This window comes from Armigeres subalbatus, chromosome 2, assembly GCF_024139115.2.
Source record: "Armigeres subalbatus isolate Guangzhou_Male chromosome 2, GZ_Asu_2, whole genome shotgun sequence".
NCBI classification, from domain to species: Eukaryota; Metazoa; Arthropoda; class Insecta; order Diptera; family Culicidae; genus Armigeres; species Armigeres subalbatus.
The window spans coordinates 396124516-396250711 of record NC_085140.1 but is presented as its reverse complement, the minus strand read 5'-3'; the positions used below and the strand labels follow the sequence as shown (position 1 = coordinate 396250711).

At 39.0% G+C, this 126196-nt stretch overlaps 4 protein-coding genes and 1 long non-coding RNA gene across 6 annotated transcripts; 1 reads left to right on the top strand and 4 right to left on the bottom strand.

Annotated features, from left to right (window-relative positions):
• Nucleotides 1–27226: 27226 nt before the first annotated feature.
• On the bottom strand, nucleotides 27227–59710 carry LOC134217484 (uncharacterized). 2 transcript variants are annotated; one of them, XM_062696251.1, is made up of 2 exons: nucleotides 59588–59710; nucleotides 27227–28963 (listed from the first exon to the last, which is right to left on the bottom strand). In XM_062696251.1, exon 2 carries the CDS (start codon nucleotides 28955–28957, stop codon nucleotides 27305–27307), a length of 1653 nt encoding a protein of 550 aa, XP_062552235.1. In that variant the 5' UTR covers nucleotides 28958–28963; nucleotides 59588–59710; the 3' UTR covers nucleotides 27227–27304. The 2 variants fall into 2 exon arrangements, with proteins under 2 accessions (XP_062552235.1, XP_062552234.1); XM_062696250.1 differs by lacking the exon at nucleotides 59588–59710 and adding an exon at nucleotides 54489–54672.
• Nucleotides 59711–60915: 1205 nt separating this feature from the next.
• LOC134217483 (uncharacterized) lies at nucleotides 60916–66170 on the bottom strand. Its single transcript, XM_062696248.1, has 2 exons — nucleotides 65168–66170; nucleotides 60916–61312 (listed from the first exon to the last, which is right to left on the bottom strand). The coding sequence occupies exons 1-2, from the start codon at nucleotides 66001–66003 to the stop codon at nucleotides 60928–60930; spliced, it is 1221 nt and encodes a 406-aa protein (XP_062552232.1). The 5' UTR covers nucleotides 66004–66170; the 3' UTR covers nucleotides 60916–60927.
• A 1506-nt stretch (nucleotides 66171–67676) lies between these two features.
• LOC134210225 (uncharacterized) lies at nucleotides 67677–68402 on the bottom strand. The gene has a single exon (XM_062686269.1). It carries the CDS (start codon nucleotides 68400–68402, stop codon nucleotides 67677–67679), a length of 726 nt encoding a protein of 241 aa, XP_062542253.1.
• Nucleotides 68403–74259: 5857 nt separating this feature from the next.
• On the bottom strand, nucleotides 74260–96592 carry LOC134217482 (uncharacterized). The gene is made up of 7 exons (XM_062696247.1): nucleotides 96150–96592; nucleotides 91916–92115; nucleotides 91666–91858; nucleotides 91337–91605; nucleotides 89438–91020; nucleotides 74769–75687; nucleotides 74260–74709 (listed from the first exon to the last, which is right to left on the bottom strand). Exons 1-7 carry the CDS (start codon nucleotides 96330–96332, stop codon nucleotides 74511–74513), a joined length of 3546 nt encoding a protein of 1181 aa, XP_062552231.1. The 5' UTR covers nucleotides 96333–96592; the 3' UTR covers nucleotides 74260–74510.
• Nucleotides 96593–109421: 12829 nt separating this feature from the next.
• LOC134217481 (uncharacterized) lies at nucleotides 109422–110189 on the top strand. The gene is made up of 3 exons (XR_009981057.1): nucleotides 109422–109790; nucleotides 109859–109896; nucleotides 109958–110189. It is a non-coding gene; the product is annotated as an uncharacterized LOC134217481 (long non-coding RNA).
• Nucleotides 110190–126196: the final 16007 nt, after the last annotated feature.

Genomic DNA, 126196 nt, shown 5'->3' with positions numbered 1-126196 from the left:
GAGTGCCTGTTGTATCAAGCAGTATACAATGTTTAGGCATCAACTGAGTAAATAAAGTGAACCCAACTCTAATATCTTGACAAGATTCTTCAAATATCATGTAAGCTTCCTTCAAAGACATCATTAAAAGACGTTTTTGAACATGTTCCTTATGGCCTTTTCGCAGCTCTGAAACAAAATCAATGGTGCCTGACATAGCTGAACCCAATTGTTTTTAAGTTACCTCGATACAAAAAGTCAAAGAAAATATAAACCCTTTTCAAATGTTGGTCCACATTAATGTTAGATTATGATAAATTGCTTCCTGAACAAATTTGTACATGTCCAATATGTGTCGTTGGTTGCTGATAGGCTGCTGAACCTATATTTGGCGCTGTAGGCATAAAACACGCTGATAAATTTTCACTCCATATAAACATGAAAAAAGTTTTTATTGGAAAAACTTTTTTTCCTTAAATATGTCACAGGAAGATTATTCCCAGAAAAGTTAGATAATGGAAATATTTATCTGCAGAAAAAATTTCATCGATTTCTGAGATGAGGATTTTTGTAGTATCGATTTTAATTTTTAAAATTATTTTTTTAGTGTAGAAATCGGTTTTTTATTTTTTGGATATTTTTCCAATTAACTTCACGGAATTTCACGACAGTCTGTTATACAACACTTTTTTGTAGGTCTTGACATTTGAAAAAATTAGACCATCATTTTATGCCGAGGTTTCTAAACCAGGTTACCATTTTTGCATTCGTATATCATGAGGCTAACACGATGATACTTTTATGCCCAGGGAAGTCGAGACAATTTCCAATCCGAAAATTGCCTAGACCGGCACGGGGAATCGAACCCAGCCATCCTCAGCATGGTGTTGCTTTGTAGCCGCGCGTCTTATCGCACGGTTAATGAGGGCCCATTAAGACGGCTTTACTGTATTAAAATAACTCACACATAAACAACTTTATAACATGATGATTCGAATTCGATAAAAAAAATATAGTGTCGCCTGAATAATAGATACTAATAAATATTAGGGGGAGAACCCCCAGTGTCGGACACATAAGCCATTTAACGAAAAACTCTCTAATTATCCGGATTATGTTTACTTGTACACCCTATACACAAAATATGATTATAAAAGATTCATACAAACTATATTTGATCATTTGAACTCGTTTTAGGACGATGTTTTTTGATGATGAATTTTGGTGAAAATTTTCACGGTTCAGAAAAGTCTCGCCGAGTTCCGGACACTATTGCATCATTTTCAAATATGACCAAGTTCCTATAACATGAGGAAAGACATCATGTTAGTTGAGCTTATTTGGCTCTCGAGCTAAATTTCTTATATTCTACTAAAAATTCCCTCCATATTCAATGACATCTTCAATTTTTGTTTCTGCTTATTTCTTTGGCTTTCTGATACCTCAGCAAGAAAAAACAATTGAATTGAAGTATGTTTAGCAAAACAGGTGCAAAGAATGGCTATTTGATCACATGAAAAAACTCACTGTCTGAACCGGGGGGACAGCTACTGGATACAGAAATTGATTTTGCATCATAGATACATTATATATCTAACAAATCATGATCACTATTTGAAATATGACTATTATTGATCAACTCGACATAATCAGAATGCATTCGATTGATTTTAATATCGTTGATTCAAACCTTCTAAAATAAGGCGAAACATGAAAATTTTTGTCATATTTGTTCAATTTAAAATTTTGTACAAAGTTTACAACATGAGGATCTGATATTCCATGCAGGTGAAAGACCTTTCAATAGCTGTGTGTGTTACAAAAGATGATGGAAGGATCTCTGCAAGTGCTGTTTTTAGAAGTGTCCGGTATTGGGAGGTGTCCGGCGCTGGGGAATCTCCCCATACTTGTTTTAAATTAATTCGATAAAAACATTTCTTTTAGCCTTTATCGAGGGGAAAGTTCAGGAAATAGTACTCTTCCAAAATGAACATTTGATAGTTGTGTTTACCAATCAACTGAGTGATATTTTTCATCTGCTGCAGTAGTGCTGGTCTAGGCAATTTTCGGTTTGGAAATTGTATCGACTACCCTGGACATAACAGTATAATCGTGTTAGCCTCATGATATACATATACGAATGCAAAAATGGTAATTGGCTTAGAATCCTCGCAGTTATTAACTATGGAAGTGCTTAGAGAACACTAAGCTGCGAGGCGGCAATGTCCCAGTGGGGGATGTAATGCCAACAAGAAGAAGAGAAATTTACATACTTAGGCAAACACTTACAATTGTCATATTTTATTATTATAACAACAATGTGTAACGAAAACAAAGTGAAATTTTGGACACTGGTAAAGAAAAGGTAAAAATGGAGATCATAAATGTTTTCGAAAAATAAAATAGGTCCCGAAACTTTTAGTTCTCTGAAGCAAGACCATGGTGAAGGAGGCTGGGTTCAATGCTTAGTCCGGTCTAGATTTTTTTTCGATTTAACTGGTCATAAAAGTTACATCGTGCTTGCAATGCAAAAATAACAATTTGGCTTTGAAACATCGCTATTAATAATGTAATGCCAACGAAGAAGAAAAATGAGCTCTTAAAATTCTAAAGGGGATATTGAAATGATGAACTCTTTATTAGTTCAATAAAATATCAAAATTCCAGGAATAAAAAGATATTACTGGGTGCCAGTTTTCTAGAAATTTAGTCTTTTGTTCTCAGAAATATGATAGAAGTTTTTGATAGACCTTTTAAGAATCGGCAATCTTGGATTTTAAATTTAAACAGACATTATAATGCTGCGATCTGTATTCAGGTCTTTCATAGTTCAGTAAAATTATTCATTGCTTCAAATCAGATCATGCTGATGGGTTCAAATCGAGTAATTTGTTAGAGAAGTCGCGTATGTACACTGTAGGTACATGGGTTAGACAAGAAGGTTAAGATAGGCAAAAATTTGACGAGATTCAATCTATCCTTACTAAAATATTCAATAACCAATTCAATAAAAAATTCTTCTAGATTTCTGTTCTCTACCTAAATCACAGATCGGTTCACGGAAACTAGAAATGATTACGTCAATTTTCATCGAGATGTGTGATTCCCCCAGAAACTTGAACTTATTTTCCAACAAATGCTGGTTACAGGTCGTAAATCCTTTTTGGAAAGTATTTCTTTACTCACCCTTTAGCAAAGACACGAAGTTTGATACCCGTATTCGGATCAGAAGAATTTTTGTGTCTGAATATTTCGATTTTATCAAAATCGGTTTATCAACCTTTTTGTCTAATTCCTGTATATTGATTGCTTTTCATTTTTCATTCATAAACCGATGTGGCTAGAAAGTTCTGACAGTTGAGCAATAAAACAATGATTCCGAATGGTTTAAAAATGGCGGCGCTATTGAATGAGTGATATAAGCATACATGCTTATAATTCCAGTTTGCACAGTCAATCTCAGTCGGTGCCGTTAGTACTTTTTAAGTCGAAAAATGTTAGATCAAGACTATCTTCAGAACAACAGGAACAACAATGGATCACAATCATATAACGCAGAATGTGGTTTCTTATACACCGGGGCTAAATTCTGATTGAGTAAGGGGTTTTTCAAATATTTCAACCTCATATCCCCTTGTTTTGTATAAAGCGTGAGACAAGGATAGACCTCCTCCCCTAAACCCTTACGCAATTAGCATGCATGGTGCATGTTATAGAATTTGTCCCAAACTTCACTGAGCAAAACTACTATTGACAGTTACAAAGTAGAAATTATGATTTTGTCAGCATGCTTTTATTTGGTTTGAAAATGAATTGTCAAGATATCATTTGGTGGACCTTTTTCTGATGAGCGTAATAAATTTTTATCTTAGGCTTTTGAACAGCGTAAATCTCACCGAAATCTAAACCCCAGGTTTGTGCTCTTTATTCAGGAAAACAACTGTCCTAAAAAACAGATTCCGTTCTGCATTTTTACGAACTAGACTGAAAAAAAGAGTACAGATATTAGATAAGTTGTTTCAAATTTCAAGGTCAATCAAAAAGTTATTTTTTTTGCAATTATTACAACATCCACCATTACGCATTTTTGTCTCAGATGCCCCCAGCAAAGGTATCTTCAGAGGTGTACGTGTATCTCAGGTAGAGAACCGCTTGACAATAAGCCTTCTTCGATGGTTTCAAAGCCATTGAATATTTGCTTAAGTAAACGGCAAGTGCTATTTCAATGCCACACAATATTGTGTCTTGCAACAAAATGATAACTTTCGTTTTCTATTTTTTTAGGCGACTATCTGGCGCTTATTTTCCGTTGCGACTAAAAATAAGCGGAGAAGTAGATATTCTTATGAGCGGTACAATATTTACCGAGCATGATGATTAAGAACAGAATAAGATTTTCTCAATGCATTCTCAACATATTTGGTGGAATATAGTAACTAACAAAATTACCGAACTGTATAAAACCGATCACTAAAGTATCAAGAACAGTGAATCTACCCCCCTAGCTACCCTAATATTTAATACAGTAATAACGGAAATGAATTCGTTCGCAATCAATTAAATTCCGAAACAAATCAACTGTTTACTCGTCGAAAGGTTTCTGAATGACTGAAAGGGGGGCAATAAATCTGTTCGATTCCGGCATTATTCGTTGTTTACACGCATTCAGCAGCACACTATAAAAATTGAAAAAGTGTAAACAATTACGAATGCGCGTAAATATCGCTCGCATGAGAATCCATACTGAGGGAAAAGCGTACTGCCTACGCCTATCTGGCAGGTGGAGCCATCTAGCCAACTCAACAGTGAATGATTTTCTCCCTGAAGCTTTCGATGAAAGTTTAGAAACTTGAACATGTAATCTTTGATCAAATGGAGACGCACTATACCTACTGACCTGTGGTGATAAATGCTTATAGAATGTATTCGTTTTTGTGTGATTTTTGTCTGCAATGACCACGCATGCTAGTAGGACGAACCACCAAAATTATTATTATTATTTATTCAGACTAAGGCCGAAGTGGCCTGTGCGGTATATAAGAGTCTTCAAAATTAATACTCCATAATTTCCCTTCGGAATAAGATAAGCTTGTGACAGTGAGATAGAAAATGGAACAGATCCTCTATATGTGTTTAGGAAAATGTTGTTAATAGTCAGATGGTATCATTTTTGTAAATTTACTCATTTTTCTGCCTATTTTGCACCTTATGAGAGTGTGAGAATATTTAAGAGAGACAAAATATGCTCTCAATCGAATAGTTTTAAATCGAGATTTGTTACTCAAAAATATCACCATTTTGTATGAAAAAATCAGCGTTGGAGTTATAATTATTTCCGGGAGTATAGAAGAGCTAGGTCCCCATGTTCAGCAAAATTGTACATCAGGATCTCGGCATCACAGGAAAAATACCGGAGTTCATGTTCGACTACACCCTGAAGAACTAGATATCCAAAACCTTGGGAAGATTTCGCTTCTGAGAGCATACAAATAAATCTGAAATGTTTGAATCATATACCACATTGATTGAAAGTTGTTAACACTCAATTAAGCTTAGTCATCCTGAATAAAACTGCCGCTAAGCGCAAGTCGAGCACATCTGTAAATGAATGCCATATACAAATGGGCTCAACTTGCGGTTAGCGGCAGTTTAGGCAGTGATCAATTTTCAGGAATACGAGATGCTCTAGGTTCCCCAAAAAGTTGTCGAGTTCAACCTACGGTATCTACCAGAACAAGCAAGGCTTATCCAATGTCATTATCATCGGCATATCTTATTCTTCTTCAATCGCTCTACATTCCCATTGGAACTTGGCCTGCTTTTCAACTTAGTATTATATCAGCATTTCCTCAGTTATTAATTGAAAAACTTTTCTTTGCCCGCCATTGCATGAGTATGTATCTTGTGAGGCAAGTACAATGGATACACTATGCTCAGGGAGTCGAGAAAGTTTCCATCCTAGAAAACATCCTAGACCGGACAGAGAGTCGTACTCGCCATCACCGAATTGGCAATCCTACGCCTTTGCTCGCAATGCTAGCTGGAGACCCCTATCATCGAGATATAAACTCAATTTTCTTAAATACGAGATAATCAAGGTACTCCAAACAATTCTCGAATTTAGCTCAAGGTATCTACATGATCACGGATTTCCGGATAAACTGATACGGTTGATCAAGGCGACGATGGATCGTGTGATGTGCGTAGTTCGAGTTTCAGGGGCATTCTCGAGTCCCTTCGAAACGCGTAGAGGGTTACGGCAAGGTGATGGTCTTTCGTATCTGCTATTCAACATCGCTTTGGAGGGAGTAATACGAAGGGCAGGGATTAACACGAGTTGTACGATTTTCACGAAGTCCGTCCAGTTATTTGGTGCGACATTGATATCATGGCACGTAACTTTGAGAGGATGGAGGAAGCCTACATCAGACTGAAAAGCGAAGCTAAACGGATTGGACTAGTCATCAACACGTCGAAGACAAAGTACATGATAGGAAGAAGCTCAAGAAAGGTCAATGTAAGCCACCCACCACGAGTTTCTATCGGTGGTGGGCTCACTGGTGACCGCCGATAACGATACCAGCAGAGAAATTCGGAGGCACATACTGGCTGGAAATCGTACGTACTTTGGACTCCGCAAGACGCTCCAAAGAAAATTTTCCTAAAATTAATGGTCCCCTTAAAATACCAATTGTTGAAATTAAAGGTATAAATCATATTCCCCCAATCGAATAGAGTTCGCCGCCGTACCAAACTGACTATCTACAAAACGCTTATAATATTTTGTATTTCAATATTGCTGGGTTATCCACAAACTACGTTGCTTTACGTAAAATTGTGGAAGATACACGTCCGTTTTTAGTCTTTCTATCTGAAACACATATTATCGACATTGATGCTTTTGATCAATATAGTATTCCGGGTTACAGTGTGGCTGCTTGTTTATCACATTCGAGACACACTGGCGGTGTTGCTATTTATGTCAAAGAATCGGTTCAGTTCAAGCTTCAATTAAACGAAGTTTGTGATGGAAACTGGTTCTTAGGCATTACAGTTGTACGTGGCATGAAGATGGGTAACTATGGTGTTTTGTATCACTCTCCCAGTTCTAATGACCAGCGATTTGTTGAAATTTTTGAAAACTGGTTGGAGAGGTTTCTAGATCATAGCAAATTAAATGTACTCGCTGGCGATTTCAATATAAATTGGTGTGACGTTCATAATTCGAAGCATTTGAAACATTTGGCAGATTTTTTCAACTTAAAACAGAAAGTTTTTGATTATACGCGTATTTCCCGGCACAGTAGAACTTTAATTGATCATGTTTATTCTAATTTTGATTCAGTTAATACTGTTATTAATTGCGATTTAAAAATAACCGATCATGAAACAATAGTAATCAATGTTGATGATAATAAAGGTAATAATAGTAATGTAAATAAATTGAAGTGTTGGAGGAAATATTCGAAACAAGCAGTTTCGAATCTTGTCGAAAGAAACGTGGATTTTCAAACAAATGGCGGATCTTTGGATCACAAATCAGCTGTTCTCACGAATGTCATCAAAAAACCTGTACCAATCAATTAGTTGAACAAAAGTTTGTATCTCAAAATAATTCGAACAGCTGGTACAATTTAGACCTCTTGCGCCTTAAACGTAAAAGGGATAAGTTGTACAGAAAATTTTGTAGACATAATAGTGATTATCGTTGGAATAGGTACCAGGTTGCGCGTAATAAATATTCGCAACGTTTGAAACGTACGCGATGCGAATATATTCAGAGGAAAATTGATCAACATCAAAACAACAGCAAAGAGTTATGGAAAATATTGAAATCACTTTTGAAACCTAGTACTAGTAAACCGTGGTCCATAACTTTTGATGGCACACTAGAACTATCAGAACAATTAATTGCAGATAAGTTTAACGAATATTTTGTCAGCAGTGTTTCATCGATTAATGCATCTATTGAATTAGTTGATGAACCCGACGAAATCCGACAGCCGATCAATGTTAACTGTAGATTTGAAGGCTTTCACCCAATAACATTGGAAGAATTAAGGAATATTTGCTTCTCGATGGGAAAAACGGCTGGTGTAGATAACGTAAATGCAAAAGTGATACAAGACTGCTTTGATGTCATCGGAGACAGTTTGCTGGACCTAATTAATGAATCTATACAAACTGGGCACGTGCCACTAGTTTGGAAGGAATCCCTTGTGATTCCCATACAAAAAGTTGCTGGAACGATTAAATCCGAAGAGTTTCGTCCCATCAACATGTTGCACACATTAGAGAAAATTTTAGAACTTGTTATTAAAGGCCAGCTGCTAGAGTATTTAAATAATAATAACTTGCTCATACCGGAACAATCGGGATATCGAGAAGGTCATTCTTGTGAAACCGCATTGAACTTGGTATTGGCTAAATGGAAAGAAAAAGTAGAGCAAAAAGATACGATTGTTGCTGTGTTTTTGGATCTAAAACGCGCTTTTGAAACAATTTCTCGGCCCTTATTGTTAAAAACAATTCAGCGCTTTGGAATTTCGGGTTCTGCTTACAAATGGTTTGAAAGCTATTTGAGAGACAGAACTCAACGGACTGCTTTTAACGATTGTGTATCAAGTCCCGTGGAGAACACGCTCGGCGTGCCACAGGGAAGTGTATTAGGGCCTATTTTATTCATTATGTACATAAATGACATGCGACGAGTCTTACGATTTTGTGATATAAATCTTTTTGTTGATGACACCGTGCTGTTCATTGCAGCTAACAACCAAGAAGAGACCGTTTCACACTCGAACGAAGATTTGCATTCTCTAAGTAGATGGTTGAAATATAAACAGTTAAAATTGAACATAAGTAAAACTAAGTTCATGATAATTTCGCGGAACCGAATAAGTGAAAATGTCTCTGTTATGATGGATGATGAGGTAATTGATCGCGTACGGGAGATTAAATATCTTGGCGTGATTATTGATGACAAGCTAATATTTGACAAACATATTGACAATGTTATCAAGAAAATTGCCAGGAAGTTTGGAATTCTTTGCCGATTAAAAAACGATTTGACCATTGCTAGTAAAATATTGTTGTATAAATCAATCATCTCTCCTCATCTGGATTTCTGCCCGTCCATCCTATTCTTGGCTAACGGTACACAAATATCGAGATTACAGCGTTTGCAAAATAAAATAATGCGCTTGATTTTGAGATGCAATAGGTTCACTTCCTCAACTTTTTTGTTAGACGCCTTGCAGTGGCTGTCAGTGAAGCAACGCATTGTTTATTTGACTATGGTGTTCATTTTTAAAATAATTAATGGTTTGCTGCCTCGATATTTGTGTGATCGAATTGAAAGAGGAAGTGACATTCATAGATATAATACGAGAAACGCGGTTGATGTAAGAACACCTTTCTTTTTGCATGGTGCTTCACAAAATTCATTGTTCTGCAGCGACACTAGCACAGTTCAAGAGACAATGTATTTCACACGTCAAAGCTGGATTTTAGTCTGCTACTCGGGAATTTTTTTGCATTATCTGTTTTAAGTTTTGAGGGTGTTTTACTCACCGGATACTTGTGTGTGTTTTATTTTAATTTTATTTATTGTTTTTGGGGCATTAGCGACTACAACGATCGCCTCGATGATGATGATGGATTTTTTACTTTATTGACGTAATTATTAATTTAACTTTTCTTTGTGTAGTCTACAAGAGTTTGAGCCTCGCGCGCGAAATACAGGTATAAATTATTTCAGATTTGATTTTCGTGTGCCACATTTTGATCTGTTTGAATGATTAGGAGTGAATGACTTTTGTATGGTTACTGCTGAAAGAGTTTTGAATGTTCGATATAGCTATCCAGTAGATTGTTTCATGGTTAAACTGAAACTTTTGATATCGACGGAGCGGTATCACAAGTGTTGGTGCCTGTATTGTCGAGAATCATGAATACTATAGATACATATAAGTTGTTGAACGAAAATTGACTTGATACGCGATTCCTGGTGAAACTTTTGAAATCTGTGCGAGATATCAGAAGTTTTGCATTTTCATAGAGCTGTATGTATCACTACTGATGTTTTAGCAAGATTGCGGTTTTGGAAAGATCAGTTTTTTAATTTATTTTTTTGCTGTATAGTGATGTAAAATATTCAAATTTATATCTGTCATAAGAAATCGGATCGTTTTTCTTTTGGAAATCCGATTAAATGCATATCAATTAATTATCTTAAAGATAACTCGTCTAGCTCAAACCCTTGTAGGGGTATGTGGCGGGACCATCATCATCATCATCATCATCATATAAAACCGGTAGTTCTTTACGGACACGTGACCTGGACGATGCTCGTGGAGGACCAACGCGCACTGGGAGTTTTTGAAAGGAAAGTGTTGCGTACCATCTATGGTGGGGTGCAGATGACGGACGGAACGTGGAGGAGGCAGATGAACCACGAGTTGCATCAGTTGTTGGGCGAGTCATCCATCGTTCACACCGCGAAAACCGGAAAATTGCGGTGGGCCGGTAGCCAGAATGTCGGACAGTAATGCAGTGAAAATTGTTCTCTACAACGATCCGACAGGAACAAGAAGGAGAGGTGCATAGCGGGCAAGGTGGATCGATCAGGTGGAGGACGATTTGCGGACCCTCCGCAGACTGCGTGGTTGGCGAAGTGCAGCCATGGACCGAGCTGAATGGAGAAGTCTTTTACGTGCAGCACAGGCCACTCCGGCCTTAGTCTGATAATAATAATAATAATAATAATAATAATCTACATGATCAACCAAGCCTTTTGCAATGCCCTCAACATCGAACGATTTTCTCACGCCGCCACCGCCATCGAAAATGAGTCGGCTCGCCGCCGTATGAAAATTGATCACACCGCCGAATATTTTTTACCACGCCGATGGCATTTTTACTGTTAAGTCTAGATTTATCTTGCTCCTGTCGGAAATACACATTTTCAGCCAAGTTCATATGACAATCATCTTTTTTACAATTATACAGCATTTATTCTCATATCCAATAAAGTGTAGACCCAACAAAATTGAAAGCTGATGAAAGGCTTATTTAATTAAAAATAGGCTTATCAGCTAAAAAAGTAGCATATTGAGCCTGAATTGGGGAACCATTAGAACCCTTGTGGTGGAACGAATGCTCGGTCGAAAAAAAAAACAATATTTGTTACTCCTGACATTGATTTATTTAAAAAAAAAATGAGGGAATTGTACCTTTGGAATTTAAGGAATTCATTCAAGAATTTATGTAAACATTTCTTCTGAGTTTCGAACCAGGAGTCCCTTTTTCGAATTTCTTTAAGAAATACTTTATGCATTGATCATCAAAATCTTTTGTGAACTCCTTTGAATATTCCCACAAAAATTCCGTCGTAAATTCTTCATGAAAAAGGTATTTCCCGGAGCAGCTCATTGTGGAACTTTAAAGAGAAATTTCCAGGAGAACATATAGAGATATTTGTGGAAGAGTTCCTGAAGAAATTTCCGCGGTTATTCTTGTAGGTATTTGTAGGTAATTTATAGAGAAGTCTCTGAAGAATAGCCGGGAGAATTTTCGGAGTATTTTCTTTATGATATTTCGGAGGAGTTTTCAAGGGAATTTCCTGGAAAAACCCTTTAATGTTTTCTGGGCGATTTCTTGGAGAAATTCTAAAGAAGTTTCGTTGGTACTGCCGGGGAGATTCTTGGAGGAATTTATGAAGGAATTCTTGAAAAAAACATTTCGGGAGGATTTTAAAACAAATCTCCGGAAAATTAATTTCCAGAATAATTTATTTCCGGGAAAATCCTTGAAGGAATTTTGGGAAAGGAATTTCCGGAAGAATTCCCTAAGGAATGCGCGTAAGATTTTCTAGACCTAGATTTCGCAATTCAATTTCCATAAAAAGTTCTGAACAATTTTTCGGAAGTATTTCCGGAAGGTGGGTTTAGTGGAATTCCATGTGAATTTCAGAAGGAATTCAGAAGGAAGTCAGAAAAAATATCTGAAGGGTCCCCTCGTGGTAATTTTTGTAGAGTTTGCAAAGTAATTTATGAAGTGTTCTTGGAGGAGTTTTTGGAGGAACTCCATATGTAAAACGCTATGACTAATTATTTAAGAAATTACAGGCCTTTTCGGGGATTTCCTGAGCAAACATCCTGAAGCATTTATATAGAAACATCCGAAGGAGCTGCTGAAGAATTTTTTAAGGAGCTTCCAAAGGAATTCCTGGAGGATCTTCCAGAAGAATTCCTGAAGGTACTTACGGAGGAATTCTTGGAGCAACTTCTGGAAGAATTCCTGGAGGAACTTCCGGAAGGAACTTCTGGAGGAACTTCCGAAGGAATTCTAGGAGGAACTTCCGGAGGAATCCCTGAAGGAACTTTCGGAGCAATTCCTGGAGGAATTTCGGGAGGAGTTCCTGGAGAAACTTGCGGAGGAATTCCTAGAAGAACTTCCGGATGAATTCCTGGAGGAACTACTGGAGGAATTCCTGGAAAAATTTCCGGAGGAATTCCTGGAGGAACTATCGGAGGAATGCCTGGAGGAACTTCCGGAGGAATTCTTGGAGAAACTTCCGGCAGAATTCTTGGAAGAATTCCTGGAAGAATTCTTGTAGGAACTCCTGGAACTCCTTAATTTCCAGAATAATTTATTTCCGGGAAAATCCTTGAAGGAATTTTGGGAAAGGAATTTCCGGAAGAATTCCCAAAGGGATGCGCGTAAGATTTTCTAGATCTAGATTTCGTAATTCAATTTCCATAAAAGGTTCTGAACAATTTTTCGGAAGAATTTCCGGGAGGTGGGTTTAGTGAAATTCCATATGAATTTCAGAAGGAATTCAGAAGGAAGTCAGAAAAAATATCTGAAGGGTCCTCGTGGTAATTTCTGTAGAGTTTGCGAAGTAATTTATGAAGTGTTCTTGGAGGAGTTTTTGGAGGAACTCCAGATGTAAAACGCTATGACTCATTATTTAAGAAGTTACAGGCCTTTTTGGGGATTTCCTGAGCAAACAACCTGAAGCCTTAATATAGAAACATCCGAAGGAACCCCTGAAGAATTGTTTAAGCACTTTCCGGAGGAATTGCTGGAGGATCTTCCAGAAGAATTCCTGGAGGTACTTCCGGAGGAATCCCTGGAGCAACTTCCGGAGGAATTCCTGGAGGAGCTTCCGGAAGAATTCCTGGAAGAACTTCTGGAGGAACTTCCGAAGGAATTCTAGGAAGAACTTCCGAAGGAATCCCTGAAGGAACTTTCGGAGCAATTCCTGGAGGAATTTCGGGAGGAGTGCCTGGAGAAACTTGCGGAGGAATTCCTAGAGGAACTTCCGGAGGAATTCCTGGAGGAACTACTGGAGGAATTTCTGGAAAAACTTCCAGAGGAATTCCTGGACAAACTACCGGAGGAATTCCTGGAGGAACTTCCGGAGAAATTATTGGAGAAACTTCCGGAGGAATTCTTGGAAGAATTCCTGGAGGAATTCTTGTAGGAACTCCTGGAACTCCTTAATTTCCAGAATAATTTATTTCCGGGAAAATCCTTGAAGGAATTTTGGGAAAGGAATTTCCGGAAGAATTCCCTAAGGAATGTGCGTAAGATTTTCTAGACCTAGATTTCGCAATTCAATTTCCATAAAAAGTTCTGAACAATTTTTCGGAAGAATTTCCGGGAGGTGGGTTTAGTGGAATTCCATGTGAATTTCAGAAGGAATTCAGAAAAAAATATCTGAAGCGTCCTCGTGGTAATTTCTGTAGAGTTTGCAAAGTAATTTATGACGTGTTCTTGGAGAAGCTTTTGGAGGAACTCCAGATGTAAAACGCTATGACTAATTATTTAAGAAGTTACAGGCCTTTTCGGGGATTTCCTGAGCAAACATCCTGAAGCATTTATATAGAAACATCCGAAGGAACTCCTGAAGAATTTTTTATGGAGCTTCCGGAGGAATTTCTGGAGGATCTTCCAGAAGAATTCCTGGAGGTACTTACGAAGGAATTCCAGGAGCAACTTCCGGAGGAATTCCTGGAGCAACTTCTGGAAGAATTCCTGGAGGAACTTCCGGAAGGAACTTCTGGAGGAACTTCCGAAGGAATTCCTGGAGGAACTTCCGGAAGATGCGCTGAAGGAACTTTCGGAGCAATTCCTGGAGGAATTTCGGGAGGAGTGCCTGGAGAAACTTGCGGAGGAATTCCTAGAAGAACTTCCGGATGAATTCCTGGAGGAACTACTGGAGGAATTCCTGGAAAAATTTCCGGAGGAATTCCTGGAGGAACTATCGGAGGAATGCCTGGAGGAACTTCCGGAGGAATTCTTGGAGAAACTTCCGGCAGAATTCTTGGCAGAATTCCTGGAGAAATTCTTGTAGGAACTCCTGGAGGAACTTCCGGAGGAACTTCTATACCAAGTCCTGGAGGAACTACCGGAGGAATTCCTGGAGGGACTTCCGCAGGAACTCCTGGAGGAACTTTCGGAGCAATAACTGGAGCAGTTTTCAATGCACTTCCTGTTGGAATTTACGGAGGAATTTATGGATAAATTTTCAATCGGCACACAGGTTCGGTTCCGATCCGGTTCAACAAGAATATGCACGTCATGCAAACCCAATTTTCTCAAAGACGAGATGTTCAAGTTATTCCAAAACGTTCTTGAGTTCAATTCAAAGTATCTATCAGATTAATCAAGACTTTTGCAATGTATGCACCAATCCAGTTTAAAAAAAAAAACATATGATCCTATGATTCTTTATTTGCGTCTTAGGTGAAATGTTACACGATTAAACGACTATTTTCTTCCTTTTACTTCCACTAATTAATTAGTGGAAGTTAAAGGAAGAAAATATGATCCTAATTTCCATAAACATGAGATATCTAAGGTTCTCCATAGATATCTTTCAGATGCTCAGCTTAGGACATTTAGTTTGGACGGCCTAGGACACCCAAAAAAATGTCAACACCTTTTCAGTTCTTTTTGTACTAGTTTTGGCAGGATCCAGTGAAAAAAAACAAATTTGTACGTTAAATCTACATGAAATAAGTCATCCTGAAAGGGTTAAGTTACAATTTGATAACCTAGGGGTGGGGAACCAGATCCCGGACGATGTGGTGGTCAGACTTTTTTTGGTACAGATAACGCTGAGAGAAGGCTGAGGGGTTGATAGCTGTTGCAGGAGGTTACAGGCCTGATAGCGGGTCACTTTTTAGTGACTTGATCACTTTTTTCGGGTAGGTCACTAAAAAGTCTCTTTTTTCGAGCTCAAGTCACTAAAGTCACTTTTTATCGTAAAAAGTCACTATTTCAACTATTTTGATCAAAATTAAAAGTTGGGGTTCTAAATCCAAGTTTTGTGAGGTACTCCAACTAGCATGGAAAAGAAATTTCAAATATTGTACCGCTTTGTGTACTTATTGATAAACTTGCTTTACAATAAACTGATGGATGTATGAAAAAATAACTCCTACAGCTTGTTAGCCCGAAAGTCGCTCTTAACTTCTTCGTGCCTTCAAATTCCCACGGCGGTTAGCGACGCCAATTGTCTAGACGCATGGGCTATAGAGTGTGGGTTCGATTCCCACCCCGAAAGGAGGAAACTTTTCGTGATCACCACCGGTCCACTGGGTGTTATGTGTCCTGTCCGTTGTATATGTGTTCAGTATGTAAGACCACTGTTTGAAGACGGTGCTCCAGTCTTTAAAAAACAAAAAAATGGCCAGCCTTTTAACACGGTTATATCAATAATAATTTAATGGACGGATTCTATGTCACTATTTATGAATGTTTATACTGTGGGGTAAGCAGAATGCGATCGAGAATCCAAACATATTCGAGAGCCTAACTGCAGACTTTCTGATTTTCTAACATATGTGAAAAATGTTTTTCCAATCAATAATCTCCATAATCCATTAAACTATTCAGATAGAATCTTCTTGAACTTCCTGGTGTTTCAAATAAAACAAATGGTGAGCGAGGAACTGCTGAAATGATCAAACTATCAGTACTTGAGGATTTCGCAAAATATATTCTGATGATTACATTTAAAATTGCCTAAACTTTGAAATTTTCAATGAAATAACTGTGAAATTTTGAATATTTTTTAATTTTAAATTTAAAATATCGTTCGATATTCCTAAAAAACTTATGTTTAAAGAATTGTGGAAGCCTGAACAAATTATTTAGGTTTAAAAATGATTCTTTGGCCTCCGGTACGAATTTGTGCTATGGTTAATTGTGAATTAATGCAATCCCGATGCAAAATTGACCGTGTTTAAGTCTCTCATTTAGAAATTATTGTTTACTAAAATTCTTAGATAAAGTATAAGAAACCCCTTATTTATTTTAGAGAAGCTTCAAAAGATTATCTCTGTATCTGACATCAAGCCTTTAAACTCAAAACAAAAATTGAATTTTTTTACTATACACCAAACCGGTGATTGTTAGATTTTTTTTAACAATTCTGTATTAAAACCTACCAAAATCTGTATAACAGCTAGTATATGCGAAAATGCTAGATTCTTATACAAATATTGTATCATGCAAAATTGCTTCATTTCACTAATTTATCGAAATATCAATCAAGGCGAAAATACAAAAAATCCTAAGGTGAATCATTTGGATAATTCGAATCATGCAAGATATTGCCTTGATTTAAATCGTACATTGCGACCTTAAGTTTCTCTTGTCACGAACTGAAAGTCACTATTTGGTCCCTTTTTCTGCGAATTAAGGTCACTATTTGGTCTCTTTTATCGTCAACGTTGGTAACTAAAGTCACTATTTTGAGCAGCATTGATCGCTGCCAGCCCTGGAGGTTGTGTCATCGTCTAATTGATTTTTGAATTTGTTAATCGTTACGTTTTCTGTAGCAATCTTAGCTTTTTAGCACTTAGGCACTAATTTCACTAGTTTTATGATTAACTACTTGAGTATCTAGTTTGTTTTGGTTAGCTATCTAGCAACAACGGCGGTGTTGATCGCTCAAAAACATCCACTGGTCCAGACGAAGCAAGCCAAGGCTCTACGATTTAATCCGGTTTTCTTTTGCACTCGTTCATACTGCGATAGCAATCACGTCACCTTAGAACTGTCATTTTCTTTATGATCCTACTTAGATAGGCCGGCGATTCGTTAGCTCACGCAGTTTTGACATAGTCTTGACCAAAACATTATCAGTCCGCATGAAGCTGCTGTCAGCCAATGTTCACATAATCTTCACCAACATTCCAACTACTTTTCTGAGAAGTTGGTGATAACCTCAAAAAAATAAGAATGCCTCGAGTGTCATCAATATCTTCAACTAGGGACTCCAGCACATTAGTGAAAACTGGACACTTCTTTGGCCATCTTGCCAAAAACGTTTGCGCTTCTGCACCACTTCATGTGAAAAGATCGAGGAGACGCATGGTATATTGTAGGTTAGTGTCTCGACTTCGAGTCGAGACAAATTGCACCACAAAAGCTGTAGATTTGTTCAACCTATTTGAACATTCGTGGAACCTTCTAGTCTACTATTTGAATATTTATTTCACTTTATTATAATTTGTCTTCGTTTCACATTGAAACCAACTCTAACATTAGTGGACCTCTTACCCAATTTCGTGAAAATAGTTTAATGCGTGAAGATATTACGGAGAAAAAGAAAAATTTGGATAGCTTCGCGGAAATAACGCGCAGAGGGAAATCCCCGCATAGAACAAATCTAACATAGTGTGCGTTGGAGTTAAAACATCAAAACAAATCAGTTGTCATGAAGTCCAATGATTTAAACGGCATGTACCTACACACGCATCAAGAGATTATCAGTTCCAGGCTGAGGTGACGATTAACCCGAACTACATGAGATTTCACATTTCATTCTCATTAGTATTTAACTGCATAAAAATTTAATCTCAACTCTTATTATGTTCCTCTCGCCGGGTGGCCATCGAGTCAGGTCTGTTGTGTCAGGTCCCACCCATCACCATGACTTGGGCTAGAGTGTTTCAAGCAGCACTAGGTAGCTTTGGTAGTGTCTACTTACGGATACATGTAGATTTTTAAGAAGTTGAACAGAGCTGTTTTTCAAACCCAACCTTATCCTAAACAATCTCCTCAACTTGCAGTGACCAGATGATGATTAGTTAAGCCCTTGGTCATAGTCCCTGCTGCCCATAAAACTTGCAAACTTCAAATATAACTGAGCTTGTCTTTTCTATTCGGAAATTCATCTTTTCTGCGCTGTAAACATTCTCATTTTGGAATTGTTCATTCCCCGCTGAATGATTTAGGACGATTTAAATATAGAAATGTCATAAATATAAATATAAACAAAGCAAAATTCGCAAAAGCTGCCTTTGATCATTTGCCAGGAAAATATTCATTGGAGGCGCTTTGAATTATCCTGGATTCCAAATTTTTCTTGCAATGCGTAATATTTGCGGTTCAATGAATCAATTTTTTCATGGATTTTCTACGGCACCCAGCTACAAGTACCCTGAGCCAAAGGAAAAGTATTCAACCCATTATTGCAACAAGAGGATGGAGCGTGGGGTTTTAAAATAAAATTGATCAAACGGATGTATTTTGTTTTTGTTGTTTCCATCCGTTCTGGTCCACACTATACGAACATTCACGGCCTGCACATTTTAATGGACTAAATTATCGGCTATTATTGTTACAGGACGGGTGAAACATAGAGCAGGAGTTCAATGCCAGATGGATGCGCTGCAAATCTCCGGCAGGAGCCATGTGTGCTCGGCGAATGAATAATACGCATAGTTTGTTATTGTGATCGGTACGGAAACTTTATTATTGTGGGATCAAGCACGTGATTGATGATGTACTATTATTACTTTGTTTGGAGTTCAGATGATACAAAATTCACTTATACCGTGAATTGTATCTGGGCAGGCAATTCATTACAAACGCCTGAGTCATTGATGCATACAGAAAGGATCAGATATATATGAATTTCATAAATTATAATAATACTTTTTATGTATGCAAAATGTTCATCGTAAATCTCAGGCGAGCCTGTTTGCAAAAGAACCATTTCCGATACACTGCTATTTTTGCACGCTGATTTTTTTACGTTTGCATAATATCAACTAGTATGAAAGTTATGAGCCAAACTCAAAAGGGTGCTCACGATCGAGCCATACCTGTACTATTTCCAGTAAATATGATGTATGAAATTCGAATTGCCTTTTGGAGTATCGTACACAAGTATCCTATTTATCTGATCCACATTCTACTGTGCGTATCCACCACGTCATCATCTAGAGTTAAAGAGATACAAAAACATTTTCCCGTTTGTTCAATTCTACACGTAGTCGCGCTCGCTTCCGTCATAAATTTAAAATAAGACATGCACCGGCATTTGGCAGACAAACATGTCTTCCGATTATTTACCATTAAAGCCACACATCTTAACCAAAAGTTTGTTTACCGCTCCACATCAAACACCCCACAAAAATATTGTTTGCATCGGTTTCATGACGCCACAATACAAAAAATATAGTGAATCACGCATCCACGCCTTAGGTTCGATGCCCACGTTGCGTATTTTCGACGCAGCGTTCATGCAGTCCCCACACGTGTTCATGGACTCTCATTTTTCAAATTATTGCTCACGTAATCTCTGACCATAGTCGTTGAATGGATTCGTCATCTTTGTTTACGCAATTTTTGTGTTGTTTATGTTAACCTGATCAAACAAGTGTCCGGTAAACGCTCTTGGTTATCTCAAACCTACGCATGATTGATATGTTTAAAATCAGCTTGCCGGATAATCTATTGTTGAGGCAGTGCCGTCATATACGTCTTATACCTAAGTCTGCAGCAGCTGTGATGCACTGCTGAACTATATTTCGTTTCCGCTTGTAATGCAGAATGTGAGTAAAGTTACTAAACGGTGTTCAAGTGAGTTTTTGGTCACGAAATCATCAAGCGCGTATGCCGAGGTTATGAGACGGGGAGTTACACATGCCGCTTAACCTTTAAACTAAAGGAGAATCAGTTTTTAACCAATGGTTAGTAAAATCTTTAAACGCATCATCCTGATGCGCATCGAAAAGTTTGGTTTCCACAAAGGCCATTCTACAAGATTTTTTTCAGGATTAGTCTTACTAGACGTCGAGTACGATTATGAGAATATAAATTCTTAGACTAAGGCCGGATTGGCCTGTGCAGCCTTTTCCATTCAGCTCGGCCATGGCTGCACGTCGCCAACCACGCAGTCTGCGGAGGGTCTGCAAATCGTTCTCCTCCTGATCGATCCAACTTGCTCGCTGCGCACCTCGTCTGTTTATGTCCATCCGATCGTTACCGAGAACCATTTTCACCATTTTAATGCCCGACTTCCAACAGCTGATGTAACTCGTGGTTCATTCGCCTCCTCCACGTACCGTATGCCATCTACACCCCGCCATAGAAGGTACGCAGTACTTTTCTTTCGAAAACTCCAAGTGCGCTTAAGTCCTCCACCAGCATCGTCCAGGTCTTGTTTTTGTAAAGAAGTACCGGTCTAATGAACGTTTTGTAGATAGTCGGTACGGTAGATGGTACGGCGGAGTTCAAAGTACGTACGATTTCCTGCCACGATGCGTCTCCGAATTTATCTGCTGGTATCGTTATCGGAACTCCCCCAAGTACACGAATTTTTCAACCACATCGATTTCGTCACCGCCGATACAAACTCGTGGTGGATGGCTAACATTTTCCTCTCTTGAGCCTCTTCCTACCATACACTTCGTCTTCGGCGTGTTGATGACTAACTAGTCCTATCTATTTAGCCTACCTTTTCAGTCTGATGTAGGATTTTTCAGTCTTCTCAAAGTTACGTGTCGTAATATTAATTTCATCGGCGAAACCAAATAACTGAACGTACTTCGTGAAAATCGTACCACTTATGTTAATCCCTGTATTACTCTCTCCAAAGTGATATTGAATAGCAGACACGAAAGACCATCACCTTGCCCTCTGCGCGTTTCGAAGGGACTCGAGAATGCCCCTGAAACACGCCTTGATCAACCGTATCAGTTTATCCGTAAATCCATGTTCGTGCACTAGCTGCCATAGCTTGCCCCGATCGATTGTATCATATGCAGCTTTGAAGTCGATGAATAGATGATATCTGGGCACGTTGTATTCGCAGCATTTCTGCAATTCTTGACGTAGGCGAATATCTAGTCCATGGTATTTAGAGCAATCGCCCAAAAACCCCACCTACCCCACGAAATCTCTTGCAATTGGTGTTAGTCGGCGGCATGAAATTTGGGAGAGTACCTTGTTAGCAACGGCCAGCAATGTGATAGCGCGGTAGTTACTACAATCCCACTTATCGCCCTTTTTGTAGATGAAACACACGACACCTCTGTGTTGAACTTAATGTAACATTAAATAAACACAATAATAATGCTAAAAAACCCAGATTAATCCACCTAGCGGTGATGGTGCCTTTCTCGTTCGTTCAAAAGGTTTGGAAAAATCTCAAATAACACCAATATGTGGATTGGTCTTATTTTTCATATTTGTTTATATGCATAAAAAAAATTCTCGCCAAACGCAATTTGTTGCAAACAAATCGGATGACCATAAGAGCAAAAAATGGCATTTTAGTTTGTAGTTCTAAAATAAGAATTTTCGCCATAACTTTTGACCCAATTGTACGATCCAGCCAAGTTTCTATATGAAACAATGGGACAAGATTCTGCGTCGAATGCAATCTGTTGAGAGCGACCTGAGAAGCACACATATTACACATCAATCACAGTAACTTATATATGACCGGATTCAGTCACAATATGGTTACTGCAACCAGATTTGTTGAACTTGTGTTGCTTGGGGAATAGATGAAGTCTCGCTTAGCTTTTCAAAAGGTCCTAAGTAACATTTTATTCATGATTTAATCTGAGTACTGCAATCAAAAGATTTCATATTGATCTGTTGATTGCACTATTCAAATTAATTCATGAAAAAAATGTTACTTAGGTCCTTTTGAAAAGTTAAGCGAGAAGTCTAAGTGCTTAAAAAGTGAGCTAGACTTTTTTGAACTCTTTTTCACAATAAATAGTAATTTGACCATAACATCTAAGCCCATAGTCCGATCTGGCCAATTTTCAATAAGAAAATATGAGACATTCTGCGTCGAATGCAATTTAATGCGAGCAAATCGGTTGAGGAAAAGTGCCTGAAAAATGAGTGAGATTTTTTTGCGATTTTTCCATAAAAAAATGGTATAATTTTGGATCCCATAGTCCGATATGGCCAATTTTCAATAGGAAACAACGGGACAGGATTCTACGTCGAATGCAACTTGTTGTGAGCAAATCGGTTAAGGATAAAGGGTGTACGGAATCAAATTGCATCACTTTCAAAAATCGATAACAGTTCGCCTTCTGGGCTGATTTTAATGAAATTTTGTGGAAGTCGGCTTCAGCATGTGTTATTCACATTGCGTGAGTTTCAATACGAAATTTTCAATAGTTTATAAAATACAGCCAAAGGAACAGGGCGTGTGCTAATAAATCTTGCGCATTCACCTCCATATCAAACATCTTATAAAAAGATATTAGTAATCCAATTTTGTGCCTATGATCCCAAAATCACCAGAATTGCGGCCGATCGAAAGATACTGATCGAGAATGAAAACACGAGCTTCGGTAGCCTCCAAAATTGATCATTACGGAACATAAAATGTTGATTTGGCCTTTAACATCAACATTTCGTATTGGTTTATAACTCCAACGTCAACATTTTCGATTATCCGACTAATACAGGTAAACTTTCCAACAAACTTTCTGTTTAGTCGCTTCTATAGTAAAAAACCAAAATCAGAAAAAAATAGAAAAGCGCTGAAATCCAATTCTGGGCTGATATTTGTCAGATTTTGGGAGAGCATCAATCTTATTATTCAGGCCGGTTCACACTGCAGCACTTTTTTTGATTTTTTGTTTTCGATTTTTATAATAGTTAGAGCCGTCAAAAAATATGGTTTCTTTGGAAAAGTTGACTTTAATTAAGTTAAATAATCGACTGAAAGAATAAAATTAGTTAATTTTTTTGTTGGGATAGATTGCAGGATGAAAAATGTTAGTTAAAGACATGTACAAAATCTTATGAGTTCATTTAAGAAAAAAGATTCAGCATTTGGATGTATTTGAGAATTACAGTGAAACAGTTATACGTAGTCAAAGCTTACATATTGTATTTCAGTCCCTGAAAATTTCATGACAATCGGTTGATAGACTAATTTTTGGCGAGTAGTTCAAAGTGATGCAATTTGATTCCGTACACCCTTTATGTGTCCGAAAAATGAGTGACATTTTTTACGCGATTTTTTCATATGAATTTGTATTTTGGCCATAACTTTCGATCCCATAGTTCGATCTGGCCAATTTCAAATAGGAAACAATGGGACAGGATTCTGCGTCGAATGCAACTTGTTGCGAGCAAATCGGTTGAGGATAAGTGCCCGAAAAATGAGTGACATTTTTTACGCGATTTTTTCATATGAATTTGTATTTTGGCCATAACTTTTGATCCCATAGTTCGATATGACCAATTTCAAATAGGAAACAATGGGACAGGATTCTGCGTCGAATGCAACTTGTTGCGAGTAAATCGATTGAGGATAAGTGCCCGAAAATGAGTGACATTTTTTAGTCGTTTTGCGCACACACACACACACACACATACACACACACAGACATCACCTCAATTCGTCGAACTGAGTCGATTGGTATATAACACTATGGGTCTCTGGGCCTTCTATAAAAAGTTTGTTTTTGGAGCGATCATATAGCCTTTACCGTATACTTAGTATACGAGAAAGGCAAAAACACACGGCACCTTCCACCCACTCCTGCGGCAAAACCTCATCCTTCCAAACCTTGGTAATTACCCAGTGCAGCGCGGTATACCCCGTTAGTCATAAGTACGTCAGGCATAACGGACGTTAGGCATAACGGACGTTAGGCATAACGAACGATAGGCATAATGTACGTTAGGCATAATGGCTATTAGGCATAAAATGACCCAAAGAACAGCCTATGGCATAAAGAAGGCAGGATTATGCCAAACGTCCATTATGTCTATCGTACATTATGCCTATCGTCCGTTATACGTAACGTCCATTATGCCTAACGTTCTTATGCTTAACGTCGCGGACCCGTGCAGCGCTGTAGCCAGCCATCATTGTCTGCTACATCGCCAGTCAGGTGCTTTTCGTAGTGTTGTCGCCACCTTTGGATCACCTCACGCTCGTTCGTAAGAAGGTTCCTGTTTATGTCCTTACACATATCGGGCTGTGACACGTGAACATTTCAACTTGTAATCAATTTGTAATTTTATTCATTCAGTTTTACGTGATCCTGTAGGTACGGACCTTATTTTCAGGGCAAAGAAATTTTAGCATTAGCATTGAGCAATTCGCACAAATCGTAGGTGGTACAAGCCAAGACTATTGTAGAGAGTAGCATTACTTTCATCCGTTACCCAGATATTGATTTGGGACTAATCACTATCTCTTAGATGGAAGCATTGCACTTTCCAATAGTCAAGATCTGTCCTAGCCAGGTCCTTGCGAATGCTGAGAAAGGGGAAGGATGGTTAGTTGGACACCTACTTAAGAAAGATGCAGAGAACTCTACGACCTCTCATAGGTGCCACGGGAGGTTTTGGGATTGTGTGGAAGGTTACAACAGTAGGAATCGTTTTGGTAGAGCGTGAAACACAGAAAGAACTAAGATAGAAATACAAAGTAGGCAAGGGACGAGCCTGGAATTGAACCCACGACCTCCTGCTTATAAGGCAGAAGCGGTAGCCACTAGACCACCGAGCTCGTCTTATTATTTTCAGGGCAAAGAAATTTGCATAAAAATTTTATACAAAAAGCTTTCATAAAACTTTCGTGTGCTATTGGCGCGGTTACTCCATCTCCTCATGCTCTCGATCTTTCTGCTGACGCTTTTTCCTCCGGAAAATCGACTCTTGTCTGTCCGCGCCCTTTTGTATAGTGCCTCATTCGTCCTCGTGCGGTGTTGCAGCAATCTCGCCCATGTTGCATTCTTTTCCTCCACTAACTGCTCACTTTCGCAGTCATACCAGTCGTTTCTCTGATCTGGGGGCACCTTCCCTAATGCAGCGGTTGCAGTGAAGCTGCGCCTAGCTGCTATTCTGTTGGCAGTGCGCCTTCCAGCTGCTGCGCATAGTCTTGGGCTAGTCTACCGTCTAATAACCGTCCAATGTCTAATAACCGTCCAATGAACGACTTCGACGCATGTTGTACACCGTCGAGAGTTTTGAGCGCAGGCATACTGCAACGAGGTAGTGGTCGGATTCAAAATTCGCACTGCGGTAAGTGCGGACGTTCGTGATGTCGGAGAAGAATATAACGTCGATTAGAACGTGGTCGATTTGGTTTTCTGTTTCTTGGATTTCCATGTGGCCTTGTGGATATTCTTTCGGGGGAAGAAAGAGCTTCGCACTACCATTCCGCGGGAGGCTGCAAAGTTTATGCATCGATGGCCGTTGTCGTTCGATACAGTATGCAGACTATCCGATCCGATTTCAACTAAATTTCGAACACACATTCTTCATCTTAAGGAGACGACGGGGGTTTAGGGATGCCCTACGTTAAAGGGGGAAGATGTGGGGGGAGGATTTATCGATCAACTCAGTGTTACTTCTGAATTTCTTGGCCGATTTCAACCAAACTTGAAACACTCACATTTACCTTAAGGAGACGACGATAGGGAGGTTAGGAATGCTCTTTAGAAAAGAGCGAGGGTGTGGAGTAGACTGGCCCAGGATACAAAAAGTCGTCCGATTCTACGGGGCACCCCCCAGGATTTTGCCTTTGGGTAAGAGAATCATTCTCTGAAAATTTCAGCCTGATCGGTTATTGCATAAGCTGGCGCAATTGATTTGAAGTTAATATGGGGGTTTCAGCCGAAATATATGGGAAAATACACCTCCGTTACTATTTCGTACAGGAAATTGGATGGAAAAGCCCGATTAAGCCCAGATTTGCAGGAAATGAAGTTAACATGCCAATGAACAATTCCACATAAAATTCTACTATGATTAAATAAACTTTAAATTAGTTTTCAGCTAATTTATTTGGAGTTCGGTTGAGCACTTTGAAATTCATTAATTGCCTTGAAAACAAGCGCATGTAATCAAAGGTAGCTGCGATATGTGTTGTGGCGCGCGTGCAGTTACTTATGTTTCAGTGCGCGCGAATTCACGTATCGCAGGCACCTTTGATTGCATACGTATGTTTTCATGGCAATTAATGAATTTTAAAGTGCTCAAACCAAATCCAAATAAATTAGCCAAAAACTGATTTAAAGTTTATTTAATCATAGTAGAATCTTATGTCGAATTGTTCATTGGCATGTTAACTTCATTTCCTGAAAATCTGGGCTTAGTCGGGCTTTTCCATCCAATTTCCTGTACGAAATAGTAACGGAGGTGTATTTTCCCATATATTTCGGCTGAAACCCCCATATTAACTTCAAATCAATTGCGCCAGCTTATGCAATAACCGATCAGGCTGAAATTTTCAGAGAATGATTTTCGTACCTAAAGGCAAAATTCTGGAGGGTGCCCCGTAGAATCTGACGACTTTTTTTCTCTCCATACTAGGCTGGGCCACTCTAGTGTGGAGTCAAGATCTGTCCTAGTATTGGTTAGCTAGCGATCAACTCAGTTTAACTTCTGAACCCCTTGGCCGATTTCAACCAAATTTGGAACACACATTCTTTTTCATAAAAAGACGACGATAGGGGGTTAGGGATGATATTCGGAAAACGGTGAAGGTTGTGGAGGGACCTCAGTGTAACTTCTGATTTCCCTTTAGCCGAGGGGAGAGGTATTGTGTAGTCATCGATCAACTCAACCCTTCATCGAAATCATGGTTTGCCCAGTGAAAAGCAATGAATAATGTGTTTCCTTCTGGATGGTGAATGTGATTCCTTCTTTAAAAATAGACGATTGCCCGGAATAAGGCATCGGTGGATGTTTTTCCTTCTTTAGGAATAGACGATTGCCCGGAATAAGGCGATTATAGGTTTGATCCCTTCTTCAAAATCAGTCAATGTTTTCATATGATTTTTTTTAAGAAAACACAATTAATCTGTTGACCAATTCGTTTATTCATTTTCCGATTGTGAAAAAACTGCGAATCGAAGTGGCTATTCCGAGCAAGACCGGGTACATACAGCTAGTAGACTATAAAGTTCGCGTTTGTCGCAAAGTCGTTAAATGAAGGTCATCCAGAAACACAATGATAATTTCATTCATGGAGTAGTTTATTTATATATCACATTTCTGTACTTAATGCATAACATTACTAAAGAATCACGCAATCTGTATCACCTTTGCTTCCACGGATAAATTCTTCCACTTTCCAAAATGAGTTGCTCTCATTCAATTCCGACTCATCATCAGACAATCTCAATATTTCGGGAGAATTGTAAAAATCATATTCAACACTCTCAGAAAACTTGGAATACAAAAATCTCCCACTCGCAACGTTCTCTATTCGGAAATAATTGCAATCATCATGAGGAATCAGCCTCCAATGGCACGAAGTGCTAGCAGGATCATACTTCGTCGACACAACCACTGGCCGACCATTATGCTCAATTAAATAGCCATGGACTGCAATGGCACGAATACGAAAAGCTTCTCCATTATCCACTGGTTCACATTCGAAGCGGTTCTTATCGGCTGTATATCGCGAAAACCCAAGCTCCTTTCCCACTGCTCCGCATTTCATCAGAATGCGCGACTCGTAACGGGAAATGCTGACATGTTTCCAAACGATGCTGGTAATATTTGGGGGTAGAATAGCTTTGAGATCTTCCAATTCAGACGATCTGGTGGCTTGAAGAAACTTTGGATTTTGCATGGTTCGTTTGATGTAATGCGCGAGAACGAAAATACTGGATGATTTTGATCGCCCTAATCGACGCATTTCGTTGTGCACTTCCTGGTAACTTATGATTTGTTGGTTTATGCAGGGCAGATTGGAAATGAACTTTAATGTGTCACTCATACTCTTACTGGATCTTCGGTATGCCTCGCGAACTAATTCCATCAGAAGTTCATCTGACATGTGGTTGAACAACTTAGCGAAATCCACTGCTTCATTGGGGTCGTTGTGTATCATTTGTACCGCCAGTTCTTTGTTTCCAGATAAGTCTACCAATAGTAGATCTAATCGATCTTGGAAGAACTCATCTAAATGATTTGAAACATCGGTGATGGCACTGTAGATCATCAAAGTTTCCACCCGGCAAAACATAACCGAACACTTCAGATATTGAACGATATGTTCGCATCCAGCAACAAACGTTTCTTGTGAATTTGGTTTGTGTAGCCAGAAGTATCCTTTTAAGAACAGCAGCAATTTTATAAGGTTTGTGAAAGATCCCTCAAACACCTCTTCGACTATCTGTGGCAACTCTTCAATGTTATCCTCAAATGAGAAGAACTCATCAAAAGCCTTATCATAGTTCTCGTTTCGAATATGGCTGACGCACAGTTCCAGCTTGTGTTTGTTCCTTTGCTTTCTGAATATCCGTATTTCTCGCATGGTTCTGTCTAATACACGCTGCATTGCCAGCAGCGCTGGCTCATACTTGATCACGTCAGCCATATAATACAAACATTTACTACCATCCTCTTGTTCGCGAAACTGTTTTTCCAGCTCAAACACCCTCCCACCCCGCTTGTTCAGCTGTACATACAAATCCTTGTTCACCAAGTAGATCTTTCGAAACTGGCCAAACAGATAAACCACGGCTTCCTGCAGTTCCTGTAGCTGATATCCCCGGTCATCAATGGCATTTAGCAACTGCAGTTCCATTGACATCGAACGCCCGCTTTCGCCCAACCGACTGACACCGGACAGCTGCCGAATCAGAACCAACATCCGCTCGATCGTTAAATTGATCCGATCCAGATCGTAAAATGTGTCGCCACGCTGCTCTTGGATCATTTTCGGCTGTTGGGAAGAGATAAACATAAGAGAAAAAAAATCTTTTAGAACGAGATAGAATAACTACATATTCTGATATAGGTAGGTATGCATACACATTCCATAAATATAAACGTCTGAGATTTTTCAAGCTCGCGATAACTCACTCATCAATCACTTTCCCCCATTAGCGCATAAAGTTGGTGCGTGCTTCTATTCGGATAGCAATTTGGGAAAAAACGAAAATACACCACTTGATTTTCCAAAAGTGAGGGAGCACTTGAGCGCCGACAGAGAAACGGTTAAAAGACATTAACACATCGTTTCGTCTTGGTTCTTTACTTCATTGGGTTGATAAAGATGGAGAAGTAAACTTTTTCATACCTTACAGCCGTGAGCATATCCGTTTGTGTAAACGACCGTGCGTCTCCTTCGCATATCTCTTCACGTATATTTTTGAAGGTGGATCGTTGAGTCATACTGATTCAAGACTTTGTTATTCAAAATCGTATGCACAGCTTAGGGGAAGGAGGGGCAATATGCCCTAGCTAAGCAAATACTGCTTTAATTTCTTTGCAGTAACGATTTTCATGGGTATTTTTACCTCATGCAACAGTGTAACAATATAGCTAGCTGATGCCATTTAAAAGCTATTGATAATATTTACATTTTAAAAAAGTGGTGATATTTCGTTGCCGGAAAAGTCATGAGACAAAACGCCTTCTAGCTGGCAGCGCTTTGGGCACAACGCACCACGCGTCGGCGAATCAGCATTCTGGTATGGACAGGTTAGTCTCCCACGGATATAAATTTCATCCATTTGCTTCTAAAATGGTAATATGTTTAAATAAAACATATTTATTTTTAAAACAAAATTAAAAGCCTGTTTGTTTTATGCATGCACTAGTGGGTAGCTCGCTCGCTTTTGTAAAGGTAAATAAAAACTTAAGTTCGAATCGGATCCGATCGGAACTCAGCAGATGAGCAGGAGCAAGAGTGGGATCATATGTTTTCCTGCTTCCAAATTGATGATAAGCATGTTCTTCAGGTACAGAAAGGTAAGTAAATGAAATATGAACGTTCAGAATTGTGAAATCTGGTAGTAAAATGCTACCAGAATATGAAAATTGGTAGAATTGATACGAAAATATTATGAGTGGTCGAACCAAAACAATAATATCCATGTTTGCTTCAAACATTTAGCTGGTTGAAACAAATTGAAACGCACATTTGATTCAATAAAAAGTTTTCGTTCGCTTCAAATGCAACAATATGTTTGATCCAAACATATTTATTTTTGATGCCAGAACAAACTGAATTTGTGTTTGGATTTAACTAGAATATGTTTATTCTAACCGTAGTTTTTTCTGCGTGCCCTATGGCGTTTTGTCTCGCTAACAATGTTTCATCAAAATGTGGAAAATTCCGGTTTTTCCAACTTTACTTTCTTTTATTTTGACACTTTTTTGCCTAACCTACATCATTTTTGGTCTAGTTTTATAACGGGCATGCAAAATACGGTAAATATGAGAGAATACCCAAACGATGTTTTGCGTTGGCGTTTTGGGGCCTCTGTCAATTGTGTCAATTGTGATAGGTATGAACCTATGAAACTGCGCATTCAACTGTTTCTTGCACATTGATTGAGTAAGTTAATGATTCCATATGGTGAATTCATCATTCAACATTCACGTTCAGATTTAGTGTATTTTTTTAATAATTCCAAACAATAAACTGTTTATATTTACATAATGATTGCGCAAAAATGCTTTGAGGAAAGAACTGTATAAACAAACAACGTAAATGTTGCTCCAGGCACCCTTGTATAAAATTAAACCGATTATGCATGAATGAATTTAAATATAATACTAGGACGTAAACTTAGTCATCAGCAGCGAATGGACTTCACCTAATTACGCGATTTAATGAATCGGGCATACCAAACTCAACCAACCTCTCTAGACCAACCGGGAGAAGTGTAGTGTAGAAACCTGGCCCTGCTCCAATCATCCAACACTCGGTGGCGCGGCGCAGTATCCGCCTCGTCAAAAAAGATTGGCGGAGATTGCCAATTGCCACGAATGTGTTTTCCAGACGCGCGTGGTAAATTGCTTGTTTACTCTCAATCAGCATTTTTCCGCTTTCCTCTATTAGGGCCAAAGCCAAACTTAGCCAGCAGCTGCATCAGAGTGTGATGTGAGCAGAAGAGCATCAGGTTTGCGTGCTCCACTCGTTCTCGAAAAATTTTCTTATTTGAGGCGACGACTGAAGGCCGCGGAATTCCGTGGGCAGGTTCCTTCTTTCCTGTCTTCAGTCGATCTATCGGCGCGAAGATTGCTCTTTTCTCTCCACTTCTCATCACCTGATTCTTAGCATTTCACACAATTTCATGCTATTTAATGGTTTCGATTAAACATTTTTGAAAGAAAACAAAGAATCTTTCCTTGTCATAAGACGAGTTTATACCATCCATTGAATTCCACCACTTAATTGTATCTAGACAGATACGTATTTCGACCTCAACAGTAAGGCCGTCTTCAGTGTCTCGTACTTGACTCGACTTCAAGTACGAGACACAGTCGAGTCAAGTACGAGACACTGAAGACGGCCTTACTGTTGAGGTCGAAATACGTATCTGTCAAGATACAATTAAGTGGTGGAATCAATGGATGGTATAAACTCGTCTTATGACAAGTGAAGACATTCCACTAAAAGCTCAAAATAATTTTCTTATCAAAGAATCTTTGTTTCATGTCTTTATTATAGAGACTTGCAGCCCTAGGCTGACTTAGCTCTTCCCAAAGAATCTTTTTCTTGTAATGAAATCACTACTTGTCTAAAAGATAAGTTTTTCATTAATTACTAACACAGTTATTATGGAAGGTTTCTATACCAAGCACTATTTATGTATTTGTACTAGTATATCGTGTGGCTAGTACAAGTATCTCTAACCTAGAAGCTTACCCATGTTACCGTTAGGTTACGGAAACCCCATTACAAGAAATGGTGTCACTTACTTCCGACCTTCTTTTTTAACGGCCATTAAGCAATGAGAAAAACACAAATGTCATGAATCCTCTTCGACGTTTCTAATTATTCTGTTAAAAATAAGCAATATGTATCATTTTACGACCGTGCTTGTTAAGTGCTTTTCATTTGCTTCGAACAGCGATAATACATTAGTATTGTTTCTGGTAGGGGAATTAGCTTAATAAACGTCCTTAATTTAAGTACGCTAATTAGGCTTTATGCGAGCGTGAACGTAAACGCACATTTTACTCACACTTTTACTCTGGTTGTTTACAACCGCGAGCAGCTGTCACGGCAAAATCAAATGGAATTGTTTGCAACCACGAATCGTACGTTCATGTTGGTGAGGAATGTTGGCGAGATCCTAAAGCTTTATTTCACTTTAGCGTTCAGTTTTACTAATTATCTAAGGCCAAAGTAATCCGCCATTTATTTTTGTTAGCTTAAACCCTGGGACTCAGCTTAAATCTATAGGCATAACAATAAATTCTCAATTTGACACCACTATACATTACATCCCTCCATCGTATTGTAGATCTCCTTAATAGTTGGTCTTGGGCGATGTAACGCCAGTTTCTCCAAACGCCCACGAACAACCATGCGTCTCCATGAACGAAAATCTCTGCAGTATGTATGTAGTTCTGGTTATCAACTTTCGTCTTACTTCTTACTATGTGTAAAACGATACTAACGCGCAGAAAAATATAGCTTAATAGAAATTAAAATTACAATGAGTAGAATCAACAAACTGTTTGTGCATAAAACTAATAAAGATATTTCTTTACATTTATTTATTAAATTTGTTGAATCTTCAAAATTTGAAATCAAAAACAAAGTTTGCTTATATTTGTTATTTCTGTTTCCAACTGAGGTTGACTCAAATAATGAATTTTGTTGAAACGATAATTTGCATTGTAAACTCAAGGATATTTTCCTTTTGAATCTGCCTGTTTATTCTCAATGATCGAACAAAGGAATCAGATGTATGAAACAATTAGACAAATATTCTTTTACTAAGTACATCTTATTTATAATAAATATCAACAAGAAAAAATAGTAGTGAAACATAGGTGTGTAAGTTTTTAAGTTAAGTTGATATTTCTTTTTACTTTCAACTTTCTACTGTTTCATATTTCCTAATTTTATTCTAATATTTTTATCAGATTTGTGCGCAAAAAAATCGTCGAAAGGATGAAGATAAAGAAGGTATTTTTTTTAGCTCAATAGCCAATTCGTGTGACAAAATGTTGCTCTCTTTTTCTGGAACCAGATTGTCTGAGAATGAAGGATGAAGGCAAAAATACTTTCATAGAAGTATGACATGAAGATCATATCTTTGATTCAGGATAAAATAAAAAATATACTAGAACAATTCATGTTTTAATAACAAAACAATGACAACTGAATTGTACAAAAAAATTCAAGGTAGGGGAAAGACGGCTTTGGAAAGGTTTTGTTCTATTATTGGCAGGGGGGTTTTTGTCGACCAAATTTTATGAAATTTGGCCACAATATTCTTTGATATGCAAAGAATGTTTAGGCCAAATTTGAGCCTAGTCAGTCATAAAAAACCCCGCTGCCAATAATAGAACAAAACCTGCCAAAGCCGTCATTCCCCCTATTAAATTAAAAATACATTATTTTTTAAACAACAATTGGAATTTTTGTGCCGACAAAAAAAAAATTTGTTTCTACAAAATATAATTTTTGTTTCTGGCGTATAGCTGAGATAAATCATTTTTAGAAACAACAAAATTTATTGTCAAAGTAATTGATTAATTTTTTTCAAATCAATAAAATTTACTGGTAAGCCGTGAGTCAACAATAAAATTTGTTGAATCGATTCGAAATCCTTTTCAGTTTACAATATATTTTTCTGCGTGAAGGACCTAAAACATGTGTTTTGAGGAGGAGAATATGGCATGTGCAGTACATAAAAGTATTTTCCATTCAGATCGGTTCATGGCAGAACGTCGCCAACCACGCAGTCTACGGAGAGTCCGCAAATCGTCCCTCACCTGATCGATCCTTCTTGCTCGCTGCGCACCTCGCCTTCTTGTGCCCGTCGGATCGTTGTCGAGAACCATTTTCACCGGATTACTATCCGACATTTTGGCTACGTGCCCGGCCCGCCGCAGTCCTCCGATTTTCGCGGTGTGAACGATTTAGAGGTGTGCAGCACCGCGCCATGTTTGGCAGAATGCGCCATTCGACCGAAACGGACATTCGGCCGATATTGGCTGAATTTGTCATTTTGGATACTTTCAAGACCTTAACGAAAGAATCTATTGAATTTCGCTGGTAAAATCTGATCAACATCCTCAGAAAACACTTTTAAGTCTTATAATTCGTTTAGCCAAATAGGTCATTCGGCTGAAAATGCCGTTTGGTCGAAATGGTTGTTTTGCAGAAAGGACTGAACACTAAGCTGCGAGGCGGCTCTGTCCCAGTGTGGGGATGTAATGCCAATAAGAAGAAGAAGAAGAAACTATATTTACAGACAAATCGTTTTTGACATGAAAACAGCTTCGGATATACAGATATGTTCCGATTTTGTCACGCTCCGATTTTATCACGCTCCGATTTCGTCAACAAAATTATTCCGTTTTTATCAACAAGAAAATTCAATCAGTTTTTTAGAGATTTAGCTTTTAAAATTAAATAACTTGTGTTAGTGTCTGGCCAAATGTTGTATTTATAGTATTTCAAGCACTAGCGGTAAAAAGCCGTAACTAACAAGACAAGGTTTCTCTTTACCGACTTCTCCCCATCGAAATAAAAGAGACAATATGCGGGTTTGTTTGCCACGCTATGTTTAAAGGCAACTATTATGCAAAGTGAATGCACCTCGGATGTTAAGTCGTTAGATCATAGTTTTTGACCTCTAGTTTAAGGATCAGCATCGATTAAAATATTTCATCGGTGAAATTTTGACTTTTTACTATTTAAGGTAATATTTTTAACCTAAAAAACTTTACCGATTTTTTAAATTTTTTTGCAACAAGTTATATAAAATCCAACCACTACCTTTTTTTCTTGATGCTTAAAGCAACATTTTCATATGATGAAAATAGTAGAAGTTGTATCAAAATTACTGCAAGTCTTAAATGTTCTTACGGTATATTATGAATAGATCTGTAGCCTTCCTTAGCCCTGCGGTGAGATGCACTGCTACACTGCAAGACCATGCTAAAAGTGGCTGGGTTCGATTGTCTAGGAAATATTCTCACCTTCCCTGGGTATAAAGTGTCATCGTAGCCTCATGATATACGAATGCGAAAATGGTAGCTTGGACTAGAAATTTCGCAGTCAATAACTATGGAAGAGCTCCGAGGCGGCATATGTCAGAGTGGTTGATGTAATGCCAATAAGAAGAAGTATTATTAAATTTAAGAACATAATATCACTCTTTAACATTTATAATCAACAAAAAATTAAAACTACGAACTAGTTCAAAGTAGTATTTATGTTTGTCCTGTATTTCAAACTTGATTGAACCTCAATGGACGCCTGCATTATGTGACCACTGTTATATGCTCCCACCATGGATAACAGTTTACTTGCATACTGTTCGTGGTTATCTGGCATTTTGTAGTTTTGGTAGATAGTATAAAAATTTCTGTGGATGGCTTCCGTTGTTTGCTCCGTATACTTTGTAAGGCCTCTCTGTGATGCGCTCTATTCAAGGTCGGCTATTCAAGGTTAAAAATAAGAAATTTTTCGGTGATTGGTAGCCCGGCTGCTATCCAACTGTAACAAAAAGCTCGAACGCCGTCTGAATAGAAGTCCAACAATGTTATACTAAGGGTCTGTCTCATTTGGAGAATTAAACTTAAAAGTGACAGTTCGAAAATTAAAAAATCACCCCGTTATAAGAATGGCTGGTGCTACCCAGCAATTCCAATAGGACATCGATGGAAAATGATTCGATATCTGTCAAAAGTAATCTTGCTCTGCTAGCAGGGTTATTTGGTAATTATTGAAATGTCACTTTTAAGTTTAATTTCAGTTTAATTATCCAATTGAGACAGACCCTAAAACAGCAATCAACTACCTGTGGTAGACTCTCCAATACATTGTAATAACCTTTGCATTATTTTCCTTTCAAAACACCCCGTTTAACTAAAAGACTTCGACAACGGCAGTAATGCCCAGTGAAACCAAGTTGAGCGTGATGAGCTGCGTTGACCTCTGATGTCCAGACTTCAGATTTGTCTGGATGGTTTTTTTTGCTACAGGGCCGAAGATTTGGTAGACCAATCCCACCAGCTAATGTAGCGCTGAAGGAGGGTTTTTGTCTAAATTGTGTCATAGTCTCCTCCTTCCAGAAAATGATTATGAACACAATTGAAATATAATTCCTTGACCTGTCCAGCGTTAAATTCTGTTTCTATGGTAACAAGTGGTGCAGGGTTGCTGTTTTTTTTAATAAACACGTATGAGATATGCAGTTACACAAGAATTCGCTATCAAACAATGAAAAAAAAATGTTCGGTGTCAACAGTATTTTTAGTATAACTTCTGCTACTTTCATCATATGAAAATTGTTTTTATATGAAAATTTTCCTTGAAATGTCAGGAAAAAAATGTGGTACCTGTATTTTATGTAACTTGCTTCAAAAAAATTTAAAAAATCAGAATAGATTTTTAGGTTAAAAATATCCCCTTAAATGGTAAAAAAAGTCAAATTTTCACCGATGAAATATTTCAATCGACACGGATCCTTAAACTAGAGGTCAAAAACTATGACCTAACGACTTAACATCCGAGGTGCATTCACTTTGCGGGTTACTGATCCCTACATTGCATCATCTTTCGCTTGAGATGCCGCTCAGTAATGAATGCCATAGCTTTCGTTCGTATGTCTACGTCACACGTGTGAGCACGATACTCGATGAACCAATCCATAAATTTTGAGTTTCCCTTTTCATCCGTGCTTCTGTCAATCTCTAAGTTACCAGTTTCTGCTATTTGAAACAAATGGCACTCACCAGTTATTCGCATCGGCACGGATTCATGTTTTGCGTATAAAGTGTTCATCGTATTCCTTGTTGATTGCATCACGAGTGATGCATCGACAAAACGAATCGCGAGTGATGATGATAGGCCGATAGGGTATGATTGGAAGTATTTGGGATTCTCTTTATGGATATTAACCTAGAGGCACTGCGTTATCCTTTCAGATCTTTTGAAGCGCGAGCACGTGCGCCTATATTTTGTACTTGACAGCGCTGGCGTATGTGCGACGACTTAATGGGATTGATATCTCTAGACTTATACGATTTAGAAATTTGGTGTGATCAAAACCGTGAATACGTGATGGAAGCTAGGTTAGTCTTGAATTCAATCACTGGGCGGCACTATGATACACCTGTGTTCAGAATAATAGCAGCGGAGGCCGTTTTGCATACACATTGCCCTACTTTGACAAGCTGCAACTTTGTTCCCCAACGATCAATTTTGCATAAATTTTGATAGTGAACTACAAATATGTTGCAGTTTACATATATGTTTAGTGTCAAATTTTGCTAACCACTCGTTAAAAAAATACACACTAGGTCAAATTGTTCAAAATAATAGCAGTTTTTGTTTTGGAAACATCTGAAAAAAAAAATGGGCTAAACCTGAGCATATGCGAAATTGTAAGATTCTTGTATAAAAATGTAAGCTTACAAATAAATATTGTAAGAAAAGTTTGCAAATTGTAAGGTCTCATACAATATTTTATAACAATTTCGCATATGCCCACTTCTTATATAGGTTTTGGAAGGTTTATATACGGAACTGTTAGAAAAGCTAACAATCACCGCTTGGGTGTAATGATAAACTGATTTGATGTAATTTTCAACCATAGCTTGCATTTTAATTCAAATTTGTTTTAATTTTAATTTCAAATAGATTTTAAATTATTGCACGTTCGTTTCTACTTGCGTCGTCGTACACTTATTACGTAAGCAATTTTTCTGGGTTTTTCGACCCCCTCCCCCCATGTAAGATTTTTTTCATACAAATGAATTTTTATTTATATGGAGCGTAAGATATTGACCGACCCTTCCTCCCCCCATAAGTGCTTACGTAATATGTGTACGGCCCCTATGAGCAACAAAATAAACGTAAAATTAAATTGCATTTCTGGCTGTGTATTACTGATAAGCGTTTGGGCTTTAAACTGAACTTCCATCTCAATTTTGATCTCACGAACAACTTTAGTAGAAGACGGACACTTACTGAATCTTAAATGAACGTAGGCTACGCTTCTCCAGACTATGAAACGAATTACTACTTATTTTGACGGCTTTCAGTCTCCATTATCATCAAACGACTACTTCATTTTTTCAGTGGGATAAATTGACGGGAGCTTGGTTTTTTTTCTTTAAAGGTGACATGAGACAATTTGGCGTAGAAGGGCAGTTTAGGCGTATATATTAAAATATAAAATAAACATTCAATTTGATAGGTCACGTGCACGCGCTTAGCTTCACCAGTGTTTCAATAGGGTCACCAAATTATTGAATTTCAGACTACACTTACTTTCATTATAATGGTTCTTACCCGAATAACTTTTTCACAGATTGCAAGATAAGAGGTCTACGGGTGATGGTCATGATCATTGTCATTGAGAAGACTATCAGTATTGACTGAAGACATGGGTAACACCAGTATACATATCTGGAAAAATAGCAAAACTCCAGGAAAAACTTTAAGTTTTGGCCTCATCCAGAGGATTTCCGATGACCGCTCCGTAGATGTAATTGCTAAAAAATGATTGTGTGTATCATGATTGGAATCACCAGAACACATATCGTGAAATGTTGTATGTTTCATATCCTACAAACCAACTAACTGCATACTGCCCCCTTTTTGGGTTTAGGACAAAAGAGTAGCCTTCAAATAAATCACTCCGGGCCCTATTTTAAAAACTTAAACGCTTCCGTTTGGAGCCAACATATCGAAAATCGACTGGAATCGTATTGAAATATTGAGTATTTTTTCCCAATTCACAATGTGTAACTATTTCTTCATGCAAAACCAATATTAAAAAAGACAGGAACACCGTTTTCGACCAGAGGTCGTACAGACTGAACATTTAACACCTAGCATGAGAGACAACGGACAAGACACATAACACCCCGTGGAGCAGTGGAGAATTTTTCGATCATGAAAAGCTTCCACCTTACAGGGGTGGGAATTCGAACCCACACTCCATAGCACATGCATGTAGACGATTGACGTCGCTAACCGCACGACCATGAAGTCATGTGGTATGCTGATGGACACTATGTTCTTCAGAAAAATATATAAAGCTCTTTTAGTGGAATGTATTCAACCGTCTAAGACGAATTAAGTACTCTCCATTTAATTCCACCAATTAACCAATTAATTAAATTGGTGGAATTAAATGGAGAGTACTTAATTCGTCTTAGACGGAACTATGTTCTCGTTCGTAATAAGAAATGCGTAAAATGCCAAGCCATGCTTGTCGGTATTTAATATATCCGCAAAACAAACTCATTCTAAAATTTCATAAAAACGTACTGCCCATGAGCGCATATTTGTAACATTTGCATTTTGATTGATTTTGTAAATCGTTTGTCAATCCTCCCCACAAACTCAATCATTTCCAACTTACCACAGATAAGCAACATAGTAAAGCTTATTTTACTGCTGTGGGATAAAATGCAGTAAATTAAGCGTTCTGAATGATTCGCAGGCTTTTCCCGAAGTGAACAAAAATGCCTGTGTTACAAATATGCGATCATGGGCAGCGTAGGCCAATAGAATTTTTGGTCTTTCTGAATGGTTTCTTATTTTAGTATGCATATTGTTGATTGATTTTTATTGGCTTTTCGGTGAAAATCAGCGATGAAAGCCAATGAAAATCAATCTATACCTTTCTCGCGGTGCGTTGATGCAACCACATAAACAGCAGCATTGTCGAACCCATTGAACCTCACTTCATGCCTAGGTTATATCTCGGTCGGCATAGCTCGCTGTCCGTTTGCCGGCCCATCGTGATGATTCAATTTTTCTATCACCACTCATCGCCAATCGTCATCGCATCTGATCGCAAATCTCCAAATTCTGATGGAGATGAATCGAGGCCGATGCAAAAACAGTACGAAGAGTACGAAACATATTCACACACCGGAGTCACTCACCACATTGCGATGAATCGGAACCGAAGCTAAAGCAGTACGAATAAAACAAAACATTTTCATATAGGAGTAACTCGGCCGCTTTGGGAAGATAGATATTGTTCGGTTTATTCGGGATGCATCGTTTATCGTTCTGCTTCGATTTCTTTCGCCAAATATGAGAGATTGCGAGTTTCTTGATGCGATTTCCAGTAACCCTGCTTTGCATAATAGTTGCCTTTAAACATAGCGTGTGCCATTTATCACTTCAGGACGAAGGATTACATTGTTATCTGGCGTTATGATATAACCGAAAAATCGTTGAGAAACTTTTTCGGATGTTCTAGGCCGCCCAAACTGTTCTGGAGTACATATCCTCGAATGCATTAGGAAATATATCTACAAACAAAATCTCCTAAGCTGGGATTTATGTCCAAAAATATATATGTGATCATCAGACATAAATTGATCGAGTTTTGAATAAACGTAAACTATTTCAGGGTCTCCAAAACGTCCTGGAGTTCAGAACATGTGATATAACCGATCAACCAAGCCTTGAACGACGTATCCGTGCATCGTTGAACATCTTAGCAGGTACATTGAGCCGATAAGATTTCACTCATTACTTTTACACGCAGCTATAGGGCTTTAAATTTCTCCAAAACATCCTTGAGTTCAAATCAGTTCAGAACATGTGATCTACCCGATCAACCAAGCCCTGGACTATGTATCCATGCATCGTTGAACATCCCAGCAGATCAATTTAGCCGATAGTATTTCACTCATAATTTTTACAAGCTACTACAGGCCATTTCGGTTGTTCAAAACGTCCTTGAGTTCAGAACATCAGTTCAGTTGCTCAACCAAGTCCTGAAATATGTACCTGAGTATCGCTAAACATCCTAGCAGGTCCGTCGAGCCGATAGAATGGTACTTATTACTTTTACAAGCTACTACAGGTCTTTCTGTTCTCTAAAATGTCCTGGAGTTCCGAACATGTGATCTACCCGTTCAACCAAGTTCTAAATGATTTATCCGTGCATAACATCACAAACATTCCAGCAGTTCCATCGAGCTGGTATGATATCACTTAAATACAAATCATTAAAATTTAATGATTTAATCAATAAACGCAAAGCGCATCTTAGGGCCGATGCCACGTAGCACCTTTTCAACTCAGCGTTAAAGGACGTAGGTGTGCATCGAAAAAAAACCAGTAGCGCAGCGTCGGTCGCAACGCCGATGCATATCTGCGTTATTTGACCATCTTAGCCGTAGATCCTATTTCCATGAAAAATAAACGAAAAAATAGGTTGCAATTCAGTCTCAATTCCCACAAAAAAAATCGCCGCAGATGGTTTTGGCATCACGCCGCCGACACTTTTGCATCAGCGGACTGCAGCTACAATTTTGAAAAATGTTCTTGTTTTTACAATAATCCAAGAAAAAAATTAAAAAAAAAAACTTCAAAAGAATTTCTGGTGGATATTCAGGAAAAATCCAGTAAAGAAATTTCCTGTAAAAACTTTGACATTACTTCATACAATCCTGATAAAGTTCTGGCATTCAGAATGAACAATTTTGCTACAAATTGTTAATAAAAAAAAACAAAACATCTTCCAAAAATTTTCATTAAAACTCCGATAAAAATTCCATGTGAATTCTGTCTGGCATATTAAAGCATTCAATTTATAACTGAGGAAATGCTAATAGAATATACTAAGTTATAAAGTAGACCAACTTCCAATTGGAATGTGGAGCCATAGAAGAAGAAGAAGAAGAAGAAGACTTCCACATTTTCAAGAAAATTTTCTGAATTTCAAGGGATATTAAACAGCCAATGCCACATGAAACACTTTGATATTTCTGTTGATTTTAGTTCTTGGATATTTTTTTCAAATTTCCATATTTTTAAAAACATTTCCATATTTTTAAAAATTTCCAGTATAGTTTTTAATGCTCTTTGTGAATTCTGCCACATTTTTTTTTTTAATTTTCCAAGTATTTTTTTTTCGAGGCATTATTTGAAATTTCCACAGAAGAGTCTATGGATTATCTCCAAAAGAATCTTTGGGTTTTCAAAAAATAAATCTTGCCCAGGATTTTGAAATTTTGTTTAGAGATTCTTTAAAAACAAGTGAGCTGGAATTTTTTTCTAATTTATACTGGAAATTCTTCGGAATTTGATGTTTATTGGAATTTCCATCGTAAATATGCATTTACGATCCTTCTACGGATTCTTCTAGTTCTTCAAAATTTCTATCGACATTTTTCGGAACTCTTCCACAGAATTTCGGAAAAATTTCGTTGAAATTCTAAAGATTTTCCGTGGAGACTCGAAGAGTTTCTCGTCAATATTCCGAAGGGTTTCCCTTGCAACTTCAGAATAATTATTATTGAAAATTCAGAAGATATTGGAATTTAAAATTAATCCTAGCAATAAATGTAGGCAATAATTTAGGCTTAAGAAGCCTAGTTTTTATGATATTGAACAATTGGGATAACTGATCGAAATATTTAATTATGCACCTAAATTTTCTAAATGCACGAAATTCTAGTAGTGCGTATGAAAAAGGTTATGACATAGAGAAGCTTGCATTTGAAAAATCAACATGAAATTCTTAATAAAATGCTTTTTAAATTCATAAAAGGGTCTTAGAACTAAGGAGATTCCTGCGATATGAAAAAAGTGGCAATGTTCTAGAAAAAAAACACTCTAATTCCTAAAACAATGTAGGTTAAAAAATAGTGTTATAATAACGATTGAAATTGAATTCCAAAACAAATCTCAACCCTTCCAGGACGGATGGGTCATATATGCTCAGCGTTTTTGATTGTCTATAAAATCCCAAAAGAGAGCTAGGCCACCATTTTCTTCAGCAAAATTATTCATCTAGATATTTGCTTTACAGAAAAAATATAGGAGCTCAAATTTGACTGACCCTGAAAACTCAGATATCTGAAACCTTGGGAAGATTTCGATTCTAAGAGCATGCAAATGAAGTTGAAATGTTTGAATCATTCTGAGCCCTGAGATAATATGGGTCATCCTGAACGTTAAGGCAGTGATGAATATTCAGGCATACGAGATGCTCAAGGTACTCCAAAACGTTCTCAAGTTCAGCCCACGATATCTACCAGATCAATCAAGACATTTTCAATATCTTCATAATCTGTATATACCCAATCCGATGCAATAAGCATATGATCCTAGTTTCTATTTACATGAGATCCAAGAGACAAGGTACCCAAAATTATCTTGAGTCAACATCAAGTTGCACAATGACAATGAGGTTTGTTCGCAAACTTTTTTGTAGGCCCTTATAAGCACTGGGTTCACGGACTTGAATGATTAAGTAGTTCAAACATTACGACTTCCTGGACGTTTTGTATAACCTAAAGTGTCTGTAGTAGTCGATACCAAAATAAAATTTCAATGAAGAATTATAAATTTTGAGAGATGAGCCAGCTCTGGACTGAAAATCTCTTTAATAAAGAAAAAAAATAGAAATTTTCCATAACAAAATAGGAAATTGCCAATATGAAATCAGGGTATGAGTATTAAATAAATATAAAATTCCATAAATAGTTGAAAAATTTCCACAAAACAATAATAAACTAGCAAGCAAAAATTGCAATTATGAAATAAGAATTTTCCATAAAGAAATCAATATGTTCTACGGAGAAAATACAAAATTTCCATAAATAAATCAATATTAGCAATAAACAATTAGAATATTTTTTACAAAATAAATATTTTTCAACAAAAAATATTTTTTCCACAAAATCTCTATATAATAAAAATTAGATTTCCTTCCTTACGATTTAACTCGCGAACGGTTTGACCGATTTGTAAGATTTTCCAGTAATCGATTCGTTTTGGGATCCGCAAGGTTTGTTTATACAAAACGTTGGTGAATTTAACGGGGAAATGTAAAAAAGTAATTTAAATACAATTTTGGGTCAGCTGTTGAGGAAAACAAAACAAACGCACGGAAATTGATCTAGAGTGCGGTGCTGCAAATAGTTCATTGTGACAATTGCAACACTTGAGCAATGCTGGGTTTCTTTCACATCAATGAAGAGCAATGAAAATTAAGAAAATTAAAAAAATACTACAAAGCAATTAAATTTATAAAAATTCTCCATGAACTTCAAACGCTTTTAAAGAAGGGTAATCTATGGAAAAATGCTCAATTTTATTGCTTTTTTATATTCTTTAATTAAAAATTTCCTTTAGTTTTCAATGCTATTTATTGATTTCTTCGTGGAAAGGTTTTAATTATTTAATTATTTTATTTAAAATTTAATAATTTAATAAAAAATTTAATAAAAAAATATTTATTTTGTGGAAAATTTTGTAATTATTTATTTCTAATATTGATTTATTTATGGAATGTTTGTATTTTCCGTGGAACATTTTGATTTCTTTATGGAAAATTCTTCTTTTATAATTTTTGGTTTTAAAAGTGTTAATTTATTTTTGTTTTGTGAAAAATTCTTCATTGTTTATTGTAATTTTGCATTATTTGTAGAAAATTTAATATTTTTTTATTTCTCATACCATGATTTCTTTATTGGAAATTTCCTAATTGTCATGGAATTTTTTTAAATTTTTTTAGGCTGAGTAATAAATGAAATCGCATCGGCTCAATGGACCTGCTTGGATGCTTAGCGATGCACGGATACATCGTTCAGGACTTGGTTGATCAGGTCGTTCTAAAACTCCGTAATACCATGTCTTAGGACATTTTGTTTCTTGACATGATTTTTGATACTTTCGAGGATATGTACTTCAGAGAAGTTTGGCCTATGACACCCGAAAAAAGTACGACTTTTCAGTTCTTTTTATACTTTTTATACTATAGGGATATTCAGTGATGAACTTCATAATTACCTATTTTAAAAAAATCACCAAAAACAAATTAAAAAAATATATATGGGGATATTTTGGAAAATTTCTAAACCATTACAAATTACATTGCGAGTTATAGTATAGATATCCTAATACCTGATACACATTACAACATGATATCATCATCAAAATGTTCGAATTCATGAAAATTTATAATTTCCATGCTGGGTTTAGTTTGATTTTGAATCAGTTGAAATAGTCTATCTTAAAAATTGATCGGATTAACCATATGTTTTAGTTAATTGAGTTTTTTTTTAAATTTTTTGTACTTGAAAAAAACCACGTGGTCAAAGGGGGGGGGGTTTCTGCCAAATGACCACGATAGACCACATGGGGGGAGGGGGGGTTGAAAATCTTAAAAAATATGACCACGTGGTTTCTGGATGGCCCCTTAAATATGAATATGAAACCATTTAGCTTATATGACTTCAATCATCACTTGTTCTAGCCATTGCAGGCCTTTACGGTTAGTTAAAATTTTCTGAAAGTCGTATTGTTTTATGTAATCATCCATGTCCGTTATACGCCTGAGCAAAACAGTCCGCAGCTAAATTGCTTGACACATACACCTCCTTAGTTATTGTGCATCTAATAGATATCTTGATCTTAACTCAAGATCATTTTGGAGGACCTTGGACAACTTCTTCTTCTTCTTTTGCTATGGCTCTACATTTCAACTGGAACTTGGTCGGCTTTTCAACTTAGTATTCTATTAGCATTTCATCAGTTATTAATTGAAAGCTTTTCTGTGCCCGCCATTGCATGAGTATGTATCTTGTGAGTCAAGTACAAAGGGGACGCTATGCCCAGGGAATCTAGAATGTTTCCCAAACGAAAATATTCTAGACCGGACCAGATCTAACCGTGAACACCTCGTATTCTAGAGAAATATGTTTACATTATTCCTATTGGATATATTAAGTTTACACCAAAGACATTGCATAAACTTTGATTGATTGACCTGGTAGATACCTTGAGCTGAACTCGAGAATGTTTTGGAGTAACTTGAACATCTCAAATTCAAGAGAATTGAGTTTGCCTGGTGCGCACATGCCTATTGAACCATGTTGGGTACATATCAATGTTGAGGACATTGCATGAAACCTTGGTTGTCCGGTAGATACTTTGGGTTGAACTTGGGAACGTTTTGGAATACCTTGACCATCATTGAGAAAACTGGATTTAAATGATGCGCATGTCTCTATTGGACTGGATTGGGTATATGACGATGATGATGACTTTGCATAAGCCTTGATTGATTTGGTACATACCGTGGGCTGAGTTCGAAAACGTTTTGGAGAACCTTGAGCATCTCGTATTCCAGAAAACTGATCACTGTCTCAACGATCAAGATGACTAAACTTGATTGAGTGTTCAGATTTATTAAACTATGTGGTATAGGGTCCAAATATATCAGATTCATCTGCAAGCTGTCAGAAGCAAAATCTTCCCAAGGTTTTGGGTATTTAGGTCTTCAGGGTATAGTCAAACTTGACCTCCAATATTTTCCTGCATAACCGACATCCTGATGAACATTTTTGCTGAAGAAATTGGGGACCTAGCTCTCTTCGGTAGTTTTTCACAGCCAATCTTAAACGCTGGGCATATATGACCCATCCGTCCCGAAAGGGTAAAATATTTTCAAATTTATTGTTATGTTACCACCTTATCTTAAGGAACGTCCATAAATTACGTCAAGCTTTTAGTGGGAAGAGGAGGGTTTCTAAAAGTGTGACTACTCATATCATTTTATTTGGAAATTTCATACAAAAAGTTGGACAATGAATGGAGGAGGGATTGACAATGGTTAATTTTTCGTAACATCATTTCTGGACGTTCCCTTGATGTTACTTGTCAGGAACCTCAACCAGTCAGCATTGATGATAAATATATATTTCCTATGTCTTTTCACTAACCCTTGCCACCCACTAGCATGTTCACGTGGTTTATGGACAGTCCTTTAGCATTTAAAAATGTTAGAACCTGAAAACCTTACATTTTACCAGCAATAAATCATGTTTACTAAAATTTTAGCTTAATAAAATCGTCTAAGAAAATTATTCCGATTTTGTCACTGTTCCGATTTTATCAACTGAAACTCACGGACCGTGTTGATAAAAACGGAACATACCTGTAATTAGATTCTAAAATTACAAAGATGTATTTATGTATCGATCAACCATTTTTGGTGTCATAACTGTATCAATCATAAAGAGAGATCCTCTTGGGAACATCATGGTTGTCGTGATATGACCATTCCCAGCAAACATTGGAAGCTCTTAGAGCGCTTATTTAAATAAAAACAGACTTCTTCAGCTAAAAAACTAGCTTCATTCATTCATTTATTTAGTTAACATCTAAACAGATAACACTGAATCAACAATTTGACGCCACAATGCACGGTTCGAGGCCGCATCTCTCCATCCTCGGAAACGCCCCACGCTCGCCAAGTCGCCCCACGTTTGTTGGGTTGTCTTTTTGTGGAGTGAATGGTTTGCAGATAAATCATCATCACCATGTCAATTTTGTTGCCATAGGGTTATGCGCTAATTCGTCCATGGCGCTAGCATTCGTCATATCAAATTCTAAATCACTAAATACTCGCGAATCGTAAACTAAAATAATGAACTAATCATCTGGCAAGATAGAAAAAAGTGTACACTACGATCTGCATTCATTTAAATTACATTCCGGTGTTACTTACTTGAAATACAGTTAAATTTAACTTTGCGACTGTGACTTTTTGCACATTTTCCTACGTTATCCGTGCGACGAAGGAAAATCCAGTTCGTTCACTGCTGTAGAAGACGCGCAACACCGTCACCAAAATCAACGAAATTCACTGATTTTCACCGCACTTTTTCACATAAATTTCTCACTGCGCACTAAATAAAAGCAATGTTTATTGCTCAAGTGAATAATAATTGCAAAATAACTGCCGGAAGGCGTTCAAATGATCTGTTTTTTCAAACTTTAGAGCGTTTGAAATTTATTTTCTTCGTCGCCTTGTTTATAGTCGAAAAACGCGTTGCCAAACTGGCGGTTTGAACTGAAATAATCTTATGTTACACATCTGATAATACATCATGCAGTCAATAAAAGTGGGTTTTTCAATTATTTTCCGCTAGTGTAATAAAAGAAAAGTCTTCCAAATAAAAATTTTCATACACACTCGTCATTCACACTAAAATTTTCCACTATTCCAAAAGTTTGAAACAGGAGAAATAATTTCATAACAGAAATCTGTTGGCAGCACTACCCACCTACATGTTAAGCATGTGTGTTAGTTGTTTGACAGACTGAGGCATTTAACTGAATGGCAGCACAATCGAAACCATTTTTATGCGGTCGAAATGGGATTGCAATAGGAAATTTTTGTTAACTGGAACCGAAAATAAACTTTTAAGTTTGACTTTCAATGTTGACCAAAATGATAGTTATCCTGCATAAAGTCACAGATAAGTCGTCCAGTTATCCAAGAAATGGCTTGAGCTTAGGAACAAAGACTTGCAGTCCTGTCTTAAGTATGGTACATGCTCCTCGTGGTACAGAGAAAGAAAACGCAGATGATCAATTTTTCGGTTTCAAATATGGTACATGCTCTCTGTAGTACAAAGAACAGAATGCGTTCACTGCATATGTTCTTGGTCATCCAAGAAATCCCTGGAGTAAGGCCTTTATTGGTTATTGGTTAGTTATTGGTCATCCAAGAAATCCCTGGAGTAAGGCCTTTCGATCTACCCGTGTAACTGGAGATCACTTTTCCGGTTTCAAATATGGTACATGCTCTCTGTAGTACAAAGAACAGAATGCGTTCACAGCATTTGTTCTTGGTCATCCAAGAAATCCCTGGAGTAAGGCCTTTCGATCTACACGCGTAACTGAAGATCACTTTTCCGATTTCAAATATGGTACATGCTCTCTGTAGTACAAAGAACAGAATGCGTTCACTGCATATGTTCTTGGTCATCCAAGAAATCCCTGGAGTAAGGCCTTTCGATCTACACGTGTAACTGAAGATCACTTTTCCGGTTTCAAATATGGTACATGCTCTCTGTAGTACAAAGAACAGAATGCGTTCACTGCATATGTTCTTGGTCATCCAAGAAATCCCTGGAGTAAGGCCTTCCGATCTACACGCGTAACTGAAGATCAATTTTCCGGTTTCAAATATGGTACATGCTCTCTGTAGTACAAAGAACAGAATGCGTTCACTGCATATGTTCTTGGTCATCCAAGAAATCCCTGGAGTAAGGCCTTTCGATCTACACGCGTAACTGAAGATCAGTTTTCCGGTTTCAAATATGGTACATGCTCTCTGTAGTACAAAGAACAGAATGCGTTCACTGCATATGTTCTTGGTCATCCAAGAAATCCCTGGAGTAAGGCCTTTCGATCTACACGTGTAACTGAAGATCACTTTTCCGGTTTCAAATATGGTACATGCTCTCTGTAGTACAAAGAACAGAATGCGTTCACTGCATATGTTCTTGGTCATCCAAAAAATCCCTAGAGTAAGGCCTTTCGATCTACACGCGTAACTGAAGATCACTTTTCCGGTTTCAAATATGGTACATGCTCTCTGTAGTACAAAGAACAGAATGCGTTCACTGCATATGTTCTTGGTCATCCAAGAAATCCCTGGAGTAAGGCCTTTCGATCTACACGCGTAACTGAAGATCAATTTTCCGGTTTCAAATATGGTACATGCTCTCTGTAGTACAAAGAACAGAATGCATTCACTGCTCATGTCCTTGGTCATCAAATATATCCCTAGAGTAAGGCCTTTCGATCTACACGCGTAACTGAAGATCAATTTTCCGGTTTCAAATATGGTACATGCTCTCTGTAGTACAAAGAACAGAATGCGTTCACTGCATATGTTCTTGGTTATCCAAGAAATCCCTGGAGTAAGGCCTTTTGATCTACACGCGTAACTGAAGATCAATTTTCCGGTTTCAAATATGGTACATGCTCTCTGTAGTACAAAGAACAGAATGCGTTCACTGCATATGTTCTTGGTCATCCAAGAAATCCCTGGAGTAAGGCCTTCCGACCTACACGCGTAACTGAAGATCAATTTTCCGGTTTCAAATATGGTACATGCTCTCTGTAGTACAAAGAACAGAATGCGTTCACTGCATATGTTCTTGGTCATCCAAGAAATCCTTGGAGTAAGGCCTTCCGATCTACACGCGTTGAAATCGGAACATTGATCTTCAGCTACGCGTGTAGATCAAATTGCCTTATTCCAGGGATTTTTTTAATGACCAAGAACATATGATGTGAGGGAATTCTGTTATTCGTACTACAAAGAGCATGTACCATATTTGAAGCCGGAAAGTTGATCTTCAGTTACGCGTGTAGATCGGAAGGCCTTACTCAGGGATTTTTGATGACCAAGAACATATGCAGTGAACGCATTCTGTTCTTTGTACTACAGAGAGCATGTACCATATTTGAAGCCGGAAGGTTGATCTTCGGTTACGCGTGTAGATCTGAAGGCCTCCACTTCAGGTATTTCTTGGATAACCGCGAAAGTCTTTCATACGCAGATTCGGTTAAATGTACTACAATGGGTACATTACATTAACAAAACAGGCCTGTAGATCATTGGTTACGCGTGTAGACCTGAAGGCCTTCACTTCTGGGATTTCTTGGATAACCGTGAAGATCTTCCATACGCAGATTCTATCATATGTACCACAATGGGTATATTACATTTACAAAACAGGCCTGTAGATCATTGGTTACGCGCGTAGATCTGAAGACCTCCACTTCAGGTATTTCTTGGATATCCGCGAACGTCTTCGATACGCAGATTCTGTTATATGTACTACAATGGGTACATTACATCAACAAAACAGGCCTGTAGATCATTGGTTACGCGTGTAGACCTGAAGGCCTTCACTTCCGGTATTTCTTGGATAACCGCGAACGTCTTCGATACGCAGATTCTGTTATATGTACCACAATGGGTACATTACATTAACAAAATAGGCCTGTAGATCATTGGTTACGCGTGTAGATCTGAAGGCTTTCACTTCCGGCATTTCTTGGATAACCGCGAACGTCTTCCATACGCAGATTCTGTTATATGTACTACAATGGGTACATAACATTAAAAAAACAGGCCTGTAGATCATTGGTTACGCGTGTAGACCTGAAGGGCTTTACTTCAGGGATTTCTTGGATAACCGTGAAGATCTTCCATACGCAGATTCTGTTATATGTACCACAATGGGTATATTACATTTACAAAACAGGCCTGTAGATCATTGGATACGCGTGTAGATCTGAAGACCTCCACTTCAGGGATTTCTTGGATAACCGCGAACGTCTTCGATACGCAGATTCTGTTATATGTACCACAATGGGTACATTACATTAACAAAATAGGCCTGTAGATCATTGGTTACGCGTGTAGATCTGAAGGCTTTCACTTCCGGCATTTCTTGGATAACCGCGAAGGTCTTCCATACGCAGATTCTGTTATATGTACTACAATGTGTACATAACATTAAAAAAACAGGCCTGTAGATCATTGGTTACGCGTGTAGACCTGAAGGGCTTTACTTCAGGGATTTCTTGGATAACCGTAAAGATTTTCCATACGCAGATTCTATCATGTGTACCACAATGGGTATAATTCATTTACAAAACAGGCCTGTAGATCATTGGTTACGCGTGTAGATCTGAAGACCTCTACTTCAGGTATTTCTTGGATAGCCGCGAACATCCTCCGTACACATATTCTATTCAATGTTTCACAATGTTAAATAAAAATAACATAATTGAATTTATGTTATTTTTATTTAACACGGTATGATACCGCATAAAAAGCTAATTTGGTGTACTTGTAGAAATCGCACACCAATACCAACAGATTTATTTGACAGCAATCCATCGAGTTTCAGACTGGACGAATGAAAATTCTCATGGACGTAAACAGATTTTCATAAGACAAATTTGAAAAATTTGAAGGATATTTTTGATTGCCGATTCTCAATAAACTATGATTTGTTCAATGCGCTAATAGTACACAATGAAAACTAGGAACTCTAAAATACGTGTTACATACAACTTAGTTAGAGTAAATAGTTGGGCTGGCGTATAAATTAGATTTGAAAACCAAGCACTACCTACTACGACGGGAATTAGCTCACTACCCTAGCAGATATTCTATCTGTCACTATTACTCAATTCGAGAAATAAAATACCGTGTACGCACCTAACTTTGCGCAGCTCCTAACTTTGCGCATTTCGCGGTTACTTTTGTTATAGAATGCGTTTAAATTGAATTTTAAAATATAATTTCAACTTATCAGCACAATATACATGTTATTATAACAGTGCATGCATTTTGCCGCAGTTAAATGACACATTTTTCATTTTAATAGTTGAAATGTGTACTGAAAACAGTGAAAATGACCAAAATGGCGTGTTCTTAGCACAAAAGACAAGTGACGGTCTACCCGAAAAACTGTATTTTTTTAAATGTTTTACGTTCGGTGACAACTGATTACACATAGATCCAATAATTATAATATTGTTGAAGCCATCTAATGAGAATTTGGTTTGATACTTATACTGTTCGTTAAAATATATTATGCGCAATGTTAGGAACAATTTTTCAATATAGTGTACCTAATTTTGCGCACAATTCGTATTTTTTAGATATTTTCAACATTTATGATATACCTCATCGGAGAAGGGTTTGCACCAAAAAGAACTTTTGTTAGCTGTGTTCAATGTACATAAATAAGGCTGTACATACACCAACAGACGTGAAAACATACCAAGTATGTCAAATCATAACAAAATAAAGCCGGGCGTCCTCATTTTCTCAAATATGCTGCTATATGCCTACAAATGAAATGAACATCATTTGTAATAGTAGTATTAGTTGAAAAAATAAAATTTTGATGAAAAATTGTATGATAGACGCTTGCTTCGTGTTAGAAATTTTCCAAGTTCTGTGCGCAAAGTTAGGCATATAATAAGGGGTCTGCTTTGAAGTTCAATTTACTATTTATTTTATATTTTTGTACCAAATTTAGTTCTCAAACAATAATATGATAATAATACTACAGCATGAAAACTATTTCAGGCGGATAGCTACTTTCTGTAAGTTGTACGAGTTGATTAAATTTTGAATTTCCTTAACTGCGCAAAGTATGGTGCGTGCACGGTACTTGCCTTGTTTAATACCCACAATATTTAATTTTCGCACGACTGATATTACGGCAGACTATGAAGAATTATTAGGATTTGAGGCTAGACCAATTCAACCTTTCATTAGACTTGGAAGAACCTAAACATGTTCAGCTCATAAAGGGATCAATTTCCCCATATATGGGAATCAAGTCTCCCGCAAGTTTTGAGAATGCCATTCTGAAAATGCCATACATTCCTGAACAAAAAATTTTTTTTTTGTGTTTTTTGCCAGAATACGTATTTTTGGACGAGGATTCAGAATATATAAAAATCTCATTTTGGCCAAAAATGTTACATATGCAGTTTCTCAAACAAACGGTTCAAATGTATGATAAACCAGATAACTAATTATGTATCTTTAAAAGTATCATATAATTACCACGAGAGAGCAAAAAAAGCCGAGAATACTATTTAGATCAGAGAAGCAAACTTCATAATAATCAACTTTGTAGCCACAGCCAAGCTTTTTAATACTACTGATATATCGAAGGCCAACAGGGCAACAAAATACTCAAAATTTAAAAGCAATAATTTGAATTAATTTCATCTACCTATACTGCCGTTCAACAGATAACTGTCCCATGTTACCCTGAATTTAAAAAAAAATCAACCTAGCGTCAATTTGTTCCACTTATTTCAAAATCGATTGGATCCAAAAAATACCAATATTTCTGGGAGCGTAGGCAACACTTAACCAGAACATAATACGGATCACTACTAACATAAACGTTTTGCTGTGTCCATTATCATCAAACGATAACTCATTTTTTTCAGTGGGACACAATGACTCGAGTTTGAGATTTTTTGGAACATGAAACAATTAGCTATGCATAGAACGGCATTATAGGCATGGGCCACCATGGACCCTAGATGCCCATAGCTGACAAATACAAACCATTACATGATCGTCGCGTTCCTTAAGGTATATGGCCGGAAATATCTAGTTTGCACTTGAATTGTTTTTTCATAAGCACCCGTTCGTTCTCTGGCATGTGTACCTGCATCATGCGCACAACCAATAATTCAGATCTTCAGCTTCCTCTTTTACGAGTTTCATAGTCGAATAAGCCAGAAAAACATCCATTAATCATGTCGTTGGCTCATCACACCGATTTGGAAAGAATGCGTAGTTAGTGGCCAATAGCATAAACATCGCGTTCGACCACCACACCAATACCGTGTACGCGATCTGGGACGCCGTTGGATGCACACAATGCGCGGTGTGACACTTGATGGACCAAGCTGAACCACTTACCAATGGAGTTGTTGCTGGTATATGCTGATTATTTTATTCACCTATTTATAATTTAAATTCTATATGCGGATACACACGCGCGTCTCAATTGCGACAGAAAAACAAAACAACCTGATGATTATTGACTGGAACTCAAATTGCGGAATTCAAACGTAGATGAGATTTTCCCATTCGTTCACGACGGTTTCTGTTGCTTAACTGAGCGAAAGTATATTTCAATCTTCATGGCTTGGGGGAGTTGAGAAATCTTTCCCAATCGCCCAGAGATTTTGCGCATTTTGATGCTGCGCGAGATACCCATATATACTCGCGATGAATATCATTCGAACGTAAGTAATATGAATCGGTTTATATTCAGATTCACACTGCCGATAATTAGAAAACCGATATCATTTATCCCAAACCCTCTCATGTCAAAGAAAAACATTAAATTTTCATATTAGGGCACTCAGTCAGTTTCTAATGGTTTAGCGGTCTTCTAGAATCGATCATAGGAACCAATGCCATTTTTGTGAGATTACCGCGATTCCGTACATATTCTGTGGAGTTTCAGAAGAAATGGCCGAAAATTCGGTTTTTATAGTCGTCTTGCGAGGTGCACGAGTCTCCCGTTGGTTATGGCACCTCTCCGGTTTCTTCTTGGAGACAGCAACCCAACGCACCACCTGGTGGCACATCTAACAATTCGCCCTAACCTTCTACTGGTATGGACCAAGAAAACACACTTGCTCAATCTCTGTCTCCAGTGGAATATCAACCGTTCCTGGACCAACCTTACAAACCTAGATCTGCTCACGCACGACAACCCGCCGGGGATCATTGGCCCTCAGGAGATCAATCCGGTTGTACTCAACTCCATGGACCGCTCCCTAGAAGGCGAGTACAAGTGGACTATCAAGGTAGGTTCGAATATCCGACATTCGGTGGCGATATGGGTCCTTCGGAATATCGCATTCGATGTACTTCAGCCAGTTGTCAGAGTTCGTCTCCAAGGTAGTTACGAAATCTCTACTTACCCTTTGGCTCTCTACCGAGCAACGGAAGATCACCGATACAATTCACAACTCCCACGCTCCTATCCTCCTCATGGGGAATATGAAAGCGCATCATCCAGCCTGATCACTGAGCCCAGTTCTGATCTCCTTGGTATCGTTCTTCTCGAATCTTTCGAGAACGCGGATCTAGTACCTCTAATAAAACTCCAAAGCATGTACCGCGATGATGGTTTTCCAATCCCAAGAAAGCTATCGAATTGGTGAGCTGTACATATTAAATAGCTTTGTATATCATGCTGAAGTGGAAATGTAGCAAAACATGCAAAACTAGCCAATATATTAGCGAAAGAGAGCGTGATCAAAGAGAATCTCTCGTTTGCACATAGGATCTATTCTCAAAGCAATCTAGATTTGTTGTTTCTTTTTTATTTTCAAAGATAGAGGTTTACTGTTGCGAACGCTCATTATGCACCGCCGCACCTACGGATTAATATGCTAGCTTGAAAACTATCTTGCCATCGCGATGTGAGCGACGACGTTTGTAGGGAGAACTATTTCTGACGGCTGGCGAACGACGAAGACTACACTGCCGTTATACGCATAACTGTCCCTTGTACATATGGAATCCCAGCAAACATGGGACAAATATGCGTATGAAGGCAGTACAATGGATGGAAGAAAAACAATGTACGTTTAGCTTAGCTTACATCTAAAGTTGATTATTTCTAATACTATTAATTTGTTATACTATTGAATTTCTTATACTATCCTAAAACTACTTAATACTAGAAGATTAAAAACGGTAAATAGTTTCCTAATAGCCGAAAATTCAAATCGATGTTATGATGAATACTTTGTAAAATAGGTCTACGAAGATAACTTCGTGCAATCGCACATGAAGTGCATTCTATATAGCATCGAGTAGCCGAGGTTATATAATTGAATTTGCATAGCTTGAACCTTAATCTAATTCGCAATTTATATCTAGAAGTAACACACGCATATTTTGATTACGAGCTCGATGGTCTAGTGGCTACCGCTTCTGCCTTATAAGCAGGAGCTCATGGGTTCAATTCCAGACTTGTTCCTTTCCTACTTTGTATTTCTATCTTAGTTCTTTCTGTATTTCACGTTCTACCAAAACGATTCCTACTAACCTGAGACAAAAACCTGCAAAGACGCTGCTTCTTTTCCCTTGTTTTGACACTTGTTCTTCTTTTCATCACAGTTGACCATCCAGTTTCCTTGACTGCTTCATCTAAGCCCCGGGTGAACTCTTCTGAGCACAATAAAAGTGTATCTAATTCGCGAATTGGTAAATTAATTTTCATAAGAATTTTTATACCGGGAGCAAAACACACGTTAATAACTGATTACTAATAAACTAACCGAATGATTTGAAATACTCGTTAAGCTTGAGCTTGATTGACTGCCCGTAGATGCTATGTATCCATTATGACCAGATCAGCTGTTCTTGCACAGAGAACCAACAGATGTTTGCTTGGGACTAGCACTCATCTTCAATGTACAAGTACTGGTGTTCTCATTTGTTGGGTCATACTGGCGCCTGCCACGTCAGAATGCAAGTCAACGTAGGGAAGAAGAGGAAATGATGATGTAATCACTCGCCCACTACAAGCCGAATATAACTCTGCACTTGCCACGAGATCATACGGAATTTATTGGAATTTTTGGGTTAGGTTCGAGAGGCAGAGGTTCGTCTTGGTTAGAACTAAAGTAGTTTTGTTCTAGCGTATTTTTCAATTTAAGATCCTCTAGACAAAAGACCTTTATGTGGTGAGTTATTTTTTGGATTGACAACCTTATTTATTCTGCAGACGGGTTTGTATGTTTTGACCTTCCTAAAGATTTTTTTATTGGCCACGCAAATTTTGAACAACTTTTCATAGCAATGACCAAATGCTTTCGTTTTTTTACAGCACAAAGCCATAAATATGCTGAATGATCTGTACTGATGAAAATGTCAACATTCCATCAAAGTTTTAGGATATTTGGATTTGAAATTATTGCCTCAATATGGGGACACTTTATCACCCATTAGTCACCCATCCAAAAATTTGGTGAAAAAAAAAATACATATAAATCTTTTCTCAGGATTCTATTTTTTGTAGATTTGACAGATTTGATGAAGGGTTGGCAGGAAAAATTATTGACTGCGTAGATATCATAGAAAAGGGATCAAGTCTCCCCAAATTATAAAATTACATGTGCTGTCGAATTCAATCACAAAAATTGTTCATGTATACGCACAGCAATTCAAAAATTCCGCGTATTTTGAAGGAAAAATATTTAAAAAATCTGAGGGCACCTTTCTAATTTTATCAAAGCAAGTTCTTGGAGAGGGATCAATTTCTCCCGAATATTTTAAAAGTAGATTTTTGACAGCACTCCAAAAAATCGATTGTGTATCAATAACAACGATAATTTAAGGACTGTCATACATCAGTAAAGTTAAATACTATATTTCTTAGAGAGTGTGTTTGGAAATCGCGTATGTTTATTTATTTTTGGCTGTTGTTGAAAGTCGTTTAAACGGGAGTTATTTTCCGAAATACTATTCTTCGACCGGCAGGAAATACAAACGCAAACAGCTCGGTTTTGAAAGAATATAATTTTCCTGTTGAATGACATATTATGTTGTCTATCAGTTATAATATTCTTAACGTTAACTATTGGTGTGATAGGGGGTAAATTATTTGAAAAAATGGGGGGTGAACCCCTGTGTAAGAAGTGACACAGAATTGACAATGAACTTTTGTGAGCACTTACGTTTAGTTCCTGTATATAATCACAATTGCTTCGTTCTGGAACTACTGCATGTGCTGGACTCGAGCGGCCTAATGATAGATTAATCAGCATAATTTATGTTGTACTCTATGAACACGGATTTCCGGATAAACTGACACGGTTGATCAAAGCGACGATGGATCGGATGATGTGCGTAGTTCGAGTTTCAGGGGCATTCTCGAGTCCCTTCGAAACCCGCAGAGGGTTACGGCAAGGTGATGGTCTTTCGTGTCTGCTATTCATCATCGCTTTGGAAGGGGTAATACGTAGAGCAGGGATTAACACGAGTGGTACAATTTTCAATAAGTCCGTCTAGCTATTTGGCTTCGCCGACGACACAGATATTATGGCACGTAACTTTGAGAAGATGGAGGAAGCCTACATCAGACTGAAGAGGGAAGCCAAGCGGATCGGACTAGTCATCAACACGTCGAAGACGAAGTATATGATAGGAAGAGGTTCAAGAGAAGACAATGTAAGCCACCCACCGCGAGTTTGCATCGGTGGTGACGACATCGAGATGGTAGAAGAATTTGTGTACTTGGGCTCACTGGTGTCTGCGGAAAATGATACCAGCAGAGATTTTCGGAGACGCATAGTGGCAGGAAACCGTACATACTTTGAACTCCGCAAGACGCTCCGATCGAATAGAGTTCGCCGCCGTACCAAACAGACAATCTACAAAACGCTCATTAGACCGGTAGTCCTCTACGGACACGAGACCTGGACGATGCTCGTGGAGGACCAACGCGCACTTGGAGTTTTCGAAATGAAGGTGGGGTGCGTGGAGGAGGCGAATGAACCATGAGTTGCATCAGCTGTTGGGAGAACCATCCATCGTTCACACCGCGAAAATCGGACGACTGCGGTGGGCCGGACACGTAGCCAGAATGTCGGACAGTAACCCGGTGAAAATGGTTCTCGACAACGATCCGACGGGCACAAGAAGGCGAGGTGCGCAGCGGGCAAGGTGGATCGATCAGGTGGAAGATGACTTGCGGACCCTTCGTAGACTGCGTGGTTGGCGACGTGTAGCCATGGACCGAGCCGAATGGAGAAGGCTCTTATATACCGCACAGGCCACTTCGGCCTTAGGCTGAATAATTAAATGCATAATTATGTTGTACTCATAATTATCAATCTCACCTGTATAATCTAGTACTTCTTCACAATGATTGGCGGTACTCTAACAGTCTAACGGTTGGGAATTCAACTTGCGGGCACTAGTAGTGTAAAACCTAGTTATGAATTACATATCGGTTATTTATCTGATTCGATATAACATTTATGGCTTACCGGCTCTAAATTATTATCTCTGCTTCAAACAACTTTAGAGAAAGGCTATGACTGGCGGTTGGGGAAACAAATTATTCTTACTTAGATTGGAAATATCAGTTCGCTTTGGCTTGCTAACTATCTATCTTTGTTTTTGTCCTCTATTCTTCTCTTATCTATTATCATTCCTCCCATGTGGTGATTGATAGCCTCCCGTATTTAGAAAAACTTTAAAGTGTAGTAGTAGATTTATTAAGGTGATACTGGAAGGTGCGCTAGACGCGCGTCGGCTAACAGCTGTGATACATCGGAAATCAGAAAAGGGGATCAAGTCTCCCCAGTCTCCCTTATAGATAGAAGAGAGCAACTGATGAAATTTCTAATTGGATGTAGGAAACGAGCTTTTTAAGTTCATTTCCAACTCTAGCAGCTACTGCTAGAATAGTCAAGTTGAAGGTATAGGGATAGAAATGGAAACGGTATGGAAGACCATTTCCAGTTCTTTAGGGTCTGTCTCATTTGGAGAATTAAACGGAAATTAAACTTAAAAGTGACATTTCCATAATTATCGAATAACCCTGCTCGCAGAGCAAGATTACTTTTGACAGATATCGAATCGTTTTGCATCGCTGTCTTATTGGAATTGCTGGGTAGCACCAGCCATTCATATGACCGGGTTATTTGCTAATTTTCGAACTGTCACTTTTAAGTTTAATTCTCCAAATGAGACAGACCCTTAGCCACATCCTCTATAGTTTCTATATAAGTTATATATTAGTTCCTATAAGTTTCTTCCGCAACATCGACATTAATTTCCGTAATATTTAAGCGTGCATTACTAGCCCTTTGAATACTACTGTTAGAAATATCGGCTGGCTATCCCTGATAACCGTGCGACACATCGGCCACTGCCTTGGATTTATTTTGGTCACATAGGAAATCCCAGCAAACATGGGACAAATATGCGTATGACGGCAGTACAGTCAGTGATCATAAATATTTCAAAAAAGTCAGTACAACATCACCTACATTACATATGATACTTTCACTACATGTGGATTTGAACATTTTTAGTAATAATTGTGCTTATTCTGCGTCTCGAATGACTCGAGAATAGTCGAATTCGACTCGTCTCACGTGAGACAACCGTGTAAGGGGCTGTCCATATACCACGAGGTATGTGGACAATCCGATTACATATTTTATAGGAAGTATGTTACGCATGGACATGGAAGAATATAGAGCTAATTTCTAACTTTTTAAACAAAGTATCACAAAACAACATTGTAGGTAAGTCTAAGCTTATAACAAATTTTATTACTGTACATATGATCTTTTTTTGAAATAACGTTGATCAGAAATCAATTTTTAATTGGTTTTTCTGAATTTATCACCGTGTTAATCCCTCCCAATATTATGTAAACTGGATTAGTTTTATTGCTGACTGCTGGAGCAGTAGCAGCCACAGTATCATGTTGCGACGATGCAGCTTCCTCCATGGGTACGACCCGCATTTGCTGCTGATTTTGTCCGACTACCGGAACACACATCACTTGAGACGGACCTGCAGTAACACCTGCACTAGTTGCTGTTGCGAATGCCGCCAAAGCACGAGTCACGGAGCAATCCACGTGTAGTGAGAGAGCACTTTTCATCTGAGCCAATTCGGTCTTTAAACGCAGGTTTTCCTCCTTTAGTTCAAGGTTCTTGCGATGGAGCGTGTTTTGATTCTGCTTCACCCGGGTTCTGCGGGAAGACATGAGAAAATAGTGAAAAAATGAATGTAAAAAAAACTACCAAAGAAAAACGAAAATTAGAAACATTTCTATATTGGACTAGCATTTCAATATGAAAGGCACTGCTTCAAAATTACCCTTAAAATCGAAAACGATATGATAACGATTGGCACGGCAAATGCTGGGTAAGCGTACCATTGGTACTTCGCGTACCTGAAGGAATAAAATAGACCCCATCTCGTGGTCCTTAGCCTCTTACCCAGCAACTCCTATCCCTACCTCCTCGCGGTGCTGGCCGGGATACGAGCAACCTTAGGGACGATCGGGTAACCAATCCCGGTGGGAACTATGGTCGTATGCTGACAGGGAAGGGGTTTGCTCTTCCGGAGGTGCAAATCTTATTGAGCGTCTGTTCTCCATGTCAGGATCGGCTCACAACAGCGTCTGTTCTCCATGTTAGGGGCGGCTGATCATCGTCCGAGTGCCAGCGAGGGACTCTATGAAACTGTGCACCATGGTCCACCGGAAATAAGGAGGAATGGTCCTCCGGAAATTTAGGGGTTTGGTGTCAGGCCCTGCAAGCCAGCCTTTAAAAATCATAAGCAACGAACAATCAACAAGAGAGTACGGACCGGAACCATCGGCGAAGACCACTGCGACGAAAAGGGACTAGCGATTGGAAACTCGGTTCGTGGAACTGCAAATCTCTCAACTTCATCGGGAGCACACGCATACTCGCCGATGTGCTCAAGGACCGTGGATTCGGCATCGTAGCGCTGCAGGAGGTTTGTTGGAAGGGATCAATGGTGCGAACGTTTAGAGGTAATCATACCATCTACCAGAGCTGCGGCAACACACACGAGCTGGGAACAGCTTTCATAGTGATGGGCGATATGCAAAGGCGCGTGATCGGGTGGTGGCCGATCAATGAAAGAATGTGCAGGTTGAGGATCAAAGGCCGGTTCTTCAACTTCAGCATAATCAACGTCCATAGCCCACACTCCGGAAGCACTGATGATGATAAGGACGCATTCTACGCGCAGCTGGAACGTGAGTACGACAGCTGCCCAAGACACGACGTCAAAATCATCATAGGAGATTTGAACGCTCAGGTTGGCCAAGAGGAGGAGTTTAGACCGACTATTGGAAAGTTCAGCGCTCACCGGCTGACGAACGAAAACGGCCTACGACTAATTGATTTCGCCGCCTCCAAGAATATGGCCATTCGTAGCACCTACTTCCAACACAGTCTCCCGTATCGGTACACCTGGAGATCACCACTGCAGACAGAATCACAAATCGACCACGTTCTGATTGATGGACGGCACTTCTCCGACATTATCGACGTCAGGACATATCGTGGCGCTAACATCGACTCTGACCACTATCTGGTGATGGTTAAACTGCGCCCAAAACTATCCGTCATCAACAATGTTCGGTACCGACGACCGCCGCGGTACGACCTAGAGCGACTGAAGCAACCTGATGTCGCCACTGCATACGCGCAGCATCTCGAGGCAGCGTTGCCGGAGGAGGTGAGCTCGATGGGCCCCTCTAGAGGACTGCTGGAGTACAGTTAAAGCAGCCATTAACGACGCAGCGGAGAACAACGTCGGGTATATGGGTCGAAGTCGACGGAACGATTGGTTCGACGAAGAGTGCAGACAGATTCTGGAGGAGAAGGACGCAGCGCGGGCGGTTGCGCTGCAGCAAGGTACCCGGCAGAACGTGGAACGTTATAGACGGAAACGGAGACAACAGACCCGCCTTTTTCAGGAGAAGAAACGCCGCCTGGAAGAAGCGGAGTGCGAGGAGATGGAACAGCTGTGCCGTTCTCAAGATACACGCAAGTTCTATCAGAAGCTCAACGCATCCCGCAAAGGCTTCGTGCCGCGAGCCGAAATGTGCCGGGATAAGGATGGGAGCATCTTGACGGACGAACGTGTGGTGATCGAAAGGTGGAAGCAGCACTACGAGGAACATCTGAATGGCGCTGAGAGTACAGGCAGTGAAAGTCAAGGCAGCGGAGGAGATGACTACGTCAGTTCAGCGGACGATGGAAGCCAACCAGCCCCCACCTTGAGGGAAGTTAAGGATGCCATTCAACAGCTAAAGACCAATAAATCAGCTGGTAAGGATGGTATCGGAGCTGAGCTCATCAAGATGGGCCCGGAAAAGCTGGCCACTTGCCTGCACAAACTGATAGTCAGAATCTGGGAAACCGAACAGCTACCGGAGGAGTGGAAGGAAGGGGTTATATGCCCCATCTACAAGAAAGGCGACAAACTGGAGTGTGAGAACTTTCGAGCGATCACCATCCTTAATGCCGCCTACAAAGTGATATCCCAGATCATCTTCCGTCGTCTGTCACCATTAGTGAACGAGTTCGTGGGAAGTTATCAAGCCGGCTTCGTTGACGGCCGCTCGACAACGGACCAGATCTTTACTGTACGGCAAATCCTTCAAAATGCCGTGAATACCAGGTCCCAACGCACCATCTGTTCGTTGATTTCAAGGCGGCATACGACAGTATAGACCGCGTAGAGCTATGGAAAATTATGGACGAGAACAGCTTCCTGGGAAGCTTACCAGACTGATCAAAGCAACGGTGGATGGTGTGCAAAACTGTGTGAAGATTTCGGGCGAACACTCCAGTTCGTTCGAATCGCGCCGGGGACTAAGACAAGGTGATGGACTTTCGTGCCTGTTGTTCAACATTGCGCTAGAAGGTGTCATGCGGAGAGCCGGGTGTAACAGCCGGGGTACGATTTTCAACAGATCCAGTCAATTTATTTGCTTCGCGGATGACATGGACATTGTCGGCCGAACATTTGCAAAGGTGGCAGAACTGTACACCCGCCTGAAACGTGAAGCAACAAAAGTTGGACTGGTGGTGAATGCGTCAAAGACAAAGTACATGCTTGTGGGCGGAACCGAGCGCGACAGGGCCCGCCTCGGAAGCAGTGTTACGATAGACGGGGATACCTTCGAGGTGGTCGAGGAATTCGTCTACCTCGGATCCTTGCTAACGGCTGACAACAACGTTAGTCGTGAAATACGAAGGCGCATCATCTGTGGAAGTCGGGCCTACTACGGGCTCCAGAAGAAACTGCGGTCGAAAAAGATTCGCCACCGCACCAAATGTGTCATGTACAAGACGTTAATAAGACCGGTAGTCCTCTACGGACATGAAACATGGACAATGCTCGAGGAGGACTTGCAAGCACTCGGAGTATTCGAGAGACGGGTGCTTAGGACCATCTTTGGCGGTGTGCAAGAAGACGGTGTGTGGCGGCGAAGAATGAACCATGAGCTCGCCCAACTCTACGGCGAACCCAGTATCCAGAAGGTGGCTAAAGCCGGAAGGGTACGATGGGCAGGACATGTTGCAAGAATGCCGGACAGCAACCCTGCAAAGATGGTGTTCGCTTCCGATCCGGCAGGTACGAGACGGCGTGGAGCGCAGCGAGCGAGATGGGCAGACCAGGTGCAGAACGACTTGGCGAGCGTGGGGCGTATCCGAGGATGGAGAGATGCGGCCTCGAACCGTGCATTGTGGCGTCAAATTGTTGATTCAGTGTTATCTGTTTAGATGTTAACTAAATAAATGAAAAAATGATATGATATTAGCCTAGTCAGACTACAAGCTTCATTACTTGATGAAGAGTTTCTTGAGGTCAAACATCACATAATATCTGATTTTCACTGGCAATAATGTTGCATACGTTTCATGCCACGAGACTCTATCAAATAAAAAAGCTCGTAATCAGAAAAGGCTTTTAGAGAAATATTTCTATTTGGTTCCATAAATGGACATCTTTCTCAAATTATGTACATCTAAGAAATCCTATTAGGGCATACATACCGATATCTTTTAGCAGCAGCTTTCCATCGTTCATGTTTCTGATCCACGGATTCCGGTGTGGATCGAACTTGCTTGCCATCGGGTACTACAGAGATTTCTCTCTTATTTGTGTTTATGGTACATGTTGTAGATGGCGGTACTTCATCTGCTACCAAAGGACCATTTCTGGCAAGGTACTTCTTAAGTTTAGCTTTCACTGGATGCAGAGGGGTAGATGTTTCAAAAACCGACAACCCTTCATCTCTCTCGCGGTTAATTAGTATCACAGGTTGAGTACTTTTGGGTAGTATGTTTACAGCTGGCTTCTTATTGCTGACATTTTTGAACACTTTCTGCTTTGATACTGATGATTGTCGTATTTCAGCCACCGGGCCTGTGTGTAGGGTCTTATTAATTGGAACATCGTCTTTTTTAGAATTGGATCTCGAGATGATCAACTTTGACAATTTATGGCTGTCACGTCTTTCGAGAAGGGGAAACACATGAGGTGTATGCAAGGTTTCATCTCCATTCCCTGCTCCTGGGCCAAGAACAGTAATATTCTTCTCACTTGAATTCTCAGCAGATCCTGCGTTCTTCTCTTCGACGGCCCTCCGGAAGGTTTCTTCGAATGGATTCACATTTTGCAGGTCTTCAAAGAGACCCACTTCTTCACACTTACCGATGAGTCGCGTCGGTGTCGGAGTTTGATCCGCAAAGAGATTCGACTTGTTCGGCAACTCCAAATTCAGGAGAGTATCGTGCTTCTGCCGATGGACGATCAAATGATCTTCGGTGGTAAAGCTTAGTCTGCATCCGTCTATCTTGCATGGAAAGGGTCTCTCCCCGGGATCCATGTATCATTGGACTGCCGTTATTTAATTTATAACACATGAACTTGAAGAACTGTTTAGTTCTCGACTCTTATGTTGCTTATTTTATGTTGATTAGCCATTAATAAACACCTAAGTTATGCGATGCACTTCCGCGTATAAATAAATTACACCCAATGTTATGTTGTTGACTGCGTGTATATAATGTCGGCTCACATCTCGCTTCAAATGTGACTTTTAGTAACCTACCTTCAGGCGCGAAAAAGGCCTTCAAGATTAGTTGGTGATTTCTAGTTTTAAAATTTACTTTTTCTTTTTTTAAGGTTTAAATATTTACTGGCGGGACTCTGAATAGAGTTGAAACCTCTGCACCAGGCCTTTGATGATACCGTTGCATAATTCCTTTCGAAGCAGTTTGCCAGCCGTGCACGGAACATGTCGTCCAGGAAGACTCTGTTGCAGCTGAATCAGAGGGAATTACGTTCATAAATAGTCAGAGAGGTCTAATGCTAACTAACATCGTAATAGTTTAAAGTCATTTTTGTCATTTTCTTGTCAGAGTCAAATTATTTTATCAGTTTTGATGTCTATTGTCATTATACGCGCTCAAAATCGACCGAAGCAGTTTTTTCGACTCACATGAAACATGTTGCCCAATGCTTCATCGTAGAAACTGAGTCGGATTTTTTTTTATCAAATATAAGAAAGTAATCAATCCCCGATTTATAAAAATGACAAGTTAATAACTTTTGAAGCAGTTTTCCAGCCGTACAAGACTCATGTCGTCCATTAAGACGTTGAACTGGCTCAAAATACCATTTACAATTTTAATGGATATTCTCTCCCATTATCTCATTCATAATCATATAGATTGATCTGTACAACGTCATTTTTGTCTTTATAATTACAAGGTATGAAGTATGTATTCGTTGAATTACTTTGTTTGCCAAAGTTATTGGTTCTTCGTGGTTTTTGTTCAGTGTCAATACTATCAAACTCAATGCAAGTTATGTCTTGCAAAAACTGGAAATTGTTCGTGCATTTGGTCTATTTTATTGTCATTCCTTTATCAAGGTAGTTTAAGACTATTATTATGATCTAACAAGTTGCTTAATCGTTCCCAAACTAACTGTTATTATCTATAATGTACTAATGATTACACCCAATATTTTTTTTACACGGTTGGTATTTCTTGATTTCTCGATTCACCTAAACTTTTACATCTTTTGAAATACCACCTAAATTTTCTTTGATTTTTTGTGGATTTTTTCATGGGGTGAACTCATAGTTTCATTGACGCTAAAGGTCATAATCGACTAAAACTCAACCGTGTAAAAAAAGAATCGGGTGTAGTTATGAGTCAACTAGAGGATTCACTTTTCGGTGGCAATTAAAGCACATCATCACGCCTGTTTCTCTTCACTGCGAAAAAAAGAAAACGCGTGGACTGTACTTGATGTATTTATTTCGACTGACTTTGAAAAAGAAAAAATAACAATAATAATAAAAACTGGAATGTTATTCTGGACAGCGTTGCCAAATGCACCGATTCGACGAAACATCCTCCCGCGCCATTGGATTTCCGGGAAATCAATACTACGTATCCGCCTTCTCCCTGTAGTCCAACGGAAGCAGTGCAATCTTGGCTGTTGATCTCTTATAAACCCCTGCTGGCGTCTCCACAGTTACTACTCGCGTTACGGACCTGGGTGCGTGTCCACCACTCTGCTAAGCTTCCACTGCATAGGAGGGATATTGTCCTTCTTGAGTATCACCAAATCACCAACTTTGACCTCGGTGTGCTGTTTGGACCATTTGCGGCGCTGTTGCAATTCGGACAAATAGTCTGTGGACCATCGTCTCCAGAAGTCAGCACGCATCTTTTGAATATGTTGCCACCTAGACAATGTTCCGGGTTTGAGGTGATCATACGACGGCTCGGGAATAGCTGTGAGAGGACGGCCAATTAACAAGTGACCGGGTGTTATAACGTTGTAGTCGTCTGGGTCTGCTGTTTGCGGTACAAGAGGTCGTGAATTTAGTTTCCCTTCAATTTGCGTCAAGAGTGTGTTCCATTCTTCTTCGGTTAGCTTCGCATCTCCCGCAGTGCGCTTGATTAGGTATTTAGCCGATTTTACGCCAGCCTCCCATAAGCCACCCAGGTGTGGCGAGCGAGGAGGAATAAAGTGCCAATTAATCTCCTTGGGCAGGCACAGGCAAAACTCTTGAATGGCTTCCAAGGTTAACTCTTGTCTCAGTAGATTGTAGAGTTCGTGAAGCTCCGAATTTGCCCCTGCGAAATTTGTAGCATTATCGCTGTACATGTCTGTTGGAATGCCGCGTCGGGCAACAAATCGTTGCAAAGCTGCTACGAATGCAGCCGTCGTTGAATTAGAAATAAGCTCAATGTGAATGGTGACCATGCTTACAAATAACGACACATATGCCTTACAGTACACTGGCTTGCGCGGGTTTCCTTTGCGCACAAAAATTGGCCCGTTCGCTCAAATGGAAGAGCCTGGGTTACCCTGCAATAGGGTAAATCTCCCATCAAAAGTTTAGTCTCTGGAGGGTTGACTCTCAAGCAGCGTAGACATTTTTTCGTAGTTGTTTGCGAATCACACTTCGTCCATTGAGTATCCAGTATCGCTGCCTTAAAACCGAAAGAGTTCCACTCGGGCCAACGTGTAGATTTTCATCATGGGTAGCTTGAATTAGTATTTCCGTGACGTGATGATCGGCTGGTAATATTGCCGGACACCGTTGCTCATATGATACGTTCGCGTGTTTGATTCTTCCGTTAACCCGTAGTATGCCACTACTGTCGACCCATGGATTGAGGCTTCGTAGTCTTCCGATGTATCTTTCATTTGAGCCTTGCTTCTTTCGAACTTCATGTATATTTTGTAGTAGTCGTTGTTGTTGCATCATGTCAACAATAGCTTGCAGCGATGATCATAGTTCTGCAACGTCCTACTTCTTGTGTCGTGTTAGGGAATCGTTTTCGAGCTCGGTTGACAAAGCGAATCACATAGGCGAATATTCGTTGCAATTTTCGTAACGAACTGAACCTTTTGAAGATTCGATCGTACTCTAGCTGACGTTCTTCAGTGGTCACCACCGCAGCAATCTTCACTTTCGGTAAATCAATCACCTCCTGTATTGTTTCTTCTTCGTAGGGGCATTGCTGCAGAAATTGTGGTCCGTGCCACCAGAAGGAATCAAGTTTTCCAAATAGAGACCGCTTGAATGTGATTTGTGCGCACATATTTGTTCTCGTAGAGGTTGGTCTAGGTGCAAGTTCTTGAGCGTGTGCCACTCGATTAGCAACGTATGTGTTCAGCTGGTTAGGAGATTTCGTCAGCCATCCTAGTGTGATTGTAGAATCCGAATACAATACTTTACGATCGAATTTCATCTTTAGAGCTTCGACGACCCTTGTCACCAGCCTTGACATCAAACGAAAGCCGCATAGTTCGAGCCTTGGTATTGTAGACTTTGGTGCCAAATGAGATTTACTGACGAGCAGATGAACTTCAACAGTGTTGTACGCAAGAATACTTCGCACGTAGACGCATGTGCCATAGGCTTCCTGCGACGCATCTGAAAACGAGTGTAATTCCAATGCAATTCGGCACGGCGCGATGACTCGACGATCGATTCGTAGATCCATCAATGTTTGTAAACCTTCACGGAACTTGTTCCACTTCACCACGATGTCATTGCTGAGTTCTTCGTCCCATGACACTTTGCTTCTCCACAGCTGACGCAATATGAGTTTAGCAGTGACACAAACCGGTGCCTGTAGACCCAATGGATCATAGGATTTGGCAATTTCAGACAAAATGTATCGTTTCGATACCGGCTGCGTTAGCTGAGTGGGGGCTATCCGAAACAACAGTTTGTCACTTGTAGGTGTTGGAATATCAGGTAGTGTGCGACGCTTCGCTGTAGATCGAAGATGGATAAGAAGCGGGCGCCGGTTAGTTGTAGTTGCTCTTTGGTATAGATTAAGGAAGTTTGTTATGGATTATTGTATATACCTATTGTTGAATAAAGAGAACTGCAGCTACTGGCAGAAGTATCAGTCAGTAGCCTGCCGTGGTGTAGAGAGGGAACTCTAGTTGTTATTCTTTGTGAGAGGGTTTCCTTCTCTGGTCAACACTAGGGTTCCATAGTATGCCAAGGGTCTTAATCATGTCGTTCACGCCATTTAGTTCGTATGACACTCGTTGCTCTCTTCGATCTTCTGGTATGTTATCGAGGAATTCGACAGAATTTGAGCACCATTTGTGCAGTTGAAATCCACCCTTGTCTAGTACCTCCTCCAATTCTACGCGAGCCAACAACAATTCCTCCAGTGTATCGTCACCCGAAAGTGCATCGTCGATGTAAAAATCATTTTTTATTATTTTGGCAGCGCGCGGGTAGGATTGTACTTCATCGTGTGCTAATTGGTTCAATGTGCGGGTAGCCAAATACGGTGCTGATACCGTCCCATAAGTGACGGTCAATAGTTCGAGTGTCTTGCATTGTTCTGTAGGATCTGATCGCCATATTATGCGTTGGAATTTAGTATGCTCGTCGTGCACTCGTACCATACGGTACATCTTAGAGACGTCAGCCGTGAATACGAAGGCGTGTGTTCGGAACCGGAGCACTATATCGATGAGCGGATCTTGAATGGTAGGGCCCACCATCAAAGTATCATTCAAGGACAGACCGGAACTTGATGGTGCAGAAGCATCGAATACTGTTCTTAGCTTGGTTGTAGACGAACTTGGCTTGAGTATAGCGTGGTGGGGTAGGTAGAATCCACCAGCCTCTTCTTCAGATGAATCGATCTCTCGGCAGTGACCTAATTGCTTGTATTCTTCCATAAACGCACAGTAAGCCATCTTGAGTTCAGCGTCTTTGGCAAATTTTCCTCCAGGTAAGTGATTCGGACTAGAGCGTGCTGCTTCGAGTCGCCAAGTTGACTCACATTGTCACGGAAAGGGAGCTTCACTGTGTAACGACCACTTGCGTCGCGACTGTAGGTTTGCTGATAGAACTTTTCACACGCCGTCTCTTCAACTGACAAACTTGAAGCGGTTGGTACCGCCTCGGATTCCCAAAAACGTTCGACGAGATCGTTTAAATCCGCTTCCCGTACCACAACGTTGCAGCGGTACACATCTTACCTCCTGCTAGTAGTGTCGGCTTGACCACCAACCACCCAACCAAACACTGTCTCCTGCACAAACGGCAAATTCTCGGCTAGTTTGACTCTACCCGATTTCAGGAGACCAAAGAAATGGCCAACACCAATCAGCATGTCCACCCGCTGAGGACGGTGGAAGTCCGGATCAGCAAAAATCATTTCGGATGGTATTGGCCATGTGGTAATATCGATGTACTTTGCTGGTATATCCCAGTGATTTTGTTGATCACCAGACACTCAATGATACTTGTGTAGTTGTAGTTACGTGCTTGCACGTTGACGTGTACCAAGGTCGTGACCCGACTCGCTGTACCATCCACACCTGTCATTTCAACGTTGACATTTTGACGCTTCAATCTTAGTAGAGAAGCGAGTTTTTCCGTTAGCAGGTTTACTTGCGAGCCACAATCTAGCAGAACGCGGCACGGCTGAGCTCTTCCGCTATCATCATATACATTCACAACCGCGGTGCAAAGCAGCGCCTGTTGCTGGTGAATTGTGCAAGAAGCACTGATAGCGTTCGTAGTAATAGGCGTCATAGAGCCTTCCTTCGATTGTGCCGATGGCACCGTAGTAGCAGTCTGTTCGGCAGCGACAACCATAGACGTAGAGTTCACATGTAGAGTAGAGTGGTGTCGCTTCTTACAAACCTTGCAGGACATGGTAGAGGAGCAATGTGCAGTGACATGCCCCTTCCGCAAACAGTTGTAGCAAACTCCGTGTTGCTTTGCCTTCTCGTAGCGTTCTTTCGGATTAAGTTTGAGAAAATCCCTACACTGATGGTTAGGATGGGATTTTTCACAGAAATTACACCGATACTCGATGGATGTTGCCAGAGATGCTGCTTTCAGCGGAGGAATTTTCGTGGTTGCGATGCTGCTGAACTTTTTGGGCTTGCTTGTTGGCTCGATTCGCTCCAGCACTTGACTCCGGGAAGTGAGGAACTTGATTGTGTCTGTATACTGAGGAATGTCGCCATGATCGATGCTGCTTTCCCATAATTTTCTCGTCTCTAAGTCGAGCTTTGACGCCAGGATGCTGACGACGATTATATCAGATAGTCCGTCCATTTCAAACTCATAGAATTCGAGTGCATCCACGTGCCGCTTACAAGTGTCAACTAGCTCCCGTAGCTGCTTGCCACTTTCGGATGTCATTGATTTGAGGCCAAGAATGCCACTGACGTGAATGTCGACAATCTTCCACTTTTCTTTAAAGCGTGCTGTTAGATGTTCCATGGCAGCTGCAAAATTGCCGTCGTTGATTGTCTGTTGATCGATTGTTCCGGAAGCTTCGCCCACCAAACATTTGTCGAGGTGGTAAAGCTTCGTCGCATCCGATTCGCCACCGTGCTTGCTCATGACATCCGTGAAAATTGCCTTGAATTTGAACCAGTTTTCTGGTTTTCAATCAAACGTGGGCAGTGGAGTGTGTAATGGAGCGGATCGTACTCGAACTGGTTGGGATTGCACCGGAGCTGTTTGGACGATCATTTAAGGTTGATGCTTTCCTTCTTGTTTCGCTCCTTCCAGCAGTCTGCACACCCTGGTTCGAACATCGTTGTAAAGCTCCTCGAATTCAACGTATTTATCTCCCTGCTCCGTAGCATGAACAGGCGGAAGTGCGTAAATTTGGTTCTGGAACTGGTTGAATTCGTCGTAGGCAGCGTCAATCGTCTTCAACTGGGTGCGCATTAAAAACTCATCCGGAACTGTTTCCGATTGTTCGTGCCGGAACAGAACATTTCTGATCCGTGTAATTTTGCCCTTGACGGCTCCGCGTTGTAGAACAGTTGCTTGAAATTCTTCCGCCATTTTCTTTTTCTGTTGCTGGCGTTCCCCGATTGGCGTGCTAAACACTTCCACTTTATTTTCCGGTTTCTTCACGGGAGTTGACGACATTTACCCATCCATTCGACCGGTGGGTCCTTCCGCGATTGTGACGACCGAAACCACTTCGAAATCCGGCGATGTAGGACCAAAATGTTTCTCTTCACTGCGAAAAAAGAAAACGCGTGGACTGTACTTGATGTATTTATTTCGACTGACTTTGAAAAAGAAAAAATAACAATAATAATAAAAACTGGAATGTTATTCTGGACAGCGTTGCCAAATGCAGCGATTCGACGAAACAACGCCTATTCCCTATAAAAATAGTAAAAATTATCGAGAATGAAGCAGTCATAAGATTGTTCATATACCTTCATTATAATGTGTGGTATTTTTTATTATATGGCTCTTCGAAATCGGGACTAATTTGCGATTAGGGCGTAACTACTGCCCATGATCGCATATTTGTAACAATCGACAAAAGTAGGCATGGGAGAAATGGAACGATGAAGTCAGATTTTCAGATTTCACCAACTTAGATGAAAGAACTAACAATTTGAAGACAAATCATGGACCTAACTCAAAATTGCAAAAAATGCAATTGTTACAAATATGCGATCATGGGCAGTGTATAAACTATTAAAATTTCATTTCAACAGTACACTGCTTTAAATATAAAATCTGTCACAAGGAAGCGAAAACGCTCCATAATATCACGTGTCATTTAATCATTTGAATGACATTTCGGATCTCACGTCTACGATTCTGAATTATTACGAAAATTTGACGATGTTGAGAAAGACAATAATTTCTCTTCAAGCCGTTCTGAAACTTTTTCTACAAATTGCTACAACTGGTCCATTCAAACGACTGTTTTCGTCAGCAGGACATATTTTGAACGGAATACGTAGACTTGATCCTGTAAGGATGACTATGAATTTTGACGAGTAGCTATCAGGAAACGTCGTCCGATATCGATATTATCGATAAATGCTACCTCGTCAGATCCTTAATAATAACTGATACTTTAATGTAAATACGTAAGAATATTTAATATTATATTATGCAAGGGGTGCCATTTAAAGCATGAGAGTAAAGATAAATGTGCTTCTAGAGTAAGGTGGGACAAGATGAGTCTCCGTGACATTTCAGTGCCATTTTTTAGCACCATATAAATTTCAACGTTTATGTTTTTTTTACATATACAACTAGATTTTAATCTATTTTTAAAAATTTATTTTAGTCGAATATGATTAGATAAAATATTTTTCAGCTTTTCTTATGCCGAACATATTGCCAATACAACATGTAACCTCATAACTAATACAATACGAATAATACTCAGCAAAATGTGCAATTCATATATTTGCACGGAATTCACAATTCAAATTGCATATTTATACTTGATAGGATATGATATGACATAAGGGTTATGAAAACGTGATTAAAAAAATACTTATCTTTAGAATGATGAGATCTTAAAATTAACTGCTTAGGTTTCACATCAGCATCTTTGTCAACATTGATTGCACTTGATCGAGCCGACCTCGAATATGCTGATTCCACACGCTCTTCACGCACTCATCCACGATGCCTGGAATTTCCTGACGGGCCTGTTGGACCCGTTCCTTGAAATAATTACCCTTGGATTCGGCAAACCGTGCCAGTTTATTACCAGTTACGGTGGCCTGTCTGTACCTGCAATGACATCGTTGTTAAAATTATTCGATATTATTTTTAACCTGTTTCGCAATCACCTCTCCAAAGACACTTCACATAGTTTAGCCAGCTCAATGTGCAGTACATCTAACTTGTTCTCTAGCTCTAGGACTTCCTTACATTTTTGATCAATTTCCTTATTGTTAAAATTCGATAGGTCAGGTTCAAATGACTTCATCATGTCGTTTAGCTTTTCCACTTGAGTTTGCAACTCGCTCAGTGACGGATTGAACTCCTGGTGAATCTTAGTGCTGAATTGCTGTACCATCGTTGGGCCCGAAGCTGTATCGTTAAACAATATGCTGGATGGTAGGAAGGTTTCCTGTGCTATAGTCCCATTGGCTGCAACTTCATTACGTGTTAAATATGTTTCGCTACACCGTGCGTTCTGATTTTTTCCAGGTTTTGGCGTGTTCGGAATCATTTTAGACGGTTCTGGCTTAGTAGTGATTGGGTAGCGTCTCGAGGATGTAGTTATATCGATCATTATGACACCACCATTTTCATTCCAATCATCTTGCAATGACGGAGGAACCGCAGTGTCGCAACCAACACGGATGTCGTCAGTGAGGATGCTCTCGTTGCCATTATTTTGCGGTTTGGTATCAAAATACGCACGAGATTCTTGCTCAGCGACAAATGTTTGACCATTGTTTGAAATGAACTTCTTCAGGGTGTACCGGTGTTTGGCGTAGTTCATATCGAAATTCGAAACGGTGGGTTCAGCCAAAAGTTCGGCTTTGTTTTGATCCGGAACCGGGTTTGATGGACTTGGGTTGACCTCAAGAGATTCCGGAATAGATGAATCGCTCATGCTGGGTTGATATTGAAGAATCATTTCTTTTGTCAAGGAGATATTTTTCACGGATGGGCTTTGAGGTTTTGGCACCTCGAGCGAAATTTTTGTAACATCACTTTGGTTTGAACTTGCAGTGAACGATTGTTGGGGTGATAAAGCTGTAAGGAAAGGAAATATCACAATAATATTAATTTATTTTCGCAATGCTCTTCTCGACACTCAAATCTGAAACAGCAAAAATCACAGCTAGGAACAATCAAGTTTTCTGAGAACTCCAATTTAAAAACTAGATTTTGAGTAGATAATTTTTGAAATTTTTAAGGTGAAGTTTGGTTGCGTAAAATTAGTATTGTTCACATAGTAAGTATATATGTAAAAAGTATTACACCCACTTTAAGTAAATATAGTATTATTGAGATTTATTTTAACAAAGTGTTTACAAGTAAATCTAGTCATATCGTTAGTCTCGTGGGGTATTGAACAACTGCAGAGGCTAATGTGATGCTGTGGACACTAAACTCGCCCTGGTAACAAACATGCCGCGTGCTTTTTTTTTAGCAAGGGATAATGAAAATCTGCAAATAGACCCTTGAGAAGAGTAACTCAGGTAGTGTGGGATAGGTGTTACATATATAGAAGCTCACCCGACCGACTAAAACCAAAACCCTTTCGCCAGTCCGTACCCTCCGGCACGCAATTAAGCAATACTTCAGGGGGAGACTATTGATTGAGAACGCTTACATTTAGGATAAATCCGGGTGAGATGACACGTCGGTATATAGATTCTGCACTTCAGAGATCTGGTATAGAACAGACTTGATTTATTAGCGCAAATGTATGTGAAAGGGTGTCATTTGGAGCGAAAACAAAAATGTAAGTAGTAACTGCTGATTCCGCTGGTACAAACTTGTATTTATGCCGCGAAGACATAAATAGTATTTAAACCTTGTAGGTCATTTTTTTCCGAGTGTTGACCAGTTGTAGTCTTAAGCCCTCAGTACACTGTTTGTCATGATGACAAATATTTGTCAAGTTTATCCGGATATCTATCAGACTGATCAGAAATCGACATGGATATCAGGCTGACTTGACAAATATTTGTCATTATGACAAACAGTGTACTGATAGCTTTAATAGACTGTTATCAAGGCTGGGCTCTCCATGTGATACACAGTACTAGCAGACGACTCAAGCTATGTTGCTCGCGAATCTATGACAAAAGGTCGAAAGGACAAAACGTCGAAAGACAAAAGGTCGAAAGACAAAAGGTCGAAAGGACAATACGTCGAAAGGGACAGTAGGTCGAAAGGACAAAAGGTCGAAAGGGACAAAAGGTCGAAAAGGACAAAAGGCCGAAAGGGACAAAAGGTCGAAAAGGACAAAAGGTCGATCAAGAACAAGCTGATAACAAGTTTTGTGTATTCCAAAGGAATTTGTGAAATGCATTTAAATTCAAGCAGAAATTACACACTCATCACATTAATCAAAGTTGAAGAATGAGCCATTTTCAAAGAAAGAGTAATGACTATGAAACAATATTAAGAATATCTAGATAGTTCTGTTAGAGATAAAAAAGATCGTTGAAATAAAACCTGTATTGCACAAGACAGAGTTGTCCTATACAGTTTGCAAAAATATTGCTCTTTTATTTTTCACCATTTAAAAAAATTAAATATAATTCATTCAATGAGTGCAAACAATAGATTGATGTCTAGGTTTTCTAAATGTTACTTTGATCGGTCAAAATAGTGCACGCCTCAGCCATGCAGACGCGTGCATTAAAAATACACCTGCGTGTAATACACGCCAGTGTATTTGATGTGCGGTGTGCGCCATTTTGAAAAATCGAAGTGACATTTAGAAAACTCAAACATCCATCTATTAGTTGTACTCACTGAATGAATTTTATCTAATTGTTAAAAATAAAAGAGCAGATTTTTTGCCAACTGTGTAGGCCAACTCTGTTGCGAGATTGATTCTTTCCGTTTCAGTTTCTTGTCTATTTCGACCTTTTGTCCCTTTCGTCTTTTTGATCTTATTGACATTTTTTTCTTTCGACCTTTTGTCCCGTTCGACGTTTTGTCCTTTCGACCTTTTGTCCCGTTCGACGTTTTGTCCTTTCGACCTTTTGTCCCTTTCGACCTTTTGTCTTTTTCGACCTTTTGTCCCTTCGACCTTTTGTCTTTCGACGTTTTGTCTTTCGACCTTTTGTCCTTTCGACCTTTTGTCTTTCGACCTTTTGTCCCTAACCCGTTGCTCGCTAGGTCACTGCGGCCCGGGGTCGTATTTTTTTTTTTTTTTTCGAGAGTTGACCAGTTGTAGTCTTAATAGACTGGTATCTCGGCTGGGTTCTCCATGTGATACACAATACTAGCAGACGACTCAAGCTATGTTGCTCACTAGGTCACTGCGGTCTGGGTTCGTATTGTGATCATACCGATACATTTCCCTTCCCACAGTCTGTCAGTTTAAAAAAACAAATAATAATAGTGCTGTCCAATGAGCAGCTCGAAGTAGCTCGAAGTTGTTCCCGTCCTGCTCGTTCTTTCTTGTCAACAAATGGGCATGAGCAGGACAGGGAGAAACTTCGAGCTACTTCAAGCTCTCATTGGACAGCACTAATAATAATGAAAGCTCATCACGCGCATGAATGTTTTCCGAATAATTAACATGTAAAGTTGATTTAATGTTTTCTTGGAGCCGACATTCAATACCGAATAGTAGTCTATGTTGACAACGGGTGGTACTGATGCCATCTCCAAGTAAAGGCCGTTCTACAGCGATTAACGCAACGGCGCATCTTGACAGTAATTCTATATTCTCTGTCAAAACGCGTCACCGCGCCCACCACCGCAACCGAGCCATAACACTTTGATGTAATGTGATGGGATCATACTAGTGGACTTTGTTTCAACATGGAATAATTTAAATGGTATCGTAAATATACAATAAATTAATTTAAGTACTATTGCAATAAATCGACATATTAATCTGAGAGCTTCCATTATTTTGGCGGTTGATCAAGATTATGGCGTCATATCCTTTACAGTACTGTCTGATATCATAAATTTCAGTAGTCAAATGGTCATGTTCTATTCCGCTCTTCAAAATTCAAGTCTTTAAAGTCTGGTCCAAGATTCAGTTATCAATGGTATGGCAATGCTTCATTGCGTCTATTTCCTAGCTAAATGAATGAATTTTACGATTATGAAGCATTGATTTATATGAATAACATCATTAAAAATATGTACTACTCGTTGGATAGTCATTTCTATTATTGTGAGTTGTATAATTAATGTAAAACTTGTCTTCTATATTTTAGATCTGTTATTGTCATTGTGTTGTTGTCGGTTGTCTGTCTGTTATGTTTCAACATAAAGGTCTTTTATAACTTTGTCTTATTAGTGTTTTAGACATTGTTAGATACAGTATGTATAAAACTACAAAAGAATTGTTGAGTATTGCCTTACAAATCCTATGTCCTTCTTCTATCTATCAATATCTGATTTCTCCTTTTATCAATCTCTTTTTCTCTTTTATAATCTCAACCTCCACTTTTTTTTCTGTCTCTCTTCTATCTCAGATTTTCAATTTAATATTTTTCTATCCAATAGTACAGTAAACTTCTACCTTGGCTGCTCTAAACCATTTCTGAAAAAAAATTTAAAAAAATAAAATTCTGTTTAATTACTGAATCCAAAATGTTCAATATTATTATTTCATTTTGTTATCAATCTATTTTTTTTAATCCTACGTTTTTTCTTGGCTGATTTCTGGTTTGCTATGACATTACTATTTTGAATTTTTCAACCTGATGTAAATCCTGATAAGTCTAAATAGTTCTCCACTCCCAATTGAAAACATTCTGAAAATTGAATGTCTCTAAAATACAAAGTAGACTTCTCAATTTCAATATATATTACAACCTATCCTATCGTACCTGTGGCCACGCGTTGGCTTCGCCACTTCCAGTTGACGAGAAAATGGTTAATTTCCCGACTCCTTGGAGAGTGCTAATGAGTCCTGCCGGGACATACGATCAGGGGCTCAGTCTGCAAAGCAGCCGATCCACTGTGAATCGTTAGAGGCGCACTGAAGTGCTCCAAATGTGATATGATACACAGATGAATATTATCTTCAGTACCGTCAACCCCAGTGACCTTGGCTAGGGTCACTGCGGCCCGGGGTCGTATTGTGATCATACCGATGTATTTCCCTTCCCACAGTCAGTCAGCTCTTTTTTCTACGGTCAGTCAGTTATAAACCGAACAAATAATGGAAGCTCAACACGTACATAGATGTGTTCCATGTGTTAACATATGTAAAGCTGAATTCATTGTTTCTTGTAGCCGACATTCAATACCTAATAGCAGTCGATGTTGACAACGGGTGGTACTTGTAGCCAGTGTTGTAAAATGTCATTTGCATTGGTTTGTATAATTTTCCCAGAACTTTTGTCTGAAGGTAGCGATCATTCCTGAGGTATGACGAACTTATAGCGCTTAAATGTGCCTACAACTTTGTCTAATAAGACATTGCTGTAAATATGTAATCTGAGGCGTGGGAGACAAAATGTCATTCAAATGACATTATGTCAAATGACACGTGACATTTTGGAGGGTTTTCACTATCCAGCCTCATATGTTATATTTAGGGCAATGTACCCTTGGACAAAAATATAGCCCTACTCAAGCGTTATGAGTACATCTGAAATTATGAAATAAATTTGGCTTCTGAAGAAAATTATGAACAAATTAATCAAATGACATGCAGACGACATTTTACAAGCCTGCTTGTAGCCATGTCCAAGTAACACTTTTAAATGACGATGTTTGTTTTGATACTTGATACTTGATGGGCTACAGCTCTTCGATGAACCTACGCCGAATGGAGTATCCTTCTCCACTGGACTCGATCCTGGGCCAATCGCTTCCAGTCGCCCTGAACATTGAGCGCCCTCAGGTCCTCTTCAACTGCAAAAAGCCATCGTGTACGCGGCCTTCCACGAAGCCTGCGGCCTTGTCCGGGTTCTCTACTAAATATCATCTTCGCTTGACGTTCTTCCGGCATACGAACAACGTGACCAGCCCACCGTAGTCTGCCGTGTTGTATAAGCTTAATAATATCCAGCCCTTTATACACCTGGTACTATTCGTGATTCATGCGACGCCGCCAGATACCGTTCTCCTGTTTACCGCCGAGTATTGTCCGCAGCACCTTACGCTCAAACACTCCGAGAGCTCTCCGATCAGTCTCCTTTAACGTCCATGTTTCATGGCCGTATAAAGCCACCGGAAAAATCAGAGTAGTATACAGCGCGAGTTTTGTTTTCGTTTGCAGACTACGGGACTTAAGCTGGTTACGAAGTCCGTAATAAGCCCTATTTGCAGCTGCAATACGCCTTTTCACCTCGCGGGTAACATCATTATCGCACGTCACTAATGTTCCAAGATACACAAATTCTTCTACCACTTCAAATTTTTCACCATCCAGCACTATTTCGCTACCACCACCACTAATGAACCCACGTTGATTGCCAGCGACCATGTACTTCGTTTTACTGGTACTGCTGGTATTTGCTCCCACTTAAAAGGCACAAAAGCCTCTTCCACGGCACGGCGATCAATTCCGATAATATCGATATCGTCCGCAAATCCCAGGAGCATATGCGATTTTGTGATAATGGTACCGCTTCTTTGCACACCAGCTCTCCTAATCGCTCCCTCGAGCGCTATATTGAACAGTAGGTTCGAGAGTGCATCACCCTGCTTTAATCCATCTAAGGTAACAAATGACGTCGATATTTCATCCGCCACCCTTACACTTGATTTCGATCCGTCCAACGTTATACGACATAATTTTGTACGCCGAATTAAGGAGGGTTATTCCTCGATAATTGGCGCACTCCAGTCTGTGCCCTTTCTTAAAGAGAGGGCAAATGAGGCCGTCCAACCAGCTAGCAGGCATTTCCTCGTCTTCCCATATTTTCGACATAATATGGTGCAGAACTTCATAAAGCTGCTCACTGCCATGTTTGAGAAGTTCAGCCGGGAGCTGGTCCTTCCCCGCAGCCTTATTGTTTTTCAGCTCTTTGACAGCTTTTTAACCTCATCTAGTGTAGGTGACTCCACAGCTTGTCCATCGTCGCTAATATTTATTCTGTTCACCGATGCATCGTCACTTCCTCCATTCGATAAAGTCTCGAAGTGTTGCTTCCACCTGGCAGCCACTTCAGTTTTATCTGTCAGCAAATTCCCTTGAAGGTCGTTGCACATGACGGGAGATGGCGCTGTCTTTCTCCGCACGCCATTGACAGACTCATAAAACCTCCGCATATCGTTCTGCTCCATTTTTTCCTGCGCCTCACTAATAACTTGTTCTTCGTTCTCTTTTTTCTTCCTGCGGTGGGTTCGTTTTTCGGCTGCTCTTGCTTCCTTGTACCGATCTCTATTCGATCGGGTACCTGACACCAACATCCGGCTTCTGGCAACGTTCTTTTCGTCTGTCACTCTCTGACACTCCACATCGAACCAACCCGTCCTGGGTCGCCTCTGTGCAGTGCCTACCACTTCTCGTGCTCACCGCTCCATGGATCGACTCCCATAGATCGTTGATGTTGTCGCTAACGTTGATTGCACTTATCCGTTCGTCGAGCTTCTGGCGGTACTCAGCCGATACTCCTTCCGCCGACAATCGCTGGATATTGTAACGCATCGTTCGCTGTGATCTTTCGTTCGATACAGTTGACAATCGTGATCGAATTTTACTGACAACGAGATAGTGATCAGAGTCAATGTTCGGACCTCTGAATGTCCGCACATCGATAACATCCGAGAAATGGCGCCCATCCACCAGAACATGGTCTATCTGGTTGCAAGTTTCACCATTTGGGTGTCTCCAGGTGTGCTTTCGGATGTTCTTTCGTGCAAAGTAGGTGCTACTGATGGCCATCCCTCTGGCAGCAGCAAAATTTACTAGCCGTAGGCCGTTGTCATTGGTAGCGGAGTGAAGGCTCTCCCTACCGATTATGGGACGGAAAAAGTCCTCTCTACCGACCTGAGCGTTAGCGTCTCCGATAACAATTTTCACGTCATGCTTTGGGCACTCTCCATAGGCTTTATCAAGACATTCATAAAACGGGTCCTTCACGTCGTCGGATTTATCGTTTGTCGGTGCGTAAACGTTGATTAGGCTGTAATTGAAGAATTTGCCTCGTATCCTCAACACACAGATTCGTTCGCTAATGGGTTTCCACCGCATCACTCGCTTCATCTGCTTGCCCATCACTACGAAACCAACTCCATGCTCTGCTTTTTCACTGCCGCTGTGATAGATGTTATACTTGAATGCAGTATTGGTCGTGGGGTCCACGGCTCGGAATTCACGTTCTCCGGATCTAGGCCATCGGACTTCTTGAATAGCAGCCACGTTCACTCCAACCTTCTGCAGTTCACGAGCCAGAAGGCTCACTCGTCCAGGTTCATTTAGGGTCCTGACATTCCAGGTACCGAGTTTCCAATCATAGTCCTTATTTCGTTGCCGGGTCGGTTGCCAAAATTAACGTTCACTTTTCTTCTATCTCCATTTTCGTGGTATTTGAGAGGCTTCAGTAAGCTACCTTACCGGGGTCGCGTAACCTACATCGCGATGATGGTGCTGCCACCTTAGGTATAGCTGACGCGATACAGCATTTCGTTAATCAGCCGCTGGGTACCAGGCAGACGCTGTTTGAGCCGCACCTCCTGGTGAACAGACGCTCGAGGCATACCTTCTCACTCTAGCTGATATCAGAAGGACAACAGAGCCCAGGCTGCACTACCAGCTAAGTACACAACCCTTAGCTGGCGGTCTTTTGTCATCGGACGACCCGTGGAAGCGTGAGATAGCGATGTTTGTTTTACAATATAATAATTTAAGTACTATTACAATAAATCAACACATTAATCTAAGAGCTTCCCTTATTTCTTGCAGTTGAGAACGGATGTCGTCGAGTTAAAAGTATCCTATAAGTTTGTTACAATCATGTCTAAACTTTCATTAGTCCAACAATGTTCACGAAATTTCTGTCCAGTTGTCTGCAATTTCGATTGTTATGGTCAAGTTCTCTTCAATTTTCATGGTATCCAATATTCTTTGGGTGATTAAGTTATTAATCCTATAGAGAATAATGCGATAATAACGATATATTTCCCCTCCCACAGTCAGTCAGCTCTTTTCTACAGTCAGTCAGTCATGAACCGAACAAATAAAGGAAGCTCAGCACGTACACAGTTAGAAAAAAGTACCCAATATTAGGTACTTTTCACTCCAATCGGGGGTTTAGTGTTTGAACCCAAAATTAGGTGATTTATTCTTGAAATCAAGTTAAATTTACTTAATATTAAGTCCAATATACTTAATTTTGAATAGTAACTAACCAAAAGTTACTTAACTTTTGTAAACATGAGATTACTTAACGTTAGGTTCCCACACTTGATTGCACTTGTTGAGTGGTTTAGCTCTTCATTTTATGACAACAAAGGGAAGAGGGAGGAAGATGCAAAAGAAAAAAAGTACCTTAAATCAGGTACCCCCTCTAACCGTGTACATAGATATTATCCAAGTAGTTGACATATAAAGTTAAATTCGTGTTTTCTTGTAGCCGACATTCAATACATAATAGCAGTCGATGATGACAACGGGTGGTACTGATGCCATGTCCAAGTAAACCTTTTGAATGAAGATGTTTGTTTCGCAATAAATTAATTCAAGTACTAATGCAATAACCGCATATCAGCCGAGATGCTCAAAGCTGACCCCATGACATCTGCTCAACTACTGCATCGTTTATTTCATAATATCTGGGACACCGCAACTTTCCTGGTCGACTGGATGTAAGGTTTCTTAGTGAAGGTTCCCAAAAGGGTGACCTGACTGTATGCAATAACTGGCGAGGCATTATGTTGCTGTGTACCGTTCTCAAAGTTCTGTGCAAAATTATCCTAGCCCGGATTCAGGAGAAGATCGATGCGACTCTCCGGCGGCAGCAAGCCGGATTCCGTGCCGGAAGATCCTGTGTGGACCATATTGTCATGCTCCGCATCATTCTGGAGCAGATCAACGAATTCCAAGAGTCCCTTTACTTGGCATTCATTGACTACGAAAAAGCTTTCTACCGTCTCTATCACGAGAATATGTGGGGCACCCTGAGACGCAATGGTGTTCCTGAGAAAATCATCGCCCTCATCGAAGCACAGTACGAGGCCTTTTCGTGTAGAGTGCTGCACAATGGGGTCCTGTCCGACCCTATCCGGGTCGTAGCTGGTGTGAGGCAAGGATGTATTCTATCACCGTTACTGTTCCTCATCGTAATCGATGAGATTCTGGTAGATGCGATTGACCGTGAACCAAACCGCGGGCTGTTATGGCAGCCTATAACCATGGAGCACCTAAACGACTTCGAATTGGCGGATAACGTTGCACTACTCGCGCAACGGCGCTCTGATATGCAGAGTAAGCTCAACGACCTTGCTGATCGCTCCTCCTCAGCAGGTTTAGTCATCAACGTCAACAAAACCAAATCGTTGGATGTAAACACGGTGACTCCTTCCAGTTTCACAGTAGCCGGGCAACCAGTGGAGAATGTTGAAAGCTTCCAATATCTTGGTAGCCAAATGGCGTCAGACGGCGGTACCAAGATCGACATAGGCGCACGGATCAAGAAAGCAAGGGCTGCCTTTGCGAGTTTAAGAAATATCTGGAAAAACAGGCAGATAAGTGAACGCACCAAAATACGAATTTTCAACTCTAACGTGAAATCTGTGCTGTTATACGCTAGCGAAACATGGTGTGTATCAGTGGAGAACACTCAACGGCTGCAGGTGTTCATTAACAGATGCCTGCGGTATATAATTCGGGCCTGGTGGCCTCACAACTGGATCTCAAACAACGAGCTCCATCGTCGTTGTCACCAGAGGCCGATAACAACAGAAATTCGGGATCGGAAGTGGGGCTGGGTCGGCCACACTCTACGTAGGGCGGAAACGAAATCTGTAAGCAAGCATTAGACTGGAACCCAGCGGGGACATCGCAGCAGAGGCAGACCCAGAGGCTCATGGCGGAGAAGCCTCAATAAAGAAATAAAAGAAGTCGACCGAAATCTAACCTGGCAACAGGTTAAAGCGATAGCCGGGCATCGCTCAGGATGGAGATCTTTCAAGTCGGCCCTTTGCACCACCGGAGGTGTACAGGATCCATAAGTAAGTAAATCAATATATTAATCTAAGAGCTTCCCTTATTTTGATGCAGTTGAGAACGGATGTTTGTCAATATGTCGTTCATTTGATAGTATCCTATATGTTACAATCATGTAATTAGTCTATTAGTCTGTACAGTTGTCTGCAATTTCTATTGTTATAATCAATTGTTCTATTCCACTCCTCAATTTTCAAATAGGTTCTAGTTTTTTTAGGTATCCAGCAGCTAATTGTCAAGACTGCATCCGAACAAAAGTTTTGCCTCTACTAAGATCAATACTTAGCAGAACTAATCTATGTTGACCGCTTGAACACTATTTGTTTGAGTATTGTAGAAGCTAGTAGAAACTCAAAATTTCTGTTTTTGTATAGATTTCCCCTTTTCCTTACGTCTATTTACCGTCAACCTGGCAATAATTAAGCAAACAAATAATTGAAGCTCTGAAGACACAAGCAATGTTTTCCGAAAATGTGTTATATTTGAAGAGAATTTAAATATTAAATTGTGTTAAGTGTTTCTTGGAGCCGACATTCAATATCTAAAAGCTATGGCTAAAAGCTAAAAGTCTATGTTGACAACCTGTCTGTATGTCATCTACCACTTGCAGTGATGTCTGGTAATACACGTTTTAACAGTCAAACAGTAAGTTTACTTCTTATTTTGTCGAAAGATGTAATTTTGTTTCAACTTGTTAAATCCACCTATCACATTGTCTTTCTTAGTTTTTTGTGTGTTTTCTACGTAATTCAGTAATTCAGTCGATACTCATTGTAGACTATGTTGCGTCGTTCCTTTATTTTATTTGTCTAATACTAATCTCTCAGGGTCGTTTCCGCATAGATGAAAAATCTAGTTGAAAAGATTGAAAAAGCATCGCTTCAAAGTTGAGCGAAGATAATGAAATTTGCCCATACCTTTTCTAATCGTCTTAAACCTTACAAGCAAGTGGTCGGGGTTCAGCCAAATCGCACCAAGCACTAGAGAAAAATTACTGATTTTTGTGCTAAAAGTTTCGTTTAACAGATTTAATTGAACGCAAATCGTATCGAACATCCCTCAACCCCATAACTGAGAATATCCTACTGCAAATGTACGCTTAAATTGATATGAAACTATTTCCGTTGTCCTTGTATGATCAAAATATCACAAGTCAGTCGAAAAGCCGCTCGGTGCGGTTTGGCTAAACTCCGACCAAGTGTAAAATAACTATCATTATTATGTCGTGGTCAGCTATAGGATTCCCTTTTCGGTGGCAAAATAAAGCTTCATCACGCCTATTCCCTATCTGTTAATAAAATCAAGAATGAAGCCATTATAAGATTGTTTGTACACCATAGTTGTCATGTATGGTATTTTATATTATGACTCTTTAATTTGAGACCTAATAAAATAAGAGATGGGCCACGCTCCTGGTTATGAAAAAAACTTCTACTCAGTGAATCCTATTAATGCCGATAAAGTTGATTACCTTTTCTCTATATATACCTATCTAGCTAGATTTAACCGTAGCTACGACTCATCATCATCAGGGAACACATCAGAAAAGTATTCATTATTACTGAGGAAAGACGCCCACCTCACTGCACTATTCTAAGCTCCAAGACACGATGTCCGTTGGTTCACATGCACATCCATAAAATCAGTGCGTCAATGACAAATTGTGACGCAGCATTGAACAAAAATAGTCAACATGTGATACCACCACGACAGGATATGTCTTTGGTTGCCATATCAGTGCTAATAGCGTAAGCCCACGCCACCCATCGCGGCAAGATCACATATCCGAGGGGAGAAATTTTTATTTTCAATTAATCTTAATTTGCTGTTATAATATAACCATTTACGTATTTTTGGCATATTTTTGCAATGAAATGAGTTTCTACTTCAACCAATGAATTAAATTAATCATAGAAAACTTGAACCTCATTTTTGTCGGTTCAGAATTGTTGGTTTTTTGGCCCTAATCATATGTTGCTCGAGAATCGAGATTATGCAAATCAAACGAAAAATGCCCGATATCATAAGTTTTTTTTTGTTTTCAGTGACATCAAAAAATGTTATCATTTTGTTATTTTTCATTAAACATTCAGTTATCATTTTTGATGTGATTACTATCAACTCGACCACAGTGTCACCCAAATTTTATATTAGAAATGGAAGTATCAAAATATCAAAATAAGTTTTCAGTTTGTTTTAATTCTAAGCTCGGGGAGGCCACTCCGGCTTTAGTCAGAATAAATAAAATAATAATGAACGTATTGCTTTTACAGATTCAAATCTATTGAGACTAAGAGACGTTACTATTGTCTGAACATACTTCACCAGTTTGCGTATGTTGGACATGCGTCCAATGTTTGGAATCTGCACTCATAAGTTCCAACTAAACTGCGAAAGCTGTAGCTTAATTCGACATTGTTGTTTCATAAGGGCGAAAGTCGTTCCGACTGTATTTTCCACTTCCGATTGGTAGAAGACGCGGAGCTCCAGCAGTTCCAAGTGGTTGTTAGCTGGGAGCGGTCCTAGTTGTTGAGGAATTTGCAGGAAAAGGCATTGTTTACATTTGCGACTTTCGCCCTTATGAAACAATAGTGTGGAATTAAGCTACGGCTTTCGCAGTTTAGTTGGAACTTATGAGTGCAGATTGGAACTTATGAGTACAGAAAGCACAGGTATGGCGTACTGAGGGTCGTCGGTTCAAACCCCACTGAAGGAGAATAATTACCTTTAATGCAATTTTATAATTAAATGTTCCGTAAGCTACAAGCCTTCGCAATTAACTACAAACCGGGGAAATTAATGTCTCTTAACATGTGTTAGAGAGCTGTGCCGAAATAACACGCATAAAATTTTTAGATAGGAACCTATACTGCCGTGATACGCATGACTGTCCCATGTACATAGAAAATCCTAGCAAACATGGGACAAATATGCGTATGACGGCAGTATACTGCCCATGATCGCATATTTTTAACACTCGCATTTTTGTGCATTTTGTAGAAAGCCTGTGAATCGTTCAGAAAGCTCAATTTACTGCATCTAATCCCACAACAGGGGCTCTCCATAGCCGTGCGGTAAGACGCGCGGCTACAAAGCAAGACCATGCTGAGCATGGCTGGATTCGATTCTCGGTGCGATTGCGATTTTCGGTTTGGAAATTGTCTCGGCTTCCCTGGGCATAAAAGTATCATCGTGTTAGCCTCATGATATACGAATGCAAAAAATGGTAACTTTGCTTAGAAACCTCGCAGTTAATAACTGTGGAAGTGCTTAATGAACACTAAGCTGCGAGGCGGCCCTGTCCCAGTGTGGGGATGTAATGCCAATAAGAAGAAGAAGAATCCCACAAGAGTAAAACAGGCTTTACTATCTTGCTTATCTGTGGTAAGCTGGAAATGATTGAGTTTGTGGGGAGGATTGACGAACGTTTTACCAAAATGCAAATGTTACAAATATGCGATCATGGGTACTATATAGATGGTTAAAAAAAATGTGCGACTCCTCTAAAAATTTGTTCAAAAGAGTTTCGTTACTCGCGTTAGAGTTTTGGGGTAGGCTGCCCATGATTGTCCGAAACCCTATTTCAACTTTACCACAGTTCAACATTGAAGGGAAGTGGGCAGAAAAGACAGCAATATTTGTTGTGACCTAATTCTAAATGTTTATCCGACCTACCTTTATCTGCATCACGTTCGATAAAAGCACCAACTTTCTTCACGAGTGCCTCAGGAAGATGATGCTTTTTGTAATCACGTCGGATGAATGTTGAGCTTTTTTCATGCTCTGCCTCAACTTCCATAAGCGGAACACGCTGCTTCTTGGCAGATATTTGATCATCTGTTTTTTGTAACACATCAACCCCGAATGTTTGATTCAATGGGCGCTTCTTGTTTTTCGCAACTGCATGGGGTGTCGATTTGGCAAACATTGGCCTGCGAGTCGGAACCATAGGGTTCAGCTGCTCGTCCACAGCAATGTGGGAGATGTTCAAGTTTTGAAACGTATTGCCGGTTTCGTTTTCGGATTCAGACGCAAAATCTATAAACTTTGTAGGTTTCTTTGAGCGAGGAAGCGACAATCGTGGTTCGTGGGGGATTGTTGGTTTCGGAGGCGTAAGATTTTTGTCCTTTTTCACACTCTTAGAATTCATATTGCGAATCGATTGATTGGTAACGTTCTTCGATACTTTTGAGGAAAAATTCTCATCGTTTTTCTTTGGTTTTCTTTTACTGACATTGTTATTTGCTTTTCGAGAAGTCTTCTTTTTCGTAGATTTTTGATTGCTCTCCGAGTCAATGAAATCGTATGGATTGTCCGCCGTCTGATCACGCTTGAAGAATCTTTTCGTCGAACGTTCGACCATCTCATTAATCTTACGTATATTGCTTTCAAGTTTCTTGTCTAAAACTTTTTGAGCTTTGCCAAAAATTCCATATTTCTTCTTGTACGCCTCAAGAGACTGCTCAAATTCATGACTGGACATCACATCAGTACCGGAGGACTCATTCAATACATCCGTGTTCTGCAGGTGCTTTTCCTGAGATGGTATTAAATTAATTGGCTTTACATCTAACGTTTGGATCGGTTTGACTGTATTGACCAACTTTTTTTCGACATATTTGTTGCGCTGTATCTGCGAATCGGCACTTTCGTTCAAAATATCTGACATCGATTGCTTATCAAATAATTTCCTCTTCTTCCCATCGTTCGATTGGGAATCGCGACGGTTCTCGTCACTCTTATGTTTCTTCAAGGGGCTTCGTTTTGTTTCTCGTTTATTTGTTTCTTGTCGACAGTCCTGTTGAAGAGTTTCAAATACTCGCAATCGTTGGACATCTTGCACAACAACACGAACATCTGACGTCGGAACACGGGGCTTTATATTTTCCTTGTTGCTCCCTACAGAGCTTGTAGTGTCCAGCATTTGACAGCGCATGTTCCGGTGCTGCTCAATTGCGTCGCGATTGTCACGCAGACGTGGAGATTGATCGGAGTAATGACTTTTAGCGGGTTCTGATGCATTTGATTCCAAAAGTGAAATATTTAGAAGCCCATCTATATTTGTAGTATTTAATGGTTCGGAATCATCTTTACTAATCGCTTTCATTCGAACCTCGGGTATAACTTCATTTATTAAATAATCACAATCGAAGGAAGACACAACGCTAACGATGAATGTTCCTGTTGGTTCAACCTTTAGCACATCAGGCTCGACTGTGATTTTTTTATACTCTATTAAGAGAAAATGTTTACCATTTCTGAAAAAGGAAAAACGTACGTTACAGTATTACAAAAAAGGTTTCCAGACGATTTTTTTGGAATCGATTGGCCGGCGGAACAAATATAAATTCCTTCTTTAGTCATGTTGGTCTTTGGATAACGGAGTGGTAAATAAAAAAAATGGATAAATTGATAAAATCGTAAAACTCATTAATTTTCTTGAAGAAAACTTTTCTGGAAAAGCTCAATATTTTATTTATTTTTCAAATCAAATTTAATAATAGTTGTTCCGGCTTTCATTGGTGATCTAAATAAATGTCAAAAAGAAGATTTTTTTGACTATTGTATACTTACTCTGTCTTCCAGTCAATTTTGGATACACTTCGATGGTCGATCTCAAGGCCCACAATCAGATCCAAACTTTTATCGTTTCCTCTGACAAGTTTGATGCAACCCGCAAACCGGATTGTGGCCGGTTTAAAATTAACATCCAACCACATTCCATTTGAGTCATTTGGCTGCTCGAACCTGTATTCTCCAATTTGACAATCTTCAACGGGGACGGAATAAGCTGAGAACAAGGGATATCTGTCTTGCAAATTATTGATAAAAAGTCGTACTTCCTAAAATCATAAAGAGAATTTTGAAAACTGTTTTGCGCGAACGAATTTAAATCATCATGCCTTCTGGACAGCAATGGACTTCCAACTCAAGACCTCTTCCCAGCTACCACCTATTGATCTTCCCAACTTGAGAACAAAGTTCTTGCGGTCGTTTGATTTATTTACGGACAGTGATGTAATGTAGACCAATTCCACAAGCTGCCGCTGGATCTTAAAATATCCGAATCGCTTAAACTGCACAATTAATTTATTGCTGTAAACAAAGAAAACTGGTAATTAAAACATTTTAATAGATTCTACTACGACTAACAAATGATTTCCGCAAAATTCGATAACGGTCAGAGTTTCCTTACTGGAGATTCGCTCAAAAATATCCAGCAAACCGTGAAGAGCAATCATCACTGTTTGGTGTGAGATCGCTGTGATGGTACAAATAATGCAGAGGGTTTTCACAATCGTTCCAAGTGTGTCAAGTTCCAAGGGTTTATCCCGGCGATCATTTAGGAATAACTATAACAGAAAAATATGTTATTACTTATTACATTTTTGGTATATATATATTACATTTTTGGTATTATTGTATATCTTGAAATTAAATTTCTATATAAAATAATTTAACTATTATGCTGCCCATGATCGCATAATTGTAACATTTGCATTTTGGTTGATTTTGTAAATCGTTTATCAGTTCTCCCCACAAACTCAATCACTTCCAGCTTACTACACATAAGCAAGATACCTAGTAAAGCCTATTTTACTGTTGTGGTATTAGATGCAGTATATTGAGCTTTTTGAACGATTCACAGACTTTTTACAAAATGAACAAAAATGCGAGTGTTACAAATATGCGATCATGGGCAGTATGGTAGACATCGAAAAAATAAATAAAAATATACAACAAAATATCATTATGATGTTAATGAATTCGTATGCTGAAAGCGAGACTAGTGATGATCAATAGAGAATTCAAATGCGGATATTTTTGGCCTTGAGATAGGCAAAACAAAATTGTACTATGTAAAATATTATCATTACAATTACAACATACACAAAAAACAGATTAATCCATCTAGCGGTAATAATGCCTTTTTCGTGCCATATTGAAAAAAAAAAGGTATTTTGACCATCACTTTTGAGTCCATAGTCAGATCTGTCGAATTTCAAATAGGAAACAAAGGGAAAGGATTTCCCGTCACTCCGAGCCACTTATCAAAATTTAATATTTGTTTTTGGAGGGAACACGCGAGCATTTTCGTTACACCTTAGTATACTAGAAAGGCAAAAACATTGGGACAGGTTTCTGCGTCGAATGCAACTTGTGGCAAGTAAATCGGTTAAGAATTAGTGGCTGAAAAATGAGTGACTTTTTTTTGTGTGATTATTCCGTAATAAAACAGTATTTTGGCCATAATTTCCAATCCCATAGTCCAATCTGGCCAAACAATGGGACAGGTTTCTGCGCCGAATGCAACTTGTTGCAAGTAAATCGGCTAAGAATAAGTGCCTGAAAAATGAATGACACTTTTTTATGTGATTATTCCGTAATAAAAAGTATTTTGGCCATAATTTCCGATCCCATAGTCCAATCTGGCCAATTTCCAATAGGAAACAATGGGATAGAAGTCTGCGTCGGATGCAACTTGTTGCGAGCAAAACGGGTGACGATAAGTGCCCGAAAAATGAGTGACACTTTTGCTATATTTTGGTACGTGGGTGCGCACAGACACACACACATACACACAGACATCACCTCAATTCGTCGAACTGAGTCGATCGGTATATAACACTATGGGTTTCCGAGCCTTTTTTTCAAGAAATATTTATTTCTATTAAAAATGCATTGGGCCCTCCTTAGCCGTGCGGCTACAAAGCACGGCCATGCTGAGGATGGCTGGGTTCGATTCCCGGTGCCGGTCTAGGAAATTTTCGGATTGGAAATTGTCTCGACTTCCCTGGGCATAAAAGTATCATCGTGCTAGCCTCATGATATACGAATGCAAAAATGGTAACTTGGCTTAGAAACCTCGCAGTTAATAACTGTGGAAGTGCTTAATGAACACTAAGCTGCGAGGCGGCTCTGTCCCAGTGTGGGGATGTAATGCCAATAAGAAGAAAAATGCATGAAATACACAATATTATAATTTATTGCACCGCCCTTCTAATTCCACTAAACAATTATTTTTCAAAAAAACAGCATTTGTTACGCGTTATGCATAGGGGTGGGGGTAATTCTGAAAATTGTTCCGGTTTGTTACGAGAGGGTGGGGACAAAATGAATACACCAGGGGGAGAAGGTGGAGCACTGAATCCCTACCCCAACATGTGCGACATCTGGATTTGGTTCTAAACTGTAAACAACAGTGTTAATTCTCTACCACCTTTTGTTATGGCGAGGCAATTTTATGCACACTTTTGTTTTCGATATTTTATCAAAATTAAACACTCAATCATGCAGCAATATAACGATGTGGTATGCTTGAGATACCTGCTTGATTATAGGGACTCGAAAAGAATTTATTTGCAGTAACTAACCGAATATAAAATGTTCACATTAACGATTGCGCCCTAACACCGGTTCTACACGAGCTTTGTTCGCCAGTGACAGGCGTATGAGGCCCTTGGAATAAGGCATTTTATGAGACAGATCGATACAGCTGTTTCTCTCGTGTTTATCTACTTTGACAATTAGTGGGAGCTCATTTGTTTGGTAATTTCGCGTTGAACATTCCAATGGCTCCTATCATCAATTCTGCCTGTTTAACTTTTCGTCTACCAGGGCTTTAGAACAAAGTTTTTCATACGATTCTTAAAACATGTCGTTAGATTATTCACACCATTGCATTTTAAGCATGAAATGCTGAAGAAAACACGAATGAAAAGTAAAACGTTAAAAAAAATATTATGTGTTCGGACCTAATGGAATGTTCACGCAGAATCATATCAAAACAAAACATTAGAAGTAAATAATCGAGCCACCGCGAACCGTCTCATAAAATGCCTTACACTGTGCCGCCAAAGTACTCTTTAATGGGTAAAAAAACACCCATTATGAAGTTAAATAGTTCAACTCATTAAAAGAGTAAACGCTGTTTACTCATTAATGGGTAAATGGCCTGTACGTCAAATTTAGGTGTAATTTTTACCCATTATTGCGATGAGATGTTTTGGCATAATGGGTAAAATTTACTCTTGTTTTGCAAAATAATTCGTTTTAAAAGATAAGTGTAATGATTTGATTTATGTAGATATTTTTTATGTTTAAAGGCATTTGGTTTTTATTAGTCAACTTTAATAGAATGTTTACATAGAAGACATAGAGGAAAACATTAAAGCACTGCCTAAAATGTTGTGCTGCGCGGTGCTGCGATCATCTTCCGTTGTCCTTCACATTGTCCTAAGGAATACCGGTTCACTTTCACCGTCAGCTAAACGCTGAATTTAAAGTTAACCACATCTTCCGGCTACCGATCCCTGCATTTTGGATGATAAGTTTCGCTGACGCTAGTTCATGATCGTTTGCTGAAATTAGTAAAATGTATTGAATTTTTATTTATAAAATAAATTGTAAAAATAGAAGTTTTACCTTATTTGACCATTAGATTTTTTGAATGTTCAAGATGAAAAGACGACATCAAATGTTGGATGCTTGTTTCATATTGGAGCAGTGGCAACAGCAGATGAAACAATTTGTTGGATCCACATCCGGATCAGATTTACGTATCCATGCTCTAAATTTTTGATAGCTTTTAATTGATATCACCGGTTGTTGAACAACGAGATTCTTTCTTTCATTGAGCTGGAATAAAGGAATGTTGAAATAATTGATAATAGCAGCAGAATGCTTCTAATCTTACGTTTCATCGCCATTGATTGCACATCAGGATTTTATTCACTTTATCATATTAAGTTACTTGCTTCCTCACAAGAAGATTTTCACCCATTAATGAGTAAGCATTCAGTTCGATAGAATGGGTTCAAAGTACGCATTATTCAAAAAATTAAAATACCCATTATTTTGACAGCTTCATATATCGCCAAAAAATGAGGAATTTTTACTCCTTAATGAGTAATGCTAGGTTTACAGTGTATACACCACTTGTGAACTATGTTGACAGTTCAGTAGTACACGTAAAAAAATTTAATGTTGTTTATTATTAATATTTCTTATACTTTTTTGCCAAAGCAGGCGCATAATGATATGTATAAGAAAAAACTTATACATGGCATAAGTCACATACATTCGAAAACTTATACTTTTCATTAACTTATGAATGTTATTAGCTTTTTGATATGGGATCATTCATTAGGTGGCATAATGAAGAGTATAAGTATTTTCGAATGGTTTGGTATAAGGTTATTTTTTTACGTGTACACTTTCCACTGACTCCGACAAGGGTCGAGTTCGCGATTGGTTGGCTGCTCCCGAGTCCAGCAAGAAGTACTACTAAAATGTCACCAGATTGAGGTTACGGACAGATGCTGAAAAACCTAATAAACATAATAAGTACGGCCCCTTACAAAAAATAAAAATTAAAACATCTTACCACTACAAGCCGAACATGTTCCCCAAACGTTGCTTCGAAGTGACGACCGGCCTGTACAAATTTCACAAAATGGGACAAATAACGCTTTAGCAGACGCAGCCGTTCTGCCGGATCTTGGTAGCGACTCAATTGCTGCAGATTTTTACGCAGTCGAGCATTAATCTGGTCAAAATTAAGGCCCATTTCTTCTACTATTCCTCTTTCATAAATTTCACACACAATTCAATATAATTACAGAACAGATTTTTAATTCACAATAATATAATCACAAAATTTACACAACAGAATTCAAAAACACTCAACCATGAGAAGCACGCGTGGTTTATCCGAAAAAAACACTGCTTGCTGTGCGTGCGATTTGATGCGAGAGTGCGATTTGAAATTTTGAAATTTAGGGTTCGGAAAAGAGGACGAATTGACGCTTGAACCAAAACAATAAAAAGTCTTTACAAACAAGGATGCTAATCTTCCCGCAGATTTGTATCTGAATAGGCCTTTTCACGAGACGTACACTGCTAAAAAAGTTTACACACAAAAGACTTTGAAGTATGCTTTTTTGACTATAAAGTATTCAATAATTGAATTATTATGACTGGTACTTTCACAGACAAACAGACGTAACACTTCCCATTTCAACATCGTTCACGTGTTCAACGGTTGATTTGAAATCCATCTGTGCTACGCGATTGTGCCAAGAGAGGCGTAAGTGTTCAATCGCTTTGACATTTGATTAGTGTATATGCTGCTGAATGTTTTCTGTGTTGATGACGATGATGATGATGATTGAACGTCAAATGGGAAATAATCATGGTCAACTCTGTTTCTCGCGATTCTGATAACAGATGGCAGTACCCGAATAGAATGGTATAGAATAGAATGGACTGAAGTCGAGTCAAGTACAAGACACTGAAGACGACCACACAGTTGTGGTCGAAATACGTATCTGCAAAGATAACGAAAATTAACTGGTGGAATTAAATGGACAGTACTTAATTCGTCTTAGACGGTTGATTATCATGTTGCTAGGCAATCGGAAGTCTGCTGATAAACTGTCACTGCAGTGATGGTTGACCACATATCTTTGACTACTGGCGAAGTGCCACGATTGCTTTGATTAATATTTTGGTGGCTCAGACCGCATCGTGCTTTCGTGCTGTGCGGTTCTTTTTCTCTATGCGGAAGGAAGATACTACCCGTAGCTATTTTAATTTCGACGGTGCTTCTTAGCGCTATTTGTACCCACTGGTCCCGTTACGATCTTTGCAAGGACCCGTGCCTTCGTTTTACGTTGGACCCGTTTGCGGAAGTGAAATTCCGACAAGCGGTGGTAATCCTGCAGGGACACCGTTTTGGGAAAAACCTCTTAGAAGGTCACGTCTCCACGCTCAGCAATGAGCATTAATAAAAACAAGAGGAAGGGGAGTCTCTGAATTCTCCACTTCCTTCAAAGAAACAAGGTTTCAAGACCGTCCTGCCCAAGCGCGGAAAAATAGAAGGAAACTGGAGACTTCAGATATTCCTTCTAACTCTAACGTTGACATTATTTCTTCTCCTATCGAACTGAGCATCAGTTCGATTCGATTAATGACGAATTTGAGAAAATCGAATCTACCTCTAGCCCAGGTGATTCGATTCATGTGAAGAAACAACGGATTCCGCCAATTGTGGTCAGTGTTGGTAAAATCACTCATAAATCTCAATCAACGAGCGCTCCCGTGCGAACGAATTCGTCTGCGATTTTAATGGAATGCATCAAACTTGAATTTTTCATGCTAAAACGCATCATTTAACTCATTTGCCAAAAAATTATTTGGGTATGAAAACGCATTTGAAATTATTTGGGGGCAATTCATTGCTTATACATAAAAGAGTGTCTAATATTTTATGCGACAAACGTCAATTCACTGTTTTTAACGAAGGAGAACAAAAGAAAACCTACGATGATCTAAATGGATGATTCAACTCATCCATGAGTTTTTAAGTGCTGAGTTGGGTGCGTTTCAACTCACGCTTGATTTTAATCATCCATGAGTTTTAAGATTTTGAGTTTTTACCAACACTTTCGGCTTTCGGAATGAAATCTTGAGTATCCTTCAGGGGGTCAAGGTTTCATTTCAGATTGCTAGGAAGGGTGACTGCCGCGTTTTGCCGGGATCCTTTGACGATCGCAAACATTTTCTTCAGTATTTAACTGAGAAGCGCCATAAATTCTTCACATACGACGACAAAACTGAGCGATTGTTCAAAGTCGTCTTGAAAGGTCTCCCCAGTGATGATAAATCACTGGATCAGATCAGAAATTTCTCAATTACTTGGATTTTCACCAGTTCAAGTAATTAAGATGAAAAAGAAATCCCACTCTGGTACTTGCCAGAGGGGCATTTCTCAAGAATTTTATTTAGTTCATTTTAACAAAAGTGAACTAAAGAATATGAAAAGTTTGGAAAAGGCTTGTATTATGTCCCATGTCCGTGTTACATGGGAACATTTCCGCAGGCCTGGGGGAAATTTCCAAAACCCCACTCAGTGCCGTAAGTGCCAAAAGAGGGGTCACGGAACCGAACATTGCCACATGGATGCTAAATGCATGATTTGTGGTGGAACCTCTCACGCCAAGGATGCATGTCCTGTGAGAGAAGATTCCAATAAATTGAAGTGTGCAAATTGTGGGGGTAATCATAAATCTAATTTCTGGGAATGCCCTTTACGCAAAAAAGTTTTGAATTCCCGTGCAAAATTGATGACGGGAAATTCCCATCGGATCCCAGATTCGACGGGTAGAAATTTTTCAAACGCTCAAATTTTGAAACCAGTTATCGGTCGAGCAATTCATACCCACCACAATTCACAAACAAATTTTGCCGCTCGTCAACGGGCAGCAAGCACTACAGTAAATTCCAATTTTTCCAATTTACATACCTACGTATGCAAACATCGCTGCTGGTAGACAAAATTCCTCTTCTCAAAATGAGGTTTATAGTGGTTTATACCCATGTCCCAACGGAAAATAACGGTCATGTTGCCGATTCAGGTAGCATGTCTGCTTCCGATTTTGATTTTTTAACTGAACAATTGCATCACATGATTGATGCAATGTTCAAAGCAAATACCATACCTGAAGCTGTTCAGGTTGGTATAAAGTACACACAAAAAATTGTTATCGGACTCCGTTTTAATGGATCCAAATAATTGTGTGAAAGTTCTAAATTGGAATGCCCGCTCTCTAAAGGGTAAGGAAGATGAATTATTCAACTTCCTTCCAGTTCATAATGTGCACATTGCCATTATAACTGAAACGTATTTAAAACCAGGACTCTCCATTAAAAGGGATCCAAATTATTTTATCTACAGAAATGATCGTCTTGACAGCACTTGTCATAAGACGAGTTAATACAATTCCGTTGAATTCCACCACTTAATTGTATCTTGACAGATACGTATTTCGACCTCAAATGTAAGGCCGTCTTCAGAGTCTCGTACTTGACTCGACTTGAAGAAAATGATCGCAGCTTACACTATTTATACTATGCGTAGGTATAATAATTTATCTAGGTACTTATCTAGTTACATTTACTACGGTGTTTACTTCTACTCGCTTGTTTCGCTTAATGCTTAGGTATAAACTTGAAGAGCCTGGGGTCGCCATCGTCATTAATAGACGTATCAAACATAAATTATTTTCTTCGTTCGAAACCAAAGTTTTTGAAACCTTGGGAGTTTCTTTTGAAACAAATTTTAGACAATTTTCCTTCATTGCAGCCTACTTGCCTTTTCAATGCAATGGGCAGCAAAAAAATTTGTTGAAAGCTGATCTTCAAATTCTGACTCGCAAATCAAATTCTTGGTAATTGTTGGCCGAAGACAAGGGAACCCTCTCACAAAGAATAACAACTAGAGTTCCCTCTCTACACCACGGCAGGCTACTGACTGATACTTCTGCCAGCAGCTGCAGTTCTCTTTATTCAACAATAGGTATATACAATACATCCATAACAATATTCCTTAACCTACCGAAGAGCAACTACAACCAACTGGCGCCTACCTCCTATCTATCTTCGATCTACAGCGAAGCGTCGCACACTACCTGATATTCCAACACTTCTCCTTAGTGTGCACGCCTCGCAACTCTCCTGGCTCCTTCTAACACCGAGCCTCCCGTCCAGAGCTCCTTCTCGCCGAACAATTCCTCCTGGCCCAATCCGTTGCCCGTACAAATGGCCTCTATCCGACGTTTGCACAGCACCCTCTGTTGACCAGTTCCTGAATGTTCCGATGCTCCTCCTGGACTTCTACTGACCAGCCAGCATCCTACCGAACGTTCCAACCTCCTGATGAATTCCGTCCGGCGTTACCCAAGACTTACGTGGCTGATCCATGATCCCACTGCGCCACGCGACTTATGCGGCCGATCCATGATCCCACTTCACTAAGATGGAGAACGGGAATCGTTCCTGGGTCCATAACCTGTTGGCCGAAGACAAGGGAACCCTCTCACAAAGAATAACAACTAGAGTTCCCTCTCTACACCACGGCAGGCTACTGACTGATACTTCTGCCAGCAGCTGCAGTTCTCTTTATTCAACAATAGGTATATACAATACATCCATAACAATATTCCTTAATCTACCCAAGAGCAACTACAACCAACTGGCGCCTACCTCCTATCTATCTTCGATCTACAGCGAAGCGTCGCACACTACCTGATATTCCAACAGTAATAACTTGGTAACAAATCAAAATTCTTGGTAATTGGTGACTTTAATGCCAAACATCGTTCATGGAATAATGCTCAAAGCAATTCCAACGGCAAAATTTTGTTTGAAGATTGTTCTGCGGGATATTATACTATTCAATATCCCAATGGACCAACTTGTTTTTCATCCACTCGAAATCCTTCGACAATTGATTTGGTTTTAACGGATTCAAGTCAGCTGTGTGGCCAATTGCTAACTCATGCTGACTTTGACTCTGATCACCTTCCTGTGACATTTTAAATCTCACAAGAAGCCATTTATAATCCAATCAGCTCTATACTTTTAATTATCATAGAGCTGATTGGGATTTATATAAAACATATATCGATAGGAATTGATGTTAATATTCCTTTGGATACCAAAAGTGATATTGACAATGCGCTCGTATCTTTGACAAATTTAATTGTCGAAGCCAGAGGCATTGCAATTCCTAAATGTGAAATTAAATTCAACTCCATTATTATTGACGACGATCTTCAGCTACTGATCCGTCTTAAAAATGTGAGATGAAGGCAATACTCGCGATCCCGCTTTGAAAGTTATTTGGCGAGATTTGCAAAATGAAATTAAAAAACATTTCGCTATTCTGAGACATACTTACTTTGAGAATAATGTCTCGAAGTTGGATCCCAGTTCGAAACCCTTTTGGAAATTAACGAAAATTCTTAAAAAACCTCAAAAGCCAATTCCAGCGTTTAAAGAGGGAAATAAAATTTTATTAACAAATGGGGAAAAAGCTCAAAAACTTGCTCAGCAGTTCGAGAGTGCCCATAATTTTAGTCTAGGTCTCACTAGTCCAATTGAGGATCAGTTTACACGAAGCTTCGAAGACATTCTCAACCAAGAGAATGTTTTTGACCCTTCGTTGGGAACTAATTTGGATGAAGTGAGATCTATTACTAGAAAATTTAAAAATATAAAAGCCCCGGGTGATGATGGTATTTTATACATACTTATCAAAAAACTTCCTGAGAGCTCTTTATCCTTTTTGGTTAATTTATTTAACAAATGTTTTCAGTTGGTATACTTCCCAGATAAATGGAAAAACGCCAAAGTTGTTCCAATTTTGAAGCCGGACAAAAATCCAGCTGAGGCTTCTAGTTACCGCCCAATCAGTTTGCTTTCTTCAATAAGCAAACTGTTTGAAAAGATGATTTTAAATAGAATGATGGTTCATATTAATGACAATTCTATTTTTGCTGATGAGCAATTTGGTTTTCGCCATGGGCATTCAACCACTCATCAGTTGTTAAGAGTAACGAACTTAATTCGGCTCAACAAATCTGAAGGATATTCGACTGGAGTTGCTATTCTTGATATAGAGAAAGCATTTGACAGTGTTTGGCATGAAGGTTTGATTGTAAAATTGATGAATTTTAATTTTCCTCTGTACATTATTAAACTGATCCAAAATTATTTATCAGATCGCTCACTGCAGGTAAACTATCAGAATTCTAAATCTGATAGATTACCTGTTAGAGCTGGTGTTCCCCAAGGCAGCATACTGGGGCCCATATTGTATAACATTGTTACTTCTGACTTACCTGATTTACCACCAGGGTGTCAAAAATCTTTTTTTGCAGATGACACTGGTCTCTCTGCCAAAGGGCGAAGCCTTCGTGTCATTTGTAGTAGATTGCAAAAAAGTTTGGATATTTTCTCCACTTACTTGCAAAAATGGAAAATTTCCCCGAATGCTGCCAAAACTCAGCTTATAATTATCCCACATAAGCCGAAAGCTTCTTTATTTGAAACCTTCTAGCAGACATATTGTCACTATGAATGGGGTTCCAATTAATTGGTCTAGCGAAGCTAAATATTTAGGACTTCTGCTAGATCAAAAACTAACTTTTAAAAATCACATTGGACTAGTTGCTGCAATACCAGAAAAAAGGCACTTCAGAGGACTCAAAATAAAATTTTGAAAATGGTTCTGAAGTTGCCTCCGTGGTATAGTACCAATGAACTTCATAGAATTTCTAATATTGAGACAATGCAACAAATGTCCAACAAAATAATTTCGAATTTTAGACAAAAATCGTTGCAATCTTCTATTGCAACGATTAGCTCCTTGTACCCTTAGTATAAATTAGGTTAAGTTTAGTTTAAGTAGAAAACATTGTAATTCCTTCATGGTTCAATTCAACCAGTGGAAATATCCTAACTGCCAGAGGCAATTGAAATGTATTAATAATAACTAAAAGCGTAACATAGAAAATAAGGATGATAGTGTTAGAAAACACAGAACACCTACACTGACATAAATCCAATCATATCCATTATGTGTGGCACACATAAATTTTGACTATAGCATTTCCCACATAACGGCTATGTGAATTCGCATAGCATATATGTGGAATCACACATAACCATTATTAACTAATAACCTTTATGTGGATTCTCCTATAGCGGGTGGTTATTAACGCACACATAAAATTTATTTGGAAATTTCTTTAGATTTTTGCCAATAAAAATGTGTGGATTTTTATTAGTGTAGTCTAAGAGATCAATGCATGTATTAGATAATTTTCAAATAAAATTAGTAAAAAAAAAGAAAATATTTTGGTGGCTTACCGTTGATGTTCATCAAGTTTACTTTGATGCTTTCAAATCAATTATGCTTCATGTCCATAAAGGGGCACTGGTAGAATCCGAGTTTTATGTAGAGCATATTTGTGCATGTTGTGTAAGCTGGTTAGGTAATCCGTAGAAGGCCATATTCGCAGCAGCAAAACGTCTTTTCATTTCACGGGAATCGTCATTGTCACATGTCACAAGGGTTCCAAGGTAAACAAATTCTTCAACAATTTCAAACACATCCCCATCAAGCACTACCTCAGCACCAACGCCACTAGGTCTTCCTCTATCTCTACCAACCACCAACTACTTTGTATTAGTAGAGCCTATTCAAGCAGACTGTGTCTTCAGAAGGGCAAAAGCCTCCACTACTGCTCTGCGATCGATTCCAATGAGGTCGATGTTGTCCGCAATGCCCAGGAGCATATGCGACCGTGTGATGATAGTGCCGTTCCACTGCACGCCCGATTTCCTAACTTTTTGGTAAACATACAGAAATTTGATCATTGAAGCTGTTTCATACTACAATCTTACAACTTGATGATAACATGTTAATTTTCTACATTTGCTTGGTTATTTCAGATGTTTCGTTTAACACTGTCACACGGTCATAACATGTTTAATTTTAACATACACTGGATTCTGTTTTTACGCGATTTACATTTTCTCAATTTTCCACTTATCTTAAATGTTTAACGTATATTAATTATCATGTGATTTTTCTTTGATTTATTCTGGATTTTTTGAAACGTGTTGCGAAGAGATTGGTGTCAAATTGAAGTCACACGATCAAAAATACGAGCGAAAAAAAATCGTGTAAAAACAAAATCCTGTGTATGTTTTGTCAGAAAGTATATTGTAGATCCAGTTGAAAACCGAACTGAGCTCTCGCGACAATCGCATTTTCTCCCATTTCCGGATGTCGCAACTGCATCGCAAGTAGTGCGCATCTATGCCATAGCCGTGCGCCATCATGCGCACTATTAGCGATGCAGTCGCGACATTCGGAAATGGGAGAAAATGCGATTGTCGCGAGAGCTCAGTTCGGTTTTCAACTGGATCTACAATATTTATCCTAATGAGAACGGTTCAGCTTAAATATGCATTTTGAACGTAATTCCAACATCTTATTCCAAGATCAATACAAGATCAATACAATGAACGTTCTTCATCCCTGTTGTTTATCGAGAACTCGCCATATTGTTTTTGTTGCAATTTCAAGAATTTGTTTGCAAATCAATTTCAAAATTATGCTTTGGCATAGTTATATTTTAATTCAATCAATGGCGCATGAATTTAGGAGAAATAAAATGAAAGGTTAGCCAATGAACCATAAGCCGCATATAATGTTTCGACCGAGACTTCGAAACAAATTTGATTTATGTATTCAGCTTGTATATTTTAAATAATATTATTAAAATTGTATTCATCACATTATGCATGCTTGTCTTATTGCGTTCGTTTTTTTATACAATTTGTTTCTTTGAACATGTTAGTCAAAATTTTCGTTTTAGCATTCAATTTGACAGAACCATGTTGAGAATCGGTTATTGAAAACATCATTAGTACCTACTTAAGTTTAGATTTGTGAATATGCAATCAAAAACAAGGTTTCGACTGAAAGATGTTGAAAATAAATATCAATAATTTTTGCGCTGTTTGGGTCGTGTGAAAGTAATGGAAGCAGTTTTTTATACCAAAACGTAACAAACCATATATCTCGGGTACTTATTCAAAAGGACGTATGTGATTTTGTAAACAAAGATTCAAACGTCAATTTGTCCAATCTGATAGCACTCCCACGCAAACCATCACCACAGACAGATAGGGGAAGCCTTCGGCTACCTGTTGGTGGTGTTGGTTTGCGTGGGAGTGCCATCAGATTGGACAAATCGACGTTTGAATCTTTGTTTACAAAATCACATACGTCCTTTTGAATAAGTACCCGAGATATGTTCGAAAGATGTATTTTTTACACTCATACAACAAACCGTGTTACTTGGGAGGGTGAATATGGGATATAACTATTTTGTTTTCAAATTTTTTCAAGAATTCATTATGCTATGTATATGTATATTAAAAATTGATATCACTGCTAACTTTTCTAATCCTAGGGGGGCTATTTTTCCTAGGGAAGGTAAAGTCACCTCCCTCCCGCCCGACCACCATGTTCACGCTAATGCATATATTCTTCTTCAATTCAACACAATCTGAATAGCCTATGGGCTATAACATGTTATTCAATTGATAACCATTATAGGCACACATAGTTAACACTAATAAAAATCCACATGTTTTTATTGGAACACATTTAAAGAAATTTACCGATAAATTTTATGTGTGCGTTAATAACCGCCAGATATAGGATAATCCACATAAATGTAATTAGTCAAATATGTGCGTTACCACATACATGTCATGCGAACTCACATAGTCATTATGAGGGAAATACTATAGTCAAAATGTATGTTTTCCACACATAAATAATATGATTGGATTTTTGTCAGTGAAGATAGACTGATAACCGAGCTTATAACATATTACTAACCAGTATAGTGCGAAATACAGTAATAAATACATTAGTATGGCTCACGATAATGCATACAACATATATTCCCCTCTTTTGAAACCGGATTAGCTTAAATCTAGCGCAAACGCCTGGGTTCTTGGCACGTTAACATTTACAGCCGATGCCAATTTAGACTCGTTCATATAGTTTAGATATAACCATATGTAACGTAAAGAGAAACTAGCAAAGAAAAACTAGTACCTATACACACTGTCCAGATTACTGTTCAACTCAGTTGAATACAATTTACTTGCCAAAAGTTGAACATGTTCAATTTACTTGATCAACATAGGGACTGTCCACAAACCAGGCAGACCAAATTTTACCATTTTCAAACTGGTACTTATACTGCACGGAAAATGACGCCTTCCTATGACCTCTCAGTAGCTGAGTATCCCCTAACCATATTGGAACGAATTGAATATCGTCGTTTTTCATTTAAATATATGACAAAAGAACAGCTTCTGATTTTTTAGAATTAAACGATTCGTAAGTTAGCATTTATATTTAAAAGCGTTGAAATAAAAAAAAGGAATAATAACTAATATACAACAAATTAGCCATGATTTGGGCTATAAAGCAAGGCCATGCTGAGGGGGGCTGGGTTCGATTCCCGTTGCCAGTCTAGGCAATTTTAGGTTTGGAAATTGTCTCGTCTTCCCTGGGCATACAAGTATCATCGTGTTAGCCTCATGATATACGAATGCAGAAATGGTATCTTGGCTGAGAAACCTCGCGGTTAAAACTGTGTAAGTGCTAAATAAATGAATACTAAGCAGCGAGGCGGCAATGTCCCATTGGGGGATGTAATGCCAATAAGAAGAAGAAGTCATGATTTATAGTAAATTAAAAAAACAGATTAATCCACCCCTCGGTGAAGATGCCTTTATCGATGCAATCGTTTGGTTTCGCCTTAGTATGATAACATCATCACTACCAAAAATCCACACATTTTTATAGGCAAAAATCCATAGATCTACAAAAAATCTAGATTTAAGTTATGATGTATATAAGCGCACACATAACCATTCTTCACACAAACCACTTATAAAATATATATAGAAAAAAACTGTATGTGTGGTCACAAATAAGCAATAATTTGATTTACATATGTGTGGATCCATATCGACTATATTAGGCTGGCGCTATTGGAAAAATTTATAATCGCGACACATATACATACTATATATAGTTATTTTTAGCAGTGATAATTGCCGTCATTAAGGCTCTTTCAAACGCTGTATAGCGAATCAACCAACCAAGCTTATGTTGTGTAACACACCATTTTCTTCATAACTTTTGAACGCAGTGATCGATCGTGATCATATTCAATAGTGATCAACAAGGGTTTGTCCCCCGCCGAATACAACTTGTTGCGAGAAAATCAGTTAAGAATTACTATATGAAAAAGTGACTAATGTTTTTCGATTTTCGTGTACACACACATACACAGGGACTGACAGACATTTGTTTAGTTCGACGATATGAATCGATTGGTATATATCATCATGGGTCTCCGAGACTTCTATAAAAAGTTCGATTTTGGAGTGAAATGATAGCCTTTCGTTACAACTTTGCTGTACGAGAATGGCAAAAAGTAGAAAAAACGACTTTACAGTGAAACAGTGTTTTTTAAGTATTTATTTAAAAGATTGGAAACCATGGTTTGGGTGCATATTTAAACATGGTAAAACTAAACAGCGGGGACTATGTCCAAGGGCTTGATGATTCCTCCCCAGGCCATCTGCGAGTTGTGGTGCCTACCCAGGATGTGGTGGGGTTGAAAAGTGGGCTGTTAAACTTCTATAAAAAGCTACATGTTTCCGCCAGCACGCTACGTTAGAGCAAGCGTGTGCCGCTCAAAGCGAACAAGCCCTGGTGTTAGGTGGGATGCTAAACAGACCTAAACAGACACGATGGCCTTCCGACGAGACAGGAGGTTTGCACAGGCCCAATATGCCGGTTTATAAAGCAACAATTACGAAGGACATAGAAGATAATATGACTCGATACAATCGGCAACGACCTAGGCGACGAATAAAGGACCTTTATTTTAAGCTTGGAACATGGAACCGCAAGTCGCTAGGTTTCGCAGGTTGCGAAGGGATAATCTACGATGAATTACATCCACGCAACTTCGACGTCGTAGCGCTGCAGGAAATCTGCTGATGGATAGATAATGTGGAAAGCGGGCGGACATCGAGTGCCTACCTTCTGCAAAAGATGTGAGAGCTGGGAACCGGCTTCATGGTGTTGGGCAAGATGCGCCAACGTGTGATTGGGTGACAGCCAATCAACGCAAGGATGAGCAAGCTGAGGATAATAGGCCTTTTCTTCAACTATAGCATCATCAACGTGCCCTGCCCACACGAAGGGAGACCCGACGACGAGAAAGATGCGTTCTTTGCGAAGCTGAAGCCGACTTACGATGCTCACTGCGGGACGTGAAAATCGTCATCGGACCAGAGACCGATCATCGGACCAGAGAGTTCGCATACCGTATCGAACGACAACGGCCAACGATGCATAAATTTTGCAGTTTCCCGTTCTATGAAAAGTTAAACATTTCACGTGAGGGGCACGTGCCACAGCCCGACATTTATAAGAACATGAACGGAAACTTTTTTACTAACGAGCGTGAGGTAATCCAAAGGTAGCGGCAGCACTACACCCAAGTATTAATTCACATGTTTGTTCAAACGTCAAGTGCCGATTCATTGGCGATGCAGACAACGGTGGCGGTATGGTGTATCACGCGCAGGACATACGATTTCCGGCCCTGAATATCCACAAAATCTCAGAAGAGATCGGCCGGCTGAAAAACAACCAAGCCCCTTGAGTTGACCAACTACCAAGAGAGCCGAGAGGAGGCACTGGCTACAGCGCTGCACTGGTTAATTACCAAGGTTTTGGAGGATGCGGTTCTGCCACTGGAACAAATAGATGGTGTCGTGTGTCCCATCTACAACAAGGACGATAAGCTGGATTGTAGCAACTACGTGCAATCACATTGTTGAACGCCGCCTACAAGGTACTTTCCCAAATTTTGTGCCGCGGACTAACACTAATTGCAAGAGAGTTTGTGGGGCAGTCTCAGGCGGGAGAACAATCCATCGTTCACATCGCCAAAATCGGAAGACTGCGGTGGGTCGAGCATGTATCGAGCAGAATATCGGTGAAAGTGGTTCTCAACAACGATCCGTCGGCCACAAGAAGGCGAGGTGCACAGTGATCAAGATGGATCGAATTAATTGCATATTATTCGGCAACTCGGCCGTACGAAAATCATTTTTTTGTTAAATATCTTCTCCACTAGTCCACAGAGTGTTATGTGTCCGTTGTCTAATGCTAGGTGCGGCTACACGGAGCAAAATCAGTCTAGGTTGAATTAACCAACAGGTTGGTTGATTCTAAACCGAAAATTTGTTTGTTTATAACTAGAATTTATTAAACTCAAAGTTATAGTTTGGGTTGAATCAACCTCATAAATGTGTTTAATTCAACCAAAGTTATCTACTTTGAAACAATCTTCATTGCTAGTTCGATTCAAACCTACATTCTTGTTAATTTCAAACATATTTTGGTTTATCTTTATCAAAAACTAGTTTATGTAGCTCACAAATTAAAAATATTCATTCTCGCTTGCCGGATTTTTTCCGTTTTTTGTTCTCGGTATTTTTATTTTGTACTTCGTCAACCTATATGAGTAAAATCGAAACTAAAAAGTGGTTAGCTAATTAGGTAAGATCTATAACAATATTAACTGTAACCGAACTATTTATAAAGATTTGGTTTCTATATTTTTGCAGCTTGGTCTACAGTTGTTTTTAGTTAGAAAACATGATAGGTGAGTTTTGTAAATTAGTTTGATAGATAAGTTGTTAAAACTACGATTTGTCATATTGCAGCGTTTTTCTCCGATTCTGCGGAATCATTCGCCGGCGTTGCGCCGCAAAAGAACTAGAAGAAAGACTAGAAACTAGAAAAAAAAACCGCACGCCCTTGTGCAAATCACATATTGAAACGATACTGCCGTAGCCGGAGCCACGCTATGCTGAAATGCTGCATAATTTGTTGTTAATCGTATCAAAATGTATGATTATTCACTAATTTATTTGAATAAACACAAAATGAATTCCATATTAATATGTGCATATAATCTTAAGATTTAGATTAAGAATTCTAAATTGCTCATGGGAAAGAAAACAAAACAAATCTATTGGTTATTTCAAACTGAATGCTTGCTTGAAACAAACTAAAATTTGTTTATTTCAAAACTTTTTTCTAAGTTTAATACAAACTAAAACGTTGGTCCAACTGTCAGGAAAATAAGCAAACGTTATGTTTGTTTCAAACTAATATTTGTTTGAATTTAATGCCAAACTTGAAAAACAGCAGCGTTGCATTTTAGTTTGTTTTGACCAAAGAACATGGTTGAAGCTAACTGATATTTTGTTTGTGCCATATTCAAACTAGAAAATTGTTTGAACCAAACCAAAAATTTGTTGTTTCTACTGTTTATTTTTCTCCGTGTAGGTGTTAAGTGTACGACCTCTGGTCGAAGACGGTGTTCCTGTCTTTTTATTTTTTTTATAATGGGCCGAGATGTCAACCTGAGAGCTAACTGCCAAGCAGTCAAATTTCTAAAAACTTCAAAAATGGATTTTGAACATCAAATTTAGGCCGTCTAAGACGAATTAAGTACTGTCCATTTAATTCCACCAGTTAATTTTCGTTATCTTTGCAGATACGTATTTCGACCACAACTGTGTGGTCGTCTTCAGTGTCGAGTCAAGTGCAAGACACTGAAGACGACCACACAGTTGTGGTCGAAATACGTATCTGCAAAGATAACGAAAATTAACTGGTGGAATTAAATGGACAGTACTTAATTCGTCTTAGACGGTTTAATACATTCCACTAAAAGAGCTTAATATATTTTTCTGATCAAATTTAGGGTCTATGAATGTAAAAAAATATGTTGTAGCTCGGAAAAAGGGATCGACTGAATAAAGAAATCAACATGTTTTTCAAAATTTAAAAAACCAATTGACTTGTACCACCTAAAAAATGTATCGAAAATAGCTTAAAATTTCACTAAACGCTTATTTTATTGTAAGATTGGTGATTCTGGGCTGACTGGTTGAATTTATGAAACTTTCTGAAAACATAGAGGTCTAATAACGATGTCTCCTTGTAGTTTCTATTTTAAAATATATAAATAAAACTTCTGGGAAGGAAAAAAGGTCATTCATAATGTGACCAGCTGCATTTTTCAACTTCGTTTTACAAATTTATTACAATTCATACAGCCTTACAAAAACTCTTCCATTTTTTCTTGTGCAAAATCTATACGAAATGCACTTTTGGAGGATCCATTTTCAAGCCAGTGACGCAACCCAGACAGGCGTCCAGCTGGTCGCATTAGTCATTCAGTAAATGCAGGTTACAGTGTAGGTAAGCACAACTCACGCACAGTAAGGGGGATCACCAATACTCCCCATATGGTACGCCGACCTTCCTGATTAACCTGTAGATAAAAAACAGCTCTGACTAAAACGATAATGTTATAGGGAACCCATGGTACTGTTCAGACTACGGCTTTTTACATGTTAATTGGGCTATTTTGATTAGTTTTTACATTTCTCATTTAGATCATTTCAATAACTTCCCGAGCAAGGAAAAATATCTCATTCAAGGGTAGGCCACACTGATGTATGTTACAAGCGCATAAATATATACTCTAAATACTAAATATATAAATATATAAATAGTACATAAATATATATATATATATATATATATATATATATATATATATATATATATATATATATATATATATATATATATATATATATATATATATATATATATATATATATCCACATATCTTATAACTTTCGGTCTATCTTTTTGCCAGCATAGTGTTAATGAAACTCCTAATCCCGTGAATCAGTCTAACGGAGGTACTGGAAATTTATTTTTACCTCCACCGCTCGACAGTATATTGATCTTTTTGCTTCGAGGAAACACGAAAACCGAGTAACAAAATTTCGAAATATTTTCCTCGCTCCTGCTGCATGACAGCAGCACGCCCGTAAACTTTCTTCGTTGACCTGAATGCCGTATGGTGGTAAATCTGCCGAGAGGTCAAAAATTGCTTTCCGAGGACAACCGCGGACTGGGCCTGCTTCTGACCATTTCAAAAGATGATGAGCTGTGCAATATGAGCGCCGCTCGATATATTTAAATTGAAAAACAACTCATAACTGCTGGTACTGCGCTATGTCAGTATAGGTATATGTTCGCCGTCTTTTTGAGATATGTTCATTACATAAGATATTTTATTCTAGATATATTGTAGTTTGCAGTGAAGTAGCATTTGAAAACGGTTTTTGGAGATTCTAACAAATAATGAATACAATAATAAAAATAAAGGCAAAAAATTAACATTGTAATGTACGGAAGTACTGATTTTTTCCAAGTTCATTTATTTGGTAGGCTCAGGCGTGTATAACACTTTACGGAGCCATGGTTCTTTTTGATATGTACAATAGACCCTCGAATAGACCTATTCATGTTTTCAAAAGTGCCAGAAATACAACCGTTCAGCACAGATTCACAATGCTTATGCTAAAATAAGCATTACGTCAAATTCTCAGCTAATTCGGATGAAATTTTAAGGTGACTTAAGTCGATGTAGTGGGGCTATTTTCAAGTTTCAAAAAAATCTAACACGAAATATAAACGTCGAAAATCATTGTGACCACTAAGTGACAGCTTTTGGTGAGCTCTACAAGTCTTATGAACATTACGATTCATTTCGATTAGGTTCTGACCATGTTTTAGTGATTTTCAAGCTGTTAGGTGCGTTAAAATACTGTTTTACTCATAAGTCAATGTTCTACAAAATTCTCGAATGTAATATGAATTGTTCGAATTTTAATTTATTATTATTCCTTGTTCTTCTCTGAACATTTTAGTAATATAGCTGCTTATGTACGATTTACAGTTAAATTGTAAAAAAAACATCAGATAGTAACTTTGTTGATGATGTTTGATGAATACTACAAACGATCTTTAAATTTGGTTTATTGCACTATATATCTGAATGCTCTTGCCATCGAATGCTTCTTAGTAATAAGTGGGGGCAAAGCTACTTTGATTGTTCGAATAATTTGTTTTAAAAAATCATAACGTGCAAATTCGTAACAAATGTTCAGTTTCTGATTTTTTTTTTAAATTATACTGTAAATCGTACTTTAACAATTATATTACTAAAACGTCCAGATAAGAACAATGTATAATAATAAAACAAATTTGCGATAATTAATAATAAATTCGAGAGTTTAGTAGAACAACGATCGAGAAAACGATAGATATATTTGTTGATGCGAGACCCATCAGTGAAATTTTGTTGCAAGTGCGACATGTTGGTAAATACGAGAAAGGCAAAAAGTGTCTGATGTTGCAGACATATTGCAGTTCATTATCTTCTGGTTAAATTTTTTAACAAATAAGGCCGATACAAATATTTAAAAACAATTATGTCTCCTCACCCCCCCCCTCCCCTTCGTTTTTGCCTTTCTCGTATACTAAGTATACGTAAAGGCTATATGTTCACTCCAAAAACAAACTTTTTATAGAAGGCTCGGAAACCCATAGTGTTATATACCAATCGACTCAGCTCGACGAACTGAGGTGATGTCTGTGTGTGTGTGTGCGTGTGTGTGTATGTGTGTGTGTATGTGCGCACCAAAAGAGCAAAAAGTCTCGCTCACTTTTTTTGTACTTACCCTTGACCGATTTCTTCGCAACAGGTTGCATTTGACGCAATATTCTGCCCCATTGTTTCCTATTGAAAATTGGCCGGATCGGACTATGGGCTTGGGAGTTATGGCCAAAATACTTTTTCGCATGAAAAAGCGCGTAAAAAAGTCTCGCTCACTTTTTTGTACTTACCCTTGACCGATTTTTTCCCAACAGGTTGCATTTGACGCAGAATTCTGCCCCATTGTTTCCTATTGAAAATTGGCCAGATCGGACTATGGGATTGGGATTTATGGCCAAAATACTTTTTCTCATAAAAAAGCGCGTAAAAAAGTCTCGCTCACTTTTTTCTACTTACCGTCGACCGATTTCTTCGCAACAGGTTGCATTTGACGCAGTATTCTGCCCTATTGTTTTCTATTGAAAATTGGCCGGATAGGACTATGGGCTTGGGAGTTATGGCCAAAATACTTTTCTCATAAAAAGCGCGTAAAAAGTCTCGCTCACTTTTTAGTATTTCCCTTGACCGATTTCTTTGCAACAGGTTGCATTTGACGCAGTATTCTGCCCCATTGTTTCCTGTTGAAAATTGGCCGGATCGGACTATGGGATTGGGAGTTATGGCCAAAATACTTTTTCTCATAGAAAAGCGCTTAAAAAGTCTAGCTCACTGTTTTGTAATTACCCTTGACTGATTTCTTCGCTACAGGTTGCATTCGACGCAGTATTTTTCCTCATTGTTTCCTATTGAAAATTGGCCGGATCGGACTATGGGCTTGGGAGTTATGGCCAAAATACTTTTCTCATAAAAAGCGCGTAAAAAGTCTCGTTCACTTTTTGCCTTTCTCGTATACTAAGTATACGTAAAGGCTATATGTTCGCTCCAAAATGAACTTTTTATAGGAGGCTAGAAACCCATAGTGTTATGTACCAATCAACTCAGCTCGACGAATTGTGGCGATGTCTGTGTGTGTGCGCACCAAAAGAGCAAAAGTTTAGCTCACTTTTTGCACTTACACTCAACCAATTTACTCGCAACAGGTTGCATTCGACGCAGTATACTGCCTCATTGATTCCTATTGAAAATTGGCCGGATTGGAATGATGGCCAAAATACTTTTTCTTATAAAAAGGTGCGTAAAAAAGTCTAGCTCATTTTTAATGCATTTACCCTGAACTGATTTCCTCGCAACAGGTTGCATTCGACGCAGAATCTTGTCTCACTATTTCCTATTGAAAATTGGCCCGACTGGACGATGGGCTCAGAAGTAATGCCCAAAATACTATTTTTTTACCGCACGAGAAAGGCATCATCACCGCTAGGTGGATTAATCTGGGTTTTTTTGTTTACACACGTATCGGATGCCAGCCTCAATATCTGTTATCTTTGGTTTTAGTTATCTACTTTTTCCAACTTTATATGGAGGTTCTTTTTAAAAATGCCTCTGATGTTGCTCTTCTTTTTGCCTTTCTCATACAACTAAGTTGTACCGAAAGGCTATCATTTCACTCCAAATTCGAAATTTTGATAGAAGTCCCGGAGACACATAGTGTTATATACCATTAGACTCAGCTCAATGAGCTGAACAAATGTCTGTCTGTCCGTGTGTGTGTGTGTGTGTGTGTGTGTGTGTGTGTGTGTGTGTGTGTGTGTGTGTGTGTGTGTGTGTGTGTGTGTGTGTGTGTGTGTGTGTGTGTGTGTGTGTGCACAAAATGCCATAAAAAACATTAGCCAAATTTTCACATAGAAACTCTTAACCGATTTTCTTGCAACAAGTTGCATCCGACAGAGACTAAAACGCTGTTGATCACTATTGAATTTCATAATAATTGCGAATTGCAAAAAATAGATAATATTAAAATAGTGATGAGACATAATCACATAGAACAATAATGTGTTATGAAAAATGCCTTGCATCTATGAATGTTTTTAAAGTTTATCCGTGGCTTGCTCTCATTAAGAGTTTTATCGTACTATAAAGATGCTCGTGTTGCACGCATTTAGGCGTATATATGCTCTTCGTTCAGTTTCATAGTGTTATGAAATTGTCCGAAAGTCAAAATTCGAACATAGGAAATTCGAGAAACTTTTGGCAGCGCCATCTGTCGTCTACTAGTGTAAATTTTCTATCATAACATTAGACGGTGTAACTGTTTTGCCTTTCTTGTACATCATCGAGGTGTTAGCGTAAAGGCTACATTTATTATCTTTTTGCACGAGAAAGGCACCATCACCGCTAGGTGGATTAATCTGGGTCTTATTGATCATAATGATGAAACATCATTATTTTTATAAGAAAATGCACTTCTTCAACTACGAGATGAGCCAGCCAAGGTCCAAAAATCTCGTTAATAAAGATAAATAATAATAAATTCTTCAACTGAGAAACCCAATAACTTCTTCTTATTATTCTTCTTCTTCTTCTTCTTCTTATTCTTCTTCTCAATAACTCTACATTCCAACTGGAACTTGACCTGCTTGCCAGCTTAGTATTGTACACAGAAAGAAAAACCATTAATAATAACGAAAAAACCGTTGGTTAAAATAAAAAGTTTCATTGGTTCTTTTTCGTAGAGAGTCGTGCATTTTCGGAATAAAAGTTCGTAAACTTTTTATTTAATCAAGAGATTAATTGTTATTTGCTGCTCTAGAATCGAAAGTTTGAACTTTTGATAATATATTGTACAACTGTCAGATTAATCAGATTGTATTTACTGTGGGAAGTGAAAGTAAATGATTTTATATTGAATGGTGCTTCTATTGATGTTTTTGGAGAAAGTTTTCGCATAAAAATAATCAAGCACAAATTTTGGAAAGATCGTAAGTCCAAACCGGCAATTTCTCCATCTTTTTGTATGCCTTTACGATCTTTACAAAAATTATGTCTCAATTATTTTGACAATCAAATTTGGGTAATAACTGTTTCACTACACTTTATTTTTATATTTTTTTCTTAATGCCAAATGATTTTCTTACTCATTTCTCAGGGTACTCCTGCCCAATGTTATCTATGACTTGCGTCGGCCACATAAATTGCCTTTAATAAATATTGTGTTGATTCGAAGATTTGTGCGGCCAACAACATGGGCGAGTCTAACGGATAACATTCCTTCCGAGTTGTCATCTTTGCTGTAGTTTCGATTAGTTTGTCGACATCAGAACCCTGTGGTTTTAATAGCTCTTGGCGCTTGGTTATGTTCCGGCTCGACATCTGGGGAACTGAAATAAAAAAGTTGCAATAAAGAATAAAGCATATTAAATTTGACGAAGAAATAACAATTGACTTTGCGAACGTTAAATGATATTTACAAGTGTTACTTACCTCACCATCATATACCAATTATGTACACATCTAAGTTACTAGAACTCCAAACGTTTTTAAGAAGTTTGCGGTTTTAGCATTCATATAAAATTCACAATTTTCATAAGTAGATGAACCAAACATTTTTGTGACTGGAAAAGTATCCACAATCAGAGCTAAGATTAGGATAACTTGCCGAACATAAAGTCTATTTTGATAGAGATTCAAGATGGCTTAAATAAAATATCGTGAACAATTATTGTTGTTTTCGACTACTTGGCGTAATAACCAAAAGTTAGCAACCTGAATGGTGGCACAATTTAGGTTACAGCTTTGAACAGCATATTATGCTGAGGTTTGAGTCATATACCCTATATTGAATAAAGTATGTTTAATCTTTATTTTTGTGATTTTTTATAATTACAATTAGTTTATCACATATAGGATAATATCACAGACAAACAGACATAACACTTGTCAAATTTCCATCGTTCACTGATTTACTGGTCAATTCAAATAATCATTAGTTGGCCAATCGATCACTCGTGGCGCGCACATCGGTTTTGCTCTAGTTTGACGTTTGCTCACTACCGCCATCTGGTTCGTGATTTGCCTAACTAACTGAAATCAACAGATGTCGTTAGTGTTTAAACGACGATGAATTTGATGAGTGGATGTTTAATGTGTTATGTCTGTTTGTCTGTGATAATATGTTGTTTGCTCTAATTTTTAAGCTTTTAAGGTATAAAAGCGATTAGAAGTAATATCAGCTCCTTAATTATCTTTGAGTTGTAAGATCAAAAAGCTTCTACAAAGAACTTTTTCCTAAACTGTATCCGAGCGATGACCGTTAACAGAGTATCTTTCAAATCCTTCAACCTTTCGCCAGGAAACAGACCCGAGTCGCTCAAAGGATTTCAATCCAGAACGTTTGGCAAAAGAAAGACGACATCAATTATCTGTTGATCATTTATGGCGCTAGGTGAATTTTCAAGCGTAATTTCCTCTATCGATCTTTCATTAGCATCAACGATCATGCCATAAGCAAATAAATCACCAGATCCTGATTTTGCTGCGACATCATATCATTAAACTTAGCCAAGCTGAACTATTTGTGAATTGAAGAGAAATAATTCTATTTAGAATACTTATTCGAACAACGCGTTTAGAATTTTGTTGGAATTTTGGTAACAACGGTTGCAATGAGAACACTTGCTCCTTCATTAGTTACTCTAACAAAACTAAAGCGAAACTATAAACAAATATATATTTGCTTGCGTTTGTTTATTTTTATACCGAATCGACCAATTTGATGAGAGGTTGACTAGAAAAATATTTATTGAATGAAGAGAATGAATCTTCCCAAATTCTAAAGGTTCCCCCAAACACATTTGAAAATGACAAACGTTCATCAGTCAGAAAATCATCGTTGCAAAAATATATTAGATACCAAGGGGTAAGCCACTCGGCACAATGTGCCCGCGGCACAGTACGGCACACTTCCGGCACATCTGGGCACCCTTTCTGGATTTGACAGCTGAACTGTCAAGTACGGTTGTCAAACCATCAGGTGTCAAAGTGTTTGAAATGAAATAAACATAAAACCGATAAAACCACTCTTCTTGGGATGTTTCCGTGGTATCCGTAAAGCCAACGAGTACCTACTGAAAGATATCTTTCGGGACATTCTGCATTTCATGGGAAACCCTCATCACGACAAATTGAAGCGGAAGAACGGCCGTATCTTTTTGGAGCTGTTCCTCCAGCTGCTGGGCATCGACGTTAACAACAATCCAGACAACGAAGGTAACATAGCGCTTCACTTCGTTTCCCAAGCTGGGCTCTCGGACATTGTAAAAAAGTTGACCATAAAGTGCCGGAGAAATACCTGCCCCAAAAAACAATCTCAGTTTCACCTTGTTAACGAAGGCGAACATGACTCCGTATGCTAAGCTGGTACTATTTCCTGGCCATCCTCGATATGCGGAAGCCACGATAGACCATGTGCCCTCATATGACTGCTGCGACTAGGAGCAGCAGCATCGCAAGACAGACAGCCCACCAAAATGGGCTTCGTTCTAAATTCCGCGATATATTTATTCTCTTCCAGGCAACAAACAAGTACGGAAGTGGACGAAAACTACTCCAAAATTTGGTACGGCCTTAGTCTTACCCAAGGAGTAAGAGAATTACAAGTGACATACACCAACAATAATACGCTAGGTAATCAAAATGTATAAGGTGGCTGATTGCTCCGGCACCCTCGCCGGAACCTATAAAACCAGCAATGATGACGTTTATGACTGTTTCATTAAACAACAACACGAAACATCTTGTTATCAAAGTTTACAGATCTCGTTCTTAGATCAATATGTATATTCAAGTGATCAATTTGACCAGACTATAATATCCTGCATGGAGGATTTGATTCACCATTCGCAGCCACAGTCTCCTTCCATGGTCTGTGACCCTACTTCATCTTCTCTAAACCCAGTTTTATTCGTTTATGCATTAAAATATACAAATATAAAGTTATTCATAATTTTCTCATAAAATTCTTATTTCTGTAAAGAATGATGACAACGTCGATTGTTACCAGCTAGCAGGTTCACATTGTTACTGTTTTCAGTTGTTTGCCGCCGGGTCCTCAGCCACTTTGAGATGTCCTTCCGATGTTGTTAAAAGTACTTTTGGAACGGCCATCTGATGAAGAAACTATTCCGGTTGAGCATGCTATCGATCCATTGCGACAAAAGGTTCGGCAAAGTCGACATCGTTCCGAAGCACGTTCAAAATAGTAGTTGAATGATGGTCCGATCTCGTGCGACTGCTGACTGGCTGGAGGTTTTCCCAGATATTCGGGACGTTATGCTGAAGGTTGAAGACGGACATTGTAATCAAACTGTAAATTATCATTCATTTTTATGGAACTTACTTGTGGAACTAGTACTATGCCGGTCACTTGTGGTGATACCAGCCAGTCCCGATGGCAGTGATAGTCCTATGATGAGTTTCCGTTGTGGGTGGCGTAAGCGACGCACGGGTAGCGTAACTTTAAACATATTTAAATATGTCTTCCTGCGTGTTATATCCACTGAGGTCTCCGGAGATGACTGCGATATCAAACGGAATAAATTTACCTGCAAAAAATGCTGCCGTTCTTTATTTTTGTTTTTTTTTTCACAAGACGTAAACATTTTCCCCGTGATGCCAAATAGCTAATCATGACCAGTGTGGCCAAAAAAAATGTTTTTTTCTCGGCACTTTTTGGCACACTTCGGCACAGCATAAGGCACAGTGGGCACAATTAACTATTTTGAAAGTGTGCCGAGTGGTTTGCCCCTTGTTAGATACAATTGAGCACCTCCCAACTTTTTCAAATTCATGTCTCAACAACTTTTCAAAAAAATCGATTCGATGTGTTTTTAAAATTCGTATCTGGAGTTAACAATTAGCCTCTTAGTAATAGTTGTTTGAACCCCAATGCACGGATCATAAATCGATAATGAGGCGAATATGCATTTGGAGAATCTATCGAAAACAAATATTTAAGACAGAATACAACAGCGGTTTGAAACCCTTCCAGGTCTATGAGATTTTTGGCTGGCAAATTGAATCGGCCTCGCTTGGCCTGAATAGTTGTTTAGATGATACATGAATAAAAAGTAACTTTGAAAATACATAAGCGGCAATATCGCAAAAAATCGTCAATACCATTAAATAAGAACGATAGCTATTAATTTTATTTGAATATTTTTAATTAAATAAAAAAGCAATTTACTGTACATTTTATTTATTTATCATAATACAATAAGAAAAAGGCAGCAAATACTAATATCATCTTCATATATCACACGGTGCTATTGTATCATGTGTGTATTTCGATTGATGTTTTTTTCTAATTCTGATGCAAAGCCAATGGTATCATATTTATTTTGGATTGCAAGGCAACAAATCTCGTCTTAATGGATGCATCGGTTATGCAATAAATTAGTGGAACGTGCAACGTGGCTTACCACCCGCCCAAATTCCCAAAGTGGACCCACGCGCCGCCACGCCACCGCCATAATTTGCGCCTAACTCTCCCCCCTAGTGCGAGTGCCAGATGCAGCGTTGGTTGATCGGGCAAAATTCCCAAGCAGACCGTGTTCCATTGAAGCGTAACTTTGGTGATGCCCGCTGCGATACCGAAGGGATCTTTTTCCCTACTTATATACCACACTGACTAGCGGCGTTGCTTCGTGGGATGATGTTCTTTATTTTCGCTTGCCGTTTCCTTTCAGAACACTTGATTTAATTTTACACTTTCGCCTACGGAGAGATCGCCGAAGAGGCCACCACCAACCGAGGCTGTAACTGTGGTGGTGCGATCCTTGTCGCTATCGCGATCGTGCATATTTGCGCGCGCAGCCTCCGCGACTTAGTACACAGCGTGCGCGTGATCTTTCGCCTTCTCACCCATGTGTGTGCTGTAGTTCCGTTTACTTTCGATGTGGTGTGTATGTTGTAGCCATTTTTAGAGGCCCCCTTCTAAGACACGATCGTTCCGGCTAGAATTTTGTGCATCCAGTGCATTTTATATTTGGTTTTCGAGCGGTGCACATCACCTTTCCTGGCTGGCGGCCTGATGAAGATCGCGCGAAAGTCAACCAACACGAAGCGTAAAGAACGTCCACGTTGAGTGTCTTGTGTTCCGGGCTTGGTAGTTGACGATTGGACATGGAAGTGACTCCACGATTTTGGACTGAATGTGCTCGGCGGTTCTAAGATAGATTTTCCAAGCGACAAAGTTTGGAATTCTACGTAATCGTTACTTTGACCGCAGCTCTAGGACACCAGTTAGTGAAGTGAAACGGTTACATAAGGTGTTCACATGCGCTTGGAACAATGAAGAATATTGGATAACAATCGAAGATGAAATCAAAATTTGAAAATTGTCACATGTGTGTTCACTCCAGTAAGCAACTATCAGAGGCATCAGATGGAAGATTCAAAAAAGAAGAATATGTGCAATGTCTGCTTTGCATGCGTTTTGCAACTGCTCTGCTTTGCCTTTTTACTTTCTTCTTGCAGCCTGTGAGCAATAAAACTAACCATTGGTCCCGCGAGCGCAGAACGATGAGAAGTCCATCCCGAAAAGGGACTTACAAGAAGGCGTGAGTCCCAACATGTGATAAACATACGATGTCATTTGCTGAACCATTCATGATATTATTTTGTGTCTTTTTTTGCCTTGTTTCGACAATTCTGAAGCCAATGATCTTCAAAGGATAAATCCCAGGCAAACGTTTTACATAATGCCATTGAGTTTACATAAATTATTCATCCTTCAGTCTTGGTGATCTTCTTGAGTCCATTACTCACCGAATGCACCATATGTTTCATTTAAGACTGATCGACGTTTTCACGATTTTCTCAAAAATGTAACAGTTATTCATCACTCTTCAAGCCGGAAAGGTTCATTTCGAGCGATCAGTGCAAAATCAGTGTTGCAGTTCAATTACTTAGTGACAATTTCAATGAAGTTATACAACATAAAGCTATTTAGGGAATCTTAACAGAACCAATCGATCGGAAAAATAAGTGAATTCAAAAGGCAGACCGTTGCAGGAAAACGCCGACGAAAGTTCCATGCTTCCTTGCATTCAATAGTGATTCTGAAAGCGTATGGAATGTAAAGAAGTATGGAGCGTTCGAGCAAACTCATCGAGGGATTATTTCAAGAATGGAACAACATGCAAAACGGTCTCAAGTGGAGTGTTCCTGTCTGCGTGTCCATACTAGGAGTGCCAATGCATCTACCCATTTTGATTGTGATTATGGCATACTCGAGAGGAAAATAGTTATTTATAGTTTCCCGCATTTTACGGAAGATTCCCTTCATGGTGATGAAGCGCGTGTCGTGAAAATTTTCACGACAGATGATGACCACAGCGCAGCGTGTTGCTCAGTGCACAGATTACCAACCGAATAAACGAACAAACCAGAGCACGCGTCACGAAATGGTCAGAGTTTTATTAATAGAAAATCTTGAAGCTGCCTCGGCACCGCGCGATTTTCAGTAGTCACTTTTTCCGTTTTTCACTCTGTAAGGTCTAAATTTAGTTGTGAAAAAGTCGGGTTCTCATTGGAAAGGTTCACACAAACATTCAAACCATCAGAAACATCGTGGCAGCTAAAAGTTAATTTCACAGCATGTGACACGATGGAAAGCACCCACACACGGTGTGTCAACCCTCGCGGGAGTAGTTGAGAAATTGCTTCGATGATGCACGCAAGAATTGAAGTCCCATGGAGGCAATTTGCTGTGAAACATACGATGATCCATGGAATAAGGTTATATAAAATACTTAACGGTGTACCAAACTTCACCATAAGACAATCTTTAATAGACATACATTGTTCATTAATATACATTATTCAACAGATCCATTCATTAATAGACATCCATTGTTGATTGTTCAGATGTTGATATGTTGATATGACATACGTAGCTTAAACTGAAACAGGTTGAACGACTAATTGGTTATAATTATGTTAACTATGTCTGTTCACTAATCGCGTATCACATTATACCAAAAAGCATGGCCAAAAGCTTTGCGCGACGCAATTAAACAATACTCATTAAAGCATTTTTGACATGTTTTTTAAACTACGTCATATGGACAGTTATATGTAAGCAGCACTTAGCAGTTTAGCATAAATATTGTAGATCCAGTTGAAAACCGAACTGAACTCTCGCGACAATCGCATTTTCTCCCATTTCCGGATGTCGCAAATGCATCGCGAATAGTGCGCATCTATGCCATAGCCGTGCGCCATCATGCGCACGACTCGCGATGCAGTTGCGACATTCGAAAATGGGAGAAAATGCGATTTTCTCGAGAACTCAGTTCGGGTTTCAACTGGATCTACAATAATGCATCTTGATTACAGTGTCAAATTTTCGCAACGTAGCCCAAGGTGCTCCGAGACTTCAACACAAATGATTAGGTAATTATAACAAAGGTATTTATTACAACAAACAGATATAGTACATATAAATATTCTCACAACAACGTATAAGCGAATGATTTTAATAAAAAAAAAATGCGCGAGGAATAAGTTATTTATGCGTACATACCACTTTTAGGTTGTAAATAATTCTCACCGTGGATAAGAAAGTAAACAATCGATTTTGAGCTCTGTCTGATCTAAAATTAAGCTAACAACTTCTATTGCTCTACTAGGGACTACCCATAATGCAACTCATGGACTTTCAGTGGGCAAATTGATGCATCTTCATTTCTTCTTCTTCGATTTGGCATTACATCCCCTACTGGGACAATGCTGCCTCACAGCATACGTATATCATGAGGCCAACATGATGATACTTTTATGCCCAGGGAATTCCGGACCGGGAATCGGACCCAGCTTCAGTATGGTCTTTGTAGCTGAAGCATTTTGTTTAATTCTAAACTATATCATCTATGGGCTGAAATGTGTTCTGATTACAACCACTTACAACGATATCATTAAAAGCACCCCGCGTTGTACTCTTCTTGAACAGTGTGCCAAAAATAGCCAACGTTTTTCAAAAGAATCGTTGTCCAACGGAAGCTCGTTTTCTGTTGCCTAAGGATGAGACCTATTGTTTAAAATCTCGTAACGTACACAAAAATATAGAAACATAGCATCAAACGTCACTTGCCAATTATCTGTTCAACATCAGGGAAGAGGGATCAGTCATCTTGTTTCCAATCGAATCTTGCATTCATAAGAAGCAAGCAAAAGTTCAAGTGATGCCAGTATGTATATTGTTATTAAGATTTCATACATTTTCATACGTTGCCATTTCGACAGTTTTTCGCTCCGCTGGTCTCTGGTTAAAGGTTTGCTAATATAGAGTAGAGTGGGGCAAGAGTACGCACTTAGTTTTCAATCGATCATGTAGCCCTTATGAAGCAAGTTTCTGCATATCATAGCAATGTCGACGATTCGTGTACCCTTCCTATATGTTACCCAGTGGAAAAAATATTGAAATTATTGTAATTCGTTTTAGTAGAGCCCTTATTGCAAAACAAGTGGAAAACGTACTCTTTTTTTCTCTGAAGGATGTGCCGGAAAAAAAATTGTGACAACATCCGAAAGTAATTCCCTTGAAAAAACTAGGTTTTCAATTGAAATTATCAAAGATATTATTGGGCAATTCCAATAAAAATATCCCGAAAGATTCTGAAAGAAATCCTAAAACTATTCTGGGAGAACTGCTAAAGATTATTAAAAGAACGCAAAGATTGCTGGGGAACTCCCGAAGAAATCTGCCAGGGATCCTACATGAATTTCCAAAACAAGTCATAATTGAATGAACGACAGAAAAGATAAACTTGCGGAAGATTTTCTGGACGAACTAGTTGAAGAACATACTGAATAATTACTAAAGGAACATTCTGAGAGATTCCTGGAAGACCTTGCAAAATAAAAACAGTAGAATTTCCTTTCGCGAAAAATCCATGAATATTTCGGGCTCTAGCAGGACCCGGTGCGCATCGCTCCTTATTATAGCTCTATTACTTTAATTACTTCTTCGCGGAGTTGAACTATGGGGCACTAGATAAAAAAAAATGGATATTTCCCTTGCTGTTAATAACTATTTAAATAATTCCATCGAAATTGTTCTGAAAACAGAAAAACAGATTTTCGGAAATTTTGATCAATACCAATGTAACGTTTCACAAAATAGCAACCCTGTATGGAAATTAAGCAACCCGCAGTATGGGGCGCTAAATTTTGAAACTCACGGCTAATTTTGAGTTGCGTTCTTATTTTACATTCCCGTTTAGATACCTCCGGTGTAGAAGTGGGTCCCTATAAAGGGCCCGGAAATAGCGATAGGGCCCCAGATGGGGACTCCCGTGGAGGTGCTCTTACCCCACAGGTGGGGTAAGAGTGCGCATCGGGTGAGGTAAGAGTACGCATTTATCTAATAATGTGCTTCAAGTATATATTAACACAAATAAGAATTAATAACATTTGATGGATGTTTAATGAAAGTATATTGAGGAATGTTTAAAGATTATGTAACTCTTAAAGG

Bases quoted from the DNA above. Each gene is read 5' to 3' on its own strand.
- LOC134217482 (XM_062696247.1), bottom strand. From the start codon at position 96,332: ATGGGCCTTAATTTTGACCAGATTAATGCTCGACTGCGTAAAAATCTG. The intron at 91,021-91,336 runs GTAAGTATACAA...TTCCTTTTTCAG, and splicing joins AAAATTGACTGGAAGACAGA to AAATGGTAAACATTTTCTCT. The intron at 74,710-74,768 runs GTGATTGCGAAA...ATGTCATTGCAG, and splicing joins TGTGAAGTGTCTTTGGAGAG to GTACAGACAGGCCACCGTAA.
- LOC134210225 (XM_062686269.1), bottom strand. From the start codon at position 68,402: ATGGTCACCATTCACATTGAGCTTATTTCTAATTCAACGACGGCTGCA.
- LOC134217483 (XM_062696248.1), bottom strand. From the start codon at position 66,003: ATGGATCCCGGGGAGAGACCCTTTCCATGCAAGATAGACGGATGCAGA. The intron at 61,313-65,167 runs GTATGTATGCCC...GTCTTCCCGCAG, and splicing joins GCTGCTGCTAAAAGATATCG to AACCCGGGTGAAGCAGAATC.
- LOC134217484 (XM_062696251.1), bottom strand. From the start codon at position 28,957: ATGATCCAAGAGCAGCGTGGCGACACATTTTACGATCTGGATCGGATC.